Source organism: Neovison vison, chromosome 2, assembly GCF_020171115.1.
Source record: "Neovison vison isolate M4711 chromosome 2, ASM_NN_V1, whole genome shotgun sequence".
NCBI lineage: Eukaryota > Metazoa > Chordata > Mammalia > Carnivora > Mustelidae > Neogale > Neogale vison.
In genome coordinates this window covers 97,444,433-97,588,611 of record NC_058092.1, presented here as the reverse complement: position 1 = coordinate 97,588,611, position 144,179 = coordinate 97,444,433, and the positions used below count along the sequence as shown (strand labels likewise).

At 42.4% G+C, this 144,179-nt stretch overlaps 1 protein-coding gene, 1 long non-coding RNA gene and 1 pseudogene across 5 annotated transcripts; 1 reads left to right on the top strand and 2 right to left on the bottom strand.

The window, feature by feature from the left end:
- Nucleotides 1–32,849: 32,849 nt before the first annotated feature.
- Nucleotides 32,850–58,366, bottom strand: LOC122900343. 2 transcript variants are annotated; one of them, XR_006383214.1, is made up of 4 exons: nucleotides 57,861–58,366; nucleotides 57,164–57,298; nucleotides 33,484–33,615; nucleotides 32,850–32,924 (listed from the first exon to the last, which is right to left on the bottom strand). It is a non-coding gene; the product is annotated as an uncharacterized LOC122900343 (long non-coding RNA). The 2 variants fall into 2 exon arrangements; XR_006383215.1 differs by lacking the exon at nucleotides 57,164–57,298.
- Nucleotides 58,367–61,131: 2,765 nt separating this feature from the next.
- Nucleotides 61,132–129,767, bottom strand: LRIG2 (leucine rich repeats and immunoglobulin like domains 2). 3 transcript variants are annotated; one of them, XM_044238936.1, is made up of 18 exons: nucleotides 129,343–129,767; nucleotides 95,875–95,940; nucleotides 94,226–94,300; nucleotides 93,925–94,059; nucleotides 93,262–93,405; nucleotides 93,006–93,149; nucleotides 92,004–92,147; nucleotides 91,655–91,798; nucleotides 88,837–88,917; nucleotides 88,053–88,124; nucleotides 87,849–87,917; nucleotides 82,779–82,942; nucleotides 74,802–75,122; nucleotides 73,315–73,596; nucleotides 71,055–71,504; nucleotides 70,086–70,250; nucleotides 68,170–68,460; nucleotides 61,132–66,232 (listed from the first exon to the last, which is right to left on the bottom strand). In XM_044238936.1, the coding sequence occupies exons 1-18, from the start codon at nucleotides 129,576–129,578 to the stop codon at nucleotides 66,006–66,008; spliced, it is 3,210 nt and encodes a 1,069-aa protein (XP_044094871.1). In that variant the 5' UTR covers nucleotides 129,579–129,767; the 3' UTR covers nucleotides 61,132–66,005. The 3 variants fall into 3 exon arrangements, with proteins under 3 accessions (XP_044094871.1, XP_044094872.1, XP_044094873.1); XM_044238937.1 differs by having other exon boundaries at nucleotides 70,086–70,235; XM_044238938.1 differs by having other exon boundaries at nucleotides 70,086–70,214.
- LOC122898524 lies at nucleotides 97,370–98,700 on the top strand (annotated as a pseudogene).
- Nucleotides 129,768–144,179: the final 14,412 nt, after the last annotated feature.

The window sequence follows — 144,179 nt, the reverse complement described above, 5'->3', positions numbered from 1 at the left end:
ACCCCGAGCCAGGCTCTAGCCCTAGTTACTGTCATTGTCGTGAATCTGACTCGTGCAGCTGGATGGGGAGGAGGGAACGGAAAGGGGCTTCAGATCCTCCAGCTGGCAGAAGGCAAGGCAGAAGCCCATGCAGAAGTCTGGCCTCAAAATGGAGTATTGAAGAGACCAGCAGATTTTCTTGTGCTAAATTTAACCTCATTCTGATTCTCTTACACCTTATTGGACCGAAGAGTTTCTTATCTCCTTTCTAGACTGGGATTATTTTACCAAAAGTGACCTTCTTTTAGGTACCACAAAAAGAGGTGGAGTGGGCATCCCATTATGCTGGGGCAAAAGGCAGTAAAACAAATATTTGGGGTGGAAGGAAGGAGGCCTCTTGTTTGCAGAAGGGGTGAGCTGTGTAGTGCACCCTTTCCCTCAAATGAAATAATTTTGTGCTGGTGCCTCTGTGGGGTCCAGCAGAGCTAGGGAAAGTACCGTGCCCACTCCCCCCACCACTATCACAGTTCTCTGGAAGATTCTCACGGACTCCTTACAAGGTCATGTTAGGGGGAGGGTGACGTGGAACCTCAGAAGTATGTAGAAATGCAACGAATTCTGAAGAAAAGAGCTTTAAATACAGCGTGTCAGGTGGAAATAAGCCTTATCAACTCAGAAATTCTGAGGCAGAACCAATCAAACAAGCCATAGAGCATCTCAGTGATTGTGCAGATTTTCTGTGAGCAGATATGCTGCCTTCTAGTAAAACAAAAACACGTTTAACAGGCCCCCAAATCCCCTTGGCTGGATTTGTTTTACGTTCAAGAGCAAAGTCATTAACGGTATTTCGGGTAAATCTCACATTCTCTATCTTCTGTAATCTCTCAAGGTTCTGGAGTATATTAAAAACACTTCCCAGGAACATTATAAGAAAAACGATCTTCTGAAGTGCAGCTCACCATATAATAGGATTTTTTTTTTTTTTTTTTTTTTTTTTTTGCTTTGTCCGTTCCATAGTTCCTTTTAACAAAATGTCATGATTCAAGTACAGAAGTCCCCGGGAATCCCTTGGCATATTAAAGCATTTTGAATTTGCTAATTTGATTTAAGAAAAAGCCTGGGTAACCTACTTAGAAGACATATCAAACCTCCACTTCATATGTGGTTCGTTATATTTCCTTAAGTGCATGAAAGACCTTGGAAATTCTTAATTTAATCAAGATTATTCACCTTGGCAAAATACCCATGTGCAGATAGCCAACAGAGGCAGATGAGAGCAAATCTGTGTATTTGCATAAGGCTATGATTTTACTCTGGAGGCAGAACAAGGACTGAGGACAATCCCAGAATCTAATCTTTAGAAGTAGAGACAGCAAATCTCTTCATGGTAAATTTAAAATTTGTAAAACATCTCAGTAGTAGGTTCTTCTCAGTCTGTCTCTCAGCTATTTCACCACTTGCATAGACGAATCATTAACAGCAAAAAGTGGTTCTGCCAGAACAGAAGGGGTTTTTTTAAATATTTTTTAAAAGATTTTATTTATTTATTTGACAAAGAGAGACCCAGTGAGAGAGGAACACAAACAGGGGGTGTGGGAGAGGGAGAAGCAGGCTTCCCCACTGAGCAGAGAGCCTGATGCAGGACTCTATCCCAGGACCCTGGGATCATGACCAGAGCTGAAGGCAGATGCTTAACCCACTGAGCCACCCAGGCGCCCCTTTTAAAAAGATTATATTAATTTATTGATTTTCTATAGAGAGAGAATTTGCATGCATGAGCAGGGAGATGAGCAGAGGGAGAAGGACAAGCAGACCCCGGGCTGAGCACAAAGCCAGATGCAGAGCTCAATCCCAGGACCCCGAGATCACAACCTGAGCTGAAACCTAGCATCGGACACTCAACCAAATGAGCCAGCCAAGGCATCCAGAACATTCAATTTTCATTAAAAATGCTCAAGAAGTCAGAGCTTTATGAGCAAACATATGAATCACAGGGAAAAGATGAGCTCTTCATTATTTAATTTTATTTTTATGCCAGAGGTTGTTTCTTTAATGATGGTACAATGTTGCTCTACAGAGACCTTAGGCCCCCTTACCTTGGCCAGCATCTTTGAAGACAAAACATAGTCATTTCCTCTCTCCTCCCCACCATCCCCTTTCGTTCATGCCCTACAATCTCTTGGAATCTTAGGGGAAGCCTTCATCTCTGCCCTTTTTCCTGAGTTTTAACAAAACTGGAATCTCCTGATCTTCACCCCACCTTTTTATTCCTGCTTTGCTTTCATTTCCTGTTTTGTAAAACCTCTTTTTTCCCCTGTAAGGATGTACGAAGCAACTATAAATTGTGGTCCTCTTTGTGGAAGTAGGGTGGGCAAGAGGGGACTTTTAACTGTGTTCCCTTCAGCACTATTAAGGTTTTGTTTTACTAGAAGCATACAGTACTTCTACCATGTTTAAATATCATTTTCTGATTATAAGGAGTATATGTTCATTGTAGATAATTTATAAAACAGCAAAAAAGGGAAAACTCAAAAACCATTCCCACCCTTGGCCATACCTGGTGAGCCATTGTCCGCAGTGTGGGTGCTACTCAGCTCCCCTCAGGAGGGACCCTCTGGGCTTCTGGCGGTGGGAGGAGGGGAAAGGAACAGACCTCTGGCTGGTGAAAGGTTATCTCGGGGTCTAGATAATTTTTATACCCTCTCGACCACTCTACTTTTTTCAGCTTTGCCCATACCCAGCTCCAGCATCCTGAGACCTTCCGGGGTTCTGAGGAATGGAATGGCTTCTAGTTCACCTCTGGCCCCTGCAGTCATCCTTTTGGTATGTCAAGTCGGTTAATGCTTATCTGTTACTTTCAACCTTCTAAATTGTAGGACATCTCTTAGGGGCTCTGGTCTCCTCTTCTGTTCTTTGCCTTTATGGGCTTTTGCCTTTTTGATCATTTAATGTAATTTTTAGAACTTCCCAAGGGAGGAGATGTAAATACACAGGTTTGACTTGCCACCTTCAACTAGGAGTGCCCGTATACGCTTTATATTTTTAATGACTACATAATATCTTGCATATAGATGTGCCATAATTTGTTTAACCTCATTCTACAAGTCCCTTTTTCCCTACATTATTTATGCCCTTAAGATAAAACACAAAAACCTGGGTCTGTTGGCCCTAAGAAGTGCTCATGTCGGAAGGGGGTCCATTTTCTATTCAGCCAGAGCTCTGGGTGAGTGCTCCCTTCTCTGTCCCCAAGAGCCCGCCACTTCCCTTGGTGCTCCACTTTCTCTGCATTGTTTCTCCTTGAAGGGTGCTCCTCAATTCTGTTTGACTTTACTTCCGTTTGGTGGCCATTCCCTACACACAGCTCCTCTGGGCCTCAGGGAACCGGCTTCTTGCTCTGAGCTCACCCAACCAGGATCAGAATGTCCTTCTGAAACACTCCATAGGGCTCTCTTCCAATAATGTTTTGCATTTTTCATTTAGCCTGAATTTCCATTTTGGCTCTTCTGTATGGGACACGCTTCATCAGAATGCTGGTCCCTTTGCTTTTCCGCCCTGCTTTATCTCTGCAGCTTACGTTGTGACATTCTCTCTGCTCCTCTGCTGGTTGGAGGGATGAATATTTGGGCCTTTGTCTTATTAGTCTGTATTTTAGAATCTCTTAGGCAATTGCATGACTAAATCTGCCTAGGATTTTGTTGGTCTACTCTCCGTAGAAAAGAGAGCTTGCTTAAAAAACAAGACGAGTGCTGTGTATAGATAGAGTCTCTCTTGCCAAAACTTTGCAGGCTAATATGTTCAAGCTGCTCAATTTTTTACTGTCTATTGACTTGAGCATGTTTTGGGGTAGGGGAGGGGGTCCGTGAGTAGTACACAGTCCCTGTTGGGCTCACCCTCTCCTAGTTCCAGACCCATGTGGAATCCTCAAGGACATTCTAGCACATTTAAAGCCTAACAGCAAACAAGCCTGGGGGTCTTCCTCAGGGATGGGGGTTGGGGAGGGCGTGTGCCCTTAATTCCATGTATCCTTCTAGTAAAGAAAATACCACTAATACTGTACCCATTAATCCTTGAAGTCACAGAAACACAGCAGTAATTTTAGTTTTTCATGATAACCTCACAAGAGCCAAAATGATGGCAGTTAGACTCCATGAAATTCACTCTGTGCCTGTTTCTTGCTCTTTTTGTGAGTGTTTCTGTCATTTCCTACCTTCTTTCTCTGCCTATTTTTGGATATGTGTCCGCTTATCCATTTCTGTTGCTTACTCTGTGTACTGATTTCATTCTCCTTTTCATTTTCCCTCTCATTAGCTTTTCCACCCCTCTTTCCCTCTTCTCTCATGGGTTTTGAGGCAGCATTCTCCTCCCATTTACAGTTCTGTCCTGTATCCTGAATGGCTGTCCATTTCCAGTCGTATATATTTAATAGTTTTCTGTTTGCAATTTTAAAAGAAGTTGACGGACTTCTTTTTAAGTCTTTCTCTTTGAAATTTAAATTACCTTCGAGTTTCTGGGTTTGGGGGCTGATTTTTTCCCTGTCTGTGGGTCGGTATCACCTGGTAGCAAGTTTTCTTGATAAAACGAAGCGTTCTGCTATTTATTCCAGTCATTTCTGTATATCCATATATCCTTCCTCTCGGTGATTTAGCAAGTTTTATTATTAACAAGTAACATATATTTAAGATACAGATAGTAAAAATAAGAGCTAACTGGCTCTTAGTCTGTTGAGCATCTGACTCTTGATTTCGGCTCAGGTCATGATCTCAGGGTCAAGAGATGGAGTCCCACTTCAGGCTCCATACTCCTCGGGGAGTCTGCTTGGAGATTCTCTTTCTCCCCCTCCCCACCTCAAATAAATAAATCTTAATAAAAAAATAGTAATAATAACCAGGGCACCTGGGTGGCTGAGTGGGTTAAGCATCTGCCTTTGGCTCAGGTAATGATCCCAGGTTCCTGGGGTCAAGTCCCACATCGGGCTCCCTGCTGAGCTTCTCCCTCTGCCTGCTGCTCCCCCTGCTTATTCTCTTTCTCTCTCTCTCTCTCTCTCTCTGACAAATAAATAAATAAAATCTTAAAAAAAAAAAAAAAGCTAACACTTACCAAGTACCAGGCATTCTTCTTGAGACTTAATGGTAATTGCCAGCTTTGAGCTTTACTCAAATGTTCCCTTCTCAGAGAGGCCTTCTTCAGCCATCCTATCTAAAGTGACAACATTGACCTTTACTATCTCATTGGTTTTGTTTTTTTCTCCTTAGTGTTCATTCCTAACATACTTTATTTTTCATTTTTAGCTTCTTATTTCTCATTCTCTGGAATATATGTCCCCAGAGGACATAGGTTTTTTTGGTTTTTGTTTTTTTATTAACATACAATGTATTATTTGCCCCAGGGGTACAGGTCTGTGAATCATCTGACTTACACATTTCACAGCACTCACCATAGCACATACCCTCCCCAGTGAGGACATAGGTTTTTGCATGCTTTGATCATTGCTAGATATCCTGGCACCTAGAACAGCTCCTGGCATATGGCAGGCCCTCAATAAATACTTGTCAAATGAATGAATGAGTAAATGAGCTCATTTAACCTCCACCACCACCCCATAATATAGCTGCCTTTATTTATTTCCCTTTTTTAAAAGATGATATTTATTTATTTGCAAGAAATCACAGAGAGAAAAGAAGAGGGAGGGGAAGAGGGAAGAGGGAATTGCATAGGGCTGGATCCCAGGACCCTGGGATCATGACCTGAGCCAAAGGCAGATGCTTAACTGACTAAGCCACCCAGGAGCCCCTGTTTATCCCCATTTTAAAGATGGGAAAGCCAAGGCACAGGGCAGTTAGTGAACTTGCTAAGGTTATCTAACTTGTAAGGGAAAGAGCCGGTGACCTAACCCCAGCAGACTGGTTCCATAGTCCTATTCTTTTTTTTTTTTCCCTTAAGTAGGCTCCACCCCCAGCATGAAGCCCAACACGGGGCTTGAATTCATGACCCTGAGATTAAGCCCTAAGCTGAGATCGAGAGTCAGCCCCTTAATGAACTGAGCCACCCAGGTGCCTCAGAGTCCTGTTCTTAATAACTAACAATGCTTAGGTGCCCACTGTGCCCATTTACTTGTTTTTTTTTAAATTTTATTTATTTATTTGACAGAGAGAGATCACAAGTAGGCAGAGAGGCAGGCAGAGAGAGAGAGGGAAGCAGGCTCCCTGCTGAGCAGAGAGCCCGATGTGGGACTCGATCCCAGGACCCTGAGATCATGACCTGAGCCGAAGGCAGCGGCTTAACCCACTGAGCCACCCAGGTGCCCCCGTGCCCATTTAGTTTTTAAAGAAGAAAGATTTTAAGGAAAAAAAAGTTACAGAAACAGTGGAAACCTTCTCAATTCTGACTCCTTCCAGCCTCAGAGGTAAACACTGTCCTGAAGTTGTCTATCTCAGGTACGTATTTTACCATTGGGAACGGCCTTTCCCAACAGCTTCTGAGCCATGGGAAAAACAGTATGTGGAGGGAGAAGATCTACATAATTGAAAACTCCCCAAATCCGTCTCTCAAAGTCTTGACTGCTTTTTTCCTTTCACTTTCCTATTCTTTTTTTGTTTTTTTCCTTCTCTACTTACAGACACTCGTTTCTCTAGCTGAAAATAGAAAACCTTATCAGATTGGAATAACAGTCCTTCTCGCTGTAGTTTTCTCCCCAAAGACGGGATGAATTTGAGCCTCGTCAGAAAGCCATCTGCTGTGTACGCACAGACCTATTCGGAGCCAGAAAAAGAAAATGAAGAAGCGGGAAAGCCCAGGCTTACTCATGTTAAAACAAAGAGCAGTGGCTTGCGAACTGCGTGCCTGTGACAAAGGCTGACCACGGCGCAGTGTGCACGACAGGGAACAGAGGGTGTGAGGAGCTCCGCACTGTTCACAGTGACCTTGCTGACCTTGGCCACCCATAAACGAGAGACGCTTAATGAACAGGAGAGAAGGCTCCACATCCAGCCCTCAGCCATCACGCCAGTTCTCCATGGAAATTGGCCATTGGACTTAGGGTTTGCTGCCCGTACCATCGTTTCCATCTTTTCTACTGGTTAGAATTCACTCACTGCTATTCCTGTGGTGTCAGACCTTGCCAGTCTTGGTTCATGACTACCACAGGAAGATGCTGGGGGATATTCAGCGGACAATCCATTCAATCCATGGGACCGCATCTGCCGCCCAAGGAAGCGAGGAAGCATTTGGGTTTGCTAAACCAGCAAACTGATTGAAACTGATCTGCAGAGCAGCGGATCTGAAGCTGAGGGGCTGCCCACTCCTGGTTTCTGCCCAAATACTTCATTCTCTACTTTCCTGGACTCACTACAGCAAAAAAATAAATGGCAGCATGAAAGCTCAAGGCCAAATTCAGTATCTTCATACTCTTGAGCACACTTGAATATTATTTTTTTCCCAATTTAACTTTTAATGCCTTTAATTTTTATAAATACAAAGTAATATAGGCTGGTTCTAAAACATTTAAATAATATGAAAACATATAACTTAGAAAGTTAAAGTCCTTTGCTATCCCACTTCATAGATAATTATGAACAGTATGATGTATATTCTTCCAGACTTTTTACCATCTGCACACTTTTCATTTACATAAAGCTCTATACTTTCTAGCACTCTTGGTATGTTACGGAATCCCCTTTCCATGGGAGTTATTATTCTCCCATTCACCTCCGCTCACTCATTAAACAAACATGTCTCCCCTGTTTGACTATAATCTCCATCAGGATGGAGTCCCTGCCTGTCTCACGTCGTGGGTGCGCCCCCCAGGGTCTATGACCGTGCCTGGCACAACGCTGGCACTCAGGATAAACTGGCTGAATGGATAGTTTTCACTCTGGCATGTGAAGCAGATGGGACAGGTTCTATACTGCCTCTTTTCTGGTTAAAAAAAAAAAACCAGACTCGGAAATGATTCGTGACTTGTCCACATTCACAGCTATTCCACAGTAGGGCTGAGTCTCAGACCCAGGTCTTCTGATTCCAAATCAAGAGTTTTTCCCATCAAAGTCCAGCTTCCCTTTAAGAACTGCCAGAAAATCAGGATCGTGTCTCCAATCAGAGGCTTCACCATGTCCAACCTACCCCACGGAGTCTCCATTTCACAAAGAGGGGAAATGCACTCAGTTTTGATATTTTTGAGTTAGCAGAAAATGAGTTAGAAAGCGAAGATCCCCCTTCATTATTTCAGAAGATAAACCAGTGTTCAGGGAGTGACCTGTGAGGCTGCTTGCTGAGTAAATTATTCAAACATGGTGCTCAGCTCCTTTTGGCCATGCTGACAGAATGGTCGACACCTCTTAACTCTTGCTCCCACACCCCTGGGCTCCCAGCTGCACACAATTAGCTTCCAGGAGCTCGGGCAAGCTTGGGTCTGGGCGGTGTCCGCTGGAGGTGAGGATCCGCATGTGCGCCCTGCGGGGCGGTGAGGCTCTCCACGGCTCGTTGACTACAGAATGACTTCTCTGTCCAAACACTCAAGGCTGGCCAAGGAGTAATTGAAACTGGGATGGGTCCAGAGATTCTCAGGCATGCAGCTCCTGGGAGGAGAATGACCTCCCAAATGCCTCTCTTTTGTGGCATAATCCTTTTTTTATTCCCCCTGCCACTCTTGGGTAGAACTGAACTCCTTTATGTTGAGAGGGGACGATTTTCTTAGGGGAGGAATTGTGCCAATTCTTCAACAATAATGTTACTACTTAAGGGATATTTGTCTTTCTTCCCTTGATTTGATTTTACATTAAGCCAGGTTCAGTTAGTAATTCTGGCACAGAATCGCTAAAGGCAGCGCTTTCGACACTCATGGCTTTAATCACAGGAAAAGAAATATTCTTCCTCGTTTCTGCTCTGTTCTTCTCTCTTCTCCCGTCCCATCTTTCCTCCATTATGCTCTTCCTTTCTTCCTTTCTATATAGGACATTTTAAGATATTGTTTTGTAAAGTGCTTTGTTCGTGGGAGACATTGGTTTTATGTATTCTTTTTCTTTTTTTGTCCCTACAAAAATAATACACAACACTGACTTAAACAGATAAAAATCCCATCTATTAAAGCAGTCAGATTATGGGCGCCTGGGTGGCTCCAGTGGGCTTAAGTCGCTGCCTTCGGCTCCAGTGGGTTAAGTCGCTGCCTTTGGCTCAGGTCATGATCTCAGGGTCCTGAGATCGAGTCCTTCATCGGGCTCTCTGCTCAGCAGGGAGCCTGTTCCTGCTCTCTCTCTCTGCCTGCCTCTCCGTCTACTTGTGATTTCTCTCTGTCAAATAAATAAATAAATAAAATCTTAAAAAAAAAAAAAAAGCAGTCAGATTAGATGGGCCTGATCATGAACAGATCAAGAGTATAAAATGCATGTGTAGATGCAAGTATATATTGGAATAAAGTACATTCTAAAATTAACATTTTTTTTCAGGTCAATATAGAAAAGATGGATTATCTGATAAATGGTGATGAAAAACACTGGCCCATTGGAAAAAGTAAGCCTAATCCAAACCTTATTTTTTATATTAAAGTAAAATCCAGGGGTACCTGGATAGCTCAGTTATTAAGCATCTACCTTTGGCTGAGGTCATGATCCCAGGGTCCTGGGATCGAGCCCCACGTCGGGCTCTCTGCTTCTCGGGGAGCCTGCTTCCTCCTCTCTCTCTCTGCCTGCCTCTCTGCCTACTTGTGATCTCTGTCTGTCAAATAAATAAATAAAATCTTTAATTAAAAAAAACAAACTCAAAAGAACTAGTAGATTTTGCAATATAAAAATTGCATCTCCTGGGGCACCTGGGTGGCTCAGTGGGTTAAAGCCTCTGCCTTCAGCTCAGGTCATGATCCCAGGGTCCTGGGATCGAGCCCCAAATCGGGCTCTCTGCTCAGCAGGGAGCCGGCTTCCTCCTCTCTCTCTGCCTGCCTCTCTGCCTACTTGCAATCTCTGTCAAATAAATAAATAAATCTTTTTTTTTTTTTTAAATTACATCTCCTCACCAAAAAAAAAAAAAAAAATACACTTAAAAATTTAGATGAGAGTGGACAAGTTATGAAAATATATATGATCCACATAAGGTTAATATCATCAATATACAAAATGCTTTCATAAATCAATAAAATTTAGTCATCTATCTTTCCATCAGGGTAGTAGGATTTGGGATAATTTTCACTTTCTTTACAGTCTTCTGTACTTCTGCTTTTTTTTTTTACAGCTAGTATTTTTAATACATCAAATCCATTATCAGTTTGAAAAAAATTACTTTAAAACATGTAGATGGGCATCTTTAAAAAAAAAACATTTAAGGGCTCCCTGCTCAACAGGGATCCTGCTTCTCCCTCTCCTACTCCTCCTGCTTGTGTTCCTTCTCTCACTGTGTCTCTCTGTGTCAAATAAATCAATATAATCTTTAAAAGGTTGAATTAAATTAAATTAAAATATACTTAAATTCAAAGCCCAAAAATCACTTTTCCAGAATTGTCCAATGGTTCTGCAATATAATATTAATTATCAAACTTAGCCTTTCATATTTTCATGTAGTAAGATAAGACCAACTAAAAAAATAAGACACATGAGAAATAGTAAGAAAAACTCATAAGACAAAAGAATTAAAATGAAAGGGCAGGCCCCACATTGAAGTTACATGTTCTTTCAAAACATGATTTGAATCTAAATTTCTGGATTAAAATTTCTTTCTTTTTTTTTTTTTTTTCTTTTGGTAAGGACAAGAATCCATTGAACAAAAAGCTCTTTCACCCCTCAAATAGTTATTTTTAGCACTAAGATCTTTTCTTCTTATACGGAGTGTTTTTCCCCCTCTTTTTTCCCCTGACATCTAAGTTGTACCATTAAATAAAATGTATGATTTAAATTTCAATTTTACTGAAGCTGCAGGTAGCATTAAAGGGATCATCAGATGAGTGATTTCATTGAATGTCACTTCACATAAATTTACATAAAGCTGCAAAAATCTACACAGCCTCTAAAAATTCTTCAGAAGGAAAAAAGGGAGAAAAATGTATATTTATTGAGCACGTACGGTTTGTCGAGCAGTCTAAGACTGCCTTATTTATGTAATCTCATTTAGTCCTTAGAGCCAAAAGGTGAAGTCAGCATTACCATCCTCATTTTATAGGTTAGAGGATAAACTCTGAGAAATTAAATGATTTTTATTTTTAAGATTCTGTTTATTTGTTTGAGAGAGAGAAAGAGCACAAGCTGGGAGGGGCAGAAGGAGAGGGAGCCCGACACAGGGCATGATCCCAGGACTCTGAGATCTCCACCTGAGCCAAAGGCAGCTGCTTAACCGACTGAGCTACCCAGACACCTGAGAAATTAAATGATTTGCTGGAAATCACAGCCATGTGATTCAAGCCCCCATTCATGACCTTCTCCCTACACCGATGAACTTGCTCCAATGTTCTGGCTTCCCTCACCATAGACTCTGGCCACCAGCAACTGCCAAGATAAGTGACACTCAGGTTTTGTGTTTTGGTCATGTTGCATTTGTCTGCACTTATGCCCAACAGGCACAGAAGACTCTCGCAGAGAGGCCCAGCCTCTGGACTGGCTCTACCAGTTACTAACTAGCTGTGTGCCCCTGAACACGGACATAAGCTCTCTAAGCCTGTTTCCTTACCCGGAAAAGGTAGATGTCACCTGGACATGCCTGACCCTGCTGGGGCCTTAATGCCAGAATGCAAGGAAAGTACTAATCACAGCACCTGATGCCACCCAAGGGCTTCATAAACATGAGCTGTGGCAGCCCAGCAGCCTGGTGAACTACCCTTTCCTGCTCACCTGCTCACCAGGCCATGGTGTCTGAACCAAAGTGGCCTTTGGCCTTCAGGACCTAGATTGCCCCATGGCAGGCCCATAAGCCCGGGGCCGTCCACCCTCTCTCACCCAGGCTGTGGACATTCTGGGCTCACCTAGATTTTGGGATGACCCCAGTCCAGGCACAAGCCTAATCTGGGGACAGACTCTGGTCTCCACTAGAACCTGAGATAACTAACTGAAGGGCTGATATGCTTATGGAAGCAACAATGAAATAAATCGTTCCCTTCGGACAATTCTTCCAGAAATTTGTTCCAGCAGCAGAACAGTGGCCAGCTGGTGAATAAGCATCATCAGGGGATCTGTCAGCTGCCAGTGGTGAGCTACCTCTGTCTCTGCGCCTCAGGGCTCCCAGCACGGCTGTCCTGGGCAAAAATGGAGCCGTTGCGAGTTACCTTTCTCCTAGGTCTTTGCCTGCCTCAGCACATATCTGCTTTCTGAACTTCCTTGGTAGATCGGGGCTAGGTGAGAGAAGTGACAGGCTCACTTTCCCATTACTCATGGACTGACTGAGAGAAGGACAGGCGATTTACTGCGAATTTGGTAGAACCCAGCTACTGGCCAGGACTCTAAAAGATGGAGAGAGAACCGAGTTACCCGTGCTCGGTGATTATTTTCTCTCTTTAACACACCTGCATTCCTTTATTTGCAAGTGTTTGCTCATGCCATTCGCTCTGCATAGAATGCATTCCCCCAGCTCAGTCGTTGGAAGTCCTCAGTGTGTCCTCTGCAAAATTTCCAGACACCCGCCACCATCATGCTCTGCTCACCCCTCTGTGTAACAATAATGCATTCCTCCATGTGCACGTGACACCCCCATGTGCTTTGATCTCGTTGGTTTCCTTTGCTAGCTTATTGCATTTTATACATTTGGCAATATCATTCTCAGAAGAGGTCTATACCTCTCCCGTGATTTCTGAAGGCACCAAAAACGTTAAGACTCCCTGACCTGGATTGCGTTTAATGATTCAGGAGGGTGGAGACCATGCCGTATCCTGTCTTTGCCCTCTGTGTCTAACACTGCCCTGCACACACAGGGCTCTCAGCACCTATCTGTTGACCGGCACTGGGCCGACGCGACGTCAGGGACAGCGCTCCCACTGTCCCTGTTGCCAGTGAGTCCCCAGGCAGCACGCACGTGTCTGGTATCGCCATCCAGGGTCACTGTGATTTTGCATGTGCCGCTCGGCTGCTCTGATGACCAGGCCCCACACTGGTCTTTGGGGGTCCCGTGCTGCTGACCCAACCAGGGGGCCACATCAGGCTGGGATCCAGCTGTGAGCAGGTACGGGGCTTTTCAAGGTCACCCACTAGGCTCTGTCTTCGGGCTCAGATCTCAAGCACTAAATACAGTTGGCTAGTTTCTCTTCTTTAGTATCCAAGGATGAAAATCAGGCTCATTGTTCTGCTCTTAATCAAATTCAATCTGGAGAAGCCAAAGAAAGCGGGTGGTATGGGCTCAGTTACACAAGCCTGCTTTCCACTAAAATGGATTGATAGTTACGTGAGCATACAAAAATGATATAACTTTTATGTCCCTGGAAATTCCTCATTACACATTTTACCCCTCCTTGAGGATTTTCAGTATCGAATGGTTTCACAGTCAGAAATGTTCTAGGAAAATCTGACTAATGAAATGCAAGAAGTTGGAGCCAAGAGGGAAGGGGGAGGGGATGGCTGTCTTTGAGCATCTCGTGCATCCCAGGGCCCACATTAGGCTTGTTACAAACCCTTTCTCATTTATTATTCGCACAGCAATCCTCTGGGCTAAGTATAATGATCCTCACTTTATGAGGGGGGATGCTACGGTTTAGAGAGGGTAATAAACTTGTCCAAGGCCACACGGTAGTGAGGAGCAGAGCCCGGCTGGACTCTATTTTGTCCCACTACAAAGCCTATGTACTTCCTTATCTGCCAGCTGGCCTAGGCTGAGGGCAGCTTTGAACTTGACCTAGATCCCTGCAGTAGCAGGGAACTGGTCCTTTCATCTGGGTCCCTCTGACTGTCCACAGCCCATGGTGCTGCCGGACCCAGTCTTTGCTAATTGGGTGAAATATCCACTGCTTTACTGATGGTAAACTGACTGACAGGCAAAGACAATGCCAAAAAGCCCCAGAGCAGGTAGCAGCTCTCAGCCAGCCTCCCCAGAATCACGGGCAGAGCACTGGCTATTCTGAAATCCCCAAATTCCCAGCTGTCTTTGCTCCGTGGGGCTGCTGTCCCTTCCGGGCACCATCTTTTCTCTTCTCTCCTCTAAACATCTTCACAGCGGTTTCCTCCTTTTTTTTTTTTTTTTTTTTTCTTGTAAAACTGCCCTAGCCTGACCAGGAGTGTATCCCTCCCAGAGGTATTTATATTTTCCAGGAACCCAAAAGCCTTATGTCTTTGGAGACGATGGATGAGGAAACCTGAGAAAAGGTACCAGGATGGAGGGAGGGAAGGAACTTCTTTTCTGTGAAGCCCCTGAAATTACATTTGGTGGGCAGTTGCCAGTAGGAAAATGCATCCTTAAAAATGCACAGTCCAAATGGGAATCCTGGGCTTGGTTCCATCCCCGCTATACCAGTCTTCCCTGAAGCCTTTTCCTGGATGCACAGAGCCCTTGTGTTCCCCTTTGTTCCTGATCTTTGCCTCTTTGCAGGGGTGCTAGCTGCACCATTGGGCTGTTAAGTGGCCTGCAAATGTATCAGGATCCTAGGATGGATGGCAAAATCTGCTGCGCTGGGGCAGGCCTGTAACTGTTGCATCTCAGCAGAATCAGCTTCAAGTCAGGCCGGGTGCTTCAGGGCAAGACAGAGGCCAAAACTCAGTCCCCACCCTCAAGGAACTTTCAGTCTGGTAGGTGACGTGGGGACTTTAAAACATGACTGCATATTTTTGGTACATGGAAGTGGAGGGCTGCCCTACCTAACAAAAACTTAAAATGTGAGAACAGCTTTGGAAGCAGGTCCGCTGACTAACTAAAGGGGAGCATGGATAGATGGATGGAAGCAGGTTAAAAAAAAAAACATAGAATGTTCTAGAAATTGAAATTATTTTGGATTTACTAGAGCAGGGGGTCTATTTGGACAGGAATTATAGAACTCTCTTCATTCCAAAACTATTTATTGCCTATTCTGTCCCTGATACTGTGGTATTAGTGGAGACTACAGTGACCGGCAGGCACACAGGGGACTGGAAGGTGGCCACACAAGCTCTCTTCAGAGCCTCCTCCTTCTTTTCCCTCTCCTTAACATTCACAGACTGTGCACCTCAGTCCCTTCTCTCACTCTGCCTCCTCACTCACTGTCCCCGCCACCCCAGCTCCCAAATCTGTCTTCCTGGCCCAGACCCTGCCTGGGCTTCGGCGTGCCTCCGTTCTCCCTATGAACCCAGTGCCTCCAAGAAAAACTCGGAGGACCACCTGCTGGGCACACCACCAGGCCTTTGTCCTGCCCTGGAGAACCAGGCAGAGAGCCAAAGGTGAGAAGCTCAGTTCATGCATGAGGTCTCGCCAGAAAAAGAAAAGAGGACGCAGGAGTAAAGAAAAATTCATTTCCACTCTCTGGTAGGCAAGGTCATGATTCTTCCCTGATTCCCCTGAAAATCTCTGGCATTTTATCTATTTATATAGGATACCCATTTATTAGGAATATAAAACCTAGTATATATTCATTAATATTAATAATAATACACTAATATACTACCTGTTTCTCCTCAATATTTAATAATAAATTTTATCTAGAATATAGATAAATATACACCGTGCCCCTCCAGGTGACAGGCACAGTTTCTAAATGCACTGTGGAGCTGGCTCCGCTCGGAGGTGCGGGTAGGGTGCAAGAGTGTCCAATGAGGTACTTAGTACAGGATCAAGGTGGGGGTGAGGCAACAGTCGACGCCTTCCATCCATGGGGGCACCGCACATCTGAGTGGCATACCCCTTGCACAAATATTTGTGGAGCAGCTAGGCCCTCCTGTAGGTGCACAAATATTTGTTGTATGTGTGAAGCCCTCTTGTAGGTCCTGGCAAGGCAGAATTGGACAAAGTAGGCAGAAAGTCATTTGAGAAGCATAAAGCTCGTCTTCTCATGGCGTGTCTATCCCCGGCCATTCTCTCGGTGTCCCACACAAACGTGTCCCACGTTCCACTCCTATCCTTACCGCCACCAGACTGGCTTCTTTCGTGCTTTCCATCTCTCGCCTGTGTTCCATCTCCCAGCAAAGAACACTCTACATGTGCAGTTGCTCAGAATACAAATACGGCGTCATCCCTCGCTTCTCCCCATTCTTAACTCCCTAGCCCACTCTGTGCTGCCGAGACACCATCTATCAGACAAACATTCATTGTCACGTTCTTCGCCATGATCTCAGTATACCAGGGCACCCCACATACAGAAGCAGCTCAGTAAATGTTTACCTAGTAGAGGTAGGGAGGGAAGGACCTATAATAAAGTCAGCACAGACAAAATACATCCCCCAGACCTGGGGAAAGGTCCAGTTACGATCCTCCTCCCCACCTTTCCTTTCTGTCCTCTCATTCCTACTGCTCCCAAGGTGCTGGCTCTGGTCAGTTCATGACAGCTCCTGCCATCTAGTCCAACTGCCGTCGGCAGCCTCCAATCACATCTCCCTCCCTGCTCCCAGACCATCACACCCAGTCCTCTCAAGATCCACGCTGAACTCCTGCCAAGGCCTGGGCTCACCCTCGCTCTAGAGGCCCACCCTGCTGAGCCTATCTGCACTTCTCAAGCCACCTCTTCCAGAACGCTCCCTGCCCCCACCAGGTGTATGGGACACTCTCACGTCGGGACCACCTATTCCTCTCAATTTAGCAGCCTCCTCAGAAATGCCATGCACACGCATGCTTGTATTCAGTCTACACCTTTCCTTGGTCTACAAAGGGTTTCTGCAGCTTACAGAGCAGAAAATGGAAAGCGGTGACAGGCTACCACATTCAGCTACACAGGGGGCCCACTGCACAAGAGCACAGCCTGAAGGGCCAAATGGGGGCCCCAAAGGCAATCCTCATCTGTTCACCCAGCCCTGCAGCCCAGCACAGACTCTACCTGCCCAGAGGGGGCTTCTTTTCCTGGCTGGCCCAGCATCTGCCACGGACCCCAGCGAGCACTAAATAAAGCAGCATAAAAGAAGAAAGAATTAAGACTGAGGACAAAGGGCAGACAGGTCCTCATGATGAGAAAGCAGCCCAGGGCAGATCTGTGTTCAAATCCCCACCCAAGCAGGTCATGCGGGGAAAAAGAGGAGCCACATGTGACTCCCAAGACACCTCCATGCGCTCAAGCAAAAAGAAAGATGAACAGTGTCAGGATATGGGAAAAGATAAGCAGGATTTTCAAGAACACACACCACACTGCTTTGCACTCTGGTTGCCCTCAGCCTCACTTCTGCCGTGACAGAACTAGGGAGTCTAATCTAGTAAAGCAAATCCCTATGGATGGAAAGGCAGCACCACAGCCTCTTCCCACACTGACAACCGAGCATCAGCATGAGTTGACTCAATTCTCTTTACACAGGCAAACTCTTGGGCCTGGGCACTGGCCTCACCCTGCAGCAGACCTCCCAGTGAGCTCAGGATTACAGTGTTACTCCGCTTACTTCCCTTTGGCCCTTTGGCCTGACTCTCAGGAATTCTGCAGCTGAGGAGAATGAGAAATTGGATTCTGTAAAGCTACAAGACTTTCAAAGCTGAAAAATTAGGATTAGTGGGCATCCCTAACCCTCCCACACCTGGGCCTTCCACACTGGCTTCCTTATACTTGGCAAAACAATCAGAAGGGCTTTTGCTTCAGGATCTAAGCGTCAAAAATGCAAGGGTATCTCACTCCTGCTGACGGACATTTTATTGATCTGCTGATAACTCAGATCTATTCAAGAATTTAACTCACGGTAGCACTAGGAAAGGATTGCAACCTCTGTTTTTGGGTCTAAGGGGTTCAGATGAAGAATTTTATAAGTATTTTGCTTTGTTCAGTGCAATGCCTGGGAATAACTATTACAATAAACCAGAGGATAGATTTTTACTTCAGGCCCACTGCTCGTAAGACACATGGACACAAAATTATGTTAACAAATGCAATCAACAAAAACTACCATATCTAACATAAACTAAGCAGGTGTTTCCAGAAGCTGATACAGCCCCTAAACTGCGACCCCACTGGGAACGGCAGCTCACTTTGTAGGTGAGCTGTCACTCCAAGGATAGCTGGGGACTAGCGAGCTTCTCACACAGGCCACCTTCCTCGTGTTCCCTCTCTGGATTAGCTAGACTCTGGGAAGCTAAAGCAGAGAGCAGATGTCTTCTCACCGCATCCTAGTGGCTGCACAGGAGTTCAGGCCTGTGTTCTCAACACTTGGAGTGAAGACTGCTTTGTATTCACATCACTGTGGGCCTGGAAGCTGGACGCAGCCTGGGGAAAGGTACCAGCTCATGACCCACAGAAGCAGGTGAGGCTCTTGGAATAGCAGATCTTCATCAATAATAAAAGGCTTTTTATACAGAGAGGGCAAAAGATATGTAGCCACTTTTTTTTTATCTGCTTCAAAGAAAGGACAAGACGCAACCTTTACAGAAGGTGCAATTTGTCAATAACACAAACAAAAACATTAAAGGAAGAATAATAGCTGGGCTTTTATCCAAACCCTCACGATGTGTCACAGAGCAGGGAGAGAACCCCAAGTTGTCCAAGTACCCCGTGCAAAACGAAACAGAGGATCCCACAGATCAAATGTTCAAGGGGCGACTCTGTTGATTACCTCTGAAAATTGAGTTAGAAAAGCTTCATTAAGGCCTTGGAGTCAGAACTCTCTCTCATTTTGCAAACCTAAGTGAAAGTGAAAATTGGAGAAGCCATTGCCCTCCGCGGATCTGGAGCCCGGTCACAAACCAAACCCAAATATAAACGGTCCTTGTCACTGGTGAGATAATCCTGGGGTGAATTTGGTCTCCATACTCGGCCCGTAATTAGTTTTATAAGAGTCAGGGCTCCAGCCAAGGGGAAACACGATAGGCTGATATCTCCGAGGAGGCTTGGTACAAACCTTGCCCCACCAGCCAGGATTCGTCCTTTTTTGCCAAGTGCCAGCAACCCAGCCCTAAGGAGTGTAAGCAGACGAGGAGATACATTGTCTCTAAAGTTTGCTTTAGCGTTCCATCTCTCAGCTCAGTTTCTCTTTGCACTTCGGCTTCATTTACAGGAAGATTTCCTCTGTGACTCTGTATCTTGGGGGAGAGGACTCCATGCAGCTCCAAAATTCCCCACAGGGTTCGTTAGCCCAGAAGAAGGCAGAGCGCCCCTCCCCCTGCTTCCATAGCAACGCCTGAGGCGGACTCTGATTGGCAGTGCTTCAGAGACACTAGTAACTCTGCACCAATCGCTGTGTCAAGGGGGCTATTGTCTTTGGCCAGACTGAGGACAAGTAAAGGAAGGGGAGGTCAGCTCTGCCCTGACCAGATGGAATGGGCTCCTCAAAGGAAAGTGTGGTTTTATTTCCGGGAGCAGCGGGAGGGAAGCTGGTTAGGTGAAAAGAGGTGCGCTACTTCAGGGCAGGCGGAGAGCTCCGGTTGATGCAGTGGGAAGTTGATAAGAGTAGATCCTTTTCTAGAATAAATCTACATATTTGGAAAGAGGGCCTATCTAGGGCCTTAAATTGGAATCCTGGTTTCCACGAAGAATGCTAAACCCCCTCCCCACCCCCAGGACCTTGGAAGACCAAGGTGATTGCATGTTGGGATGGGCTGCTGGGTCCAGTTTACCACCCTGCAGGGTGGTAAACTGGGCACATTCACAAAACAAAAACAAACAAGCAAACAAACAAAAAAAAAACCAGATAATGTGGCAGGCCCAGACAGACTAATTTACTGACAGAGGCCCTCCTCCACTTTACCCGAAGTTCCTGAATTCCCAGCTCCTTATGCTGCAGGCTCTCTGCCCTCCTTCAGGATCAGGCAATGTCTATGTTTACTACATAGGCCATACATTCATTCCATTCCCCTGCACAGCCCCAGGCACCAAGGAAGTCCTCAACAGATGTTTGTTGAGGCCCTTTCTGGCAGCTGAAGTAAATACTTGGGGAAGAATTTGGAGGAAAGGTGACCGACCGGGCCTCCCTTATTGGTAGTTCATCCTTCAGCTGATGAGAGCTCCTTATAGGACCTGGATGGGATGTTCCAGAAGACACGCACACCTGTTTCCCCCTGTGTTAGTAGCTGTTAAGAACTGACAATTCGTTTGCTACACAAAAGCATTTCAAAGCCAAAAGGAAGACAGGTTTATTTGCTGAGCAAGACTGAAGGCAGAACAGCCTCAGAAGATTCCAGCCCCTCAGCAGCAGGAAATAAGCTCAGAGGTTTTGGCAGGTATCTCTTCTGCCTCTTGATGTTATAATGGAAAACAGTCAGCAAGGATGTTTCTTACTGTGTCCTAAATGCCCATCATGCGTGGTGCTGAGTAAGTCCAGAAAAATACATATGCTGTTATGGGCTTGAATCCGCCCCAGATTCCTATGTCAAAGTCCTAAACACAGTACTTCAGAATGTGACTATTTGGAGATAGGGTTTAAAGAGATAATCAAGTTAAAATGAGGTCATTAAGGTGGGCCCTAAACCAAATGATGGCTGTCCGTACAAGAGATTAGGACACAATGGAAAGACCATTTGAATACGCAGAGAGAAGATGGCCATCAATAACCCAAGAAGAGGCTTCTGAAGCAATCAGTGCTTGATCTGATGCCTTTAACTCCGATTTCCAGCCTCCAGAATTATGAGAAAATAAATTTCTGTTGTTTAAACCACCCAGTCCATGGTCTCCTGTTTGGGCAGCCCTTAGGCAAGTAGTACATAGCTGAATGTTGACCAAGGTGGTTTTCATACCTGAGCTGCCTTAATCTTCACAACAGTCCAGTTGAGTAAAGTGTTTTCCTCATCTTATCAATAAGGGAACGAAAATGCTATTAGCCTCAAGTCGTAATGAGTGGCAGAGCCATGGCCTGAACCCAAACTTCCCGACTCCAGATCCTGCAGATCCTGCGTTCTTTCCAACACACTTGCTTCCTATTTGCAAAGCACTGGATGCCACTGTTGTCATTCATGTCCCCACCCTCAGTATCTAGAGGCAGTTTACAAAGGGTCACCTTCGTCTAGAGAGTTGGCTGAGTGATTCCCTCCGCTTTACACAATGGCTTGGTGGCAGGAATGGTATTAAAGTGGCTCCTGAAATTCTGGGTCATTGTTAAGTGGTGATTTTTTTATTTCTCCCATTCACTCATCAAATCCAAAGTGTCAAGAGCTTTTGAGCTGGCAGCTTTGTTCCAGGGTGAAACAGTAATGGGCCCCACCTCTCACGCCTGCATCAGGTGAGTCCGAAATTCAGACGGGGAGCACCTGAAGGTTCCTACGGTGTTTACAGCCACAGTGCAAGGGTGGGATTGATTTGTCCCTGAAGGAACTGCTTGAAGGAACTGCTTTCATCAGTCACCACCCACTGGGAGGTGAATTGAACAGGGAACCCGGTTCATGTGGGGTTTACTTTCAACCTAGAATAGTCCTGTCTTTTCCCAAGAATATTGATTGAAAAGTTGATATCAAAATAAGCACAGGAGCCAGATGAGCAAACTCCAGTGGTTCGGCTTCTTTTTCCTTTTTTGGGGTGGAAGTACCACGATTAGGGCAGTAAGCAAGATTTTAAAATAAGTCTCTTATTTAGTGCACCAACAACAGAAATCGATAGAATACATTTTTAAAAAGGAAAAATTGTATCCACAATCTTATCAGCCCTTTTTTTCCCTCTTTTGGTGTTCCTTTCTGTCCTTCTCCAGATGCATAGATAATCTTTACAGTTCTACTTATGGCAAAGATGAGATTTCATATTTCCCTTTATCATGGTATAAGCGTTTTTCCAGGTCACTGCATAATTTTTGTTATTATATTAAATGGCCACTTGTAATCCCTTGAAGGGATAGAACCTTCTGCACAACCATTCTCCTCTTAGCCATTTAGGTTGTTTCCAGTTTTTCACCTCAAGTGATACACTCCCTTATTGACTGCCAAAAAGCAGCAGAGCTTCATTTCGCTGGCAGTTTCCTGGTTTCAACCAGGGGCTCCACGTACAGGTGGGTACGCAGGAGCCGCCCCACAGCCATGGAACTGACGGAGGGGTCATCCTGGAGGGAAGGCTGAGCACAAAGGGCCCTTGGGAGCCAGCAGGCAAGAGCAAGGCCAGGATCATCCACTTTCCCACCCAGTCTTTGTGGCCTCACAGGGACCCCTGGCAGATACTCAGCTGACACCCAGGTGGGAAGCAGCTGGTGAACGCAGAAGGTAACAAAGGGTCCCGATTCGGCACCTGCAAGAAGCAGAACCAACCACAAGCTACCTGGGGAGGCTGTGTGCCTTGCATCCTTCCCACTCCTTGAGTGCTGGGTCTTTTGAGAATAAACACATGGGATCCTCGAGGGACCTAACCATTAATCCTAGGAGACTGAGCAGAAGAAAAATGGTGTGTTTTGCTCATTTTATCAAGCTGCAGTCTGTCTGGCCTGATCCTGGCATATTTTCTGCTCCCCTGCAACTTCTGCCTGAGGGGACAGAAGTCCCAGCCCAAATACAGCCGCAGCACAGCCCCATGGGTCCTGCTGGGGCCAGAAATTATTTCTTGGGAACTCTTCATCCTGGAGCTTCTCACCTGACCCCTTTGGGGAAAACAGCCTGTAGTTGAGAGAGCTGCCGACTGCTTTGGGAAATGAAAATAAGCAGGAAGGGAGATGATGTTCCCGTTGCATTTAAAGTCAGCTCCATTTGGAGACAATTCAAAATGCAAACGTAGCACTGTAGCCCAAATTAATTATTGCCTCCCGTGTTACAAAATCGGTCCCACCCCCTTGGAATGAGTTGCATTTTGGGCAGAAGCCTGTGGAATCTTCTCCGTTATCCTCTTCATGGCTGAACTCAAGGTCACTCAGAGCTTGTCTTGACTGGTAATAACAGAAGAAGCCAACAGTGACAGAGAATTTATTGCTAGGTACTGTGCTAACTGCCTTACATAAAATATGTCAATCCTCACAACAAACTTATGAAGAGTTATTATTAGCCCCTTTCCATAGGTGAGAAAACCAAGGCTCAGAAAGGTCAAGTGACTAACCCCAAGTCTCAGAGCAGGTAAGCAGTACTGGTTAAGACTCAGACTTAACCAGGCTGACTTGAGGGCTCAGCTCCAAGCTGGGGACACCTCCCCCTGCTGGCCTACCCCCACTAGTAATAGCAATAACGGAACATTTAGTAAATGCCAGGCACTTTGCTAAGATATTTTTGCTTGCATTCCTTTAACTCTTGAATGAGGAAACTGAGAATCAGCTTAATTCACTTCCCCAAAGTCACAGAGTAAGTGAATATGACAGAGACTGTTTTTCTCTAAAATCCAATTTCTCCTTCTTAGAGAATAATAGACTCTCATTACTAGCTGAGCACATGGCCTTCTAGAATTAAAACTATATTCTCCAGAGGTGCCTGGGTCGCTCCGTCAGTTAAGCATCCAATTCCGGATTTCAGCTCGGGTCACGATCTTAGGGTCAAAGGATAGAGCTCTGTGCTCAGCAGCAGGGAATCAATCACTCTCCCTCTCCCTTGCCCCACCCCCCACTCATGCATGCACATGTGCTTTCCCCGCACTCTCTCTCTCAAATAAATAAATCTTAACAACAACAACAACAAAAAGACTACATTTTCCAGACTCTACTGAAGCTAGGCGTGTCTGTGACTAAATTTTGGGGAACAGGATTGAAACAAAAGCAACTTCCTGGACTTGTGAGTATCCTCCCCTTTCCTCCTTACCGCTGCTGGACTGTAGTTATGTGACCCAGAGCTAGAAGGGGGCCAGCTTGAGCCAGGACATGACAGAGGGTACAGGCAGCAGAGCCACAAGGTAGAAGGAGCCTGGGTCCCCCGAAGACTCCCTGGGAGCCAACTCTGCCATCTTGAGGTGACCACCTCTAGACTTCTGACATGAAAAAGAAATAAGAGAAGTGAACACCCAACCTGTTTAAGCCATCATTGTTTGGGGTTTTCTGTCATTTACAGCCAAACCTAATCCTCATTAACATAGTGGTGGAGCTGGAATTTAAACCAGTTTGACTCCAAGGCCACACTTAACCCCTTGGCCTGCTATTTCTACCATAAAACTTTATGTTGCCTCATCTTAATATTTCCAACATCTCCCATTCCCTTCATCTGCCGAGTCATTCAATAGGTATTTGACAAGTGCCAGGTTCTATGCTAGCAAATACACCAAGAATATAAATTCGAGTAAGATTTGGTCAGTGCCCTCGAGGAGCTGGCAGTCCATCTTGGAAGACAGATGGCTCGGCAAATAAATAAAATACAGTGCAGTGAGTCCTGTAATAGATGTTGGGCTGGCAGGAAGGGCTACTAAAGATGGCGAAAGTTCCCGCCACAAGACCTGAGCTCGGACAGGAGAACAAAGGCCCAAGCAGGAATCTGAGACCCCCCCGCCCCGGGCTCCTGTGGACCAATGGGATCCCGATGAGCAGGCGGGACATCCAAATAAGGGAAACTTGCCAAAAGACCCCTGAGCTTGCCCCAAGACCCTTAAAAGCCCCCTCCTACCTGCCTTGGGCACGACTTCCCCCACTCTGCTTTCCAGAGTTGCGGAACCTCGCCCGAGGGTGCCCACCTCCTCCCGGTGCAACTTTCTCGGCTCCCCTTCACCTGGGCCCTGAAACTTCACCGGAGAGAACCTTTAATAAACCTTGCCTTACACCCACTTAGCCTGGTGTTGTGTTTATTTCGTCGGAAAACTTTACAATAGAGACACGAGCCAAAAGCTGTGGAGCACGGAGAGGAGTGACTCACTGCCTGAGGGTCAGGAAGGCTTCATCGGGATGCAGCAGAGAAGCTGGACATGCTAAGTGCCTGCAAGAAAGTGTGAGGTACACTTGGTGATCCTACACCACTTTTGGTCTAGAAATGCAGCCCACCCTCCTAACCTGGAATTTCTGACGAAATCTCCAGCACTCTCTAGCCCTCTGGGAATCCAGACTGCTTCTGCTTGCTGCACCCAAGGTCATGAAGGAAAATGGACGTGGGACCCAGAAGGCCAACAGCCCTCACGACGAGGAAGAAAATGGAGGCAGGAAACCAGAAGGCCTCAGCAGCAGGGCTGGATAGATAAAGATTCCTCAGCATAGTCGCAAAAGCCAGAAGGAGTTCTGTCTGTAATTACTCTGTGCTTGGAAATACTGTTCCCAACATGACCTTTCTACCTGCAATTCTAACGGCAGAGCTGCTGTCACTGTTAATAAAGCCCAGGCCCGGCTCTTCCTGATTGGAGCCAATTAGAATTACCTGGAGAGGGCAGCCAGGGCTCCTCGTGGCTAATGAGGGCAGCTGAGGTGCTGGCGTTGGCTTATTTGCCCAGCGATGAGGGGATGGAAAGCTTATCCCACCAAGTGGTCCCTCCACCCCCGCCCCCCTAGCATTCAATAACTCTTCTCAACTATTCCATGCGCATCCTCCTTAAATCAAAGGAAAGAATCTACTCGGGGAGAAGGCTCTCTCCTGAATGAGGCCAAGCAACGCTTTCCCTCACTGAGCATCTGTTTAGTAAGCAACTACTATGTGCCCAGAGTGGTGCCAGGGGCAGCACGTCATCGTGAATAAGATACAGATGGAGGCAAACTTACCATGAGGTTGAAGAAGCTCAAGTTTCAGGGCCTCCCATTGGCACAAGTTCCAAAAGGGGCCCTGGCAAACGTCGGTCGTACGTTTTTGTAAACTTTGCAAAAGCGAACTATTTTCACCACACTGAGTAAAGAATGCTGTCCCTTTCCACTCAGGCTTCCCCTCTATCACATTCCCCCCCAGGGTAGGATGGCACTGAAGAGACCAGGGGCATTTGTGGGATCTGGCAAAGGGGAAGTAAAATTAGGGACATAACTGGGTTTGTGTTTTGTGGTTTGTATTTAGGGGGTTGGCGGTCACTTTTGTGTATAATAATTTTTAGGTTAGTCCTCTCAGTGTGGAAATGGCTTCCAGGAATCCTCCTTACTGCTCATGGTGTCGACTCACTTGGCATTGTGTCACTAAGGAGCACGGCCAAAGATCATATCAGATTGGAGAGTGTCCTATGGAACTTGGCACTGAGAAGCATGGGGGTAGTGGAGGAGAAACAAAATTTGCATTGTATAGCGCCAAATGCTAGTCTATGGGAGTTCTTCCAATCATCCGATGTGCACAGTTCTACGTGCAAGATTCAGTTCTCACAGATCTCTCCTCAGATATACTCGGAATATTCAATAATACAGTGATACAACTCTGTGCTATACTGGTTTTTCTTTTCTGATGGGAATTATGTCAAATGTAATTTATCAGAATTCCTGCATTCGTAGGGTACAAACTATAGTAGTCCTTCCTACAAACAGCAAGTATGTCTGGTTGTGAACTCACATGCTTTATGCACCCCAAAAATTAATAATACATAAAAATTTTTGTTTTTCTGGAGGAAAGACTTCATTCTTTCCTTTCTCTACATAGAAAATGTTACAAAATTTTTGTCATGTGAAAAGTATTCAGATTAGAGTATTCAGCCAAAAAATGCAGAGGAAGAAAGATTACAGCAGTGTGCTAGGGTGCTAATTAATAACAACATGGTAGGAGCACCTGGCTGGCTCAGTCGGTGGAGCATGCAACGCTTGGTCTTGGGGTTGTGAGTTCGAGCCCCACACTGGGTGTTGAGATTACTGAGAATAATAAAATCTTTAAAAACAACAATAAAGGGCGCCTGGGTGGCTCAGTGGGTTAAGCCTCTGCCTTCAGCTCAGGTCATGATCTCGGGGTCCTGGGATCGAGTCCCGCATCGGGCTCTCTGCTCAGCAGGGAGTCTGCTTCCCCCTCTCTCTGCCTGCCTTTCTGCCTATTTGTGATCTCTCTCTCTCTCTGTCAAATAAATAAATAAAATCTTTAAAATAATAATAACAATAATAATAATAAAAAGGGACACCTGGGTGGCTCAGTCAGTTGAGTACCTGACTCTTGATTTTGGCTCAGGTCATGATCTCAGAGTCATGGGATAGAGTCCTGTAACAGACTCCGTGCTCTGTGCAGTCTGCTTGAGATTCTCTCCCTTTCCCTCTCCCCTTCCCTGCTGACACGTACATGGTCTCCAAACTAAATAAAATCTTAAAAACAAAACAAAACAAAACAAATGCATTGTATTAGTTTTCTGTATTTTGTGATACTTTTGGTATTTTCAGCTTTACAAGTCTTACAATTTGTTGTCATTTCTTTTCACAATCTAATAAAGATCCACTTTCATGCTGAATTTTGTTTTTATAATTTTGTATTTTACTTAGAGAGTAAAATTTACTTTGCAGTCCCTTTTTCTTTGCCATGGTCTAATGGGAGAACACTATTGCTTTCCTCCCCTCATCACGTATGTGATCAGAGCTCACCGCATGCCAGTCTCTAAGCTAGGTATGGGCACACAGGGGTGGGTAAAGGAGATCGGGCCCCTTCGCACACGGAGAAAGGGACACAGACATCAGATAAACCAAATCGCATAGGATGCTGTTCAGGAGAATAAGAGGGAAGAACTTTTTTTTAAAAGATTTTATTTGTTTGACAGAGAGCACAAGCATGCACAGGGGAAGGCAGGTGGCATTGGAAGAGGGAGAAGCAGATTCCCTGCAGAGCAGGGAGACCAAGGCGGGGCTCTACCCCCGAACCCTGAGATCATGACCTAAGCCAAAGGTAAACGCTTAACCAACTGAGACACCCAAGCATAAGAGGACAACTTCTTGTAGGAAATAACATTTCAGCTGAGGCCCAAAGGGTAAGAGTTAGTCAGATGAAGAATTAAAATATATTGCAAGCAGAAAGAACATCGTAAGTGAAGGCCCTGAGGTGGTAAGAGCTTGATGCATTACAGGTATTTGGTAAACATCTATTGAATTTTAAAAATAAATATTATGGTTTGGGCAGGGCTAGGGTATTATAGGAACATATGAGGAATAAGCAAAAGTTAGGGCAAAATTGACTTCCTGGGGCACCCAGATGGCTGAGTCGGTTGGGTGTCTGCCTTCCACTGTGGTCATGACCCTAGGGTCCTGGGATCGAGCCCCACATGGGGGTCCCTGCAGGGGACTCTGCTTCTCCCTCTCCTGCTCCCCCTGCTTGTGCCCTCTCTTTCTCTCTCTCTCTCAAATAAATAAACAAAACCTTTAAAAAAAAAACTGACTTCCTGACTTTTAGGGAAAAAAGGAGCATGTGCCATGCCCTGGGGTCAGAGAGAGATCAGAAAGTAGTCTGTATCACCGTGCACAGGATTTGGAGAGAAAGCTTTGGCTGGGGGGAGGTTGAAAGTAGAAAGGGAGGAGAACTGGGGTAGAACTGGCAAGAAATGAGGCAGAACCATGAATATCCTCACAAGCCACGTTAAGATGTTTGCACTTCCTGTTGGCTGCTATGGTCACGTGGCTTTAGGAAAGTCAATGACGTGTTCAGATCAGCATGTTGGAGGCAATGACGTGTTCAGATCAGCCTGGTGGAAAGACTGGTTGCAGGACAGAGAGGACTGCATTAGGCGGCCAGGCAGGAAGACCAGTCCAGAAGCTGTTAGAGAAATACAGTCATGAGAAGGTGGGGCCAGAGGAAGAGGCAGTGGGGATGGGAACAAGAGGACAGAAGCAGAGAAGAAAATTATGGTACTTGATGACATCAGGCGGGCAAGATAAAGGAATGACATCAGGGGTTTGGTACCAGGCTGCTTTGTAGTTGCTCGACCTTCTGAAGCCAGTCAGTCTCATGGGACACAGGCACAGGGTACTCGTTGACAAGGGATGGATTCTTTCCAGAAAGAGGCTTGCCTGCGTGCGTCCTTGGCCATGGGTCACTCTGTGCTGCATACCTTCTGTTTACCCCTCAAACTCTCTCTATCCTCTCATTTCTCACTGGGTTTGGCCAAGGGGGAGCCGATAGAAGACCAGAGAGCAAGGAAGTAAGGTCACAGTATTCCCCATTGCCTCCTTGTGAGGACGCCCCAGTGTTTCTCACAACAACAAGGGGCGTTAGAGAGGAGTAGGGAATTTGGGTAAATTGGAAGGGGAGGTGAACCATGAGAGACTATGGACTCTGAAAAACAATCTGAGGGGTTTGAAGTGGCGGGGGGGGGTGGGAGGTTGGGGTACCAGGTGGTGGGTATTATAGAGGGCACGGTTTGCATGGAGCACTGGGTGTGGTGAAAAAATAATGAATAATGTTTTTCTGAAAATAATTAAATTGAAAAAAAAAAAACCTGGGGAAAAAAAAAAAAACAAAAACCTTTTCATCTCTACCTTTCTCTACGTGATTCCTCTTCCTGGGTTCCTATCCACTCCCCCACCGTTCACTTAGGGCTGACCAGGAGCGGAATCACCCCAACAACCCCGTGGTTCCCCCACTCCTCACCCACACCTTTGTCTCCTCCTCTTCTTTGGTTATTCTAATGAAGGTGTCATCTGTTTCCTGCTGGGCCTCCGCTCCCCTCCGGAGACCACCAGGATGTGGTTCAGGGAACGCCACCTCGTGCATTTATGTCAGGCCACGCCCCCTCGAGCCCGACAGCCAATGAGGCAAAGACCACGCCCATCAGCCCTCTCCTAGCAGCCAACCAGGACTTTCCTCCCCCCCCTTCTCTCGAGGCCTCCCCAGGGTTACCCCTAGACTAGAGTTAGGCTCCTTGGGGCTTTCCTCCCGCCCTGGGGAGACCTGAGCAAACAGTCCTCAAGTGACCAGTGACCAAGATAACTGCTTGCCCCTCCCGAGAGCCCTAGACAAACCTCCCGAATCGTTGTTCTCAGACTCCCGGTCTCCTAGGCTCCCTTGCTGACCTGTAATCAGCTTCCTTATGCCTGTCTGGGTACACACGTGTGACCTATGGCCGTAGCATTTTGCTGTTGCCTCCTCCCCCACCCTGAGGACAGGGACATCGCCATGTTCATGTTCTATCCCAGTGCCCAGCCCAGGGCCTGGAACACAGTAATTACTATTTGCCAACCAACGGTCCCACCAACTGACCTCCAGTCGTCTGTCACAGTCTTCCCCCAGACAAGATAGGGCGCCGTTAATTAGGCTTCAGGTCTCCTCATTGCAGTCCCTTCTAGTTTTGCCTCCCTAAGACCAGCCTCTTCAGCATCATTTCCAGCCACTGCTCCGACACACATGGGTAGTATTCTTCTGGGACACTTCCAGGGCCTAATTAATGTCTTTATCAGCCCTAACCCCTGACAAGTTTACAGGGACTGACTTCACATGAAATTCGAAATAAAATTTTATTTTCTGATCTAATAAGAAACATTAATTTATGCTAATTTAAAAAAAAAACCAGCTTTCTGGGCTCAGTTATTTAAGCATCTGCCTTCAGCTGATGTTATGATCCCAGAGTCCTGGGATCAAGCCCTGAATAAGGTTCCTCACTCAGCGGGTAGCCTGCTTCTCCCTCTGCCTGCCAGTCCCTCTCCTGTGCTCTCTCTCTCTCTCTTGCTATCTCTCTGTGTCAAATAAATAAAATCTTAAAAAAGAAAAAAACTTTCTAGATTTTTTCAAGATTTGCCTGCAAAATTGTGAGTGATCTCAACACAGCTGAACTTACTCTTCTTGCTGGCTGGTGCCCCATGCTTTGAGTCTGCCCTTGGGCACTAGTTACCGTGATACAAGGCTAATTCCATTCACTATGTGTGTATTGTACTGGTTTGACTAGGCAAAGTCAAGCCAAGGTGGGGTTGGGGAAGGATGACCCCAGTTTTCAATTTCTTGGGAGGATGGAGATGGCAAGGAGGAGTCAATTACCACATACGTTCTTCAACCTTGGTGCTACAGTCAGGACAATTCTTTGCATGAGACTAACCTCGTCATCGAAAGATATTTATCATTTCTGATTTCCAGGCACTAAATGCTATTAGCACTCCTCAGTCATTGTGACAACAAAAAAACCTCCAAAATCTCGTAAGGGAGCAAGGTGAAAAAACGCGAGAAAGTGTCATGACCTGTGTGCTTGAGCACAGGTTGAAAGAATATTCTTCGAATGGTTCTGTCTTCCCGTTTTTGTCTGGAATGAGCACCCCTTTCTGCCCCTCCCTACTGACCGTGCGGACGCATGTTCCACAAGACCTTCCCTGGGCAAGAGGGCGCCCAGCTTCTCCTCACGCTGAGCAGGCAATGGTATTGGTAAGCCCACTCCTTCGTTTAACATTTTGTCATGTTATATGACTCTTGTTACATCACCACCTTTAATTTTAATTAAGTATCTGGATTTGTTCCAGAACATTTTAGAACCAACGTGCATGTCTCTCTGACTGAAATATAAACTCCCGGAGGGCAGAACCCCTGTTTCATGCCCCCTCTGTTGTGGGAGGAGATGAACAGGAATTAGGTGGAAAGTGACCCAGATGTAAGCTTCCGGTGAGCTACTTGGACTGTGGGCTGAGGGCGAAACAGAGCTTGGAGCTGCCCACAAGGATAGCCTATAGGATGGCAGGAGAAGGCATGCTGTTGGCCCAAAGGCACCACCTGGAGGAATGACCAAGGGTGTACGGGGAAAAAAATAAAGTCAGCAAAGGAAAGAGGTGATGGAAATGTTGCAGAGTCACAAGTCACGAGAGAGGGGACTGGTCAGGACCAGAGGAGGCAGGAGAAGCCCACGGCAGCCTTCTGGCCCCACACAGTGCAGTGGGGAGGGTGGGCCATGCCATAGGGGCTGACCAGCGAGGAAACTAAAGCAGAGAAGGCAGTTTTCAAGAATTCCAGAACCGGGGGCGCCTGGGTGGCTCAGTGGTTAAAGCCTCTGCCTTCAGCTCGGGTCGTGATCCCAGGGTCCTGGGATCCAGCCTCAGGTCTCAGCAGGGAGCCTCCTCCTCCTCTCTCTCTCTGCCTGCCTCTCTGCCTACTTGTGATCTGTCTGTCAAATAAATAAAAATCTTAAGAAGAAAAAAAAAAAAGAATTCCAGAACCGAAGGGAAGGGAGGGGGCCACATGAAAGGACAACTAGGCACATACGAGGCATTCCACCAACACATCCGTTTATGTAAATGTGTAATCGATACGTATATTTATTTTCATAACTCTTTCTGAATAGTATAGAAGAGATAGAAACAGTGCTTGTGAGCAGAGGTGGAAGTGGCGTGTTAGCAGATGGAACCCTCAGGTCTGGGAGGAAGAACTTGGGACCCAGAGAGCATGGGGGCCTTGGACTTGGGAAGGAAAAGGGCGTTCCTGGAATATAGAAATGAAGGCATGTCAGAAGGATTATTTTGAAAAATGGGTATTTTAACGGGAATGAGTTGCTTTCCTGGTAATTTCATGAAAAACATGAAGTAACTGACCGTTTCTTATTTAGGCAGAAACATTTTTAGTGGATCCTAGCAGCTCCTGAGCCTCGCACAGAATGCAGAATTTCTGTCACTGGCTTTAAAATACATTTTCTTCATACCTGATTGCTCTAGCTTGGATAGGTCATGTGAGGGCATCTCAGAAAAAGGAGGTAACATTACCAAAGTGTCCAGAAAACCAAAATGCCTCTTGCATTCCAAGCATAGAGTTCAGTAATAAAAAAGCATTTCTCACAGATTAATCCACAGTCTGAACACAAAGTTTACATGATGGGGAGAGGGGAAGAAACCCTAACCTAGATGACAGGCACTCTTCCTTGTTACAACCCTGGCAAAAACAAGCAAGAGACAAATCCCATTTACAAAGACAGCAAAGCCCAGTCTCCTCTTTGACCCAGGCCTTCTCCATGCATCATAAATATTTCCATAGTCATAAATATCACTGATGAGGAAGCAGAAGGCTCTTAATTGGCTTCAAGTCATTTCATGGTGGAGGAAGCTAGGAAGAATGCATTGAATAAGAATAAGACAGGGTGAGAAATCTCCCAGGAGGAAACTAAAATTGATTCTTCCATCGACATGATGTTGTCTCTACGCACTGACTTCAGCCAGGAAAGAGCCGGCTGAGGTGAGAAGCACCTTCTCCCACCGGCTCAGGGCCTTCCTGTCTCAGACCTGCCGGATTCCTTCAGGTCGAGTTTTGCAGTGGTTGGTGTCATTGATGATGAGCTACTGTAAGGAAAGAAGGGAGACAACTAGAATTTATTAAAAATGAGTTGCAGGATAATGGATCAACAAACGAGGGTGTGTTCATCCAATGGAATCCTGCCCAGCAGTAAAAAAGAGGGACCATTAATCTCACATCATGGATAAGCTTCAAAAAACACGCTGAGGAAAGGGAGCCCTGCAGAGAATTCATACTATATGATTCCATGTATACAAGTTTCTGTAATAGATGATCTAGGCCAAGGGCAAAAACCCAAATGATGGTTGCCCCTAGGAGTGGGGGAGGGATGAATAAGGAATGGGTTCGGGAGAACTTTCTGTGGTGATGGAGATGCTCTGTCTGTCCCGATGGGGGTTTGGATTACACAGGTGTTTGCATTTGTTAAAACTCAGTAAATGTACACTTAAGATTCATGCATTTCATTATAACTAAATTTTACATCAGATGAAAAACTAAACAAATATCGAACCCTAGTTAATGATATGCACGCTGAAGTATTCAAGAGAAATGTTCTGAGTCTGCAATTTACTTTGAAATGCATCACTTAAAATAAAATATACTCACGGATGGATAGAGGGATAGAGAGACGGATGGGTATGTGGAAAAGCAGTGTTCGATGTTAATGAAGGAATTTCGGTGGTTAGTAGACAGCTGTTCGCTGTGCAATTCTTTCTTCTTTGTTCTGTGTTTGAAAATCTACACAATAAAATGGAAGAGATAAGAATGATATGGGCCTCTGGGTAGCTCAGCCGGGGGAGCATCAGACTCTTGGTTTCTGCTCAGGTCATGATCTGGGGCCATGAGATGGAGCCCCACATTGGCTCCTGCCTTCTCTGGGAGTCTGCTTCCTCTCTCCCTCTCCTCTGCCCCTCCCCTGGGCATACACACTCTATCTCTCAAATAAATAAAGAAATCATCATATATATATATATGACTAAAAAAAAAAAAAAAGAAAGAAGAGAAAAACAACCACTGATGGAATGTCTATGAGTCCATTTCCCCAATCCTCATATGAACCCAATTTTGTAGACCTCAAGGTTAACATTCAGAGAAACACAGGTTCGAGACAGAGGGATGTTTCTTGACCCTTCTTTTCTGAATGCCGTCCAGAGGCAGGATCTGGGGGTGGCCAGTCCCCGGCACCTGTATTCTGGGTAACAAACGTTCTCTTCCAGAGCTGCTCCCTCTGGGCCTTCATCTCCGTTCTGGCTTCTGGATTAACCTCAAAAGTGAAGAGTAGTCCTCAACACCAGCCAACCAGTGACTCCACAAACACTGACTGAACGTCTACTGTGTGGTGGGAATTCAAAGGACTGTAAAAACACAGTCTCTGTCTTCAAGGAGAAACCATAATATGAAACCCAGCCTGGGGTTTCTGGAGATCTGGCCCCGAGGTGGGTGACTTGGATCTTGAGCAAGTTACGTCAACCCTCGGTCTTCTATCTCCTCTGAAATAAGGCCTTGAACTAGACCATCTCTCCGGTCCCTGGCAACCCTCATGTGTTTGTGACTTTTGATGCATGGGAATTTTAAGTGTCAGTGACTGGTCCAGGTAGAGTTTGCTAATGGAAGACCGAGGAGGAGAAGTCCCTTGGGCGGGGAGTGGCCTCACAGGGAGTGCGGTCTAAGTGTGCCTAGTGGATGGGAGGAGGAGATGGTGCTCCAGGTAGAGGAGAGGCAAACACCGGGCCCGGAAGTGGGGGGACCTTTGGGGGCAGTAAGGAGAAAGTGACTGGAGAGGGGGCCTCGTGTCCATGTCCGGGGAGCAGAGATGATTCTGGGAAAGATTCTTTGACTTTAACTTCTGAGAAGCAGCATCTTGTGGGGGATGGTGAGCACAGGAAGAGCGAGATGAGACTGTATCTAAGGAAAATTAATCTAGTCACTTGCAGTCGTGGAGGAAAACAGCAGCGCCAACAATCCCAAATGACAGATTATTATAATACAATGTGGCAGACTCCAGAACATTCTCCATCAGTGGTCTTCAAGCTATGATCTTCAGAATGTGAGGGCTGCTGGGGAGGGCCGCAGGGACATTGAGTGGGGCAAGGGCCGGCCAAGGGAAGGCAGGGCCCGGCATCCTCTCTCGTTCCTGCCCGAACTGCAACAGCACGACATGTACCAGATGGCTTCCTGGGAGTTCCAGATCAAATTTATTTTGAAACAAGAATTCAACAGACCTCAGTTGAACCATATCAATTAATTACAGAAATAAGTAGCCAAACAAATGTGTCAGGAGGGGGTTGTTTGAGGATAATTTGCTGGGCATGAGCCTCACACCTCTAACCGAGATGACTGAACATTTTCACCTGTGAGAGGCCGGCTCTGACAAAGGCGGGTAGTGCCAGGAAGAGGGCAGAGCCCTCAGCCTCCCAGAGGACGGCTGAGCCCCAAGCCCCAGCAAGTTACCAACATGGTCTCACTCCCCGAATCATCCAGATGCAATGGGCTTTTGACTATCAGGCCCCGAGGACCTGCCAAGGGCCCTGCCAGGCTCTCAGTCCTGACGTGATTCCCTCCACATCTGGCTCACCTCCCCCGTGGTAAACTCCACCAAAGTAGCTTTGGGTGGGGCACTGTCTCTTCCCGACTCCTCGTTGTTTGTCACCCCAACCAAACATTCAAGAGCATTTCACTCTGTAAAACTGGCCAGTGTCACCAAAACAGCCAAGTTGGGGAACTTACACAAGTTCTAGATTTTGGCTGAATCCCCTGGCTCCTGGCTCCTTCCCAGGAGAGAACTGCCAGACTCTGCCCTCCACATTTAGTCCTCAGTCATCTCATCAATGGTCTCTTCTGACCACCTGCTCTCCGCTGCCCTCAAGGTAGCGTATCGGCCCACCCCTTGCCTCAGGCGTCCCTCACCCTCTGTTCCACAAGGCAGGGCTCCCTTTGAGGACTTCCTCATGGTTGTGCTTCCAACCATACCACATGCGTGACCTTCTGCTAGGCGTTCTGGTTGTCTGTTACTGCCTAACATATCAGTGGCTTAAAAAAACAAACAAACAAACAATCCTTTGTTTCCTCTCACGGCGTCTGTTGGTCAGGAATCAGAGGAGGACTCGGCTGGATGAGTCTGGAGCAGGGACAGTTACAGTCATATGCCCCTCCTGGTGCAGGAGGACCCACTTCCAAGGTGGCTCCCCTCACCCATCTGGCAAGTTGTTGCTGGCTCTTGATGGGGGACTCAGTTCCTTTCCAGGTAGGCCTCTCCATAGTGCTGCTTGAGTGTCGCATGGTGTGGAAGGTAGCCCCCCTCCCCCGGAGTCAGGAAGCCACGATGACTTTCATGGCCTACCTTGAGGGTCATACACTATGCCTTCTCCCTTATTTTCCTGGTCACCTGGGACAAGTTCAGATTCAGTGCAAAAGGAGATACACAAGAGGGCAAGGGTCATTGGAGGCTGAACCAGCACACAATAGCAGGGTCAGAAGAAGAGGGGTCCCTGCTTGAGCCATTAAGTGGCTTGTGACTTCTCTATAGGGAGAAATCTTACATACTTGTACCTATAATACTAAATATTATATTAAATACTTGTACAAAATTTTATTGTGTTAAATGTTGTACTAAATACTAAATAATGACAAGGCAGAAAGCACATGTCCTGGAATACCCCCTACGTATTGAGTGAGCAAGCCAGATGTACTCTGCCCTCTTAGAGCTTGTAATCTAGCAGGAACAGGAATGACAGGTTTCACATAAATAATTGCACTTGAAATAAAATCCTATCTCCTTGACCTTGCCCATCTACTCTTTCCTTCTGCTACTCATCTCCTTTGTCACTGGAGCTTCAACCAGTCACCTTTTCTCCAGTCCTCCAACAGACTAAGTAATCCCTGTCTCAGGGCCTTTGCACTTGCTGTTCTCTGGAACGCCCTCCAGGTCTTCTCACCATCCAGGTCTGTGCACTTAGTTGCCATCTGATCTTTTCTTGCATACTTATCATCCACCTCCCCCGACTAGAGCTGCATAAGAACAGAGACTGTGAAGTCTCCCTCACTGCTGTGTGTCCAGACCCACATGGCTAGCACTCGTGGGAGAGTAAGTGGTGAATACATGTTGTAATGAGTGAATGAAGTACCCACTTTCTGGGCCATGTATGAGATCCTCCCTCGAGGATCTCATTGAAAACATAAGTGCCAGCCCTGTCACCTGGGCATCTCCTAGTCCAAACCAAGGCTGGAGAATTGCTGACTCCTTGACCCGGAGCAAACAGTGTACGTCTGCCCCACCTGAGTTTTCACCCACTTCTGGATTCAGTTGATTCAGCTCTGGCTGACTATATTCTTCCTACTTCTCCTCAGGGATGGTGCTCAACCTCTGATCACCTATGCTTGGCTTCCTGGACAACTTCCCTCTCCTCCAGAGAAAGGGCGATTCCAGCCCTGTTTTGCCAGACTCACACTCAGGTGGTTCAGCTTTCCTGGGCAATAAGAATATTAAAAATGGTTGCTCATTAACATCCCAGCTTTCCTGCTTTTCAGGAGAAAGAACATGACAAACGGGAGACCCCACGCATATTTATTTTGAAAATATGTTTTGTAATTTGCAAGCAAATGGACGCTGCTGGTCTGCAGGTCACTTCACCTGCTGTGACGTGCAATTAGCGAGGCCTTTTCTCTCTGGGTGGTGAGGCCAGCTAATGGTCTCACGCTCCCTGTGTATGTTTATCTTCAGTTAATTACAATTTTGCCAAGTCTTCCTCACAGCCCCTGCGCCCAGCAAGGCTGAGCCTTGGTTTTTGGCAATGATCTGGGCTGGCAGCCTGGGAGGGGGCGATCATCCTATCAAATATTAATCCAGAAGGGCAATCAGGCTTGTGGGCTTCCACCCCTGATGTCTCTCCCCAGGAAGTCACAAACTGATGGCAAAACTCAATGCCTGTGACAACTCTCCCTGCCAGGCCTGAGTCAGCATCAGGCGCAATATTTCAGAACTGTTATTTGGCAATAAATCCGAGCAGGACTCTGGGAGATCACTCTTAAAAACGGGAATGAATTACACGCACATCCACCTTTGAAGGGGGTGTTAACCATCGTGTGAAACATTATAAATGATGAACAGGCCAATTTGCCAGTATTAATTTCAAAGTTACGGGTCAGGGTCAGACTAGCTCTTCAGATGCTAGTTTTGAAAACCCACCTTCACCAAGAATGGGGGAGGCTATTAAGGACCGAGCTGGCACTTAAGGGCTCCATTGCCCCATTTTTGACAATGTGGAAGATGCTCTCCACAACTTCATCTTCCCATCCCCCTCCCCTTCCTTCAATCACTGTTAGTTAGGTCCTAGCTCTAGAATCATTTCTGCAGACACCTTTGCCAGCAAACTTGAAGAGAAGAACAGCACTCTGTCGCGGGTTGAGTTGTGTCTCCCAAAACAGTAAGTTGAAGTCCTAATCCCCAGGACCAGGGGGACTGTGACCTTATTTGGAAATAGAATCTTTGCAGGTGTGATTAGTTAAGGTGAGGCCATCCTGGATTGGGTGGGCCTGATCCAACAGTTGGTGTCCTCATAAGAAGAGAGAACAGTGATAAAGAGATACACAGGGAGATGACCATGTGATGTCATGGAGACTGGAGTGGTATATCTACCAGCCAAGGACACACCAAGGATTGCTGGCAACCAGGAAGAGGCAAGGAAGGCTCTTCCCTCTGAAGAGCCTTCAGAGAGAGCATGGCCCTGCCAGTGCCTTGATTTTTTTACTTCCAGCCTCTAGAAATGAGATGATAAATGTGAGTTTTTGTTTTGGTGTTTGTTTGTTTGTTTGTTTTTAATAATTCTTTTATGATGTTATGCTAGTTTTAAAGCACCACGTGTGTGGTACTGTGCTCCAGCAGCCCTGGGAAACTAATACACACTCAATCCAGGCCCTATTGCTAACAGCCTCCACTGCTTTGCCTGCCAACCCCACTGATGGGCTCACTTCCCTGCCTGGGACGTTAGCTACAATGAAGACCCAACTTGCTGGAAGGCTTAGGAAGTGGGACACCAGGCTAAAAAGAAAATCTCCTCATATCTTACAGCTTGCAGATGAATTTTGAAACATCTCAGTCCACATTCTTGCCTGAGCGGAAGTCAGAGTACATAATAAGACGGCTTTTTGACGATGGAGGATGCCACTTGGCTTCAGGGGTCATCACTCCAAATTCAAGTTTCCCTGCCTGGCATCACATATACACAGAGAGTGAGACTTTGGCGTGACTTTGTACGATCCCAACACATACTCTGGAAATTGAATTTTTACTATCACAGTCCTAAGTAACTGAATGTAATAACGACGACAAATCCAGCAACCAAGATTCTACAAAATTCTGTTGGCTTAAGAGAGCTGTGGGAAGGGCTATTGAACTCGAGGTCACAAAACTTGGACCTGAGGGACGCCTGGGTGGCGCAGTTGGTTGGACGACTGCCTTCGGCTCAGGGCGTGATCCTGGAGTCCCGGGATCGAGTCCCACATCAGGCTCCCAGCTCCATGGGGAGTCTGCTTCGCTCTCTGACCTTCTCCTCGCTCATGCTCTCTCTCACTGTTTCTCTCTCAAATAAATAAATAAAATCTTTAAAAAAAAAAAACAAAAACTTGGACCTGAGTTCCAGCTCTGCTCATCCTCACAACGGGCTTGCCAGGTGAGCATGATCGTCCCCCATCCCTGTGGCAGGAGAACTGAGGCCGTCCTGTCCACCTGCAGACAGACACAATCAAGGGGAGGAGCTTGGGCTTGGTCTTTGTTTTGCCTAGTGGGGCCCACCCGCTGAGGGGCAGGCATGAACTGCTCTGGACAACGAAAGGGGTTTTTAAAAAGTCCTAGAGGTGAATCAAAGGAAAGAGAGAAAAGATGATTGTCAGGGAAGAGGAATTTGGGAGATGCCTAATAGAGAATTTGATTTAATTTCTATGGTGTGGTGTGTGATCTGTATCTTCTTCCCCACACCCCTCAAAAAGATTTCTAGATGGAATTAGATCTGCTTTGGGAGGTGGGCATCAGACAAGGAACAAAGACCACCCAAAAGGATCCAATCAGCCGATGAGGGGCTGACTAGGACATTGAGTGCCTTGCTCAGGGTGATGCAGCCTTGGGTTGCAAAGTCAGATCTGTGTGACTCCACACTTGAGTTCTTTCCTCTAACATAGGGTGGACTCACTACCTGATTTCAAGCCCAGGAGGTAGTCCAGATTGAAAATTAAAATATCCCCAAATTAGGGGTGCCTGGGTGGCTCAGTCAATCATCTGTCTTTGGCTCAGGCTATGTTCAAGCCCCAAATCATGCTCAGCAGGGAGCCTGCTTCTCCATTTCCCTTTGTCTCTCCCCCCTTGCTTGTGCTCGCTCTCTCTCTCTCTCTCTCTCTCTCCCTCTCAAACAGCCATCTTTAAAAAATCAATAAAATGAAATACGCCAAAATTATTTGTATAAGTGCCCTGAACAACAACAACAAAAAGCCGTTTTCATACGGCCAGAGCTTTGCAGTCTGGAGAAATACCTCCAGTTTATTGAGCATTTACTAAATGTAAAGCTCTTTTATTTGCATGATGTGATCTAACCTTCTGAGTAGATCTGAGAGGCAGACACTTTTATCCTCATTTCACAGATGAGGAAACATTAAAGAGTGGCTAGCCCAGGTCGTTGTTGGGAAGCAGCGGACCCAAGATCTAAATGCCAAAAACCATTTTGTTTATTTACTTTCTGAGTAGGTAATACACACACATACTACGATGTTTACCAACGAAAAGGCCAACAGTGTCTTCCTCTCCCCAGTGACCAGGCTCCCTTTGCTGCCACACTGAGATCACCCATTATGACCAGTTCTTGAGTGTCTTTCCAAGATATCCTTGGTATTTACAAATATGACCAAGTTCTTCTGAGAGCACAGTTGCCTCGCTGGGGGGAAAAAGAACATCTGAAGTTGACCCAAGGAGACAATACCTTCCCTCAGCCCTCCTGGTAGGCTTCTCTTTAACCTCTGGAGCTCCAATACCAAATGGAGTATGTTTTTGTGTTTCCCAGGGAGCTGGTGGGTGTACTGAAGAAGCATGGGGTCTGGAATCTCAGGACACCAAGTTCAAGTTCATAGCCAGAGCAGGTGACTCCACTGCTTGGAACCACTTCCCTGTCTCAGAAATGAGGCACATGCCCCACCTACCTGCTGTGAGGATACTAGAAGACAAAAGAAAGGGAAAACATCTGGCACATCTGGCATCCTCCTTCCCTCTCCTCCTGAAGGAGAGCCTACAGTTTCCCCCGTGCTCCTTTCAGAACACAGAGAAAAGGAAAAGCAAACTCCCCCAGATCTACACACTGTTTAATGATCAGCTTTGACCTAATTCTACTTCAAAGCATTTCTGTCTCCTTCCTACCTCCCACTACCTCCCACCCAGCTGCCAAGTATAGAGAACACATGAAAACTTGGGCCAAATGGGAACCTGGAATGTTCAAGCCTTTGAGAAAGCAGCTGTTTGTTTGTTCATGTACTACCCTGTTTTTGCCCCTGTCTTGTTTGATTACAAGAGCCCCCGGGAAGGAAGAATCCTCTGCGCTTTGGTCTACACAGTTCTCTTCCACCCTTCATTTCACTCCCCAGCAATGCTGTGAAAACAGCGAAACTGTGGTTCAGGGGTTTGTGCTTCGGCTGGGAGGCACGAGGCAGAAATGGGGCTAGAACCCAGGTCTCCCCCCGATTGCCTTGCCTCCCACCGTCACTAGTAGTTCTTCGTGAGTCCTCGCTAATGTATCAGTTAGGATGCACTGGGCTGCCAGCAACAGAAAATCCAAGTCACACCTGCTCAGGTAACTGGAAACCTAGAGGTTGGATGGCTGCAGGGTCAGCAAGACAGAAGCTCTGCGCCCTTTCTCCGCTCCCCTCTTGCTTTCCCCCCTCCTCTGTGTGTTGGCTTCATTTCCAGGCTGGCCTCCCTCATGCCGGAGTGATTTATTGTACTCCAGACGCCACATCAACACGTCACAGTGTGCAGAGAAAAGAGATTCTCTTCTTGTGTCCCTTTTATAAATAAGGACGATTCTTTATAAGAAGTCCCAACAAACAGTCCACGGCCATACCACCCTGAAGGCGCCCGATCTCGTCTGATCTCGGAAGCTCAGCAGGGTCGGGCCTGGTTAGTACTTGGATGGGAGGAGTCCCAACAAACAATCCCCTTGTGCCTCATGTTCTCAAACTGGAACAAATCTTGTGGTAGACCTCTGTCATACCTGTGGTCACTCGGGTTCTTTTGAACACTCCTCCTTTGTTAGGGCAAGTTCAAAATTATAAGTTCCACCTCTCTGAGGTAGAAGCCAGATTTCGCTCTTCCTTTGTTAGGACAAGTTTGTAAGTATAAGTCCCACCTCCCCAACGTAGGGGCCAGACTTTGCTCTCCTGGGTCTTTTACTCAAGAGTGAGTGATGCAAGAAGAAAAGCACGGCGTGTGCCTTCTCCTAGCCCTCCCCTCTACTCCTCCCTGCGTGCTGGCCTGCCACACACGTGCACGCGCGCGCGCGCACACACACACACACACACACACACGGTGGAGGTATTAGTGGTGCAGAGTAAAGTCAAAGCACAGAAGCAGCTGGAAGGCAGCCTGTAGCATGGGCATCCAGATCGTGGTGACTGGGGCCATTTTCTTGTCAGCTCTGACCCATGGAATGGTTTGGGCCAGCTCTGCCTATGATCTGGCAAGCCACCCATTGTCCTTTCTATAAACGTTGAAAGTGCTGAATCACCCAGACTCAGCTTCTGTTGTTGCAGCTAAGAACCTGATGGAGGCACAGCCCCGTTCCTGGGCACATGGCCGGGGCTGGACCTGTGCCCTCTGCTGACCGGTATACACCTGAGTTCCTGAGCCAGTGGGCGGCAAGAGAGTCGGGATTTCCCTTATGCCAGTCAAGACCAGCTCTGAAGTTCAGGGTGCGGCCGGCTTTCCAGGAAGCACAGGGGACATACGGGAAACCTAAATAGAAACTGGGATTATGTGAGAAAGGGGCACTAGCCATTTCGAGGGCAGCCCACAACATCGCCGAGCCCTGCTGTGTGAGATGCTCTGTGGCCGACCACCTTCACCCTCAAGCAACTCTAAAGGTAGGGGTCGCCCCCACTTCACAGTTGTGGAATCAGTCATGGAGACATCAAATAACAAGATGATAGAATTCATAGGCTGGAATTCAAACCCGGCCCATTTGACTCCAAAGGCACTTGTACACTTACACACAGAGTCTTTTCACTCTCGGGTCTGTGGCTCGGCTGTGGCTCTCTTGCATTTGGCTCCAGCGGCCAGTTGGGTTCGGGCTGGCTCTAGGAGCCTCATCATTTTTCTTGGACCTGTGGCTACTCAGCGGCTGCCCAGATTCTCAAGGTGGCAAGGAACTATTCTGAAATGTGCTATTGGTCACACAACTCTGCGAATCTACTAAAACCCACTAAAGGATCCACTTTCGAAGGGTTGAATTTTATGGTACATGAGTTACATCTCAATAAAACTTTTCTTCAAAAAGAAAAGAAACCTAATCGAAGCATCTTCTAGTGGAGGTTAGCCCAGCAAAGGCGGGTAGACCAGGCTGCTCAGAGGAACTCCACCCGGAGATCCCAAAGATCCGGTTGTAATCCTGGTCTGTTTCTTGCCATCCTTAAATGTCATCGCTTCGGACCGCAGTTCCGTCATCACTAATGTGAAGAGGCTTTATTAGATCAGTGTTTCCCAAGCCTTTGTCATTTGTGAGCCCACTGCATGATTTTTAAAATTTTTTTAAATTAACATGTAATGTATTATTGCTTTCAGAGATACAGCTCTGTGATTCATCAGTCTTCTTTAATACCCAGTGTTCATCACATCCCATGCCCTCCCCAGTGTTCATCACCCAGTTACCCCATCCCTCCAAACACCTCCCCTCCAGCAACCCTGTTTGCTTCCTATGATTAAGAGTCTCTGATGGTTTGTCTCCCTCCCTGTGTTCATCTTGTTTCATTTTTTCCTCTCTTCCCCTATGATCCTCTGCCTTGTTTCTTAAATTCCACATATCAGTGATTGACATATTTTGCTTAGCATAATACTCTCTAGTTCATCCACTTTGTTGTAAATGGCAGGATTTCATCTTTATGATGGCTTCATAGTATTCCATTTTATATATATATGTGTACCACATCTTCTTTTTTTTTAAATTTTTTATTTTTTATAAATATATATTTTTATCCCCAGGGGTACAGGTCTGTGAATCACCAGATTTACACACTTCACAGCACTTATCAAAGCACATACCCTCCCCAATGTCCATAACCCCACTCCCCTTCTCCCAACCCCCCTCCCCCCAGCAACCCTGTTTGTTTTGTGAGATTAAGAGTCACTTATGGTTTGTCTCCCTCCCAATCCCATCTTGTTTCATTTATTCTTCTCCTACCCACTTAAACCCCCATGTTGCATCTCCACTTCCTCATATCAGGGAGATCATATGATAGTTGTCTTTCTCCAATTGACTTATCTCTCTAAGCATGATACGCTCTAGTTCCATCCATGTTGTCGCAAATGGCAAGATTTCCTTTCTTTTGATGGCTGCATAGTATTCCATTGTGTATATATACCACATCTTCTTGATCCATTCATCTGTTGATTGTACCACATCTTCTTGATCCATCCATTCACCTTCATGATTTTCGCTCTGTCACCGCACCAACCAACCAAATGATTATTTACTTATTTTTTTTAATTCGCCTTTTCTTTTATTTTTTTTTAAAGATTTTATTTATTTATTTGACAGAGAGAAATCACAAGTAGACAGAGAGGCAGGCAGAGAGAGAGAGAGAGAGAGAGGGAAGCAGGCTCCCTGCTGAGCAGAGAGCCCGATGCGGGACTCGATCCCAGGACCCTGAGATCATGACCTGAGCTGAAGGCAGCAGCTTAACCCACTGAGCCACCCAGGCGCCCCTCGCCTTTTCTTTTAAAACCTAACATCATTCTAAATAAAAATGTTCATAAAATCAGGGGTTTGCTGGGCTGCTTGTATTTTCCCCAAACACATTAAAATCAACGAATAGATAGCAAACTTAGAAATGTGCATCCACTCCCCATGACACCAGTCTTATTCTTCCCATTTGGGAACCTTGATCGAAAGGTCTCCAAGCCGGGTCTACAGGCTAGCCCGCTGGAGAGAGGACAAGCTCTGACCTTGCTCCTCCATCAACCAACCAATGTGGACATTTAATCATCGCTTCTTACGACTGGGTCTTGCTGTGGCCTAACGTTGCTTTGGGTGTGGGGCTTCCTGGTCTGATCCAAGAGGAGGACTGTCCCGAGGCTGACTCTGTTTAGTAACCCAACCGTGAGTTCTGGGAGGTACTTGCTGAGTAAGTAAACGGAGTCAACCACACTAGGGATGGTTATTGTTATTCCCATCTTACAGACTGCGAAGATGATCTCAGAAACACGAACATCCCAGAAGAGGAAGAGGCAAGATTGGAAACTAGATCTTTTCTTAATTCCTAGAGTTTTGTAACTGTCTCATAATACGCCCTGGGGCTGGACATTTTGGCATGGATGTACTTGGAGTCTCCATGAAATCAGTCAATGCCCATAACTCCCACCTTTGCCTGTGGGTAGCATCCGCCTGGAGGAAGGGGACACAAGGGCGGCTTCTAAGATAAAAATTGTATCCACTGAATATCTAGTATTTCTACGTATCAGCAACAAACAGTAACAATCTCCCGCACTTCCTCCACTACACATCCCACTCGTAGCTGCTAGTGCAAAATCTCTCTTCCTGCTAGTCAGGGACCATGTCTTTCTCATTAATTGCTGTGTCTCCCACACTCAGCACAGTATTTGGCACAGAGCAGGCCCCTGAGAAATCTGAGTGTAATTCACTAACAGCCCCTTGTCCCAGAGATCCTCTAGCCTGGGGAGGTGGAATGGGGTAGCTGAGTCAAGCCCACAGACAGGGGACAGGACTCACAGCTGTGTCCAGACACCTGCTCTGCAGGCAGGAGGACATCGGTAAACCCATCAGCCGGGTACCCCACATGATCAACAAGTATCTGCTTCCCTTTCCCTGAAGCAGGCCGCAGCCACCACCTGAGTCCATCTGTGGAGGTGGTTTCGATCTGTCCAGACAGGAGAGCAGAGCAGAGCAGGGATGCCCCTATTCCATCCAACAAATAACTACTGACGAGCAGCCCCATGCAGAGCCCCGTGCCAGGCACCACGGAGGAGACAAATGTAACTCAGGCCTGCAGTGAGCCCCACGCAGGGCTCCTGAGTACACAAACCACCAGCCTAGGCCTGCCAGTTCCTTGGGCGGTGTTCTTTCCACAAGAGCACAGCCTTCCAAAGGAGATGCCCTCGCTGCCAGAAAGGAGCTTTCTTCCAGCAGCATGCTCTAGAAGGCTGCAACTGAGATTTCTGTTTGAGGGGCCTGCAGCAGGTTAGGTGTGAGGCTACAATGGAAACAGGACTCATCCCTCCCTAGGGAGCATCAGTATCTAGATAAGATTGGGGGGGATAAGAAGAACCGGCTCACAGACATCTGGACCAGGCGGATGCAGAGTTAGTGCCTGGGACCTGGGAGAAAGGAAGCCACAGGCAGAGGGAGGGAGGAACAGGTGTGCAGGGGCACAGAGAGCGCTCCGTCTGGGGCTTCAGTAACCTCGGGCTTTCTGGCTGGTCCTTGTCATGGGATGGGGCACTACTCCCTAACAAGGCAGCAGCTCTCCTACAGCCCCTGCCCCTCATTGGACCTGCAATAACAATGGACAGGAAGGCTTTCTGGGTTTTGCTTCCTGCCTTCAGAAATCTGTCCCATGAGGTTTATACTCTTTGGGGAACCCAAGCACCAGAGTGTGCCCCCTGGAATGCCTACGCTCCCTCCCGCGGACTGTGCCACTATGGCTACGGTCACCCAGCCCATCTTATTTTCAGTTATCCAGGCAGATCAAGGACAGAGAACCAGGCTAAGGAGCTTTGGGGAAGCCTAAGGAGATGATCCATTGGTAATGGTTGGTCTACCAAGCACTGTGGGTATGTCTCAGTACAATGAACGTTTGGCCAGATCATCCTTTGCTGGGGAGGGAGAAGAGCTGTCCTTTGTGCTGTAGGATGTTTAGCAGTGTCCCTGGCCTTGACTCACTACATAACAGAAGCAACTCCCCAGTGGTAACAATCAAAAACGCCTCCAGACATTTCCTATGTCCCCTGGGGGTAAAAATCGCACCTTGTTAAGAACCACTGGTGTACAGGCTTGGAGTCTGCATCCCGGCTCTACCGTCCAGTTGCTGTGTCAGCACAGCAAGTTCTTTAGCTACTAACCTGGGCCTCAGTTTTCCTGTCTGTTAAAATGGGGATGATAATAGTAACTTCTTCGTAACACTGTTTTGAAATAAGTTAATACATGTAAAGAACAGTGTCTAGCACATAATAAGCACTCGCTAGATGCCAGCTATTGTTCTTACCATAGAGACCAAACTGGCATCATCCAAGTGTGATAATCCAAGCTGCACTTTTTTGGACTTTTGCTCGCCTGTTTTATTTCCCTCGTATAATTGTGATTTTTTTTCTTCAGAAGTTGATTTTAAACACTATTCTAGTCTGTCCTTCATCCGAACTATTAGCTGTAATTAAAATTCACTGCTAATTGAACAAAAAAGAAAAGAAAAAAGGAACCAAACTGCAGATAAAGTGGATGGTCAGAAAGACTGCTCCATAAATACTCATTGAGTACATAAATAAGAAATTTAATTCAATCATTCATTTTCTGCCCTGCTTATTTCTGGTAAACTATTTGAGGCAGCTTAAAATAAAAGCACAAGGTACCTGGGTGGCTCACTTAGTTAAGCGTCTGCCTTCTGCTCAGGTCATAATCCCAGGGTCTTGGGATCAAGCCCTACATTGGGCTCCCTGTTCAGTGGAGAGCCTGCTTCTCCCTCTCTTTCTGTCACTCCCCCTGCCTGTGGTCTCTCACTCTTTGTCAAATAAATAAATAAAATCTTTTAAAAATAAAATAAAATAAAAGCCTACACTAACAGGCAATTTAAAAAAAATTCTACAACCCAAGGGTAAATAATTTTAATAGTTGAAAATTCATATAGATCAAGAAATGAATCATTAATATCACCTAGATTAATCAGGACAGGAGTTTATAGAAGTTTATAGGAGAAAATATAGGAGAAAAAAGTTTATAGGAGGGGGCACCTGGATGGCTCAGTGGGTTAAGCCCCTGCCTTCAGCCCAGGTCATGATCCCAGGGTCCTGGGATCGAGCCCCGTGTCGGGCTCTCTGCTCAGCGGGGAGCCTGCTTCCCTTCCTCTCTCTCTACCTGCCTCTCTGTGTACTTGTGATTTCTGTCTGTCAAATAAATAAATAAAATCTTAAAAAAAAAAAGTTTATAGGAGGAAATGACTTAACATGGAAAAATGCTCAACAAAGACATAAGAATTTAAATAGCAACCAAAAATAACCTATGAAAAATGTCAATTAGCAGAGGATGGTGAAACTGGCCCTCTCATATATTATAGTTAGAAACACGGCAAATTAAAATTAATCCAGAGATCAATAACCATTAAAATGGTAGGAAAAACTGAAGGGAGGAAGTTAATTTCATCACAAACTCAAAAATCAGATGGAAGGTTCACTTAAGCAACAAATAGAACCCCGAGCTTCCTAGCAGCCACTGAGAAAATAAAAACACAGCTAAGAGAACTTCTGGCCAAGACCTCTAGGAGAGATCAGATTTGTTCACTATGCTGAAAAAGAACTGTGAGTCCTAACACAGGGCCTTGAGTAAGAAAATTAGACAAAGTTTCAACAGTGATATAACAGGGAGCTCAGCAGCAACAAAGTATGTTTAAGACACCACACATCTATGCACCCCCTAGACTGTGCCCTCACCGACCCACTCCCAGCAAAGAATGAATTCCCTGAAAACGCCGTCCCTGCAGCAGCAACAGAAGGCTGGCCAGAGAAGCAGCCTCTCCCCGCTGCCTGCCTGGCTCCAGGTCACCAGCAAATGCTGCGGACCCTCAGTAAAGGGAGGTCCATAGTGGAGCTTGGCGCCAGGGAGATACTGCAGCCAAGCCTCCGCCGCCTGCCCCTGGCTCAGTTCTTAATGGTGCCCTAGGCTGGAGAAGGAGGCAGTGTGGAAGTGAAGAGGCCAGCTCTCTATGAGCAGAATAAAGGAAGCCGGGGCTCAGAGTACCCCAAGGAGAGGAAAACAATCACCTGGACATGACATGGTGAAAGCAGCTCCTTGCCCCTGCAGCTTCCCTGGGCCTCCACTTCCTCTTCCGTAAAATCAGGAGAATATTCACCTCACAGATTGTTCAAAGGTTTAAAAGAGTTCTCCATGTAAAGGGCTTAGAGCAATGCCCAGCACACAGTACATGTTAGCCGCCATTATTGGTATAATTCTTGCCCTGGGTGCACCTGTGTATATATTCCAGACTTAAGCAACATGTCTCCTGGGGGCGCTCCAGGGCACGGGGAGGGACAGGAGAACTTTCTGAACTTTTTCATCGCTGTGTAACCCTCAGCCTAAAGCCAAGCAACGGGTCCAAGTATTAGCTCATGATGGATTAGAGGAACCCTAACTGGGGGTACTAGTCCCGGCCCTGCCACTAACTCCTGCCCTCTTGCTCCAATCTGGGCCTCAGTTTACTCATCTATAAAATGAAGTGATGGGATGAAATAATTCCTAAATTTGACTAATGCTCAAATATAATAATAAATAATAAAATAATAAATAAATAAATAATAAAATAATGTTCAGTACTCCTAAACCACTTCAGGACATCATAAAATGCAGATACCCAGGCTCTGGAAATGGAGACTGAGAATCTGCATTTTAATGAGCTTTTTGAAGAATCCTGATGTTCTGTCAGATTTGAAAGCCACTGACTAGATGAGCTCTGAGGCCCCCCTCCAACATTCACACACTCATACTTAAAAGACTCATGGAGAAGAAAGGGGCTCGGCATGGCCATAAGCCTGGCTGTCCAGGGCAATGGCCGTAGCCTGTGAGTGAGCTCCTGAAGTGTTCTTGGTACTCCTCTAGTTGTTAATCATTCTCAGAGACCAGAGACAAGAAGTTATACTTCCTGTTTAATCAAATACTCCATCTCAGCATTCTACCTTCCAATCTGTGGGTTTTGCTCTTGGGTTGTAGGAAAGAGCTGGTTGGTGCCTTACAGCACAACCCCTCAGGAACCTGAGGACTCCTGATGTCAGCCTGGGCCTGCCAATACTCCTAGTGAGATAGCTCTTGACTTTGGCCCTTCTCTTCTGTTCCCATTGCTACCTCCCTAATGCAGGCTGTTAATACCTCTCGTATAACGGTTTCCTAGCTAACCTCCTGCCCTCCAGTCTCTCTCCTTTCCAAGCTTTTCTTCATGTATCAACAGTTATTTCTGATTGTGTTATGTCTCTAACACACAGCCCTCCACATCTGCGCACCCAAACCTAACTACTCAAACTGTCACTCAACGCCTTTCAGAGCCTAAACCAACCCACATTTTTGCTTTCATATTTACATTTCTCTTCCATAATCCCCTCTGGCCAAGAGCCACCTTAGGCTAGTTAACTCTCTTTAAATTTTTTTTAAGATTTTATTTATTTATTTGACAGACAGAGATCACAAGTAGGCAGAGAAGCAGGCAGAGAGAGAGAGAGGAGAAAGCAGGCTCCTTGCTGCGCAGAGAGCCCGATGCGGGACTCGATCCCAGGACCCTGGGATCATGACCTGAGCCAAAGGTGGAGGCTTTAACCCATTGAGCTACCCAGGTGCCCCTCTTGAATTTTTTGATAGAGGATTTCCCAAACTTGTATACCGTGTAACTCTACCTCTGTCTATATATATTTTTTAAATTTATTTTGGGAGAGAGAGAGCATGAGCGCAGGCAGGGGGAAAGGGAGAAAGTCTTAAGCAGACTCCACATGGAGCACTGAGCATGGAGCCCAATGCAGGGCTTGATCTCAGGACCCTGAGACTATGACCTGAGCTGAAACAAAGAGTCGGAGGTTTAACCGACAGCACCACCCAGGAGCCCCTACCCCTGCGTATTTATCATGGCAAAATACCCATAACATTTCATGGATACTAAGTGATTCATGGTACTCGGTTTGGGAAACACTCTCTAAGCTTTTCCCTCTGTTTGTCAATGGCTTGACTCTCTATTCTAGAATCTGCTCAGGTCTCAAACTCCAACTGAGAACAACCATCTAATGTTGTCATGCCTGCTCTCTCTCCATCTGACTGTTTCTGAAGACCATCAGGGTTCTACAGGGGCGTGGAAGCCAGAACACTGATCCATCCACCCCCCTTACCCCTTCTTTGCTTTCCTTCCCGAGCTGGTACCGCATTTCCCCTAAAAGCTGAACCGCTCAATGTCTGTCCTGATTGACTTAAATGAACATAGTGGACCATTCCACCATCTTCGTTTTACCAACTTCCAAATAAACAACAGCCTGTTCTTCTCCTTAGCAACTCAAGCAAATAAGTCTCTATCTCTCCTGGGGCTACTCCCTTTCCTGCATCCTTGACAGCCATTGTTGACTGATCATAGCACTTGCTCCTGAGTCCCAGATGTGGGGTATAGATTCAGAGTCCTCCTCCGACACCACTCTCCAGGCACATATTCTCCATCAGTCAGAGTTGGCATGCCAGTTGAGACAGTCCTACTTACATCAATGACCTAATTGATTATATAGCAAATGTGTTTACTAGAAAAGCTCTGTCGAGTTTCAATTTCAACTCCCTTATGAAACCTCAAACTATAGTGGTCTCCAGTTACACTCCATCTACTCCAAGCTTTCTAGGCTAGAGGATCCGAGCTGTGGGAGAGGATCTATTAGGAGTCTAATTTGACATGAGAACTGGAATAAGTCTGCTAAGATCAGACAGGCTTTCACTAGCATTGTCCACCTCCCATCTTTCTCTCATGCCAGACCCCACCGAAGTGTCCCACCGGTGAGCTGGCTGGTCTCTAGACATAAAGAAGAGCACTTGAGAGGCTACAAAACGAATGACCAACTACCTCTAGAAAAACAACTCTCTGGGGCAGGCAGCAATTGGAGACTCCTTCAATGCCTCAGAGCAGCAGCAAGGTTTTCAACTTGGCCTGAGCTGATGCAACCATCAGCAATGGAACCATGTACAGTAGAAGGACTGATATCTTTGATCCGATAACAGGCTGCTCCAGTTTCTTCTCTCTCCTCCTCCCCCTCCTTCTCTTCCAAGCTGATCACATTTCCTTGGTGATTTTCATGCTTAGTCAGTAGGTCTTAGGGGACAAGTGTGAATTCCACAGGGACCTTGTCTGTATAAAGTACTCTGTACTAATGTTATCATCTGTCTTCCTTCCTCCCTTCCTGCCACGAACGTTTATTAAACACCTACTACGTGCTATGTGGCAAGCACCGCTATAGAAAAGAAAGCCCTTGAACTTGAACTGGAGCCACCAGGAGAGGCTATATATTAAGCAAAGATAATGCCACTGCTCTGATCAGCAGAAAAATGCATTTCAAGTTGCTTCCTCTCATTTTTAGACCTCATAAGAGTTATAACTGTGGCAGAAAACTGAGGGCCTGGAAGCTACAATGCAGGAAGTCCAGGGAATGCTACAAAATCATGAAAAGCCCCCACAGGGTAAACACAAGCCAGTTCTCCAATCCTGGATACTATAAAAAGAGATGTGTGGAACACGTCTTAGCCTTGACTTATTACCAGGGACTGTTTTAATTGTTATATAGTTATCCCCTAAGTCCCTAAAATATCACTATGAATTAAGTACTCCATGGTCGTCACTTAAAAGATGAGAAATTGAGGTGTGAAGAGGTTAAAGGTCTTGCCCAAGGCTGCAGCTAAGAAGTGGTGGAGCTGGGATTTAAACGCGTATGGTCTCCTTGCCGAATTCTACACGATCTGGAAAATGTGCATTTAAATCATGAGTGCTAATTCATGGATCAGAGGGGGGTGGGATGGATCACTGGATGAGCTTTTTCCCCCCAGACTTCCTAAAGCTAGAGACAGAAAGGTTTTGATAGATGGGAGCACAGAGTGTCTAGCACCCCCATCCCTCACACTTTTAAGGCAGGCTTCCGGAAGGACAGCCACGCCCCCAGCCCCACCCACATCTCTTAGAGCCCCCCTGACAGCAAACTGGTGCTCCAGGGCCTGACCTGAAGTTAAGTCTTCATGTTCTGGAATGTCACACATGGAGAAGATCTGCGTGGGTCCCTTTATGTACTTGCAAACTCTATTTCTGCCTGGTAAAACACATGATATAACTGGTACCCAGAGCAGCAATGTCTCTGCTCCTAGGAGCCAGAAGCCCTAACTTTTAGACTGCACTCCACCACCTGCTGTCCCTTGATTAGGTTTTTTTTTCACCCGTAAATATACATTCATTCAGCAAACCATTTTGAGCATTTCCACCCTGCCAAGCACCCAGCCCTAGGCTCTGAAACCACTAAGGGGAATTCAGTAGCTGCCCCTAAGGAACTCAGGATTTGCTGGTAGAGACAGACCAGGAAGGGGATCATTCTGTTGCACTGTGCACTGCACCCTCCCAGGGCTCCTGAGAGCAAGGGAGGGGCCCACCTGCCCCTCCCCCCAGGAAATTTGTGAGCCAAAAAAATGAGATCACACGGGAAAGCGCTTTGTAAACAGGAGAGGGTGAGAATGAGGTTCATGGGGAGGGAGAGGGAGAGGATTTCAACCCAGATGCTGTCTGCCGTGTTTGCAGACCTTGGGCAGGCAGGCAGCTGACCAAGCTAAGTGCTTGGCCTGGGGCTGTGAGCCTGGGCATAGCTGCCCGGACAGAGCCTCCTGGATGGGTGAGGACAAAGCCTGAAGCTCTGGCCTCATTATCCCAAAAGGCCAAGCCCAAACCTTGCTACCCAGGCCAAGCTTCTCTGGGCTCTGTCCTGGCAGGAACCTAAACCTATGGATGTTATTTTGTTTGGGGTTAGACGGTTTTGTTACCCCACCCCACCTCACCCTGTTCCCTAACCTCTCCAGGGTCCCAGCTTGAACAGTGACAAAGGCTAGATCTTCCCTTCCCTGTGTAGCCGGAGAAGCCCGATTTCCATAAATCCCTTTATATAACGAGAAACAGTGGCCAGAAGTGACGCCAGCCACTGTCGTTCGCTGTGTTGAAGCGCCATCTGGAGCCCAATCCTAGATCAAACAAATGGGTAGGTGCGCTTTCCTGTCTGCCTCAGCAGGAGAAACAGGAGGAAAAGAGATGCTCAGGCAAGAAAATGGCAGAGGGCCCCTAAGAGGACCCCATCAGTCCCTTCACCAGCTCCGCATCGTTTACCAGTGAGACAGTCGAGAGCTGAAAAGCTGTCTCGGCTTTTCACTGAGACAGGCTCTCCTCTATGGCCAGGGACCAGCATAAGACTGCCGCTGTTTCTCACAGATTCTAAAATCTGGATCCAAACAGCAAACATGCAAGAAAACCCTCCAGTTTGCCCTGCAGCCCGGACACCCCGTCCATCTGATCTTCTATCCCACACTTCAGACTCTCTGGCTAGCTTGGCAGAAGGGACTTTCAGTGGATGAGGACTCCTTTGGGGGAGAGTTTGTTGGTTCTCTGGAATTGCCTGCCCTACACCAAGGAGGAACACACATTTATTATGAGCCATTTTTTCAGCAGTAGCTGGATGAGCCTATAAAGACATCAACAATAAGCCAATAGTTCAAAATCAGCATGGAGTTATTTTTGCCTGAAGAAAATCCAAGCCAGATGGTAGCAGAGGATCAAGAAAAGTAAGCCAAGCTCCCAAACTGAGCAAGGACTTTTTTTTTTTTTTTTTAATCATCCTACTTTAGGTTTTTCTGCTCAATCCTTTGCCAGACCAACAAGTTAGCGTCCTACCAACTGTGTTTATTGAACTCTTCAGTATCTTTGGAAAACAAGATACATAAAGTATTTAAGCTCTTGTTGTCCATCAGAGCGTCCTAGTCCATGCTGTTGGGGACAGTTGCTGTGCACAGTATCCAAGGAGTACCCTCAGAGGCGACAATACGTCTTTGCCTGCAAGCAGCTGCTGGTCCCTCTTCAGACCAGCGACAATTCAAACAAGGGGCACTCTTGAGAGTAAACCCTGAGGAAACTTGGGGGGGGGGACCAGAAAGGTGTTTGAATCTATTAAAAAGCTACTGCTGTCCCTCATGGGTTGCATGCAGTCCACTGACCAGCCAAGAGGCCCAGAGGAAGTGAGGTTGCGGTTTCCTTTAGCCATACTCCAAATAAGTCAGATTTACTGAAGCTGAAGGGTTTGCTTCTCCACAGTAGAAACAATTCCACCTGGTGCTCACGGCAGTCTTGACATGAGACCTTGAGGTGAGTATGATCATTGCTGTCTTGCAGAGACAGAAGCAGAGGCCAAAAGAAGTTGAGTAATTTTCCTGTAAGCCAAGTGGCCAAGATTTGAACCAAGTGTTCTGCTTTCAATTCTTCCAATGCCATCATCTACCATGGCATGAAGCCAACATATTAAGTACTGAAGAGAATATTCTGAAAAGCAATCCAGTTTGCCACAGATTGTTGCAAGAATTCTTACACAATCATGAGAACTATGTTACAGGGTGGAATTTGTAGACCCATGAAGACCCCCACGGAGAAATAATGCTCCCTGGAAGTCAGCTCACACAATGTATTTCCTGGGAGGCTCAGAACTTCTCGAGTGAACAATAAAAAATTCTCCTTTGTCTCCCACTTCCTTCCTTTCATTTAAACCAGACAGGCTCTTCGTCTCCTCTAAAGTCCCATGCACGTATTTATAATTCTTCTTCTTCTGATAAAGTGAGTTCCCTCTCGGGAGAGTTAAGAACTGCTAAACAAGTGCAAGAAACAGGCACAAAAGGGATAGTGATGAGGGTGGGTCTATGCCCCTGGAAAAACCACAGTGAAATTCAGAGCTGGAAGGGGCTGCTGAGAGCATCCAATAACTGTCCAAATTCTCTTTTGGCAGAAGACATTGAGACCCAGCAGTCAAGTGACTTCCCAAGATCATGTGAAGTGAGTGGCAGAGCTGGTGGGAATCCCAGTCACACTGACTCCTACCTGAAGGCACTTTTCAATTAATCGTCGTTTAGGAGACTATGTCTTGTTTCTAAATAAAATCCAGCTAGCAATCCAGCTCTCCAGCACTACCCCTAAAAAGACTCTTTGGGGAAACTGTTGACATTCCCCATCTTGAGCTGTCCTAGATAGGGAAAGGAAGGGAAGAGTAAAGAAAGAAAGGGGGGAAAAAAGGAGCTTTCCATCCGAGTCCCCGTAACAGTAATTAACAGCAGCCAAAATTTATTGGGCACTATGCTGGGCACTGTGCTTAGTATTTTATATGTATTAGCTCATCTAATCTTCTCAACAACCATTATCAGGTCTGATTATTTCCACTTTACAGATAAGGAGAATGCAGCCCAAAGGACCTAAGGAAGCTGCTTAAGCTCCCACAACTGGTAAGAGTAAGGACTGGAGGGTTGTAGTCCAGCTCTGTTCTGTATTAAAGCCAGTACTCTGAACCACTGACTTTTAAAACCATATGATAAGGCAGGGCCCAGGGAGACCCAAATTAAATTTTGGCTAATCACAGAGAATCCTGATGCATTGGCCAACTATCCCTGCCAAAAACTGCAGCCCCCGCCTAGCTAAAAGGGGGGGGACTTCCACCCCAGTGGCAGATTTGGGACTTGAGTTTCTTCCTTTTTCTGCCCAGACACTTTAACTGGGAGGCGGGGGAAGAGTAAGATGGGCAGTGAGGAAGGACGCATTCAAGACTGGAGGTTTTAGTAGGGACAGAAAGAAAACAGACAGGTTTGTTTTCTAAACCAAAGGTATTCTAAAGGCCACACCCTGCCTTCAAGAGCTACAGAAGAAATTCAATGCCATTCTGAAAGTCTCCCACCTCCCTCAGCCACATTTCGCTAACAAGTCTAGCATCCTCTAGAACTGAAGACATAAGAAAAGGACTTCAGGTCAAAAGGAACCAGTCATCTCTCAACTGGATTTCTCTCTCTCCTTTTTTTTTTTTTTTTTTTTAAGATTTTATTTATTTATTTGACAGAAAGAGATCACAAGTAGGCAGAGAGGCAGGAAGGGAAACAGGCTCCCCGCTAAGCAGAGAGCCAGATGCGGGGCTTGATCCCAGGACCCTGGAATCATGACCTGAGCAGAAGGCAGAGGCTTTAACCCACTGAGCCACCCAGGCGCCCCTCCAGTTCCTCTTTCTAAAACACCTTTCTTTCCCTGAGTGAAGAAAGTAACGTACCTGGCCAGCTGTCAGGGCTTCTCTAAATGGAGGCTGCCCAAAGAAAGGAGCACGGAGACTTTCCTCGGGGTAGATCAGGAGGTACTCTGCAAACTTCTTACTTCACTGGGTATTAGTCTTTTAAGCTCAAGGGACCTTTAGGAAAAGTACACCTTTAGCAGGTGAGACAGGTGTGAGAAAATGCCAGTGCTGGAGGTGGAGTGGGCCCAGGAGGTAAAACTCCCGCCAACGTGATGCATCATTTTTTCTCCAGATCTGCTATTTATTGCGATTTTGTGCTTCTCCAAAATTCTCAGCACCACACACTTGAATCTTAACCTTAAAAGTTCCTTTTCAGTGAAAGCGTATCAGTGTGGTCCCTGAGCCACCCCCAGGTTACAGGTATAAAGAACAGAGCCCTGGAAGCAGTAGGAATTTACTGTTTGACAACAACAGTGTTTCTTCTCTGCACGGTTTCTGGCATAGAGCATATACTCATGCACTTGTCTCTGGAGCTCACCCAGAAGTATAAATAATTCAAGCTAGCCTCCATCGCGGCTGACCTTAACCACATGCCTATTGTTTTTGAGACAGAGGAATTCGCATCGGCTTTGATGGCACGTTTAAAAGGTACACAAAATTAAGCTACTTGATATAGCATATAACTCTGGTTTCTTCTTGGGAGAAAAGAATAAAATAGGAGCTTAAAGGCACTTACTTTTGAATGCTCCAAACAGCCTGCTTCTTTGTTCCCAGATGCACTCAACTTGAGGGTACGTTGTAAACATGAGCGGCTTCTGGTGCTCTGGCAAGCATGGCTCAGAGCTGCCGTTGGTGAGGCTCGCGACGTGCGTGCTGGGCGTGGGAACTACAATCTTGCCGGTCAAGGTTTGTCAGTTTCATCTCCAGATTCTCTACAGGGCTTTTCAGGCTAGAAAGCACCAACTGGGGCGGAAGACAACGTGGCTCAGTATACAGAACACGGGCTTTGGAGTACGTGGCTGCAGGCAAATCACATAGCCTGTGTTCTAAGAAAATTCTGCCAACCTGGCTCGGTTACTGGAAGTCTGTGTTCGTCTGTTCGGGCTGTCATAACAAGATACCACAGATGGGGTGGCTTACACAACAGCTCTTTGCACAGTTCTAGAGGCTTGAAGTCCACGATCAGTATACCAGCAGGCTTGTTACTTCAGAACTCTCCCCTGTTGGCCGGCAGAGGACTGCCTTCTTGCTGTGTCCTCATATGGGCTTTCCTCTGTGAACATGTGTGTCTGCTGATTAAATTTCTTCTTATAAGGACACCAGTCATATTGGATTAGGGCCCACCCTGGAGATCTCATTTTAACATCATTACCTCTCTAAGACATTATCCAGTCACATTCTGAGGTACTGGAGGTTAGGGCTGCAACATCTGAATTCAGGGGACACCCAATTCAGGCTGTAACAAAGACTAAGGGACAAAGGTGATAAAAGTTCACATTCTTCCTGTCTTTGGCATAAGGAAAAAACTTGTGCTTGGAAATCATAAAGCATTACTTTTGGGCATCTTGGTGGCTTAGTCAGTTAAGAGTCTGCCTTCGGCTCAGGTCATGACCTTGGGGTCCTGGGATCTAGTCCCCCATTGGGCTCCCGGCTTAACGGGGAGCTTGCTTCTCGCTCTACCCTTCCCCCTGCTCATGCTCTGTCTCTCAAATAAATAAATATGTTTTAAAAAATAATAAAGCATTACTTCCAGCTCCTGGTTCTATTGCTTGCTAATTATATAAATTTGGGCAAGCTGGTTTCATCATCTGTACAATGGGTATAAGAGTATTTCCCTCAAAGGGATTGTTGTGAAGATCAAATGCTGAAGTGCTTAACATACTGGAAGGAGTAGGCAGAATATATCTGTTCTTACTGCATTACTTCATCCAGCAATAATTGTGTACTAATGCTTCCTATTTGCCTCTTTTTGTCAAAGTGCTTTCACAGCTAGCCTTGGTAATGACCGGTGAACCAAATAAACAAAGTGAGAAATTTCTTTCCTAGGATTTCAAGAACCGTGTCTTGGTTGGCTGAATAAAGACAACAGCGGTGGTGGCAGCTGAAATTTCCCCAAGGGAGCCTCACTACAGCGATTACGCAAGTCCACATCAGCCCCCAGCATCAGACCGTGTCCCTCCCAGTATGCTGACCCATGCCCTTCCTCTTCCCCTTCCCCTTGTTATGACACATGCGCTTTCTCTCCCCCTCAACCTAGCTCATGACAATTTCCCTCGTAACAAAAGTCATAGAGCTCTGGCCAGAAAGACAGCAGGACTAGAAAACAAGCCACAAGCTACCAAAAACTCCATCATGCAAGCAAGGAGCTTCAGGGCAGGGGGTGGGTGGCTGAGCTGAAACGGTGCTTTAAATCATTGCTTCCAGTCAGGATGGCCTCAAGGGACAGAAGCTCGGTTCTCCAAACCAGCAAGAGTAAAAGGAACCTCCAGAAATGAGTAAGATGATCCCCATCACGACACACAACCAGGTCATACACGGTTACCACTCTTGCGGTCTGCAGATCTGTGCCTATCCATAACTATTTGCTGCTGGCCCATGACAAAGCACAGAAATCAAGAGTAACATTTAGAAACTGTAAGAGCAGTTGGACAGTAATTATGTGTCTGTCAAATCTAAAATAAAAATTTTATGGTTGTATTTTGCCTTTTTATTTCATTTTTCTAGAAATGTATTCTCACTGTCCTTTACAAAAGCATTGGCGGGGGTGGGGGTCGGGGGTCAGGGAAGCATTGGTCCACGGCCACTAGTCCGGCAGCAGACAGCTTCAGTGCTGGGTTACAAGCGTCTAAATAGTTGAGTGGGTGCAAATCTCTCTCCTCATTCAGCAGGATGTGGCTACTTGGGCTGTATCCCCCTCCAGATCAAAAATACAGTAAAACCATAGCATTTTTCTTCATTCCACCCATAAGAAAAGAAAATGATAGTCTATTTTATCAGGACTGTAATAAAAATCAGCTTCCAATATACAATCCAGTCCAAACTTCACCACAATGGAAGTCATCAATGTCCAGAGGGCTTTTTCTTCAAGCATTTCTGAAGACCACAGACACAATACTCTGTTCAGAACTAGAAGATATCAATGGGGGAAATTCTGAATGTGAGACAGAAAATCTGGGTTCAAGTCCTGGCTTTACTGCCCAAAGGCTTTTTAACATTGTGTTAAGTGATCATCTCACTGAGCAGTTTCCTGAACTACAAAAAAATGGAGATTAAAATCATCTACCCAATCTATATCTTAGGAGACTCAAATAGATAATGTCTGTGGAATGCACCCCATAAAGTACATGATGGGAATGGGATTGCGGGCCCTGCCGGACTAAAACAGGAGCTTCTGACAGTCTCAAAAGAAATAGTTCCAGGGGAACTAGATGGCTCAGTCGGTTAAAGGTCTACCTTCAGCTCAGGCCGTGATTCCAGGGTCCTAGGATCAAGCCCTGAGTCAGGCTCCCTGCTCAGTGGGGAGTCTGCTTCTCCCTCTCTCTCTGTTGCTCTCCCTGTTTGTGCTCTCATGCTCTGTCAAATAAAACCTTAAAAAAAAGAAGTCGCTAATATAGTAGAGTGAGAAAGTTGATCAGAGTATTAACATTCTTTGAGTATTTTCTTAATTTTGAATTAGAAAATGATGCCTTCAAATCTTTCCCTATTTAGAAAGCACTCTTATTTTCTAATGAACTATTAAATGTGTTTGTTTCCATCCACACTACCAGGCACCTAACATCACGGCAGACACGATGACAGGCAAAGGGCACAGGGCGCAGGCCCTCGGGAAACACAGGGCTGTAGGGTGTTCCGATGGCAGACTCCAGACAGTATGTGACTCAAACACAGCAGGAATGAGAGAGGGGCCATAACTTGTACAACTCTTTGGCAACCCTCTCAAAGGACCACAAACTTAAAAATATATCACTTCACTCCTATTCGTCAGGCGACAGAAAACCAGAAAATCATAATGTATTTTAGCTTTATTGGAGACATATTACAGTAGACAAACAAGTAGACAAACACATGCCTTATAAAATATACATTCTCATGTGTGAGAAAATATAAATAGATACTAGGAAAGGACCACACTGAAAAACAACTTGGCTTAGAACTCTCTTTCGATACATCTGGTATCAGGGCTACTCAGATTGACATCCTCTGTGGGAAGAAGAGGGAACAGGAGAGGGTAGAAATAGTCTCTCTATGGATCAAGAGGCCACTTTAAGTAGCCAAGAGATATACTCCAAGAGCACTTGACCACCTGATGATCAATTTCTCTTTCAAGACGGTTTAGTTGATAAAGGATCACTTTACTCTTTCTAATCTAAAAACAGGCTCAAATCAAGTTGTTTTTTCACCCTCACCCCACTCATTGGTGGAGATTATTGGGACCACTAAGAAACACTCAACACACAACCTGAAGGGAGGAGGTCCAAATATTACTCTTCACACACACATACACACACCCCAACACATGCACACATGTGCATACAGACACACACACGTCCCTACCTCTTATTACCCACAACATCTTCAGATGATTCATGGGCTTGCAGGTGTTGTTTTGTAAAGAGCAGCTTGTAATATATCTCTTAATTCGGAGCTTGTTATTTTCATCAACAAACCAGGCAGTTGTCCGGAAAAGAAAAAAAAAATTAAGGCTAACTGATATTGGTTGAGACAGCACTCTAAACAAAAAAGTTCTAAGTTAGAAGCAGAAGGGAAAAACATCTGCCAGACTGAACTGGGAAAGAGGACACGTCAGAGAAGAATGAGACATTCCTTGCAGGTTGCCAAAAATCTCAGCTCAACCTTGGAAGGCCCAACTACTTCACATTACCTCTGCAATCGGCATTAAGAAGCAAACTCAAAAATGGAGCACACAGCATGAAATGGCAGCAAATTTACCTCTGTTGCTCCATTACCTCCTAGTATTCCTGTGAATATTAAAATGATTGGAAAGGCTCCAACACCCTTGGGTAAAATACTGGGTGCAAAGCCGAACACCACAATTCCAACCCCATTCCAACTGGAGTCCTACTGATAAGAAGAAACAGGCATAAAAATTAAAGAGTAAAAAGGAGGGTCATAATACATTATATAGGCTCTTAAAGTTTTTAGTATGGTAATGCCATTTCTGTTACTAGCTAGTTATCGATTTCTTCAGAAGCATAAGCCCAGACATTGGTGTTTTTAGCCATTAACAGGAAAGTCTCCTTTTGTTAACCAAAAACCAAAACTCTTGAACTGAAAAAAATTTAAGTGCTCTATACTTACTGTATATAAAGGATTTTGAAAGGAAAAGTTTTAAGACTGTTAGATTGCTTTTGGAAATTTCCAATGGTAAAACTGAAAGAGACCTGAAAGTCATCTTGCCCATATTCCATTCTAAGTGCAGCAATTTCTTCAACGCTATTAACAGCGTTAATATCTGGCGTTAATATCAGCATTAATTATCTGGCTTCCACTGTTGACTTTTCCCACAAAACACTGATTATTCCAATTATTGGGCAAACCTAATTGTAGAGAATTAGTTTATACAGAATTACTAGCAAGTGTTTACTGTACCTCCCTGTTACCTTGTGCCCCACAGAATGGGAGCAGACATGACCTCTGTCCTCAAGAATAAAAACAGTGAATTTAATCCTAATTCATGGCAACACTTCAAGGTATTAAAGACTTTTATCGTATCTCCCATCTCTTAGGAAAATGGATAAGAGTCTAAGTTGCTAGACATTTTAATGTTGCTTTTACAACCCCATAATGGGCAGCGTGAAGGCAACTATTTTTAAATAGGAAAGTTACCTTTCAGAAAAATACACATAAAACTCTCAAAGTGGCACATTAGAGGGACTTCGTATCCCCCAGAGTAACTTGCACAACTAGGGAGAGCAATTTAGAAGCTGCTGAATGACAGAAAGCCAATGGCTTATATACAGACCACGTGCCAGTGCGGAGTTAAAGGAAGATGCTATTTCTTCTTCCAAGACTTGAAGAATCAATGTAAAAGGGGCACAACTTAAGAGAACTTATGTATCTCTACTGATACAAGGTGGTAACTGGATGAGGAACAGAGAGTATTTCTCCTGGCATTTTAGTTTGCCTTGCTTAACAACAATCCTGATTAAAAGAGGCATTAGGCAGACATCACACTGCAGGGAAGGAACACTGATGAGCTTCTAACCCTGTGTACAGTAGACGGATAAATCACTGCTTGGTCAAAAACATACGCAATAACAAAAAATTCCAGGAAGCCCTTCTCCTAAGATTAGAATTTATTAAATTTATTATTTTTTTAAGACCAGTTTTGTTAAACTTCACGTTTAAACAACTTCTTGACTAGTTTCTTAGGTACTTTGGCAAGCTAGGAGCATGTGGGAAGGCATCTCACCATTGGTGCTAATGGAAGGGAGAACCTGGCCATTCAGGAGACCTGACTCTGCCAGTCCTCAGAGGAAGAGGACCACCATATCCTAAGTTTTCTAGAACACTGGTTCGCACCCTGGTTTTCGGTCCTGTCACCCATAAGAGCTGATACTCACCTGCAGCCTCGCTCTAACTACCCCTTTTCACTCAAGATAAGTCTGTCAGAATTTGAGTGAGAGTATCAGATAGTTACAGGATCACCTGCATGAATGAAGACATCTGAAAGGTAAGGGAGTCACAGACTAGCTACAGATCAGCTGCAGCGCACCTCTCAACTGATTCCATGCTCTGGTGTGCGGCAGCACTGGCATTCAGACCCGCTGCCCAGATCGCAACTGGTGGCTTCCATGGAGTCAACAGTCTTCCTTTACTGAGCCGGTTTCAAAGCAGAAGAGCTCTTCTCACAAATACATCTTACACTGTCCCTCCTGCTAAGGAGGAAGTGAATCTGGCTCAAGTCAGAGTAAGCAGCATCACTCTTGTTACACTAACAAATGTTTCATGAAAGCAGCTTTGTATTAGAGTAGCATAATCCTCCCTGGTCCCTGGAGGGATCACAAATTCACAGAATGTTACAGCTGGAAAGGGCTCTGGAGCATCTAGGAGAATGCCCTTATTTCAGAAATGAGAAAATCAGGCTGCGAAGCAGACTCCTGCCCCTGACTGCAGAGCCAATATGGGGCAGGGCTAGGAACAAAATCAGGTCTCCTGATTCTACATCAGCCCTGTACAGATTAAAGTACAACCTAGTAAGGAAGAAGAGGAATCACAAATTGAAAGGATGGGAAAATAGTGATATTTAAGAAGTTCGAAGTAAAAATGAACAGATGCTGACAGTTCAAAAAAGGAAAGAGAATGGCTTGGTGGTATAAAACCGTTAGAGACGCTACTGCCTATGGGAGGAAAAAACTAGGACTGACAACTAGATGTAATTCAACTTTCTGGCAAAATATGAGTTTAGAACCCTTGAAATGCACAATAACTTAGAAATAGATATTTTCATTTAATTGATGGAAATTATCCAGCACGTAACTAGTACTCACTAGACTGAGAGGACAGAATCTGACAGCCTAGGGTAAGGAAATCTGAAAGCACAAAGCAAAAAAGAACTTTAGTTCATGACATTCCATTATAAAGTCCTTTGCTCACATAAAGCTTTTTGCTATCAAAAATTCAAGAGAACTTTTTGGCTTAAATAATCACTTGTATAAAACAAGGAAAACACTCTAAAGCTTTGTAAGAATTTGTGCACATTCAACTTATTCCCAAAAGCACTCTACCTTTAAGATACACTGTGCATTGGCAGAAGAGATATTAATAAAAAAAAAAAAAACAAAAAACAGAAAAGAAGCAATCTTTGGTTTCCTCATCACCTAAATACTTTGCTGAAAGAAGATATTCCCAAAAGAAATTTTCCTTTGTCTCTGTGCACATGACTATGATAAGACGGACTGCTAGTCTTTTGAGTCTTTTTATGCTAGAAAGGTAATACTACCTGGCACTTGTAAACAGATGGCAAACGATTAGACATATGAACTTTTAGGTCTGAGTAAAGTAGCTAATTAGACCAAGACTGTGTTTGTGTGTATGCAATCACTAGGTTCCCTGCCTCTATACATATACTTCTTAACAAACATATTTTTAAAACTTCAAACAAAGTCTTTAGGTTCACTAAACCAAGTCATACAAAATCTGTGGTCAGAGACGCTGCTGTCAATATTATTAACTGGATATTATATATAATTCTGGCATATCAAAAATATTTACAATGCAGCCAACACATATGGTCAATGAATACAAAAATTATTTATAAATGCACATATATTTACAATGAGATCCCTGGGTGATAAGGACCAAAAAAAAAGATTCACAAGAATACAAAACCCTTTGATGTGGTAACAATTGGTCAAGCCTGGGATTCTTGTCAAAGACCTTGAATATCAAAGCCCTGGTCTCAACTAGATGCTTAAAAACACTGAAGAATCCCAGACACACTTCCCAGAGGGCTCCAAAGTTATTTCTGTTCCTGGAAGACACACCAGTACAGTGATGTTTTCTCAGAATCATTCTGCAGGTTGAGACAATCCAGCATGTTAAGCAGCAATGAGACTCCCTAACAGGCAGTGCACAGCTGGGCACATCCCCGTGGAACCATCAGCAAGCACGTTTGTCCTGTATTTTCCTCTGCCCGTGTTGCACAGGTTTTATTAGATGTACCCATTTCTGTCAGCCATTTCCCCTTCTTCATCAGGAATAAGCCCAAATAAATGCCTGGCGTACCTCAGTGGGGTCAGATGTAATTGCAGACGGGGTAAAGCAAATGCTGACTTTGGGGTTTCTTCTGAACTCTGAGGTAGTAAATACAAAATGAAGTAACTTGGGTCTCTGCCCACATCTCCTTCTGGAGTGAGTTTCATGTGCCCTCACTACCATCTTGAATGTTCCGAGTCCTACTAAAATCAAAAGCACGGTCGTGCAACCTGTGACAAGGTGTGGGGGAGGCGGAACAGTCTGGGCCACTCTCTGCCAGACCCTCGTTTTGAAGGACTTGTGGTGGCTCAAGGACTGGCTGCTGGGAAAAGGGAGGATGAGGCAAGCCTAGCTCTTTGCTTGTGTTCCACAGAGGCCGCGGCAACGTTTCTGAAAATGAAAGACAACAATCAGTGGCGAATGGAAATTCAAAATTAATGGTTTAAAACTTCATTTTCTTTTATCCAAATTCTCCCAGAAATAAAGATACCCAGTATTCCTGAATAAGGACATTGAGAGTAAATGTACACTTCTCATCTTCTTAGCAACAGCTAACAAAAGAAAACAAAATAGAAACTAGAACCATGTTCTTTCAACAAGCTTAACCAATTATTTACTGAAACCATATAATATGTCCTCTGCTTTCATCTACGATTAGTGCTTCTGCTGCTACAAAAATTTAAAAATACAATCTTTAGATACATGGAAACAGATTAAAATAGTATCCCTACTATAGTGAAAGTTGCATTATACAAAAATCACTCATTTAACACAGCCATTACATCTTTAAATAACAAATGAGCATGTTAAAAAAAATTGTTTTAAAAATGAACCATTACCCTCCAGCTTCTAGCATGCCAGTAATCCTAACAATAAAATAATAACGAAAAGCAGCAATTTTAAATCCAATTATTGTACTTTGAGACTCTGGTCTCAAAGATATACATCTCTCATTCACCTTACTTACTGCAGTGGTGAGCTCTTTCCCCAAAGAATTATTTGCTGAAAGCTATATTAACTTCATGGGGATACATTTTGGAAAAAGTCAGGCAAACATTCTGGAAACACTCAGAAATAAAAACAAAACCCATGTGTTAAAGTAAGCTAAGGCAGGGTTTCTTAAGCTCTGACGTGCATACAAATAACCTAGGGATCTTGTTAAAAAAAAAGACTGGTTCACTGGGTCCAGGGTGGGAACCCTGGTCTGCATTTCTAACAAGCTCTAGGTAATGCTGAAGCTGAGACCACTCTGTGAATAGCAAGGAGTGAGAGAGCCCCAGGTAGGAATGAGCAATGCACCAAAGCACTCATTTGCTGATCTCCTCACTTACACACCAAGGCAACAATTGAGACCTCTCCGAAATGAAGAAAAAGGTAGACTTCATTTTTTGTTCTACTTAAAGCCCTTTTAGGTGTGTAACTCTTTTAGGACATGGGAACACGGAATTAGTGTTGGTGCCCTTCTTTCACAGACAATGAACTTTAAAGCCAAGAGACTAGCTTCAGTGAGTGACAGTACACTTTTCTCTGACTTGTACCGTCTTTGGAAATCTTTGGAGTTGGTCTCTGAATTAAGAACAACAGAACACATCTTAAAAGTCCCAAGTCAGATCATTCCCTCCTACCAGAAGCACCTGCAGGCCTCAGCCCCACCCAATTTCCTGTGCTCTTCCATTTTAGGCTGACAAGAGGGTGACAGCTGATGAAAAACCTGGACAGCCAGAAAGACATGCTCAGCAGAGCCCCTCATGGTCTAGAAAGAGTTCCGTTTTACTGACCAAGTTGTTAACAAATGCCTTCTCTGCACAATGTGACTTGTGTTTCTTCTCCTGGGTCATCCCACAACTGCTTCCCCACTTTGGGACCTGATCATAAGGCCTCACAGACGAAATCAAACACTGGCTAAGTGATACTGTCATTCAGTATTTACCCTCTAGAACAGCAACCAAATCATTTTTAAATCTTCTCAGGAAAAATCTCCACCAAATTATATCCTCAGCATTTCTAATCACCATTATTTAAATAAAGATGGAAAAAAAATTAAACCTATATGAAACTTTTTTAAAGTTTTTTCTATATGGCTTCTGAATTTTTAGAAGTGTGATCTTGATACTCCCACAGAAGCTGTTTCCATCCTACTGATGCAGATATCTCTAATTCTAATCTCTGAAAATCTCTGGCCCTAGTTTATACCAGCTAGCTGTAGCTAATTACTCTATTATTCCAATTTGTTTGCTTCCTGTCAAATCAGAATGCTACTTATGTGACGGAAAAATCAAGTAGGTGAGAGTAAAAACAAAGTAATCAAAAAAGACTGTGTCCTTTACCACTATTCATCTGTGTGGACGGAAGTTTCTTCTCATTTATCCTCTCATGGTTGGTGGGAAAGGTAGCCACCTCTTTGTCTGCTGATGACACCAGGCTCTCCAGGGCAGGGGCATCTGGGGGAGGATGTGCCAAATATGTCTCTTTGGGCATCTGGACCATGAGGCTGGACAGTGTCTGATCTAGAACATCTTCCTCAGCAATATACGTGTACGGGCAGTATTCTCGGGTCCTGGAGTAGATGTTGGCATTGTCATAACAATCTGAGCAAATAACCCGGGTACCAGGACCACCTGAGGACGACACAGGAAAGAATCCTTCAGTTAAGGAGTCAGCTTTGCCAATCACCCGTTTTCTGCACCAGCCATCCCCATTTTCACCGCAGCTGGCATTGACTGAGCACTTACTTGATAAACCAGGTAAAGTCTCAAGGTCCTTCTGTGCATTAACTAATTTAATCCTCACAGCATCCCTATGCGGTGGGTACTAGTATTACCCCCATTTTACAGACGGGGTAACTACAACACAGAGACATGAGGGAACCTGCTCCAAAACACTGCTATAACACACGGCTGAAAACTTGGGCACTCTGGCTCCGGGGCCCATGCTCTTAAACGCTATGGTTAAACCACTTATGTCCAGCCTGGATAAGGTGATGCCCAATTCAAGGGAACGAAGATGCGGCTGCACTGTGCTATAAGACACAGGTCTGGCTGAAGCGAACTAAAGCAGAGAACAAGGACTAAGGAGGACTTCACTTCATAAAGTCTGCATTACTTTCATGAGTCAAGGAATTAAGCAATACTCATGGCTTAAAGTACCCCTAGAGAAAGCCTCTGATGGTCAAGAGTCCTGTCTGACACATGTGCGTGTCTGGCAGAGGTAAAGTTTAATAACGAGCTCCCCAGACTGTTATGTGCTTTGAAAGCTGTTCAAAGAGAAAAAAAGAGAGTGAGAAATAAAGAGCAAGTAACTTCCTGATCAAGCAACAGTGTTACAACTGGAAGTTAGTTTGGCCCAGAAAGCAGTGTAATTTCCCACCAATTTCAAAGAGCAGAGGCATTTAAAGATTCTTTTAAATGCTATAAGTACCCCCTCTTTCCATGGAAAGCCAAAATAAAATCCAATTTAGCGATGAAACCAATAAATTCTGTTAACGCTCAGCCTAAAAAAATCTCCGTATGAACAGAAAAGGCCTTTCATTTGTACAGTGCTGGAAGGACTACACCTATTTGTTGAAAGATCTATGAGAATCCTGAGGGAAGTGCTTTATAAAATACCGCTTCTTTACTTTAAAAATGAGAAAGTTAAAGCTCAGATTTCAGTAACTTGTTCATGGTCCCAGAGCCGGAAAAAAGGAACTAGGAAATCAAACCCAATTCTTCTATCCCTTAATTCACCTCCCTGAGTTCTGTCACTCCCGGAGGGAAGAGGGGAGTGGGGAAGAGAAGTAGTACTGAGAAGCCAAGTTAATTAGGGAACATCTTGTATCTCTCTGATTTCTCCAACATATGCGGAGAATCATCACTGCCCTTTAAACTTCAGCGACTATCAACCTGTCAGCAGGAGACACAAACCGCCCCTGGATATGGTCTGAAGAATGCTCATGCCTTAAAAAGACAAGACCCCTCAAAAAAGTTTCGAGAGCACCTCCTTCTCATAGTAATACTTTGGTTTGGGAGACTTTGCTGGGTATGCCAATCCCTTGTTTTGGGATGTGTTTCTTCTGTCAGATGATTTTCTTCTCTGGTACGATTTCAGTTGATTTCCATCCATCCTATTTCTCAGGCATTCCAATGTTTTCACTGAGTATCTTACTTTAAAATGTTGTGTCAGGTTAATGGGAAAACTACACGCTGACAAATAAACTCAACAAAATAGGCCAAAATTGTAAGCATATACAACAAAGAGTCAGTACCATCAGTGCCTTTGTGTAAATATCCATTGGCAGGAGGCATAAGTTGCTGATGACTGCCTGCCTCAGAGTTGCTGTAGCCTTCCTGTGGCTCTGACAGTGTTCCTTGGGAAGACAAGTAGCTGGGAATGTCTGCAGGCAGATTAAGCTCCTCTGTAAAAGAGACATCTGTAACTTTCAAATAACATTAGGCAACACTCAGAAGACTATAGTGCAAATGTGCTCCACTTTGATATACCCACTGGCCAGGAAAATGTTATCTAACTAGGACAGGTCTTAGGATTTTCCCCCCAAACTCTTTCTTGCTAAAATTCTTTTCAAAGATTCATTTAAAAAGTATTACTAAAAGAGGCAAATCCTAAAATCTAAAATCTAATCCACAGGCATACTTTCATGTCTGACTGAGCCTCCTCTCTTTCAGGATTTCAGGGAAGGGGTGTGAAAGGCCAATCCCAGTCAGAAGGGCTCCACTCTTTGCCCACAGAGAAGCTTCGACGGAAATGAGCCTTAGGCATTAAAGAAAGAAGGTGCACCTGTAGCATGTTTATAAGAGCAAAGTTTGGGGGAACTATCTAAAAATTCTTAAAATTATTCATCGGATGGGTGCCTGGGTGGCTCAGTGGGTTAAGCCTCTGCCTTCAGCTCAGGTCATGATCCCAGGACCCTGGGATTGAGCCCCGCATTGGGCTCTCTGCTCAGCAGGGAGCCTCCTTCCCAAACACCCAACCCCCACCCCAGCCTGCCTCTCTGCCTACTTGTGATATCTGTCAAATAAATACATAAAATCTTTAAAAAAAAATTCATTGGAGACATTCCATTATTTCAATGAAGTTGGACATTTTAACAAAAAAACTCTTCCTTCTATCATATATAAAGGATCAAAGCTCCACAGCTTTTTCTATTTTATAATAAACTGTATTCTACATTCCTGACTCAAGTACAAGCTGTAGGTATCAACTGAGTACCACTCACCTGTGTTTGTGATACTGTAGTCTTCATTCTTCCTTCTCATGTGGTAAATAACAATGACCCAGATCAAAGAGGTGCCCACAACACAGCAGACCACAACAATGATGACAATGCCAACTGTGGTCCAGCCATCATCTTCATGCCCAATGCTACTCTGGGAAGAGTCACAATTGGGAGATGAAATGACATTTAGGTAAATGTGACCACGTTCTGTCCCAAGGGTGTTAGACATAATGCAGGTGTATTTCCCAGCATCTTCCAGGCCAGCATCGACAATGATGAGAAGCTGGTTGGCTGCCGCAAAGAAGTGCCGTTCTGTCACCAGCAGTGGCCCGTCATCTTTGGTCCAGTTGAGACGAGGGGCAGGACTCCCTCCAGCTATGCACTGTAATACTGCAGTCTCACCTCGGGTTACTGTCTTATCCTCCAGGGGTCTGATAAATGAGGGTGTCTCTAACAGAAAGAGTGTATAAAAAATCATGTTAAACAATTTTAGTTCTTAAATCCCACTGAATTAGATGAATGAGGTAATGATGCAATAAGTAAGCAATTTCAGGGGCGCCTGAGTGGCTCAGTGGGTTAATAAGCAGCCAACTCTTGATTTTAGCTCAGGTCATAATCTACAGATCCTGGGATCAAGCCTTGCGTCGGGCTCCATGCTCAGCATGCAGTCTGCTTGAGATTCTCTCTCTCCCTCTACCTCCCCCTAGGATAAATAAATAAATCTTAAAAAATAATAATAATAATAATAATAAGTAGGGGCGTCTAGGTGGCTCCGTGGGTTAAAGCCTCTGCCTTCAGCTCAGGTCATGATCCCAGGGTCCTGAGATCGAGCCCCACTTCAAGCTCTCTGCTCAGCGGGGAGTCTGCTTCCCTTCCTCTCTCTCTCTGCATGCCTCTCTGCCTATTGTGATCTCTATCAAATGAATAAATAAAAAAATCTTAAAAAAAAAAGTAAGCACTTTCATATACTCATGGAAAGATTAGAAGTTAGTGTTCAGAAAAGCAAAAGCCTCAAAAATCTTATCTTACTAATTCTACCTTAGGCAAGCTATCCTAAGCAAGGAAGTCAAAAAGATTTATACATGAACAGGTTTATTATGAAATTAGTTGTAATTTTTAAAAATAAAGGAAAAGATCTTTAAATCTAGCAGAAAAGGTTGTTAAATAAACCATAGTACAAATACATGATATTTTTTGAAGACTTAATGACAGAGCAACCCTTATGATACAATACTTAAGAGGAAAAAAGTAGGTACATAACTTCATGAAAATGTGTTTTTAAAAAAGTCCAGCATATGCCAAAATCTTTAACAGTGTTTTAGTGACTTTCCCTTTTTCTAATTTTCTATATATCCTACATTTTTAAAACGATATACTTATTTTTCTGATTACACAAGGAAATAACACAAACTAACAAACTTTTAAAAAACCTAACATCAGGGGCGCCTGGTGGCTCAGTGGGTTAAAGCCTCTGCCTTAGGCCCAGGTCATGATCCCAGGGTCTTGGGATAGAGTCCCGCATTAGGCTCTCTGCTCACCAGGGAGCCTGCTTCCTCCTCTCTCTCTGCCTGCCTCTCTGCCTACTTGTGATCTCTGTCTGTCAAATAAATAAATAAAGTTCATTTAAAAAAAATAAGTAAATAAAAAACCTAACATCAAGGGAAAACAGAGAACTAGAAAGCAGAATCTGCCTTTGGGTTGAGTATGAAGAAAAGCATTCTCATAAGAAAAAAAAAATAGGCTTATCAGAGGAACTTAGGGAAAAGACATTTTATTTTACCATAACACAGAATCAAGAGGCATACACTGGAAGGAGAACAGGAAATCTAACCAAAAGATGGTAATTTTTATGCATTAAATTTTTTTTCAAAAATGAGTTAGAGGAGAAACAAATTGTCTTGAGTGGTCTGTGAAGCAGTATATAACAACTGCAAACCCACTGGTGAATACTAGAAAAAAACATGTTTGAATTAGAAACCTCCAGGGGGGCAAGGTAACAGGATAAGGGGATTTGAATTTTCAATTCATGTGATGAAGATCTCTAATTCTGCCCTCACTGCTTCTGCAGATTTCAGTTCTCTGATCCATTAATATCCTAGGCTGACATGACCCAGCCATGTATTGGCAAAACATGGTGACCAATATATAAGGATCACTATTAAAATCTCAAAGTTGGATCTTCTTTGCCATTAAGACCAGAGTAGACCCTTAAATATAAAGGCTCCATCCAAACCAAGGACCCATGGGGCAGTACACATACCTAATACTGTGAGAGAGGCATTTGCTGAAAGGCCTCCGGCTATATTTTGTGCCATGCAGCTATAGACTCCCATGTCTTCTATTTTCACGTTGGCAATGAAGAAGACATCATCCTCGGGCATGACATGCATGCGTCTTTCTCGAGCTGCAGGAAAGTCGGTGCCACCATCTTTCTGCCAAGAAATCTGAGGTGCAGGGTGCCCCTCTGCAGCACACTCTAATCTGGCCATGGCACCAGTACGGATAGTGAGATCCATTGGAGTTTTCAGGAAAGATGGCATCTCTGTGTCAAGAAAGATTACCGAAACAAAGTGGGTGGAGTGGTGGTGCTGGGAACATGAATACACACACACACACATACACACACAAAGTACCAACTTGTAATATTCTATTTCTTTCAGAAGGCATGCTCTCTAGATTGACAGAGGCCATCTTTTCTCTTCGAACCTCAGAATACTTTAGTACAGTGATGAATAAATTCTTCTAGAATGCAGACATATCTACTACCTGATCCCTCTGATAGGGACAGGAAAGGCAGAAGGCCACAAACCTTTCAGAACTCCGTACATTTATTACGGAGTTACTTAAGAGACTAAACAGTGCTCTCCAAGCTAACATCTACAAAGCTGACACGGCAAATGCATGTTAAAAAAACTTATACCAAAAAATAAAGAATACAAAAAATGTATGCCTTCAAAAATCTCATAAAACAACACTGAAGTAAGACACAAGTATGTCCTTTGGTTGCACAAAACCTATTAGTGATTCAATCCGATAGGTGACTGATTAATCAAACTGTTTTGGAGAAGTTCCTTTTTTACAGCCACAGTGAAGAAGAGCATTAATTTAAAAAATGATTCTGGGGGCGCCTGGGTGGTTTAGTGGGTTAAAGCCTCTGCCTTCAGCTCAGGTCATGGTCCCAGGGTCCTGGGATCGAGCCCCGCATCCGGCTCTCTGCTCAGCAGGGAGCCTGCTTCCTCCTCTCTCTCTCTCTCTCTCTGCCTGACTCTCTGCCTAGTTGTAATCTCTGTCAAATAAATAACTAAAATCTTAGTGGGTTAAAAAATGATTCTATATGACTACATTTAGACAATGATAACAATCACTGCACCCAGAAATGTCCTAAATACTTCGTTATTATAAAGCCCTGCGAACAGTGGCAGGAATACATTTCAGTTTTCAGAACAGAATTATGGTTCTAGAAAGAACAGAGAATTTCAAAAAAATTTTTTCAAAAGCAGAAACAACAAGAAAAGCAGCCTATCTCCTGGGGCCATGAAACTTCCCCCCTCGCTTCCAACCAAGGACCAATTAGGGACGTAACTGGACAAAACGGTAACCCAGTCTACATATTAGCACAACCTTAACTAATACAAAACACTAAAATCTCCCCTTCAAATGTCAAGCTTAGCCTCATTTTCTTATCCAAGTGGTTCAAAAATTGAACATGAAAAATCCTTCTAACCATCAGGGACCAGAACTCCTTACCATTCACAGTCAGTTTGGCTTTTTGAGAATAATTAGATCCAAAGTGATTAGTAACAATACACTGATATCTTCCTTCATCTGTGAAATTCACATTGAAAAGATGTAAGACACTCGTATATTCTAGAGCTTCTCCAGCTTGCTGCTGATAACGAACAAAATTCTCAACATCGATGTCATTCAGGATTTCACTGTCTTTGCGCCACACGGTAGACATGGGTGAGTCGCTGCTGCTCACTGCGGTGCACGTCAGAGTCACATTCATGCCTCTTAGAGCAACTGTATTTTCAGGATGCATTTTTATCTGTGGCTTGAGAAAATCATCTAAGAGGAAAAAATGGGGCAGGAGCCAAATCACTCATTTTTAATTCTACACATTTTGAAACAAATAACGTAAAATAACTTGTTCTGTTTACAAAATGGCATATTAAGATTGACAAGCGACTACAGGGCTAGAATCCAATTCCTTTCTGTTCAAAGATGTGGGAAATGAGGCCCAGAGGGTCAAACAATTTGTTCAGAGACAAAGGCTGGATGGGGAACCCAGGTTTTCAAACTTCAGGGTTCAGCTTACTTTCTTTTTTTTTTTTAAAAGATTTTATTTATTTATTTGACAGAGATCACAAGTAGGCAGAGAGGAGGGGGAATCAGGCTCCCCGCTGAGCAGAGAGCCTGATGCAGGGTCAATCACAGGACCCCGAGATCATGACCTGAGCAGAAGGCAGAGGCAGAAGGCAGAGGCTTTAACCCACTGAGCCACCCAGGCGCCCCTAGCATACTTTCTACTATCACTCATGACCACTTAAACTTAGAATGTATTTCTTAAGTACTACCAATTACTAGGAAAAAAGAAAAACCTAAATTCAAATCTCAAGACAAGTTCTAATCCTGTTAGCTGTCGTGAATATGTAGAGGTTACATATATAAACATATATATGATAATACCCATTATCTTTTCCTTGCCAATAATGAAAATGGGGATTACAAATTACATTTTACAATGCGAACCTATTAATAAAACATTATTTGTGAGCACGTGGGTGGTTCAGCTGGTTAAGTGTCTGACTCCTGGTTTCAGCTCAGGTCATGATCCCGGGGTCCTGAGATCAGGCCCCACATTAAGGACTATGCTCATAACAGAGTCTGCCAGTCTCTCTCCCTCTGCTCCTTCCCCTACACACACTCTCTCTCTGAATAAAATCTTTTTTAAAAAACTAAGCATTATTGGAACATACATCATATATGCATAACTCTCCCTTCAAATAGTGAGAAATTCCAAATAGGCTTAGGAATAGGTAATATACTATAGATTCATAAGTAATAGTATATTGCTAATATGTAAAAAACAATATAAGTATTTTGTGGGCCTGAGCTTCCAAGTGTTCTAAGTATCTTTTAAGTAGATTATAAAAATAGATCTGGCAATATATGGGTATCTAAATAATCAGATACTAGTGACATGCAAGATAACTACGCTGATGTAAAAGTTCTAGTGCCTAAAGCTAGTAATCAGTTATTCTACTTAAAAGGAAATTTAAGGGGTGCCTGGGTGGCTCAGTGGGTTAAAGCGTCTGCCTTCAGCTCGGGTCATGATCTCAGGGTCCTGGGATCGAGCCCTGCATCAGACTCTCTGCTCAGCGGGGAGCCTGCTTCCTCCTCCCTCTGACTCTCTGCCTACTTGTGATCCCTGTCTGTCAAATAAATAAATAAAATCTTAAAAAATAATAATAAAATAAAATAAAGGAAATTCAAGTGTAAAGGAAAAATGCCCAAGTTGAGAAAGAACGATATAGATACTACTTCAAATTATGAGTACTGGAATTATAACAACTTTTTTTTTTTTTAAGATTTTATTTATTTATTTGACAGAGATCACAAGTAGTCAGAGAGGCAGGCAGAGAGAGTGGGGGGAAGCAGGCTCTCTGCCAAGCTTGAGAGAGCTCTCTGCTTGGCAGAGAGCCTGATGCGGGGCTTGATCCCAGGACCCTGAGATCATGACTAGAGCTGAAGGCAGAGGCTTTAACTCACTGAACCACCCAGGCGCCCCTGGAATCATGACAACTTTTACATGGTTGTCCTTCTTCCCCCCAAAAAATTCTAAAACCCTGCCACCACTTTAGTTTTAAGAAACTGCATCAAAAATAGAAACTACATTCACACATTACTGGTGACAACATAAACAAGTGCTATCTTCCTGGAAAACAGCTAGTAGTACTTTTTAAGATCTACTTTAAAAAAATCATTTTTGATTCAGGAGTCTTACTACTGGATATTTATATTAAAGGTTAATAACCGGGGCACCCAGGTGGCTGAGTGGGTTAAAGCCTCTGCCTTCGGCTCAGGTCATGATCCCGGGGTCCTGGGATTGAGCCCTGCATCAGGCTCTCTGTTCAGCAGGGAGCCTGCTTCCTCCCACCCATGCCTGCCTCTCTGCCTACTTGTGATCTCTGTCAAATAAATAAATAAAATCTTAAAAAAATAAAAAATAAAGGTTAAAAACCCCCTAAAAGGGAAAGGCCTACATTCATAAAGATGCTGTTATACTATACTGACACTGAAAATGATCAATAAAGAACACACAGGAAAAAACTTGCTTATGATATATTAAGTCAAAGAATACAAAATTAAATCTATGATTACAAAATATAAAAATTTCACAGAAGAACACAGAGAAATGGAAATAGATATGCTAGTTAGAAAGCATTCTGGTTGGGGTGCCTGGGTGACTCAGTTGTTTGGGTGTCTGCCTTCAGCTCAGGTATGACCCCAGGGTCCCAGAACTGAGCCTCAAATTGGGCTCCCGGCTCAGCGGAGAGCCTACTTCTCTCCCACTACCTGCCACTCTGCCAACTTGTGCTCTGTCAAGTAAGTAAATAAATAAACTAAAAAAACAGAAACTTTAAAAAAGTGAAAGCATCCTGGCTTAATTTTTCTCCATTCTGTTGTTAAGACAGTAAGTGTATACCATGCATCTTTTCTGACAACAATGCTATGAAACTAGGAATCAACCACAAGGGGCTCACGGGTGGCTCAGTCATTAAGTTAAGTGTCTGCCTCAGCTCAGATCATGATCCCAGCATCCTGGGATCAAGCCCCACACTGGGCTCCCTGCTCTGTGGGATGCTGGCTTCTCCCTCTATACCACTCCCCGGACTTGTGTTCCTTCTCTTCTTGTCTCTCTCTCTCTCGTGCGCGCGCGCTCTCTCTCTCTCTCTCTCAAATAAATAAAGAAATCTTTTTTTAAAAAAGAGAAAGAAAGAAAAAGAAAGAAATCAACCACAGTAAAAAATATAGAAAGAGGGGCGCCTGGGTGGCTCAGTGGGTTAAGCCGCTGCCTTCGGCTCGGGTCATGGTCTCGGGGTCCTGGGATCGGGTCCCGCATCGGGCTCTCTGCTCAGCGGGGAGCCTGCTTCCTCCTCCTTCTCTCTCTGCCTGTCTCTCTGCCTACTTGTGATCTCTCTCTGTCAAATAAATAAATAAAATCTAAAAAAAAAAAAAAATATATATATATATATATAGAAAGAGCACAATATACGGAGGTTAAATAACATGTTATTATACCACTGAATGCGATGGGCAGCCTGGCTGGCTTAGTTGATAGAGTGAGCATGTGGCTCTTGATCTCAGAGTTCTAAGTTCAAGCCCCATGTTAGGTATAGAGATTACCTAAAAATAAATTTTTTTTGTTTTTGTTTTTGTTTTTTTTTAAGATTTTATTTATTTATTTGACAGAGAGAGATCACAAGTAGGCAGAGAGGCAGGCAGAGAGAGAGAGAGAGAGGAGGAAGCAGGCTCCCTGCTGAGCAGAGAGCCCGATGCGGGACTCAATCCCAGGACCCTGAGATCATGACCTGAGCCGAAGGCAGCGGCTTAATCCACTGAGCCACCTTTATTTTTAAGATTAGATTTATTTATTTATTTGAGAGAAGAGAGTACATGGCAGGACAGGGGTATAGGACAGAGAAGGAGAGAGAGAATCTTTAAGCAGACTCTGCAGAGAGTAAAGCCCAATGTGGAACTTGATGCCATGACTCTGAGATCATGACCTGAACTGAAACCAAGAGTCAGATACCTAACCAACTGTGACATCCAGATGTGCCCCCAAAATAAATCTTTTAAAAAATAAACAAATAAAACAATGAATGTGGGGCGTGCCTGGGTGGCTCAGTGGGTTAAAACCTCTGCCTCAGGTCATGATCCCAGGGTCCTGGGATCAAGCCCCGCGTCGGGCTGTCTGCTCAGCAGGGAGGCTGCTTCCTCCTCTCTGTCCTGCTTCTCTGCCTACTTGTGATCTCTGTCAAATAAATAAATAAAATCTTAAAAAAATAATAAATAAATGGATCAACCAAGAAATCAAAGAAGAAATAAAGAATTACATGAAAAAAGAGTCCATAATCTGTGGGATACAACAAAAGTAGTTCTAAGAGGGAAGTTTACAACAATACAGACCTACCTCAAGAAGCAAGAAAAACCTTTAATCAACAACCTAACCTTACACCTAAAGAAGCTAGAAAAAGAAAACCCAAACCCAGAAAAAGACAGGAAATAATAAATTTAAGAGCAGAAATAAATGACATAGAAACTAAAAAACCAGATCAATGAAACTAGGAGCTGGTTCTCTGAAAAGATCAAGAAAAAACTGATAAAACTCTAGGCAAGATTCACTTAAAAAGAGAGAGAGAGAAAGGACCCAAATAAATAAGATTACTAATGAAAGAAGAGAAATAACAACCAACACCATAGAAATATAAATAAAAAGCTTAAACAGACCAATTACCAGCAATGAAATTGAATCAATAATCAAAAAATTCTCAAATAACACCAGTCCAGGACCAGATGAATTCATAGTTGAGTTCTACCAAACATTTAAAGAAGAATTAATACCCATTCTTCTCAAACTATTCCAAAGAACACAAGAGGAAGAAAACTTCCAAATTCATTCTACGAAGCCAATATTACCCCAATACCAAAACCAGATAAAGACCTTACAAAAAGAGAACAGACCAATATCTCTTATGAATATAGATGCAAAATCCTCAACAAAATATTACCAAACCAAATCCAATAAAATATTTTTAAAAATCATATACTGCAATCAAGAGGGATTTATTCCTGTAATGCAAGGATGATTTAATATGCACAAAACAATCAATGTGAGGCATCACATCAGTAAGAGAAAGGATAACAACCATATGATCATTTCAACAGATGCAGAAAAAGCATCTGACAAAAGTACAACATCCACTCATGATAAAAACCCTCTACCAAGTAGGTCTAAAGAGAACATATCTCAACATACTAAAGGTCTTAGATGAAAAACCCACAGCCAACATCATACTCAATGGTGAAAAACTGAGAGCTTTTCCCCTAAGGTCAAGAACAAGACAAGATGCCAACTCTCAACACTGTTATCAACAGGGACGCCTGGGTGGCTCAGTTGGTTGGACGACTGCCTTCGGCTCAGGGCGTGATCCTGGAGTCCCGGGATCGAGTCCCACATCAGGCTCCCAGCTCCACAGGGAGTCTGCTTCGCTCTCTGACCTTCTCCTCGCTCATGCTCTCTCTCACTGTCTCTCTCTCTCAAATAAATAAATAAAAAATCTTTTAAAAAAAAAAAGCATCTGAATCAGTAAGGAAGAAGTAAAACTTCCACTATTTGCAGATGACATGATATTATATATAGAAAACCTTAAGACTCTACCAAAAAATACCCACTAGAACTGATAAATTCGGTAAGGTTGAAAAACACAAAATCAATGTACAGATATCTGTTGCATTCCTATACACTAATAATGAAGCAGCAGAAAGTGAAATTAAAAAAAAACAATCCCATTCACAATTAAACCAAAACCAATAAAATGTCTGGGAATAAATTTAACCAAAGAGATGAAAGCCCTGTACTCTAAAACTATAGAACACCGATGAAAGAAGTTAAAGATGATGCAAAGAAATGGAAAGACATTCCACATTCGTGGATTAGAAGAGCAATACTGTTAAAACGTTTGCCCTACCCTAAGCAATCTACACATTTAATGCAATCCGAATCAAAATATCAACAGCATTCTCAAAGAACTAGAACAATCCTAAAATTTGTATGGAACCACAAAGACCTTGAGTAGGCAAAGCCATCTTGACACAGAAAAACAAAACTGGAGATACCACAATTCCAGATGGCAAGTTATACTACAAAGTGACAGTAGTTAATATGGCATAAAAACAGACACACAGATCAATGGAATAGAACAGAAAACCCCAAAATAAGCCCACAACGATATGGTCAATTCATCTTCAACAAAGAGGAATGAATATACAATGGGAAAAAGTTGCTTCAACAAACGGTGCTGGGAATACTGGTCAGCTACATGTGAAAGAATGAAACTGGACCACTTTCTTTCACCATACACAAACATCAACTCAGAATGGATTAAACACCTAAATGTGAGACCTGAAACCATAAAAGTACTAGAAGAGAGCACAGGCAGCAACTTCTCTGACCTAAGCAGTAGGCAACATTTTCCTAGATTTGTTTCTAGAGAAACAAAAGCAAAAATAAACTATTGGGACTACACCAATACACCAGGGGCACCTGGGTGACTCAGTCTGTTAAGCATCTGCCTTCAGCTCAGTCATGACCTCAGCGGCCTGGGATCAGGTCCTACATCAGGCTCCTTGCTCCATGGGAAGCCTGCTTCTCCCTCTCCCTCTGCCTGCCACTCCCTCTGCTTGTGTGCATGTTCTCATTCCCTAATAAATAAATAAAATAAAATCTAAACAAAAAGAAATTCTGTACAGCAAAGGAAATAACCAACAAAACTAAAAGGCAACCTACTGAATGGGAGAAGATGTTTGCAAATGACATATCCAATAAAGGGTTAACATTCAAAGTATATAAAGAACTGATACAACACAATACCCCAAACCAAATAATCCAATTTAAAAATGGGCAGGGGTGCCTGGGTGGCACAGTCAGTTGAGCATCTGACTTGGTTTCGGCTCAAGCCATGATCTGAGGGTCATGAAATCGAGCCCCACATTGGGCTGCACACTCAGTGCAGAGTCTACTTGAGATTCTCTCTCCCTCTGCCTCTCCCACTCATGCACTCTCTCTAAAGCAAATAAATAAATCCTTAAAAAAATATATAGGCAGAAGACACGAACAGACATTTCTCCAAAAAGACAGACAGATGGCCAACAGACACATGAAAAGATGCTCAAGAGCACTCATCATCAGGGAAATGCAAATCATAACCACAATGAGATAACACCCCTACATGTGTCAGAATGGCTAAAATAAAAAACACAGTAAACAACAAGTGTTGGAAAGGATGTGGACAAAAGGGAACCCTCCTACATTGTTGGTGGGAATGCAAACTGATGCAGCCACTACAGAAAAAAACAGTATGGAGGTTCCTCAAAAAATTAAAAATAGAACTACCCTACAACCCAGGAGCCATACTACCCAAAGAATACAAAAACATGAACTGAAAGAGATACATGGACCCCTGTGTTTTTTATTTATAGATTTATAGGTGAATGGATAAAGATGTGGTATATACATACAATGGAATATTACTTAGCCATAAAAAAGAAAGAAACGTTACTATTTGCAGTGACACGAATGGAGCCAGAGACACTAAGTGAAGCTTAGTGGAGCTGTAACACTAAGTGAAATAAGTCAGACAGCAAAAGACAAGTATCACAAGATTTCACTGATATGCAGAATTTCAGAAACAAAATAAGCAAAGGGAAAAATAAAGAGAGACAAACCAAGAAATGACTCTTAGCCATACAGAACAAACTGATGGTTACCAGGGATGGGGGTGGTCAGAAGAGACGGAGATTAAAGAGTACACTTATCATGATGAAAAAAAAAAACAGTAATAATAAAATAAATAAAAACAAATTAATAATAAAATAAAAAGACAGCGTGTTTTAAAAAGACAGCATGTAGTATAAAATATTTTAAAACAAAATACAAACCACAGACAAAGTCTTTCAGGTCCACGTTCAGGATGCTCTGCCCTGCTAGCCACTCAGGGTGTGCACAGCTTACGTTCACAGAATGCTGGAAGTTATTATCGACCAGCCACTGAAGCAACCACTTCAAATGGCAGTCACAGAGTAAACTGCTTGTGTTCAGAATCCTGCAAAGTCAAGAAGAAAAGAAAGACACTTTACTTTTCATTCTGTTTTCTTCACCATTAAAAGCTTACTGCACACCCATGCATTCTTCTCTCCAAAAAGTGCTCAACCTGAATCAAACCACAAGAACACAAATTCAGACCGTCAGCCTCAATTCCTCAAATATGTCACTGTCATCCAAGACATTAAGAAAAGGGGCAAAACAACAGCAAGAGACCTATTTTAGGTTAAAGGAGACTAAAGGCTCATCACCAAATGCAGTGCATGATTCTAGACTGGAAGAAATATCTATAAGAAACATTTTTTGGCACTGGGGAAATAAGTATGGACTCCGTATCAGTTATTATTATTTTATCAAAGTTAATTTAATTGAATGAGATAACAGTGCTGTGGCTATATTTAAGAAAAACCATTGTTCTTGGGATATACATGCTGAGATATTTAGGGGTAAAGTGTCATGATGCCTGCAACAATCAAATGGCTAAGCAAAGTAGTCGTGTGTGTGGAGAGGAGAGAGGGACAGAAAGAGATGGGAGAAGGGAAGAGAGATGGGAGGAGGAAAGGAGAGAAACATCACAAATTTAGCAAAATGTTAACAAGCAGTAAATCTAGGTAAAGGGAATATGGATGTTAAACTGTACCTTCCTTTCAGTTTCTGAGGTTTAAGATTTTTCCCAGAAAAGTCTGGAGGAAAGCTTACCATATACATTGCAGCACAGAGACATGTTTGTTGTGGAGAAGATATTTTCCAAAAGAATATTCCACAATAATTCCACAAGCTTTATTTTCAAATTATTTCATTAAGACTGAAAACACTGGGACGCCTTGGTGGCTCAGTGAGTTAAGCGTCTGCCTTCAGTTCGGGTCATGATCCCAGGGTGCTGGGATCGAGTCCCACATCGGGCTCCCTGCTCAGCGGGGTGTCTGCTTCTCCCTCTGTCTGCTGCTCCCCCTGCTTGTGCTCTCCCTCTCTTTCTCTGACAAATAAATAAAATCTTAAAAAAAAAAAAAAAAAAGACTGAAAACATTTCATCCCTGTGGCAATGTGTACTGCAACTTAAACTAGGAAACAGTGAAATTTTACTTGTTGTCTATGATAGGGCTATAAAACATAATCAGAAAAGTAAGATAGGTTTTCTCTTAATGACCCCATGAATGTCCCATCCACCTGGAAGTAATGAGAGCAAATGATCTGGAGAAGATTGTGAGTTGCTTTGTGTGCATCCCCCAAATCCTCATTTAGTCAAAGTATCTAAGATGTGATTCCGAAGACGTTTCAATCAGTCTTCAATGGTATCTCAAAAGCCTTACTTGACTAAGGGTTATTTTAATTAATTGGGCCAGAAGTTACCTTTTGCATTTCAGAGTTCTTCATTATATTCATTCACTGATAGACAAATATTTGAGTCTCCTCTATGCGAGGGACTGCTCTAGGCCGTTCGGATACAGGCTCACAGAACTTACGTATTCATTAGAGACAAGCAGTGAACAAATAAAGGCAAAGCACAATGTCAGAACAGTAGTGCTATAAAGAAAAACAAAGCCAGGCAAAAGTAAAGAGAGGGCAGCTACTAATTTAGATCAAGCAGTCAGGGAAAAATACTTTGAAGAGACGGCATTTAGGCAAAGACCTGAAAGAAGCAAGAGAGCAAATCCCACAAAGACCTGAGGTCAAAGTGTCGCATACATAGGAAACTGTATGCAAAGACCTTGAGGCAGACAGGCCCAGTGCTCAGGAGGAAAAGCAAGACCACTGAGGCTAGAGCAGAGTGAGGGAGGGGGCAGTGACAAGGACAAGGTCAGGGAGCTGGGTAGGGAAAAGCAGGCCATGCAGTTTGCTTTGCAAACTAAGGAAAGAATTTGAGGTATTTTCTCCCTGTGTTTTGTACAGGAAGTCACTGGAAAGTTAAAAACAGAGGAGTGACGTGGTCTGATTTATGCTTTCTTGGGTATAAGCTGACTCATGAAACCTGGACTTACTCTTATTCTGCTACTTACCTTAGGCAAAATACTTAATGTCTCTAAAATCTCAGTTTCTATTTCTGGAAAATGGGTTAGAGAATGTCTACCTCAAAAAAATTTTTAAATAAAGCATTTAGCACAATGTCTGTACACAGATGTCACTGAATTCACATTACTTCCCTTTAGTTATGTTTCTTTTACATCTTTCCACCCTCAATGCTAACCAACCTGCTCCCAAGGAACTCACAGGATAGTCCGCATTCTCTCAAAAAGTGTGTGGACAGACAGACACCAAAATATTAAGAGTGATTGTTTCAAGAGTAGTGGGGATCTAGGGACTTACTCTCCTTCTTGCTTTAACTATATGTTTTCTACTGTTTCTACCATGATTATGTAAGTTTAATGCAAAATATTTTTTAATTTACATACGACTTTCTCATCTCCCCCTAATATTTATGCAAAGCACTGTGAAGGATACCAGAAAGCACAAGGGTACATTTTAATAAATCTTGATGTAACAGTATTGTAAATATGACTTAAAGTAAACCAAAAGCAACCAAAATTTCTCAGTAAAAAAGGTATGTTACAGTTTCCTCCATTAGCAGTTTGTTCAAACCAATTCTCAAATTACCAAATGACTAAAGACTGAAACTACACTATCTGCTTTCACCTACTACCTAAATTACATTTTACACTTAGCTCTCATTAACAAGAGTTAAAACTTTATGGTGGCCCTCAGATTATCATGGACAAAAAATGGGTAATACTGAAATGCACTAAGGTGTGCCCTTAAAAGTTAAACTGAGGGTTGCTGGAGGGGAGGGGGATGGGGGATGAGCATTAAGGACAACACATAATATAATGAATAATAGGTATTAAGACTGATGAATCACTGATCTCTACCTCTGAAACCAATAATACATTGTTATATGTTAATGAGTTGAATTTAAATTTTTTTAAAAAGGAAAAGAAAGTTAAGCCTAGGAAAAATAAATCAAAATATGCTGACCAGGGAAAAAAAAAGCCACTTAAATGTCTGTCAGAAAATAACTAATAATGATTCCCATAACATTTTTATTTTATTAGTATTAGTTATTCATCTTTCACTACGTGCCAGCCTCTGTACTTAGCACCTTCTCAAAACCTTCTAAAGTTTCTTAATGAACTTCTAAAGTTTCCTAATGAGGAAAAAAAAATCCAAAGTCCTCATGACTCATTAGGCCGTGGGTGGTCTGGTTCCTGATTAACTCTCTGACCTCACCTCCTACCCCCCTCTTCTTCCTTTTGCTCTCTTCCAGCTACACTGTTGTCTTTGCTGTTCTTCAAGCATAAAATGCAAGCTCCTACCTCAGGGCCTTTTCACTTGCTGTTTTCTGCCTGGAATGCTCTTCACCCAGTATTCAAGGCTTTGCCACTAAGGTCCTGACTCAAATGTTATCCCCCCCCCCCCAAAAAGGCCTTCCTTCACTACTTTATCCAAAATCCTGGTCACTCTCCATACCTGTGACCCACCTTTACTTTCCTTCAGAACTCTTATTACCTGATGAGATACTATGTACCTACTGACTTATTCTTTGATTCCCTTACTAGAATTCATTGTAATATGCTAGGAGGATAGAGATTTTGTCGTGTTCATTCTTATGTTTTTAGCATCTAGGACAGTACCTTACATAGCAGATGACAATAAATATTTCTTGAATAAACAAATCATCTAATTTTATCCTCACATAAACTCTGAGGGAGATATGTACAACTTTCATTTTAGGAAGGGAAATTGAGTCTTGGGCTAAATTTTCCCAATGTCACACAGGTGTAAAGAATGAAGCAGAAATCTGAAATCAAGGGAGTTTGACTTCACACACTTCAGTGCATCTCAAACTACCTGTGATGAAGGACCAGTTTTATAAATTTCCAATCTGTTATAGATTAATACTATAATATTCAACAAAAGTGTCAGAGTAATGTCAAATTGTTTAAAAGTTTCTGAACACTATGAATTTCTATCCTTATCTCTTCATGAACCAGTTCTGGTCCACAGTCCTTCTTTTGAGTGGTTTTAAAGCAAGGCCACTGATTCTTAACACTGGCTCAACAGTCAAGTCACCAGAGTTTAAAATTAATAAAATTAATACCAGTGCCCAACTAACCACCCTCTCCACCCCCCAGGGGAAATCTCTAAATCAGTAAGAGTAATTTCTTTTTTTTTTTTTTTTTTTTTTAAGATTTTATTTATTTGTCAGAGAGAGGGAGAGCAAGCACAGACAGACAGAGAGGCAGGCAGAGGCAGAGGGAGAAGCAGGCTCCCTGCCGAGCAAGGAGCCCGATGTGGGACTCGATCCCAGGACGCTGGGATCATGACCTGAGCCGAAGGTAGCTGCTTAACCAACTGAGCCACCCAGGCATCCCAGTAAGAGTAATTTCTTAAAAATCACAAATGAAAAAGGGTATGAAGTAATATCTGTTTTTTTATTACAACTATTTTGAATAGTGTTTGACCATTTTAGTAATTTGGCAAACAGATTAGAGACATTCCTTCTGACAATACTGAATGTGCTAAGTTATCTCTAACAAATTACCTAATATCTTAACCGTAATCCACCCTAAGGTTCCCACCTAAGGATACTAGAACACATTTTTCCAATAATCCAAAAATAAACAAGGGGAAGAAAAGGAACAGGAAGATATACCTAAAGCATAAGGAGCCATGCTAAGATCTTTTTAACTAAAAGCACATGAAAACAGTTTGGTGCCATAAATTCTAGGCTTTTCGATCTTGGGTTATTTTAAAATTATATCCAGTCACTAAAATAACTGAATATTAACATTTTTTTTTCCTGCCTAAATTGTGTGTTTTTGGAAACACATGGGTCACATTCATCTCACTTTAAAAGCAGAAGTATGGATAATGATCTAATGATCGGTGACAAAAAAACTTAAGTTACGTACAGTTCTTTTAAGCGAGTCTGAGAAAAAGCATTTTCTTGGATAGACATTATAGCATTGTTGTTCAAGTCTCTGAAATGAGAAATAAAACATTACCGGTCACCATTTCTACAATTAAATTATATAAACACTTTAAATGGTCATGAGAACCTCTGCTAATAGCAAAGATTATTTATATACTGAGCAAAATGGATGCAAAATACTTACAGATGCTCAAGGGATTCAAGACCAATGAATGCTTTCTTTGTAATTGACTTAATTTGATTTCCTTGTAAGATTCTGAAATACAAACAGACCTTTCTAGTAAAGTTCTCCACTAAGCAAAATTTAATTCATTAAATCAAACATTTACCTATAAAAAGTGAAAATAAGCTTAACATGCATTTTTTAAGAAAGTTGTGAACCTTTATCACCAACTAATGCAAAGCACAGAACAAAGGCCTCTATTAAGGGGTTGGAGCTCAACGAGGTGCTGTGAACAGCGGTGAGGACCAGTGATGCCCTGCTAAATTTCATGTGAGAAACTGGATTAGAGTCCCAATCTCTCCCTTCTTGGCAAAAGATCAAGTCAAAGAAATTCAGACAAGTGTGAAGCTTTGGAGAAATTCTCAGGAGAAAAGATCTAAAATCTTACTTGAGAGAATTCCTCTCTTTCTAGATAAATTACCCATAAATTTCATATGATTAAAAAGAATACTGCTTCTCAGTGCATTTCTTTTACGTGACTCGTTAAGTCTACATGTATGAATAACCTCTTTGAGTGCCCATTGGACAGCTTTTCTCAATAGAAATGTCCCAACACTAACTAAATAAATAAAACTTAAAGCTACCAATAAACAAAAAACTTAGTAAACAAAAACGTTCTTCCTTTAGTGGGTGAATCAAAAGGCTGACTTTCTAGCCATAGCAAAAAGACATAATGCAATCACACATACAATTGGTTCTTGAAAATACACCTTTATAGGTATATATAAATATTATAAATACATACAATTTAGTGAGACTTGTGAGTCCAGCAAAAGCTTCACTAGCATCTTCTATGGCCCATGAAATTTCATTGTTCCTTAAGTTTCTAAAAAAATATCAAAGACAGGTTATGTTAGTTCACATGGCCATGATAATGCTGGGCATCATCCTGGCACGGCAATACTAATTTTATCCTTATTTTAACAGTTATTTATGAAGATGACTCGACTCTTTTTTTTTAAGAGAATATCTGCAATAAGCATATAAGAACAGATTCTCATAAGCAAAGGGTTAAGCTGGCCTTGATAAATAAATAAAGCAACCTGCTAAGAGAATTAACCTTACTATCTAATAGCCCCTAATTTTGTTAGCATATTAAAAATTATAGTCAGTGTCCTGCAAAAGGCAGGATTTCAAGACGCAGGGGATATGGCTTACAAATGTGATTTTAGACTAATGGGATTTCTGGGTGACCCAAGTCTTCCCGTGGGCTCTTAAACCTAAAATGGCTAACAAAGAACAATGTCAGTATAAAGCTTCACAGCTTGACAGCAATTAAACATACCCCCCTGGGAAGCAAGACTGATACACCCTTGCACTAGAGTGATCACTCTATTACTTTTAAAAGGAAAAGTATGGATCTTTCAAAATCCACTGCTGCATTCTCAGAGGAAATGCAACTGCATCATGCGGTGTCCTGCTGGAAGAAGTATCAGTTAAAGATTTTTTTTTTTTTAAAGATTTTATTTATTTATTTGACAGAAACGACAAGTAGGCAGAGAGGCAGGCAGAGAGAGAGAGAGGAGGAAGCAGGCTCCCAGCCGAGCAGAGAGCCCAATGCGGGGCTCGATCCCAGGACCCTGAGACCATGACCCAAGCCGAAAGCAGAGGCTTAACCCAATGAGCCACCCAGGCGCCCCTCAGTTAAAGATATTTAATCACTGTTGCTTCCTTAAGTCATCTCATAATAAAATACAAAGCTCTTTTCTTCGTAATACACTTTTAGGTTATGTAACAGTACGGCGATATAAAATCAATCTTCCCCTTTAGCTCCATCTTTATTTGAAGTGAAAGCTAACAGGTTCATTTTATTTTACTAAGGAATAAACACTGAAACAACTCAACCTTCCAGGACTTTCCCCCACCTCCAGAGTACAGCATAAATAGAACTCACTGACCAAAGGGAGTAAGAAGTATACACTCTGGCAGGAATACTGGCCTCAAGCAAGATTTTCTGATCTTATCCTAATTATGCCTTAACCTTCTTTGTGGCATTAAACCATGACTTATTTCTGCAATTACTTTCTTAAACTTTAATACTAAAAGTAATAATCAGCTGAAAGAAACTGCTTGCCATTCTTTGAATTGCCAAAAGGCTGCAGTTGCATCTGAGAGAAGCTCCTGGGTTTGAACTATTCTAGGCTCACCTCTAATAATGTAGATAAAAGAAAAAAAAAATCACTTTAAATATTTCAAGGCCAAATCTGAAGGAAGACTGCCTCATTAAGTTAAAAAAAAAAAATCAAACAAACTTGTACAGGTAAACACACCTTCACAAAATTATCATGCTTTCTTTCTCACTGATGCCTAGGTCCCAAAGTTGAGAGCTTGCCTCTTTTCAGACCAGAAAGTCCCCTAGTAAGAGACTGCAAGAATCTACAAATTCTACTAATTAGCTTTTTTCTCTTACTCTCCTCTATGTTTAAAATCACTGTATTTCGTTTAAAATACCTCTTTGTTCAATTACATTTCATAACAAGGGTAAAACATCCAACTTACAGAACCCCAGAATTTTAGAGTTGAAACTGCCTGTAGCAATCATTTATTCCTGTCTCCATCCTCTGCTGGTTGAAGACATATGCAAAATGACACCTAGGGAAGGCTAAGTGATTCTGTTCATCTGACAGTATGGTAAGAAGCACCTGAACTTTAGTGTCAAACAGATCTGGGTTCTACTTCTGGTTCAAACTTTATGAGCTGTGTGACTTTATGCTGAATGTGCCCAATTTTGTCTGATCTCTGAAACTAAGCTGGGTCTGGCCTGGTTAGTACTTGGATGAAAGACCAGCTGGGAATACAAATTGTGTTATTTTAAACCATCATTTTAATCTCTCTGAACCTCAGCCTCCTGATATGGAAAAGAACAGTAATATCCTAGTATTCTGAAAGTACCTAGCACACATCAGATCACTGATAAATGTTAAGTTTTTTCTGTTCAAAGACATGCAGCAAATTAGCAACAATGAACAGCGCTCCTGCCAGAGCTCCTCCCACTACACACCCTTATCCTGCTGAATGAGTGTTTTCTGGTAGTAGTTCAAGGTCAGAGGAACAAAAAAATGTGCACTCTTGATTCTCTGTCTGTCTTGATTAGCAGACTGTGTTTTATTCCACAGTAACTGGCACAATAAGAGATGCCTTGTTGTTCAGTTGGTTAAATTCAGAATTAAAGCACAAACTCAACTGGCTAAAGATAAATAAGATTTATGTATGGGGACAGACACAATTAAGAATGTCTTGTCCCAAGGTATAAAATAGAAGAAGAACTACAAAATATTAACATAAACATAAACATGTAGCTTGATTAGCTGTTTTATTTTGCTTTACTATTTTTTTTTTAATTGTATTTATTTATTTGAGAGAGAGAAAGAGCACAAGCAAGGGGAGGGGCACAGGGACAAGCAGATTCCCCAATGTGCAGGGAGCCCAATCCAGGGCCCAATCCCAGGACCATGAGATCATGACCAGCACCAAAGTTAGACACTTAACCAACTGAGCACCCAGGCGTCCCTATTTACTATTTTTAAAAAATTAGAAGAGAAAAAAAAAAAAAAAGGACTTACAGTGTCTGAAGATTGGAAAGAAATCGAAATACACCATCAGCAATGTGAGTGACTCTGTTGTCCCCTAAATTCAGTCTCTCCAGTAAGCTCAGGCCCACAAAGGCAGATTCATCCAGGCGGGTCAACTGGTTATAGGACAAATCACTAAGAACAGGAAACATGAAAGATAAGGAATTAGTTGTATTCTAATTCAACTTTCCTATTCTCATTCTATTTATGTGATAAATTTAGAGTTTTCAACAAACTTCTAACAAAGAGGGATGTTAGATCTCATTACTGGCCATGAGAGTGATTTATTCCAACGTACTCTAGTCTCACAGCCTCCACTGAAATGCCATCCAACACTCACAGTTCAGATAGTCTTTGGCAGAACTCCCACGCGTCAGGGCTGATTCTTTCAACAGCATTCTGGCTGACGTAGAGCTGTTGTAACATTCGCAAGCCATACAACCATCCCTTGTTCACTTCTGTAAGGTTATTATGCTCTAGCTCTCTGCAGAATTAGAGAAAAAAAGGAGAAAATATGTTTCAAAACAAGGCACTGCAATGAGAAGATTCCAAAACCCTCCATTAGGTCTTGCTCAGAGAGGCATATACTTTTTGCTCAATTCAAGTGAGCCAACAAATTCTATTCAAGAAATACTAATATTTTACTTACAATTTACTGCTAAAAGGTAGTAAGACCATCTAAATCATCAGATCTAGGGGCGCCTGGGTGGCTCAGTTTAAAGCCTCTGCCTTTGGCTCAGGTCATGATCTCAGGGTCCTGGGATCAAGCCCCACATCGGGCTCTCTGCTCAGCAGGGAGCCTGCTTCCCACTCTCTCTCTGCCTGCCTCTCTGCCTACTTGTGATCTCTGTCAAGTAAATAAATAAAATCTTTTAAAAAAAATAATCAGATCTATAAAATCAACACACTAAGAACTTTGATACACCTGTTCGAGGTAAATCCTGATCATTTTCATCAGCTCCAAACATTAAGAAAAATATAAGCTTTCTAGACAAAAATTTTTTTTTAAAGTAGGCTCCATGCCCAGCGTGAATCCCAATATGGGGCTTGAACTTACAACCCTGAGATCAAGACCTGCACTGAAATCAAGAGCAGGACACTTAACTGACTGAGCCACCCAGGTGCACCTAGATGAAATGTTTTTAAGAATGATGAAAAAAACACCAAATAACAATATCAATAACAAAGCTTAAAGAGCTTTGTATACAATTATTTTGCATCAGAGAGGGAGAAAGAACTAGTGAACTTGGGTATAATTAAATCAACTGTCCTAGCCATTTTGTACTAATGGCACTGGTAGACCCCTTTTGAACAATATTCTATTCTAGTTCATGGTACTTACAATTCTTCCATGTTATCCAAGCCAAAAAACGCTCCATCCTTAAGTTTGCTAATACCATTCCGCTGCATCTTCAAAGATCTTAAGGAGTCAAGCCCTTGGAATGTCAGACCTTCCACCACTTTAATTCTGTTTCTTTTAAGTTCCCTTTAACAAAAATGGTTTTACTGTCAGAAATTTGCCGATTTGTTCTAACAATAATTAAAATAATTTAAAAGAAAAAACAATCTTTTAAAAATCCATCTATTTAGTTACTCACAAGAACTGGAGGTGAGGCAGCTTGAAAATCTTAGGTGGAATCATGCTGATTCTGTTCCTGTTTAACTTTACCACTAGTAGGGAACTGGATAAATTATCAAAGCAACCAGCCTCCAAGATGGTTATTCTATTATTACTCAAATTTCTAAAATGAACAAGGTAACAAAAAAATTTAGTGAAACATTCTACCACTTGACAGCTACCCAAAGTCTATGAGCCCCCTGCTCTACCACTTAGCAACTACACCCAACTTTACGGATCATTTAACTGCTTTGTTTCTTCAACTACAAAATAAGGATAATACCGACTTCATTTAGTACATTCATCTAGTATATTCATACAGTAAATATGGATATGACTGGTAAACTGTAAAACACTAGCACACATGTTGATTATCATTATATAGGATAAGCCACTGTTTAACAAACCAATCTTATTTACCTTTTACAAAACTGTTAGTAAAACACACCCAGAATTAAACCTCAAAAATTACCCTGGATACTTAATATTTTCTGACAACAGGAGAGAAAAAACAACCCAAAAAACTGACTCCAGATTTGTTTTTCATAAGCATATCAATATCACAATAATAACAGACATTTCTGAGAAGAATCAATAAATAACAAACATGAACTTTAAAATAAATCTAGATTAAACTACTTACAGGTATTTAAGCTGCATTCGAGGAAATGAAGAGGTCTTGATTTCTGATATTATATTTGAACTGAGATCTAAATTCTCAAGAGCAGGGTAAAACTGAAACACTTCTGCATTTATTTCTGGGATTATATTATGGACTCTATAAAAAAAAAAAAAGACTGTAATGAAGCTATTGCCAGAGACCTACCCCAGGCCATGAGGATGTTAAATAGTTAGGATCAACAATAAGGGTACCAAAAACAAAAAAAATTTTTTTTAAACTGTACTATTCATAATTTAAAAGATCTGAAATCTGATTTACTTACAATGAGAGCAGAGTAATATTAGAGGTTGGTTCTCCAAAATATGGGATTTCTGTTAGCTCATTATAATTCATTTTCCTAGGAAGAGGGGAAAAACAGATTTCAAACTTTAGAAGGGGAAATGTTGCCTCTTGAGTTCCTGTTTCTGGACAATAATTATTTTTTAGGATCGGTGCCAAATCTGAAAAAGGCAGATGACTCAGAATGAATCAGACTAAATGCATTATACTGAGAAATTGAAGATTTTAATAAGAAATGTTTTCTCATGATGTAGATTTATGATTGACATCACTATTTTGCACATCAAGTATTTTTAGTCCCAGCAAGGTTCTTGAAGTTACTTTTCTGACAGCTAATACCAATCCTTCTTAAAGAATTAACCTACCCATATCTCTTTATACATTTATAGTAAATAAGATTAAGAAATTATAAATTAAGTAAATTTTTAAAACACACACACATTTTTTAAGTTACTCAAAGTTAGAGAGGGTTCCTTGAGTCCACAAATGAATCTGCCCGAGAGATGGAGCCTATGATTAATTTTACAGATGACATGACATGTCACCATCTGATCTTAGCAGCTCTTTAAACATAATGTCTCCAATGTTTTACTAGCAAATCCAACATAATCACATTTCATTAACCTGGTTTTCAATTACTGAACAACCTCAATTACCGAGACTACAGAAAAGAAACCAGAAGTAAAAGGCCTCCAAGAAACCAGCCGAAGTTACAAAGTCCATGAATTTCCCACTGAAGCATTTTTCAGGACTTTCTTCAGTGCCTAGTCTTTAAGCCAAATAAGCTTGTCAATTATTTATTCAGTGCAAAGCAGATCAAAACCAGTCAATGTGGAGCAGAGACAGAGGGAATTCAAGGACAATGAGAGCATGAAGAAGTTAACCCCATCAGCAAGAAATCAAAAAAGAAAACTAAGTCCAAAGGTTCTACATTTTAGCATAGAGGCAAAAGGGCTCAATACTTGTGCCTCTGGAAACATCACAATGCAATAACTGATATTAATAGTATTTTAGAAAATTCCCTCCAAAAAATACATAATATATCTCAGTATTAAAGGAAAAGCTTCAGTGAAGTGGAAAATTGAACTATATAACCACCACACTACAGACAATACAAAACACTCAAAAATATTTCAGGTAACTCATTTTTTTTAAGCAGGTTCTATGCTGGGGCTAGATAATGATAATTACCTGAGATCAAAAATCAAGACACTTAACTAACTTGAGCCACCCAGGCACCCCCACGTAACTCTACTTTAGATATGATGCTTTTATCTCAAGACAAGTCAAGACATGAAAAAGTTTAAACAACAGAGAATTTCACTGGCTGAAACCAGCAAGAAACATGCAAAATATATTTATTCTGAAAGGGGGGGATCTTAAATTTTGGCCCCAAGAAAGCAGATAGAATAATATTTCTACACAGTTTGCAACTAATCACCAACCTAATAGTGCAACGCCCAGAGAGCCTGTAATGGTGGCAAAGCCAAAGACAAGTTTAGATTTAAAAATGTCTTTTAAATTTTTTCCATCAATTTCGGACAGCATTTCTGATTGAACATCCTCAAATTCATAATACATCAAATCCACCTCTAAGAGTTTATTAAATTTAAACAAATAAAAGTAACTTACACTTCTTGTAAGGTTTGAGATTCCAAACTGATGTTCCAGTCAGACAAGCGATTATGACTCAGATCCCTAATGGAGGACAAAAGATCATTCTTAGTTCAGTGTTGGAAAAGAGACTTAACGGAAAAAAAAAAAACAAAACTAAACTAAAACGTAATCTAAAAGCCCCATCGAGTGTAAATTTGAGTAGTACACACAAAAAGATGTTTATAAAGAATAAATATCTAGATTTCAAAATAGCTATTTTACTTTTTCTTCATTTTTAAGAGGTCTTTTTAAAAAACTAACTGGGGAATACAGTCCCATGATTCAATAATCAAAAAGTGTAAAGGGAAATACAGTTAAGTCTCCCACCCTGTCACCAGCCATTATGATTTCCATCCCCAACAGCACAAATGAAAATATACCATTTCTTGAGCAGCCTGCCAGATATTTTATGCACATACCAGCAAATTTTTACAAAAATGGTAGATTAATTTATGCACTAATTTGCCTTAGTCTTTTCACTTAACAATACATCTGATAGACCATTCCACAGCAATATTATAAGGTTCTTTCACCTTTTTTGTGATTATCTTCTACTTTTACTGTAATGAACTACACTTCACATATTTTTGAAAGAAAATACACTTTTTAAAGTAACACATTATATAATTTTTCAAGTATTGTGTGTACTTTAAAGTATTTACATATTATAAAATAATATTGTAATATACTGCATTATACTTTAGCAGTAGATAACAGAAGACTGATTTTGCAAGTCAAGATAATGAGCTTCTATATCAGAACTAAAGTTGACCATATCCTTAATAGAGATACAGTCTTCCTCAAAAAAGCAAGCCAGCTTCGGGGAAGAAAAATCCATCTCCAAAATTATGTTAATGATGATGATTGGTGGTAGTGGTTGTGGCGAACATTCATTAAGCATCAGGCACTCCTCTATGTACTTTATACACACACGTTAACTGCTTAAATCCACCCAACAACCTTCGAGGCAAATACTTTCACAATCCTTGCTTGCCTAAGACAGAAACCGGCAGAGAGCAATAATTTGTCAATCCAAGGTCATACAGCTAATGAGGAAGCCATAAACTTGAAAATCCATCTCACTTTTGGCAAGTAAGTTTGTTAGATATAGCAGAGATTTCACTGAAATTAGTCACAAGTCTAAATATTTAAATAGGCTTTAAAAATTTACCTTGATGCTTCCTGGCATCTTTACAAGGCTGAAGTGGAATCCAGCCCACACAAGCTGTCTGCCCAAGAGATGTATTATACATTACAATATGGCTAGCAATAGGGATACACTAGAGAAACATTACAGATCACTTTATCTCACTGTGCCACCACAGGCAGTTGACAGATGCACGCAGGTCTGAATGATGTCTCTATCACAGCAGAACAATTTGTTCTCAGCTAGATTCATGTCTGTCCATCTGTAAAATTTAGCCACTTTCATTTAGAAGCTTAATTTACACCGTAAGATAATTAAGGCTAGATGAAACCATCCCTCTTCCGCAACAGTTCTAACACTTTTATTCTAAGATACCTGGCACCAGATATCAGCTCAAGGACACTCATGACTAGGGGTATGTGCTGGGAAATGCTAGAAATAAAAATAGGAATTTACTCCACATAAAAATCTTCTATTCAGATACTTTCATCCAACTCACAGTTGCTACTAAACAACACTGGATTTTATGCAAGTGGAAAGATATTTGTGGCATGTCAACTAAAGAAGAAATTCAGCTCTTCTAATTTAAGTTAGATAGTCCACATTCTGCTCCAAGGTGGCCGGTCTGGCAACTATGACCTGTGTAGCAGGCTAGCACAGTATGATTTAATTCCATATCTGATGCTTGCTAAAATTTATTTTTCCCCCTTTTACAGATTAAGAGCTTTCATTTTAATCGTAACAGTGCTTCTAATGCCTTCCCAAACCCTAATCTCTCTGGCAATGTAACTCTTGACTATACTCATTTCCTACAGTTCTCTCATGGATGTCAATGACCAGATAATCACTTTTTTTTTTTTTTAAGATTTTATTTATTTATTTTATAGACAGAAAGAGAGATCACAAGCAGGCAGAGAGGCAGGCAGAGAGAGAGGGGAAAGCAGGCTCCTGCTTTCCCTCCCAATACAGGGCTCGATCCCAGGACCCCAAGACCATGACCTGAACCAAAAGCAGAGGCTTAACCCTCTTGAGCCACCCAGGCATGCCCCCCCATTTTTTTTAAAGCAATAATCACTTTTAAAGAAAACTATTATTAAAGAAATCTAAAACAAGTTAACCCAACTCACACAGGGTATAAGCTACTTTGTATTAAGTATCAGTGAAAACTGTCCAGTGTCTCTACTGGGGGGAAGGAGTGATTTTCTCTATCTCTTTGAAGAACTTCTAAAGGCTTTTTGATGGAACTCAAAGGATACCGGAAATACTTTGGAGCCTCTCTACAGGATAATGCTGTCTTAAGAATATATGCCTCAGATGCTGCAAGCCCAATCTCGTGCTGCTCACAAGGGGTGTCAACGTTAGAGATCAGACTGTCTGGGCTCACGAAAGATCAACAGGCTTTTGGCTAGAGATTTACTATACCCGTCCTTGGAAAAGGAAAAGAAAAAAAAAAAAAAACATAAAAAGAAACAGTTAGTTCAAAGCCCACATTCCTATTTTATGGATGTAAAAGGTCCAGGTTGCTACAAGATTACCACGGTTTTCAACCATGCTCAGATGGTCTTTGTGGGGGCTGTTCAACAGTGTTGCTGTGCAAGCCAACAGAAGGAAAGGCCTGACTCACAGGGTGTTCTTCACTAAGAAAGCAACACTAACGATCCACACAACCTCCTGAACTTGTGTTACATGGCAGAAAGCCTAATCAGTTCAGTAATTCCAGCTAGGTACCAAAATAATGTAATTATGTTTAATTTTGTAAGGTACACAATGGTTCTATTTTGGTCTCATTTTTTTTTTTTTAAGATTTTATTTATTTGACAGTGAGAGAGGGGACACAAATAGAGGGTGTAGGAGAGAGAGAAGCAGGCTCCCTACAGAGCAAGGAGTCGAATGTGGGAATCGATCCCAGTACCCTGGGATCATGACCTGAGCAGAAGGCAGACACTTAACAACTAAGCCACCCAGGCACCCATTGTCTATTTTTCAATAAAATTTTGATTATGGATGGATTAAAAAAAAAAAAGACTATATGCCTCAGAAGTCAGAACCCCATAATGAGGCTCTCTGGACCCTTCTGTGACAAATCTGCATTAGGTGGGATTTTAAAAACTAACAGTGAACTAAAATACACTCCCAAAGAAGTACTATCATAGAAAGCAACCACAGTAGTTCCCCCACTCCCCATTATCTGCAGTTTGGCTTTCCATGGGTTCAGTTGCTCACAACTGTGCTCTGGAGCAGATGACCCTAACGGTAGCTCACAATGCCTACATCATTCATTTTACTTCATCTCATCACATGGGCATTTTATCATTCCACGTCATCACAAGAAGGGTGAGTACAATAAGGTGTTTTGAAAGATCACTTTCATATAACTATTATACTGTATGGTTAGAATTGTTTTTTATTATTGCTGTTAATGTTTTATATGGTGCCTAATTTATATATTAAACTTTATCATAGGAATATATAAGAAAAAACAGAGTATATAGGGTTCAGTGCTATCTACAGCTTCAGGTATCCGCTGGGAGTCTCAGAATGTATCTCCTGTGAATATGGGGGAAGGAAGACTACTACAGTATTAATCCGTATAGCTGTTTGAGTTATCAAAATTCCAGGTGTTGGGGCGCTTGGGTGGATCAGTCAGTTGTTTCTCCCTCTCCGACTTTCCCTGCTTGTGTTACCTCTCTCGCTGTTTCTCTGTCAAATAAATAAATAAAATCTTAAAAAAAAAAAAAGGTGTCTAAAATTATATGGATTGATCTGATCATCAGGTATTCATGCAATAAACACTTATTGAACAATATGCCAGGCACTGTGCTAAGTACTAGGGTTACAAACTATCAAGTATAGTAACCTTTTTGTCTTTTCTGAAAGCAGCATTTATAATACTTAGGTGGCATCACTGGAAAACTAAAGATAGACTGAACATCAACTCAACCATTCCCCTTCTTCCCTAGTAATGTATGCATTCTTTCATACCTAAATCTCCCTCTGGAATTTAATCACAACATGTGCATATGAGAGTGCACAGACACATCCCTGCTTTCCATAACCATGCTCTATTTCTTTTTTTTAAAAGTACTTCAAGGGGCTCCTGGGTGGCTCAATTGGTTAAGCATTTGCCTTCAGCTCAGGTTGTGATCTCGGGGTCCTAGGACTAAGCCCAGCATCAGGCTTCCTGCTCAGCAGGGAGCCTGCTTCTCCCTCTCCCATTGCTACTGGGATCCCCTTCTTGTGCTCTCACATGCACTAACAAACAAAATCTTTAAAAAATAAATAATAAAAAATAAAGTACTTCAAAAAGGCTCAAGTAAACTAAAATTGGAAGATTTCGATTATGAGATGTAAAACTCTTAAAGATTAAGAATTTGGAGGGGTGTCTGGATGGCTCAGTCGGTTCAACGGCTGCCCTCAGCTCAGGTCATGATCCCGGAGTTCTGGGATGGAGCTCCATATCAGACTCCTTGCTCAATGGGAAGCCTGCTTCTCCCTCTGCCTCTACGGCTCTCCTGTTTGTGTTTTCGCTCTCTCCCGCTTGCTGTCAAATAAACAAAATCTTTAAAAAAAAAAAAAAAAAGTATTTGGATACTTAAAGTTGCTCGCCATTCTTCCCAGGTGCAAATCATTAATTCCATTTAGTTTGCATAAGTTAATACAGGCTTGTCAGGGTTGGTTTTTATTTTTAAGCAAAAGTCCTGAAATAGAGAACTGTCCTTCAAATATTTTCACCCTGAACAGCCCTAAAATGTACTTAAAAACTTTAAGTAGGGGCACCTGGGTGGCTCAGTGGCTAGGGGTCTGCGTTCTGCTGTGGTCACAGTCCCAGGGTCCTGGTCCCAGCCCCACATCGGGCTCCCTGCTCAGCAGGAAGCCTGTTTCTCCTTCTTCCACTCCCCCTGCTTCTATTCCCTCTCTCTGTGTGTGTCTCTCTGTCAGAAAAAAGAAAAGAAAAAAAAATCTGAAAAAAAAAAACAAAAACAAAAAAACAAAAAACCTTGATGCAATCTAATGCTTGATAAAACCTAAAGAGTATAGCTTTGTAATAGTCAATAATCTTTGTTTTTTTCTTTCTTTTTTTTCTTTCCTTTATTTCTTAACATCACTAATATCTGAATATTTATGGATATAATGCTTAGAGAGTAAAAATCTCAGAGAATAGCTTATCTCAATGTTGTAAACTCAGCTCCCACTCATGCTAATTTACAGGGATGTAGCTGTAATAAGTCATGAATTATTAAAGTTCTTGATATCATGTGGAGCCAGAGGTGCCATTAATGTAGTCGTTTAGTACCATCAGGGTGTAAATAATTTATAGAATGTACAGAGCAATCACAACACTCAGAGGAAGGGAATCAAAATCTGCAAGCTAATTGCAGAAAAGTCCTACAGCAACACAGATGCAGAGGTTTTCTTCTGCCCAGTCACATGTGTGCACTTCTTGAGTCATCATCAATCTTTTTTGATAATCTGCAGCACTAACAGACTATGCTGAGAATTTCAATAATACTGAGAAGGGGGGCCCTTCTCAGTAAAGTATTTGTTGAAAAAGTTAAGAATACATCATATCCAACAGTTCAGGTATGTCAATGCTGTATGTATTTATCCAGCATAATTTGCCCTTTTGTTTTGCTTTTAGAGCGAGAAAGAGCACACACGCATGCAAGGCGGGGGGCCACAGAAGGTGAGAGAAATAATCTCCAGCACTGAGCATGGAGCCTGACGTGAGGCTTGATCCCACAATCAAGATCATGACCTGAGCCGAAATCAAGAGTTGGCCAGTTAACAGACTGAGCAACTCAGGCACCCAAAACAGGGATTTCTGTTCACAAAAGAAAGGTCAGGGGCCCCTGGGTGGCTCAGACGGCTAAGTGGCCAACTCTTGATTTCGGTTCAGGTCATGATCTCAGAGTGGTGGGACAGAACCCTATACCAGTCTCCAGGCTCAGCGCAGGGTCTGCAGGAGAGTCTCTCTCTCTCACTCTCCCTCTGCCCCTCCCCCTGCCCAAATGCAGGCAAGGCAGGCAGGCAGGCAGGCAGGCAGGCAGGCGCACGCGCGCACACACACACACACACACAGAGTTCTCTAATAAATAAATTTAAATAAATTTTAAAAAATTTTAAAAAGAAATAAACCCCTGTCTTATTAAAGTGTATCTAGCATAATTTACTTTTTAAAGTAATACTCGGGGGACGCCTGGGTGGCGTAGTTGGTTAAACGACTGCCTCCGGCTCAGGGCGTGATCCTGGAGTCCCGGAATCGAGTCCCACATCGGCCTCCCAGCTCCATGGGGAGTCTGCTTCTCCCTCTGACCTTCTCCTCGCTCATGCTCTCTCTCACTGTCTCTCTCTCTCAAATAAATAAAATAAAATCTTAAAAAAAAAAAAAGATACTTTAAAATAAAAAAAAAATAAAGTAATACTCGGGTTTATCATTACAATGAGTTGTAATACTGTAATTTAAACAAGTTGATGACCTTAAGTACTCCTGAAATATACTAAAGACAAGGATTCCAAAACAACTCTTTTCTTCTTTTTTAAAAGATTTTATTTGTCAGAGAGAGAGAGAACGAACAAGTGCACAAGCAGGAAGAGAAGCAGAGGCGGAGAGAGAAGCAGGCTCCCTGCCAAGCAAGGAGCCCAAACGGGCCTCGATCCCAGGACCCTGGGACCATGACCTAAGCCAAAGGCAAAAGCTTAACTGACTGAGCCACCCACACGTCCCCCAAAAGAACTCTTAAAATCCTGTCTTTTAGGTTTGATTTTCTTGTACCACTACCAGCTTTACACCAAAAGCTATTCCTTCTTAGAACTGTCAGCAAAAATTTCACTACCTGAAAATTTTCTAATTTGTTGTTTTCTTTTCTTTTTTTTTAACATTTTACTTATTTGACAGAGATTACAAGTAGGTGGAGAGGCAAGCGGTGGGGAGGGGGGAAGCAGGCTCCCCCCTGAGCAGAGAGACCGATTCGAGGCTCGATCCCAGGACCCTGGGATCATGACCTGAGCCGAAGGCAGAGGCTTTAACCCACTAAGCCACCCAGGCACCCCCTAATTTGTTGCTTCTAATCAACCGCCATAAGCTAGGAAACCCCAGCGCTTGAACTGTCCGAAGTAGGAGTAAATGAGATCTGAGTAAGAGTCTGAGCAGCTACTTTATGAAGAAATGCTTTGACTAGAGATACTAGGTAAATTACCTTTAGGATAAATGAGATTTTATTATAGCATGAAGCATAGTGTGATTCCAAATTAAATCTTCTATCCTTCATTTACTCTATTTATTTGTAATACACCATACAACATTTTTTATACTCCAAAAAGTTGGAGGTGGTAGGAAGATGGCAGCATTCATTTCAAGAATCAGAGGGAGATTTTCTTTTCTTCCATTTTATTTCACTGGGTTCTTAAGGACTTAAACCACTGCTTCACTATAAGGAATACAATGATAAAACAGGAAATATGAATTCTACAGTTATATATATTTTAATTTAAATTCAATTAGCCAACATATAGTACATCATCAGTTTTCGATGTAGTGTTCAATGTACAGTTACATTTAAGAATAGTTTACACATGACCAGTTTTGGGGCCTTGGGCAAAGCATCTAATGTCTCTAATCTTCAGTCTCTTCTAACGTTAAGTAAGAACACTATACTGATCTCCCTCAACTGCTCAGGAGATTAAAGAATATATACCAAATGCTTTGCATACAAATGAGTAGGTATATAATAAGTTATTACTGGACCGAAAGAGAATGATTGTCAAGCACTGTCACTTTTTCTGAGTATTTATCTATTATATATGCAGACACACAATCCACTTTCCAAGATAAAACCTTCATTAATTGGAACTACTCCCCTACATTAACTTAAAAGTAGTAAACTAAATATTGCTTGTGAGTTCCAATTTTGTAAGATTCCAAAAACAAGGCAATCCACCAAACATTTAGTCAAGTTATTGAAGTACATACCTATACCACAAGATCTGATGTTTTAGAGTAACCCAATTGTACCTCTACAAATCTATTCTATATATGGTCACATAATTATGAAGAGATATCTACCAGGAATTTACTGGAATTGCAAAATCATAAAATAAAAAGAAATCTAACTGTTTATTAAAATGGGATCACTTAAATAACTTAGGAAAGTTCCATACAATAGATATCTCTGCAGTCAGTAAAAAAGAATAACAAATTTCTTTTAAGATTTTATTTATTTGAGAGAGAGAGAGAAAGAGCACAAGCAGTGGGAGGAGCAGAGGGAAAGAGAAGCAGACTACCCACTGAGCAGGGAGCCCAAGGTGGGACTTGATCCTGGGAATCCAGGATCATGACCCAAGCTGAAAGCAGTTGCTCAACTGACTGAGCTACTACCCAAGCACCCCAAAAATAACACATTTATTTATGTATGGTACATAGCATGGCTTCATGTGTGTGCAGGCACATGTGCATTTCAAAGAAAAGAAAAAAGATATATATGTGTGTGTGTAGAACTTCAAGAAGTATACCCAAGAAACAGTTAATGGTGGGTTTTCCTTAGGCGGAACAAAATAACTGTTATTTTTGCACTTTATATGCTCTTGTACTGTTTTAATAGTTTACCATGGGAAAATATTATCTAAAAATAATAAACTCACATATAAGATCTATCCTCAACTAAGAATGTAACTAGAAAAGTTTTTTTTTTTTTAAAGATTTTATTTATTTATTTGACAGAGAAAGAGATCACAAGTAGGCAGAGAGGAAGGCAGAGAGGAAGGCAGAGAGAAAGGGGGAAGCAGGCTCCCCGCTGAGCAGAGAGTCCCATTTGGGGCTCAATCCCAGGACCCTGAGATCCAGACCTGAGCCGAAGGCAGAGGCTTAACCCACTGAGCCACCCTGGTGCCCTTAGAAAAGATTTTAATTCAATTAATTTTCTAAGAGATTAGAATTCTGGGGCGCCTGGGTGGCTCAGTCGTTAAGCGTCTGCCTTCAGCTCAGGTCATGACCTCAGGGTCCTGGGATGGAGCCCTGTATCGGGCTCCTTGCTCGGGGGAAGCCTGCTTCTCCCTCTCCCATTCCCCCTGCTTATGTTCCCTCTCTTACTGTGTCTCTCTCTATCAAATAAACAAAGCCTTTAAAAAAGGGGGGGGTAGGGGGATTAGAATTCTTCCCACAGACTGCAGAATAATTCCCTAAACTGACCAAATCAGGTTAATTATGAACTGGACAAAAGGGGAAAAAAAGGTAACTAGATGGTTCTCGTATATTCCTAATCAGTAATATGCCTCAGAAAGTGGAAAATGTAAACATACTAGACTCTTTTTAGACTGATTTATGAAACAGTAAACTCCATTTTAGAACCTAGTGTCTGGCCTTCAAATTTCAAGCCAGTGAAGAGAGTTGAAATTTTAGCAAGCAGTACAAAACCATAGCATACTAATAAAATAATTCAGCAATAGCAAAACAAATGCTGCTGCTTATACATGAAAATATACAAAAAACTATGCATTTTCCATCATTATTAGTAAGCATTTTCTGCATATCAATTGAATTCAGATCCTTGTATCAGACCATATTTTTAGATTATAAAAATTTTTAGGAGTGAGTAGATATTAAAATAAGTTATCATCTACATTACTGGTAGAAAAGGAAGGTCTAATCAAAGCCAAGCATCAGTTGGGTTTCTCATTATTAATGTAATCCATCATTCCTTAATATCCACATAGTTTAACTCGGCACAAATAAGCATACTTATGCTCATGGTCGGTTATGCTTTTCCTGCAGCAACCTGCCAAGATTCTGATTATACAAGCAAGATAAAATAGTGATCGTGAAAACAGATTGGTAAAAAATAAAAATACGTACAAGGAACCCAAAGTTAAAAAGTATTGTTACAAACTTACTTATACCACACTTCACTGATATTGCATTATTTATGATTTAACTTTAAAACTGCTAATCACCACTAGTTATTCTGACAATTATTCCTGCAGTTAATTTTGTTACAAATAACATAATTTCTTCTTTGGGGAAAAGTTGGGGAAGGACAAGGAAAAGAGAAAGGTAAAGAATATACACACTTTTTTTTTTTAAAAGGCTGATAGCAAAGTAAAGGTTGCATTAACTATTCCGTTCCATTGGTTTTTGTCCCAAACATGAAATTAATAATTAGATAGGATGTAGTTAATTAAATTGGTTTTTATTTTTTATTTGCATCAGCTGAACATCTTAATACTTTTGATGACTGGAGTATTACAGAATAAACAAGTTGAGTCACTTACTTTGGCACAGAAAAAGTACTGGATAAAATTTTCAGATATTTTTCAAATATATTTTTGCTAAACTGTTAATATGATGTGTTTTTCTCTACTGCTAAATGCCCATCTTCCATTAGGATTGAAGAACCTTTAAAAAATAAAATATACCATATGAACTGTCATGGACCAAAGATGAGGGAAATGTATTTTCTAGCATTGGGAAGAAATGATTATCTTAATATACAAGTAAGTCCTGAATATCCGTGTGCTGACTATATATGTTGTAGATCAAGAAATGCAAAATATTTTTAATATAATGAAACATAAGGACAATATTCCCTATAAAAATAAGTGTCCTTCAAAGCATAAAGGACTTTCAAAGAATTAAGCAAAACACAGATCTCAATTAACATTCAATAAGCAACTGCCTGTGGTTCAGTGGTTCTCCATCACTGTTGCAGCATCACCAGGGAAGACTTGAACATACTGATGCTGGGGTCTCACCCCAAACCAATCAAATCAGAATCACTGGAGTGTGGAGCCCAAGCATTGGTATTCTGTAAAAGTTCTCCAGGTGACAGTTTATTGTGCAGTGAGCACTAAGAATCACTGCACTCATCCAGAAATCGAATAAACCAAAGCCTGTGGGCCAGAGGATGTTCTGTTAAGATTCTCTCAATTCTTTTCCTTTGCTTGCCCTACAATAAACCTGTCAACGAAGAATTGACACCCATCATTTGCCAGGCAACACACTAAGCAGGCGTGAACAAAACAGACATTTTTGGAGTTTACATGCTCCCTCTCGTAGTTTACAGAATTACCCTAAACTAAAGCCTCACCAGCACCGAGATGCCACTAAATTCTATTCACTATCAAGATGAAATTCCTATAAAGTAAATTCCTGGGGCACCTGGGTGGCTCAGTTGGTTGAGCACTGGATTCTTGATTTTGGCTCAGGTCATCATCTCAGGGTCATGGGATTGACTGAGTCCCATATGGGCTCCACACTGAACACACGGAGTCTGCTTGGGATTCTCTCCTTCTCTCCTTGCCACTCCCCTGGTACACACTCTCTCTCTTAAAAAAAAGAAAAGAAAAGAAAAGAAAAAGAAAAAAGAAAAAAATCCAGGGGCACCTGGATGGCACCAATGTCAGCTGAGCATCTAACTCTTGGTTTCAGCTAGGGTCTGATCTCAGCATCATGAGATCAAGCACCACATCCGGCTCTGCACTCAGTGGGAAGTCGGCTTGGGTTTCTATCTCCCTCTTCCTCTGCCCCCCATAACGCTGCATGCCTGCATGTGCTCTCTCTCACTGAAGTATTTTTTTCTTTTAATTCCTATTTGTACAGGAGGGAGGGATAAAAGAGTAAAGGAAGAAATGGATGCTTTTATTTCTATTTAATACATTTCTGTTTTGCTTTTTCAAAATGAGAATATATGCCCTCTCATAACTTATATATGATTTTTGAAATAAGATTTTTTTTTCAGGATTTTATTTTTAAGTAATCTCTACACCCAACATGGCACTCACCCTTACAACCCTGAGATCCAGAGCTGCATATTCTCCTGACCAAGCCAGCCAGGCGCCCCAAAATGAGATTTTTTTTTTTAAAGATTTTATTTATTTATTTGATAGACAGAGATCACAAGGAGGCAGAAAGGCAGGCAGAGAGAGAGGAGGGGAAGCAGGTTTCCCCCTGAGCAGTTAGCCCGATGCAGGGCTTGAACCCAGGATGCTGGGATCATGACCTGAGCTGAAAGCAGAGGCTTTAACCCACTGAGCCACTCAGGCGCCCCCCAAAATGAGATTTTTAAAATGCACTTGTAGATAAATGCAGCAAGACATATTAGTTGTTTCTTTGATAATCCTTGGCTACATATTTCACTAGGGACAAGTGGGATTTGGGTTTGGGTAAGAGAGTCCAAGCAAAGTTAATGACCCTAGGCTTCTTTAATTTACAGTTACAGGCTTGTTTTTTCTAATCCCTTAACTATTGTTTCCACACCCAGCAAGATCTTATCAGAAAGGGCAAAGGTTGAAGGTAAAACTCCTTCGGGATATGAAGAGCGCACTACTGCTCTTCTTTCCCAGTGGTTCTAACACCTAAAATTAAGAGCCAATGGGGCAAGGCAATCCCTAGAGGTAAAGTTAATTAAGAGAACCAAACAGACTGCTCAAACAAAAGCAATTAAAACACTTTCCTTCTACCAAATTATCAAAGACAAAATTTTTAACAATAATCAGTGCTAGATGAAGTATGGTAAGACAGGCACTCTCAAGGGTACCTAAAGTTTAACTTGTTAACTTGTGCTGAGTTCCACGTAAAATACCAAGGTAATTCAGGGTAGACCTGTGTTAACAACCAGCCCTGTATGATCTGTAGCAAATAAGGTATTAGTTCAGATTCCTTAAGGCTCTCTCATTGTAGGCTTTCTTCTATGTTTGAAGATTGCATAAGACTTCAAGGACAGGATCGCATCTTCTGTATACCACTTCCTAGATAGACCAGGATAAAAATGAAGTATGTTAAATCTTGAATGCGATGAAGAAAAAAAGCACATTGTGTATGTTTGAAATGATTTTGGAAGTGAAAAGTTTCATTGTAACAGTTGTATGCAAGCCAAGGACAATATATATTGGATTCTGGAAACACTGTGGTAGCATTATTCCCTTTCCCCTCAATGTACTTTAGGAGTTTACCAGTAGGTCTGTGTCTTTTGAAGAATAAAACTAGTGTTCTCCTAGCGCCTGGAAAGATAAAGTATGTGAAAGACAAAACACCTTTTGAAGTACCCCTACTCTAGAAACAGATGGCTGCTGTACAAGTTGAAATGAAGTTGTGCAGGCTGTTAAAAACTCCTCAAACCACAGCTGCAAGCCATGATGACACTGTGTGTGCAACTGATTATTCACTAATATTTAGTAACTATCTAACAGATGCTGCAAAGCCCTATAAGAACAGAGATGATCAGAATAGATGAAAGATTATTTGTGCATGGAAAAGTTTCTGGGTGTACTCAGACAAAATATCCCAGACAGTGTAAGATGAGAACCAGAGTTAGCTTAATTTAATGTGCCTATATTTAGAATTTTTGTTTGTGCTCGCTTCGGCAGCACATATACTAAAATTAGAATTTTTGTTTGTAAAAAAAATTTTTCTGACCTTAAAATACAAATAATTAGCTAATACCCTAATTCATTCACAGTGTTTACTATGGAAAACGAGGTGCCCTGAAAAGAAACCATCTAATATATAAAAGACTAGAGAGGCAAATGAGAAAAGACCGCTTTGAACTTGTCTTGATCTCTCTCTCCTCAGAAGACACAACCATACACTTTATTTACTACATTCACTCAACAAATACAAATTTTTGAGTACTTACTGATCACTGTTTGTCTACAGCAATGGACAAAAATCCATTCCCTCATGGTAGTTACAAATCTACTGAAAAGAAGACAAAGCAGAATATGCAGCACATCAGAAAATGATGCCTGCTAAAGACAAAAAGAGAGCCAAGGAGTTGCGATAGTCTCTGGGAGGGGAGAGATAATCTGAAAGCCCAAGATTCTTGTGGAGACTGGTATAAATAAGAATCAAGGGCATTGGGGCACCTGGGTGGCTCAGTGGGTTAAGCCTCTCTGCCTTTGGCTCAGGTCGTGATCTCAAGGTCCTGGGATGGAGCCCTGCATCATCAGGCCCTCTGCTCAGAAGGGAACCTGCTTCCCCCCCTCTCTCTGCCTGCCTCTCTGACTACTAATGATCTGTCAGTCAAATAAATAAAATGAAAATCTTAAAAAAAAAAAAAAAAGAATCAAGGGTATAATGACACTGGTGCTGATGGTCTCATGGCAGGTGCTGATTGGTAGGGAGACTGTGAGAGGTGAGAGGAATGAAGATGTAGAGCATCTTTCCAGTGTTTTACTCTGAAAAGTCGACTTGGAACAGGGTAGTATTATCCAGAGCAAAAAGAGTTTACTCTGATTTCTACCTTATGGAAGCCTAGAGACCAAGAGAAGGAAGTCCTACTAGGTTTGATTAGAGAGAACCAGCTTTCTAAACACACTGTATGCTCAGTTCCATATAGTCAATCTTACTTCTCTGTAATAAGTATGGTAAAAATAACACGAACACAACAAACGGATGGAGGAAGTAGAAAATAAAAGTTGACACTAATAAATGATAGTAATAAATAAATGAAGTAAATGAGGGACCTTAGTAGAAAGAAAATCACATCAATATTGCTTTTAAAAGGACTCATTTACAGTTCACCACCTTGTCAAAGTTCTTTTCACTTTCCAGCTAGATTATTCAACTAAAGAGTATCAAATTATGTCAATGTTATGTTTCTGCCTCTCACACTTTTCTTCATAACATACAACGGAAGGTTGAGAGTTCATTTTCAGAAAAACATACATACATCTGCAGTGAACTTAAGGCCCTCAAATCAACTTCCCTAACACATGCATCACTTTCTAAGACCTAAGAATGTTTTCCAAAGCGTATTTTAATCCTTCCCAGTATCACTATAAGTGTAGAAAGGAAGGACACTACAAATTAACTGTTGTCCCCCCTTTTTTTTAAGAGATTTTATTTATTTGAAAGAAAGAGTGCACACAAGCAGGGGGAGTAGAAGGAGAGGGAGAAACAGACTCCCCACTGAGCAGGAAGTCTGACCCAGGGCTTGATCCCAGGACTCCAGGATCATGACCTGAGCTAAAGGCAGACACTTGACCAACTAAGCCACCCAGGAACCCCTATCTGCCCCTTTAGAAAGGAAATACAAAGTATTGACAAAGCTATATAATTTTTACTTGCTATCACACTGGTAGTGAGCTCTGGACCTTTGAAAGGATCAAGGGTGACTCCATCTGTTAACTAACTGTGAAAACATTCTGCCAATGTTACTGACCAAGGGCAGCAGCTAAAGAGGTTGAAGCTCATGTCACCCACAAATTTGGACTTTAAGAGTTATCCAGTATAAATCAATGTCCTCTCGGTAAGCTAAAGAACTCATCTGTTCACAACTATTCTAAAAGAACAAATGCAAACAACTCTTAAAGTTATCATCATGAGAACAGAAGTGACAAGAAACTAGAAATAAATACATATGAAACTTAATTTATCAAATATAGCAGTGATTCCCACTGATCCATGATGAAGTTTTTACCAGCCCACAGTGAAACAAAGATAGGAAGGACAAGATTACAAGTTTTCCATAAAGCTAAATATATTTAATCTACAGAATGCCTTTATTTCTATAATTATACACTTCCTAATTTTTGGTCCTGTCAGGAAATGACCATGAAAACAAATAATTGGAGGAGAGGGATTCTAATGGTGTCATTTGATAAATCAAGAAGTTGACTGATACATGTGGGCCTCCAATTCCTGCATGCAGTGTGAGTGTGTGTGTGTGTGTGTGTGTGTAATATCAGAATAATGTGATACAGAGCTTAGCACCCATGGATAATCCAGTCAAATTTTGAATAACTAAATAAAATATGAGTTTCTGATACACAGAAGCACAAAGACAGAATCCAAACAGGTTTCTGTCTCGCAAAAATTCCATTTCTTCCTACCTTTATTCCTATACACAACACTCCTCACACCAGATGTATGATTTCCCACACACTCAACCAATTCTCCACCACCAACTGGATGTCCCACAATTCAGTTCAGGCATTAATGGGAGTTACAGCACACCCTACAAGTTAAGAGCTCAGTCCCAGAAGACTACCCCCAATTCAGCCCCACAGCCCATCTCACTTCTCTATAAGAAGTATGGTAAGGAGCACCTGGGTGGCTCACTCACACAGGCATCTGCCTTCAACTCAGGTTGTGATCTCAGGGTCCTGGGATCAAACCTGGCATTGAGCTCCCTGCTCAGCAGGAAATCTCCCTCTTCCTTTGTCCTTCCACCACCACCTCTCCCCCCAACCCCACCTTCCACATGCTCATTCACTCTATTTTTTTTAAAGATTTTATTTATTCATTTGAAAGTACAAAGAGTGAGAAGCAGACCTCCTGCCGCGAAGAAAGCCTGAAACGGGGCTCAGTCCCAGGACCCCAAGATCACAACCTGCGCCAAAGACAGACGTCCAACCTACTGAGCCACTCAAGCACCCCCCTCTCTAAATAAATAAATAAATAAAAATCTGGGGCACCTGGGTGGCTCAGTTGTTCAGCATCTGCCTTCCACTCAGGTCATGATCCCGGGATCCGGCCCGTACCAGCTCCCTGCTCAGGGGGAAGCCTGCTTCTCCCTCTCCTACTCCCTCTGCTTGTGTTCCCTCTCTCACTGTGTCTCACTCTCTCAAATAAGTAAAATCTTAAAAAATAATAATAATAATAATAATCTAAAAAACAAACTAAAAAAGAAGTATGGTGAAAATATCACAGGCACAAAAGGTAACTCTAAGTAGCAGGCGCTATGTCAGGAGTCAAAGACCAAGTATTAGAGCACAAGGTATTTCCAATGCTCTCATCACTTGGAAGTTTCGAGGACTTCAGCTCTGCCACCAACCAGGGTCAGAGACCAGTATATACTTTTCCTATTATTTCACAGCCCACCTTGGTCTCTGGCCACAGACCCCCTTAAAGCAAAAAGATACACAACTCAAAAGATACACATTAGAATCCCATTCAGTCATTAATAATTGTACTCATCCATCATCATCTCATATGAAATTGCTTTCCAGCCAAGGCCACTCAGGTTCACAGGCTTCTAATCTTGTAAGGTCACAAAAGCAAGAGTGGTATAAGCAAACAAAGTTTCAGCAAGGCATCTGAGATAACGAAGAGATGATTATCATCTCTTACTCTGAGCCCCTTTTGAGGTACTAACATTGGATTTCCCTCACTATACAACCCATTTATTCATCCCTCTACCCTCAGCTACTATTGCTCCTTCTCTCCACTTAACACGCAAACTCTTTCCCCTTTGGAAGAGACATCAGGTCTGGCTACTGTGATCTAGATTGCAAACAGCAGTAGCAGTCTAGCAGGAACCACCTCCCCCTCAGTCCACTCGATTCAGTTGGGGAAAGGTTATATAGATGTAGAACCACTAGGCTCTTCTTACCACCAAGCAACAGGAGTGGCATTCACTCTTAACCTCAATTTTGCCAGATGAGGCAAAGGCACAACCCACCCCATCAGGCCCTTAGGATTCCAACCCAAGCTTAAAAATACAGTTTCTTGCTAAGGAATCGCCTGTTTTCAGCACTTTGTATCTGCAGCCCTGGTCATATGACTGGTGTACCAAGCACAAAGGAAAAAGTTGAGGTGATGTGAAGAAGAAAAAGTACAGTCATGACATGAGGATACTCCTCTCTTGAAAAGAACTACAGTCATCCCAGCACCCTTTGCCATCCCCTCTTAACCAGATCCACTGGAAAAAAAGAGGACTCTGCCTGGTGGGGCCACTCCTTTAGCCCCACCTCACAATGAATGAGCATACACTCTCATGAACATGGGGAAGCCACATGTTCAGGTCTTTACCTCCCATTTTACACAACCAATGTTTTCATTACCTGTTCAATTCTCTATTAAACTAGTACTCTGAGGACATCTCTCTGCCCATTTGTTAGACACTATGACTATGAGCTGTATATTCCTCGGTCTAAAGAAATTATGGTTGGCCACCCAAATTGTTATAATTATCTTCTGTTCCAGTTCTTCTGTAGTAATTTGAGTATTTGCATCTACTGTCAGATAGCCAAAGCCCAGTCCAGACTCAGTGTCTACTCCTGTCAGGACGCATCTGTAACCTACCAGAATTACAGCGTCAGTCTCATCTGCCACCAATATGTAGGGCTTTCCTAACAGGAATCTGCCACCTAGTCATCTACAATCTCTATTCTGCCTGCCGATAAAACAATTCTTACTGGCATTTTGTGCCTCAGAAGGTAAGGAGGATTACGTCTATATTCAGTCATCTTTACATTGCCCCATTATCCACTCCTGTCCACCCAGGTGGCCACCTCAAGCAAGCACACAGGAGTATTTGCTTGATTCCAATTGCCTTACGAACCTGAAAACGGATTCTTCTGATGAGCATTGAGATGCCCTACTTTAACGCACACTTCAAATTCCCGCAGCTATTTCCACAGGGCTGTGCTCTCTGTGGGCATCCCTCTAATAGGCCAAGTAGGTTTCCACTGTTCTTCTGCCTAGCCATATGGCCAAGCCACTGGACACTGCCTGTGAATCAGTAAAAACCCAAACACAGGGGCTTTTACCACTGTTCAATTCATCCGTGCTTCTAGGAAAACAGCATGCAATTCAATCCACCAAGCTAATTTGTCTTCACCTTCTCCAATTAGAGTGGTGGCCTTTTATACAGGAAGTTCACCTTGGAACTGCCAACCACAAACCAAGGAGCTCCTCACTGGTCAGTTATGAACTGTTTCTAGGACACTGCCCAAGGGACAACAGAATCTTTCTAGGACACTGCCCAAGGGACAACAGAATCCAGCAGCTCCGCATAGTTCCCTAGTCGTCCTGGGGGGGAAAGAGCCTTTCTGCTCTTGAGTATCTCCTCTGCTCATTTCCATTTTGGTACAGAACTCTCCCGGCACTGCCCTACCTACTGAAGTGTTATCCGACATTGTGCAAAACGTCATGAGTATTTCAGTTTGCAAGATTATTTTTATGATTTTTAGTCACAGTGGCTGTTTCAATTACTGGTCAATAGCAAGGCAGTAATTGCCCTTCAGGCGGGAATTCTCTAGTCCAAAGTCCAGAAAGTCATTGCTGGGAGGCACTCAGAGGCTTTTCCCATAAGCCACAGTCTGTATGGTACACTACTACTGTAGACTAACGCAGAAACTTTGTCCATACAAGCACCTGGACTTCTACATTGTCTGGGCTTGGGCAATCTTACAGGTTCCCCTTTAGTGTATCCAATTAATGTTGAAAGATGGCTTTACCTGACTTCGGCTTTACAATAATAGGTAAAGGAAATATTCCCCAGTCAGATATAAGGTCCATCTCCCTAAATACAATCAGGTAAAAACTTGTTCGAATACACCCATTCTCTCAAAAACTTTCACCTTATATTCCTAACTACAGCCTCCAGCAGAAACTTATGAACACATCTCTGTTCTACAATACTAGGAAATCTGATTCCCAAGCTAGACACAATTCATTCCCATAAAACATTCAGGTAAAGGAGACACTTCTTTACATACAGCCTTGTTTAAACATTCCAACTTTCAAAATCCTATCAACCCTTCTATGTTTCTGTTCCTTCAATTGCAATAGGGCTTTATCAATGGGTTCTGGTATTTGAGTGCAAATACCATAGCACAAGAAACTCCCATATCAAGGAATCCTGGGAACTTTCCTTCTCCACCTCCTGATTATTTTACCCACTCTTGAGCAAAAGGCTTTGGGTCTTCCCAGGGATGAAGCCAAGGGACCCTGGCCCTTCATCAATTTTTAGCTCACTGGGGCACCTGGGTGGTTCAGTGGGTTAAGCCGCTGCCTTTGGCTCAGGTCATGATCTCAGCATCCTGGGATGCAGTCCCGCATCGGGCTCTCTGCTCAGTGGGGAGCCTGCTTCCATCTCTCTCTGCCTGCCTCTCTGCCTACTTGTAATCTCTCTCTGTCAAATAAATAAATAAAATTTTAAAAAAAGAAAAAAATTTTTTAGCTCACTTAATTTATCTACCCAATGCCCCCAAGCAATTACTAGTCACATTACTCACTGAAATCTCTGCCTTTAGATTTTTTAAATTTCTCCAAACTGGGATAAATAGAATTTATTTGAGGCCCTGTATGGGGGAGGGGGGCACAGATAAAGGTCTCTGTGGACTGCCCAACCTTAAGTAGTGTTGTACTAAAATCTTTGTCTTAACCCCATCAATATCTATCTTATTCACCCAATTTTTTTTTTAGAGATTTTATTTATTTATCAGAGACAGAGCACACACAAGCAGGGAAAACAGCAGCCAGAGGGAGAAACAGGCTCCCCACTGAGCAAGGAGCCCAATGCGGGACTGGATCCCAGGACCCCGGGACCATGACCTGACCCACAGGAAAACGCTTAACCAACTGGGCCACCCAGGCATCCCTAATTCATCCCACTTCTTAATAACCATCTAAAGCTTTCCATTCTCCTCGGCTGAATCCTATGGTTCTTCCCTTTCTTTTTCCTTTGTTTTGCTCCAAATGATATATGCTTTATTCACCTGATTTCTTAAAATTATTTAATATTTTCCACACTGGGGTGCCTGGGTGGCTCAGTTCGTTAAACATTTGCCTTCCAATCAGGTCATGATCGCAGGGTCCTGGGATGGAGCCCACATCAGGCTCCCTGCTCAGTGGGAAGCCTCCTTCTCCCTCTCCCATTGCTTCTGTTCTGTGAGTCTCTGTCAAATAATAAAATCTTTAAAAATAAATAAATGAGTAAAATAAAACTTTCCATCTTGCTAAGACTAGTCCCTTGATTCTTTCCTTTGCCTTTCCTTGTTCTCTTGCTAATTAACCTGATACTTTTATTAAGGGCTATAAAACCTGGGAGGGGAAGCTGAGACAGCAAATATGTAAGGCTTCCCCTATTGTCCCTAGGTTTTGCAGCACTTAAGGTTATATGGGGTGTTCATGCAAAAGAGCTCCCCTTAACCACAGCATTTACTATCAATAGAGTAACACATGTACTCAGCAGATGAATATCCCAATTATCATAAACATAATCCCACTGAGCTTATATATGAAGCATACCATCTGCTCCATTGAGGGTGGTGTTCCACTTGGCATTTACAGGGCCAAGTGGGCAGTCCCCATTATCAAGGTAAAGAGACCTTAGAGTGGCTTTTATCCAGACCACGAGGCTGGCTGTTCCCTCGGGAATAACCTGCTTTGGGTCTGGACCACAGACAGCTATCTGTGATTGCTCCACAGTGAGCCATGCATGCATCCTGCACCAACCCAAACATAGTCTCCCACACTACAGCATTTAAAACTAGATACTTCTAAGTTACTCTCCAAACCCATTTTAATAAAGGTTCTTCAGGAAACTGCTACTGCTGATCCACAAAATGAAAACAACTCCTTCACACAATATTCCCTGGTTTCAGTAGTTTCTCGCTTTTGCCCTCCCCCTTACACCAATGGTCTTCTTGGTGACCAGAGGTTCTAGAGGTAACTTTTTGTTGTCTTTGCATAATTTTCCCCTTGAGGGAGGCAACTTTGGGGCTAGTAGTCAAAACTGACTGAGTGAAGTTTGATCTCAGTCTAGCATCAAAGTCAGACCCAGAAGTCTCTTTTAATTTTACTTTAACTATCACACATAACAAGAGCCAAAGGACTTAACATTTCACCTTTTCCTTACTAGTTTCCATTTCCTTACATATATCTAGTGAACCAAAGTGCTGGAAACGGGACCAATCTCTAAATTCCATTTGTAACTTTTATCTTCAGTAACTGAGAGCAGCACAGCTGCTGCTCCATACCAGAGGTGAACCATGTCTCCCAGGATCAATGGCTCCACATTTCCCCGTCCTCTACCCTCTCTTCCCAAACCATGTTTCTATAAGCCAGGGCCACTCTAGTAAATCTCACTTCTGTGACACCTGTGTTAAAAGGAAAAAATATTCAATGACACCTGTTAAAACCTCATGAGAAAACTTTATTCAACGTGGTACAGGTTTTCTCTTCAGGTATAGGAACCACTGTGGTGACATTTTGCAATGAAGGGGAGAGCGGGCGCAACTCCAAATACTGCATGGGCAGGTGGGAATTTATAGCCAAGGAGCAGGGTGGTCAGCCAAAATCAGTGCATGGAAAATCACTAAAAGGAAAAAACAGGGATAAGGTGGGTTCTGCCTAAACAAATATAAGCAGATTCTTGCTGAAGACAGGCTTGGGTAACCAGACAGCACCTGAAGAATGCTGGAAGGTAAGAAAACCAATCAGACATCAAAGGGTGTGATCAGATACCAAGGGTGCGATCCTATAGTGAAGTCTTCTTGCTTAACTGACTTAGCAGGGTTCTTGCTAAAACTGCTTTTACAAGGACCTAGAAGGAGGAGCCCAGAAGATGATTCAGGAGCCTAAAATTTGGTCAACCAAAGAATCTGTCTGTCCTTATTCTAGTCCAAGGAAAGAGGCATTCATCCCTCCTCTGAACAATTAACTCTATTCTCTTTTTCAGTCGCCTTTTGTCCATTAAGGACCAGGGAAAGCTTCTGTTGGGACTTAGTATTAAAGGATATCAGCTTGATGATGCTAGGAGACAGGCATTTAATGAGGGGAGCTTCTATGAAAATACAAGAAAAACAAAAATTAATAGTTAGATTAGAAACCTAGTTTCTGAGTCCAGAGGAGTGCCAGCTGAAATTCTAGAGTAGAGCTCGAAGCATCTTTAAATGGTGGAATGAGGGTGGCAGTAAGCCATCTGAAGAATGTTCTGGTTTGTAGTCTGAATGCCTCTTGTGATGGCCCTGGGTGTTCTGGTGAACCTCTCGTCCATAAAGCAGGAGGCACAAGGGTTGCCCATATATATGATATGTGGTGATTTGGGGTTTTTTTGTTTTGTTTTGTTTTGTTTTAAAGTTTGTACCAAGTCATTCAGCTTTAGCTTGCAGGGTTTCAGGAAAAGAGCAGTTTTAGTTTTCGGTGATGTCAAGTCAGGAGGGTGGGAGTAAAAACTACAAACATTAGTTTGAAAACTTAGAGCCATTAGTTTGAAAAACTGAAAATTAAATTTTCAAATTAACTGAAAAATTAAAACCATAAACATTAGTTTGAAAAATTAGAACCAACTCTGGAGGAAACCAGAGTTGAGTATCTGGTAAGGACTGGCAAAACATGCAAGACAGACTCCACAAGGGTGCACTACAGATCTGCACTGAAACAAAAAAATTTCTCTCTATAGTGAACCTTTCAATGAAAGAATTCTGATCTCACTTAAAGCCTGGGATACTTAAGTCTGTCAAGTTGTCTAAGTTGTTTCTGTGACATTTCAGTTAAAATAAAGTTTTTAGTTTTTGTCTTTAAAAAAAAAAACAACAAAACAACCAAAGAATTCTGATCTCATTAGATTTGTCCCAATTATTTACATAGGTGCAGCAAGAACAGTGACTGCCCATCCAGTCATTTTTTGAGTTTGCTTTTATTGGACCTTTTCATACAGAAATCTCAGATTAAACTTTAAAAGCCTCGGGGCACCTGGGTGGCTCAGTGGGTTAAGCCTCTGCCTTCCACTCAGGTCATGATCTCAGGGTCCTGTATCAGGCTCTCTGCTCAGCAGGGAGCCGGCTTCCCTCTCTCTCTCTCTCTCTCTCTACTTGTGATTTCTGTCAAATAATAAATAAATAAAATATTTTTATAAATAAATAAACTTTTAAAAGCCTCTGCGATTATGTAGCCAATCCAGAAATTAGCTACCGGACTTTATCTTCTCATATCTATAAGCCTGAGAGAATTCCTCTTTCCTTGGGATCCCCGAGACAGCCTGAGATTTCTGGGCCTGTCAGGAAGTAACACTCCTTACTCACCTATAATGCTGGGAACCCTGTAGGACAGATAGCAGGCCAGTTTTTCCAAGAGCACTAGCTTCATAAGGGCAATCTTAGTCCCTTTAAACCAGATTTTATGCATGTCACTCTCAAATATAACATTACAGTTGAAGCCCTGATAATAAAACCAATGTTTCCAATTGTATCCTGTTACAAGAACAGATTCTTCTTCAACTTATACAAGTAACCACAGTATCATGAAAACAAGAATATGCACTAAGAGTTTCCAAATTCTGGAGGGATTAGATAGGGAGAAAAAGTAACTGTTTCATCTTTGTTCACAAAGGTATAATCAGATTGTTGCAAGCTACAGTTTAGGAGAAAAAGGGGGGGGGCTTTCTTTAAATTTGGAAAACATTAAAGAAGGAGCACTGTTTCAAACAAAGAGTCATTAAAAAAAAATAACCATCTTCTCCAGTTCATTTGGTCCCATGTAATTAATTTTTATTCTCCTCGATCTTGGGTTAGCAGTTTTATGAATCCATCAGCTTCTTCATTAGTTCTGGAAATTCTTACTCAGCCCAATGCATTGCCTTAAAATTATTCAACTGAGGGATGCCTGGGTGGCTCAGTCAGTTAAGCATCTGCCATCAACTCAGGTCATGATCCTAGGATCAAGCCCTGTTTTGGGCTCCTTGCTCAGTGAGGAGTCTGCTCCTTCCTCTCCCTATGCCCTCCCACCTGCTCATGCTCTCAAATAAATAAATAAATCTTTTTTAAAAAAATTATTCAACTGACACCATTATGGAGTATTCTTGCCTGTAGCTGATTTTAACTGGTCTCAGAGAAGAATGAAAGTAAAACAACTTGTCTATGAATGAAAAAGACTTATAACAGCCATGGTTAAAATTCTGATGAGAGTTCATTTGATAAGCAAAAAAAAGTTATTCTTGTATCATGTAATACTTTAACACACTAGACAACAACTATAAACTTCAAACATTTCTGGGAATACCAAAATTAGTACATATATCCATACACAAATAACCTAAGAAGGTTTGTCATCATTTCTTACTTGACAATGCGTCCCATGTAATCTAACAAGCAAATAAACCTAATTAGTTTAAATGTCTCTTTTACAGGGTGAGCGACAAATCCTTTGACATTTTTTCAGAGGCCCTCTAAAAAAATTATATTATTAAAATATCTCAAAGTTAGTGTGAGGTCAAAAAATTCCATGTAGGGGTTCCTGGGTGGCTCAGTTAGTTAAGCACCCAACTCTTGATCTCAGCTCAGGTCTTGATGTCAGGGTCATGAGTTCAAGCCCTGCACTGGGCTCCATACTGGGAGTAAAGCCTACTTTTAAAAAAAAAAAATCCATTTAGAATTTTATTTGGGGAAGTTGTAAAAAATGTCAAATGGTTTAAATGCCTGACTAAGTAAGGGGCGCTTGGGTGGCTCAGTCTGTTAAGTGTTTGATTTCAGCTCAGGTCATGATCTCCATGTCCTAGGATTGAGCCCTGTGAAGGGTTCTGCACTCAGCAGGGAATCTCCTTCTCCATCTCTCTCTGCCATTCCCCCTGCTCATGCTCATTATCTCTCAAATAAATAAAATCTTTTAAAAAAATAAACAACTGACTTAACAGGTCATTGTGAAACAATACCTACTCCATTTAAAAAAGGTGGCAAAAGATTTCAAAGGCAAATACAGAAAATTACATGGTTGAAAAAAAATCTTAGCTTTTATAATATTGAAAAGACTCAATTCTTTAAAGTAATGAAAGACTTGGGGTACCTGTATGGCTCAATCGGATAAATGTCCAACTCAAGATTTTGGCTGGACTCATGATTTCAGGGTCATGAAATTGAGCCCAGTAGTCAGGCTCCTCATTCAGCAGCGAATCTACTTCAATCCTTTTCCCTCTCCCTCTCCTTGCAACCCCCAACCCCACACACTGCACAAGCGCTCTAAAATAAATGAATCTTGGGGCACCAGGGTGGCTCAGTGGGTTAAGCCGCTGCCTTCGACTCGGGTCATGATCTCAGGGTCCTGGGATCGAGTCCCACATCAGGCTCTCTGCTCAGCAGGGAGCCTCCCTCCCCCTCTCTCTCTGCCTGCCTCTCTGCCTACTTGTGATTTCTGTCTGTCAAATAAATAAATAAAATAATAAATAAATAAATCTTTTAAAAAAAGAAATTATCAAAGAACTGATGAACACAAAAAGCACAGGAAATTATTTTAATCACACACAAAATCTTTGTTTCCTAGGCAAATTACATAAAAGGTAAAGGAAAATCTTCTTATAGTTTCTTAATAAAAGCAGAGAAATAATCTAAGAAAACTGTGACATTCTAGTTCTGCATCAGGTACATTTTGATGTTAATATTTGAAGTTAAATTTTTTTTAACTTATAAATAAATCACTAAATCTTAGCAACTTGACCACACATATAATTACTGTTCTGCACATCTATAACCATTTTTCTAATATCCATTCAGTTTTCATCTTGTATTTTTTATTATTTCCCATTCGGAACAACCTGTCAGTCTGCCTTAGAAAATTATTTTTTTCCTTGCAAAAAAACACATCCTTCATGCCTTGTACACTCTGCATATAAAATGGTTTCATAGTATTTTTTTAAATTTATTTATTTGACAAAGAGAGAGAGATCACAAGTAGGCAGAGAGAGAGGGGGCGCTGAGCAGAAAGCCCGATGTGGGACTCAATCCCAGGACCCTGAGATCATGACCTGAGCTGAAGGCAGAGGCTTAACCATAGCCACCCAGGTGCCCCAAATTGTTTCGTATTATTTTTACGGTTTCTAATGGTTCTACCTACATATACTGATTACAATTTTTTTTTTACAGATTTTATTTACTTGACAGAGAGAGAGTCAGAGAGGAAACACAAGCAGGGGGAGTGGGAGAGGGAGGAGCAGGCTTCCTGCAAAGCAGGGAGCTGGATAGGGTACTCAATCCCAGGACCTTGGAATCATGACCTGAGCCGAAAGCAGACGCTTAACGACTGAGCCACCCAGGTGCCTCTACAATTTTTAAAAGCATTAATAAACTTTCTTTTACAGAGAATAAATACTATGACATAGACAATTGCCTTCTGTCATATATCAGCATTCTGTAGATTAGTACACTTATGAATATGCAATTTCACAATTTCTAGAGACATATAATTCCTCACAAAATTATTTTTCAATGTGGTAAATGACATGTTTACTAAGAGATTCAAGTATCTTTAGATTTTCTATACCACATAAAAACAAGACACCAAAAATACAGAAACACAAACAGATTCAGTAGCAAATGTTTCAGCAGTTTACCCTGCTTAGAAATGACCTACATTTGGGGTGCCTGGGTGGCTCACTTGGTTAGGCATCTGACTTGTGATTTCAGCTCAGGTCACGATCTCAAGGCCATGAGATCAAGCCTCAAAACAGGCTCTGCACTGGCGTGGAGTCTACATAAGAGTCTTTCTCTCCCTTTCTCTTTGCCCCTGCCCACACACATACATGCACACACTCTTGTGCTCACTCTCTCTTTAAAAAAAAAAAAAAAAAAAAATAGAAAAACTTTTAAAAACTGGTCTACTTTTTTATTTTAGGCAGATATTAACACCAAACTAAGCCACCCATCATCTCAAGTTATTTCCCCATTAACTATTTATTTATTTCTATTTTATTTATTTATTTGACAGAGAGAGACAGCGCAAGCAGGGGGAGTGGGAGAGGAAGAAGCAGGGTGATGTGGGACTCTATCCCAGGATGCTGGGATCATGACCTGAGCCAAAGGCTTAACCAACTGAGCCTCCCAGGCACCCACCCTATTAACTATTTTTTAAATTTTATTTATTTGAGAGAAAGAGAGAGAGGGAGAGAAAGCAAGAACAGGGGGAGAGGCAGAGGGAGAAGCAGACTCCCCACCAAGCAGGGAGCCTGACATGGGGCCTAAATCCAGGACTCCGAGATCATAATCTGAGCTGAAGGCAGATACCCAACTGACTGAGCCACCCAGATATCCCACTCCCATGAACTATTTTTAGTTATATATTTTTATAGTATATAACTAATATATAAATATAAATATAATATTATATATTATAATATATAATTCTAATATAATTATTATATTATATATTCTATATCATGTTATATATTAATATATAAATATATTTATATATTTATATATATCACGTATATTTTATATATGATAAGCATCACAAAAGTAAAAACCCAGGAAGATTAAATACATGGTCTCCCCACTGTCTTTTTTTTTTTTTTAACTATAGTGCTTGACATACATCAAGCAACTCATTTTTATTTTATGTTTTAGTCTTAACTTGGATTTACAGTTTTATAATCTTAAAGTCTAGTAGAGATTATATAAAGCTTGACTAGTAAGCTTAGGTAGAAGAAAAATTAGATGTTCGCATTATACTTAATGCTGACTTTAAAGACATACTTGTTTTTATTTTACCATCAATTTTCAAAATAGCTTTATTTACAAATGTAAACTTAAAATACTGGATTAGTTTTGGAGTGCCTGGGTGGCTCAGTCAGTTATCTTCCTTCAGCTCAGGTCATGATCTTGGGGTCCTGAGACAGAGCCCTACAACGGGCTCCCTGATCAGCAGGGAGTCTGCTTCTCCCTCTCCCTCCTACCAGCTCATGTACAAGCCACACTCCCTCTCAAACAAATGAAATCTTTAAAAAAAAACGGGGGGGTGGGGGGCAAGACAAAACACTGGGTTAGTTTCTCTATTTCTGGGAGTTTCAGGAATATTTAATTTATGTTAAGTGCTCACTTACCTCTAAGGCAGCTTGAATTAAATTCCTTTAAGGGTTTTTATAAATTAATTTGATAATATTATCCAGGAGTAGAAAAATACCACACCTTTACAACACACACACACACACACACACACACAGCTACTGTTTTCATTCTAAAATTTCAGTCTTAAGTTAGTAAAATATAGTAATACAAATTCACTGGTTTATACAAAATAATTCGTTCTTGTCTCTTCTCCACTTTTCTATTTTTATATAAACTGTTTCTAGGCGTGCCTGGGTGGCTCAGTATGTTAAGAAGCATCTGCCTTCACCTCAGGTCATGATCTGGGGGTCCTGGGATCCAAACCTGAGTCAGGCTCCCTGCTCAGCAGGGAGTCTGCTTCTCCCTCTTCTCTGACTCTTCTTTCCCTGCCTGTAGGCACATGCACACTCATGTGCATGCTCTCTCTCAAATAAATAAATAAATAAATAAAGATTCTTTTTTTTTTTTAAATTGTGTTTCTAGGAAATGTCAGGCCAAGTTAATGTACTTGTTCACCAATTATATAAAGACCATCTTCAAGACTTCCCCTTGCCCTGATAATGTCATTTTATGGACGTTGTGGACCAAATTTTAAGTGAGTGACCAAGGAGACATCTAGCCAACTACCTGCGTTATCTCCAAAGCCCATCCGACTGGCCAAAACATCCAGTCTGTTTCCAATTAGCCTTCTTTTCAGGTCAAGTAGTTGCTTATGGGGGTCCCTAAATCCCCTAACAGCCCCTAATGGAGGGCAGGGGGCCCAAAATTCAAGGGACTGTAAAGACTGTCGTAGAAAAAGGCCTGGCGGAGGTAGAGAGAAGAAAATAATTTGGAGAGGGACATAAGAAAAGATTCAATGGAACTGGAAGTTTTAAGGCAGTAAGAGGAAGGAGGAGGAAAAGCAGCAATGGGAAGGAAGAGCTCTTCAAGGAGCCAGACTGGGGAGATCTCAAGTTTCTCAAAGAAGGCAATGAAATTCTCCATTATTCTCAGCAAAAGCATGCCAACACGAATGGACGCAGAAAGCTGGCAGCAAACATAGTTAGCAGGGGTTCAAGATGGGTATTTTGAGTCAACTGAAAACTTCCCTGGAAAAAGCAGGATCCAACACAGAAAACTAAGAGGTATTATAGAGAGCCAGGATGCTAAACTTCAAGTACAAGGAGACAGGAAGAACAGATTTACAATCCAGAGAGTCAGAAAATAATCCCCACTAAAAAAAAGTCAAGAATAGATTTCCAGTCTGGAAAGTAGCTTTCAAAGAAAGAAGCCTAGGACTCTAACCCAGCTTTTTACAAACAGCTGTTTGCCTGGCACTCTGACTGAGCTTCTTACAGAAAAACATGGGACCCCAACCCAACCTGTGTTTATCTGAGACTCTATCTCATCTTCTGGAGTATACTCAGACTCTTAAGAATCAAAATCTGTCCTTACCAGCTTCCACGGACATTTGTCCGGAGCAATGGTTCAGGAGTCAGACTCACCAATGGATCCCCGATCAATCAGTCAGGAATGAAGATAAAGTCTTCAAAGGTATGCACTTAGGGTCCTGGGTGAGAGGTCCGGGGGTCCAATGATGAATCTGATCCTATCCAAGTTGAGAGATCATAACTGGTAAAAGGAAAAAAAATTATACTTGTTAAAGCATGGTAAGGAAGACTTTGGGAGGTGGTGAAGCTATGAAATTTTGTAGTGGAGGAAAGAGATGGGTCTCAATTCCAAATAATGCATAAGCAAGACGGACTTTATAGCAAAGCAGAAGTGAGGTCAATGAATGGAAAATTATTGAGAGGAAACTCGGGGGGCAGGGGGTAAGCACTGACTAAAAGCCTAAAGGATTCTTGCTAAAAACAAGCAAGAGCAATAAGACATCACTTTCTGGATGTTCTAGGAGGAGGAACCCAATCAGATACTGAGCGGGGGCACTTCTTGCTAAACTGACTTAGCAAACTTCTTGCTATAACTAAATTTTACAAAGATATATACATATGGCCCAGAAAAGTTCAGAAGTGTAACTAAAGTCTGCCCAAGCAAAGAGTCTTTGTCACCTGTTACTTCCTTTTACTCCACGCATAATACTGCTGATATCAGACACGTGAGGGTTTTCCTCCCACACCAACCAATTCTCCAACACCATCTATAATTCCATTCAATTCTAACACTACTGGAGTTACAGCAGACCTCATAACAGAAGATCTCAGCCTCACAAGTCTGCCCCCAACTTCAGACACTAATCACAAGTGGTGGGTCCCCATATTACCTACAACTTCTGGCTTGGCTCAAAATTGGAGGTCCCCAGGAACCCCTCACTGGATTCAATCACTTCCTAGAACAGCTCACAGAACTCAGAAAACACTTACTTATGTTTACTGGCTTATTACATAAGGATATGGTCGAGAACAGAGATAAAGAACCAGGCAAAGAGATACACAGGGTGAGATCTGGAAAGGTCTGGTGCTCGAGTTTCTGTCCCAGTAAAGTTGTGGTGTGCCACTCTCAGGGTGAAGGTGTGTTCACCCTAGAAGCTCTTCAAGTCAATACTCTTGGGATTTTTTGGAAGGTAATCATATAGGCATGATCAATTATTAACTCAATCTCTAGTCCCTCCCCTTCCAGGAGAATAGGGATAGGGCTGAAAGTTCCAAGCTTCTAACAATGGCTTGGTCTTTCTGGTGAGGGGCTCCCATCCTGAAGCTCTTCAAGAGCCTATCGAGAGTCTCCTCTTTAGATCAAAACACACTCCCATCACCCAGGAAATACCAAGGGATTTAGGAGCTTCTGTGTCAAGAATCTGTCAAGGACTGAATGTTAGAACACAAAATGCTCCTAGTGCTCTTATCACTTAGGAAATTACAAAGGTTTCAGGAGCTCTGCACCAGGAATTCAGTACAGATATACATACATACATATTTCAAAAACCAAGATTAACGGATTTCATCTATAATCTTTTTGATGATGGCCACAAGGTTCAGCATTTGAGTTTGAATCACTAATGTATTCAGAGCATGACATCTACTTTAAACATTCAAAATTACATTTAAAAACCCATGTGTACTTGGTGGTTTTATAGCTGAAGGCAATGACTGAAGAATGTTACATTTCTCAGTTTATAAAAGTGCAATGTTTTATTATTCTAAAACTTCTGCCAATGTAAGACTTCCATCCGATTACATTTCTACAACAGAATTACTCTCCAAGGCATTTTACTTCAACTGAAAATGTCAATTTCATTATAAGACATTTAGAATTTGGGGATGTCATCTGGCTTTAGGAAATCTGTCTAGATTACATCAAACGCAGACACAAAATTTTATCTTACATAAAACTATTCCTAATTATTGTTAACCTACCAATGGAGGATCTTTAAAAAGTAAGCCACATTTACTTCAAACACAGTTAAATAAAGTGTTGGTTTTAAACCTGCATCAGATTCATTCCATCATAATCAGAAAGCTGTTCCAAGAATTTCTTAGAAAAAGGCACTTGCTGCATTACAAAGATTTTGTGCTAAATTCAATACAGACTACGTTGATCACTGATACCAATATTTATATTTAATCTGGGTCAGCAGAACCAGAGTTAGCTACAGGTGTCACTACCATAAAACAACAGAAAACATTTTTAGTGCCGATCTATGCTATGACATTTGGTTATTTAAGTTACCTTAATTTTTTCAAAGAATTTCTGAAGTTGCTTTCTTTCCCATCTATCTTAACCTACTTGTAAACGTTTAAATACCTTAACCTCTGCGGCAGAGAGAATTTCTACTTGTAATTTCCTCGCAAGGAAAATCCAAGCAGCCTCTCATACTTGAATGGCACCTCAAACTATTCTTTTTTGTGACACTCTTCTTAGAGAAGACTCTATTAGAAGTCTGTCAATTAATAAATGCGATGCTCAGTTAGCAACAGAGGAATAACTGTTAGTGGTTAAGAAACCCCATAATTGCAGCATTTAACGCCTACTGTTGCTCCTACTGCCACCAGGCTGACTCAGACTAAGGAGCTCTCCAGGTGACACTAACACAGGCCTGTCAAGATGAGCATTCAGCAGTACAGTCTCCAGAAGAATGCCTTCAATCACTGTACTTGCTTCTCACACATAAACAAAGAGAACTGGTTTTTAGGCCCTTCGCACAAGGAAATGCACGGAAAACAATTAAAGCAACACATGATCTGGGAAAGAATACTCCCTCCTTTCTTTACAGTGAATCCTGAGTTAGAAGAATGCCACTTATAAAGGTAGTTCCTCGGATTAGTACTAGATCTCCTAACACATGCTGTCTCAACCCTGTCCTTCAAGTATCGAAACTACAGCACCCAACGTGCCAAAACGCGAACTAGAGACAAAAGGACCGTTCTTGTGTCACTGGCGATCGTGGTTATAAAATCACATACCTGCGGAGCATTCAGGTTGAGTTACATCTGGATGAGGCAGCCCAAAGTGGGCGAGGATCTCCAGCCATCCAGAGTCAAGGACGGTGCCCAGGTCCAGTGAGGCGTTAACAAGATCCCCGTCCCAACTCCTCCCTAGCCCCGGAATCACAAACTCCCCAGCCTGAAAAACCTTAACCCTGCTTGTCATACGAGCCTCCAGAACCTTACCTCCAGGTTGTTTAGGCTCCCACCCCACCCCCAAAAAAGTTCACAACATTGTAACGGCATATCCCTTCAGGACTTATGCTCCCGACCGCGACCTCCGACCAAGCGTGCCCTGGGAGCGGGAGCTCCCTTCCTTCTGGACCCCCTCCCGGCAACTCGACTCACAAGCTGGCAGCGTCGGGGGGCAGCGGGCTCGACAGCGCCCTCCAGCTCGGCGCTGGTAGTTTCCTGCGACTGCAGTCCAGCAGAGGGATGCGGCAGGAGCAGGGCGCGGGGCACAGGCCCGCCCGAGCAGCCGGCAGCAAGAGGAGAGCAGCCTGGGCGAGGAGAAGCCGGGAAAGTGCTCTGGACCGACAATCCAGCCGCGGCTCCTCCCGGACGCCTTGGGGCGCCGGCGCCATTTTCCAATCCCCGATCTGGACCCAGCCGAAAAGAGCCGCCAACTAGCAAGGACAACTCGGCGGAGACGTTTGGTGGCTGCGCTGCCACCCCAGGGCCCGGCTGTCGCCAGTACCCTCGAAAGGGAGGAGAGGGGCGGATATACACAGCAGCGGTGGTGGCGGCCGAGGACACACGGCTGAGGCCTTACGGACAACGCTCCTCTGCCCCGCCCCGCGACGCAACGTCTTCACGCACAAGAGCCAACCAATCGGTGCCACAGAAGGAGGTCGCGCCGGGGGCGGGACTCCGTGAGGAGGCGGGGCCAGTGATTGGGAGTTTCTTAAGGAGGATTTTAAGGTGTCCGGCACGTTGTGGCGCCCGTTTGCGGTTCCGCCGCCAATTCTCCGCTGGAGGGCGCAGTAGCTTCTTAAGAGAAATAGTGGCTAAATCTCCTAGTCCGAAGTCTGGATTTGGGGGCTATTTCCTATAATAGTAGAGAAAGATCTTTCTCCTGGGCTCCCTGGAAGGGGAATGATAGAAGGGCTACCTTCCCAGTCGAGGACTCTGAAGGTATGTCACCTGGCGTGGGGCCCCAGGGCCGAGCTGGGGCCGCCTCTGCCCCCTCCTGCCTGTCTGCGGCTGGTGCAGTCCTGCAGGTGGGCGGCAACTCCCGCTGTCTTAACAGGAAGCCTGTTACCACTATCAGTTGATGGACTGCTGTCAGTGGATCAGCTCCACTCAGCTGTGTACCTCCTGCTTCTGTGCGAGCTTGGAGCTTAATAAATGTGGACGGGACTCCACCTGCAAGGCACGTCTCTAAAGAAAATACCCTGCTTTCCTGTGGTTCAGGGAAGCTGTCCTTTTGCTCACACTCAGAAAAGCAAGTGGGACCTATAATGAAGGCCGGGGGTGACAAAATATTTTATTTATCCTGAAGCAGAGGCTATGAAAAACCTACTAGGAAGAAGAAAGTCTGGCCTCCTTATGCTCACTCAGCCATTTCTTACATCCAAGTTAATTAATAAGACTTTGAGAATAAGAGTGGTAGCTCACTTACACGTACTGCTTTTATGCTTTTCATCTGTTACCTCGTTTGGTCTCTCAGTGACTGTGAAGCTGACAGGACAATTGCTGGTGACGAGAAAACAAGCCCAGAGAGGTTAAAGTGTTAGAAACCAATTCAGCTGAGTAAATTTGAAGATCTAGTTGTCTTTACACGACATTCATGAACCAATCCACATCCTATCCAGCAAGTAAAAAGGAGCTCTGAGGAGCTGTACAAAATGGAAGGCTTTGGTAGGCAGAAGTGGGCGAGAAAACGAAGTTTCTAGGAAAAAGTCACCTCCTTTCGTGGAAAGGGGGGCGTATATCAGGCACATTACCTTACCAGTGCAGACCAGGTAATTCCAGACTGAACTGATTAAAGGTCACAGTCCTGGGAGTGTCATAAACTGCATTTAGGTTAGGTATTTAATCTTGGTTTGCTATTGTGGGGCTTAGAACAGGTGACTCCATTTTGGACCTGCTGTTTCTGTTTCAACAAATTACCTAGAGCAGAGGCCGACTTGCATCATTATTTTTCTGACTCTGGCGAATTGAAAGACTGAACAGGTTAAAAAAAAATGATAATGCCTAGGTCATATGGTTGTCCTAGAAAGTAACTGAAAGCAATCATTCCATGACAGACTGGGAGTCACAATTATGCTTTTAAAACCCTCTTTCCATTTTTTTTTAAGATTTTATTTATTTATTAGAGAGAGAGAGAGGGAGAGAGAGCACGCACAGGCAGACAGAATGGCAGGCAAAGGCAAAGGGAGAAGCAGGCTCCCTGCCAAGCAAGGAGCCCAATGTGGGACTCGATCCCAGGACGCTGGAATCACGACCTGAGCTGAAGGCAGCTGCTTAACCAACTGAGCCACCCAGGCGTCCCACCCTCTTTCCATTTTTAAGATTGAAATATTGCTTGGATATCCAAAGACCTATCCAATGCGCCAATCTTAACCAAACTTTAAAAGCCAAGACAGCAGGGTGAAACTTACTCTTAACCTCCCTTCCCTGATTAAGCATGCTTAATAACCTCCACTAAGAAACTGGGCATAGGCAGGAGTATCTTAGTACCTCTCTGAATTATGGTTTCAGAGCTTCCCTATGAGCACAATAGAAATTCTTGCTGTCTATCCTGTCTCCTCCCCAATAAGTCGTGCACCAGCTAGGAGCCCCTCCCAGTTCTTAATTCCTTCTGCACATTATTTTTTTTACCATTTTGATAGCACTTACATGCATCTTATCTATCTCTCTATTCCCCATACAGGCTAGCACAGTACCTGGCATATAACAGATAATAAATGATTGATGAATGAAAAGATGATGATATTTTACTCTCTATTGGATAAAATTACCTAAAATGTTTTCTTTTAAGCTTTCAGTATGAAACTTATTTCATAGCAATAAAAAGAATAATAAAATAACCTCATATGTCCAACTAGCTAATACATGTTATTAACAAGTTTACTGATCAATTTCTCATTAAAAATGGAATAGAGAGTTGTTACATTCATTGTCCTAAACTTGTCTTATTAAGCCTTGAGTGCCAAGTACATGGGTTCAATGTAGCCCATAAGCTGAGACTACCCCAACTACAGACTCCTAAAGAAAACTGCTCACTTTCAATTCCTTGTTGCAGATCCTTCTATAAACACCAGACCTTTATATTAACACCATATCCTTAAAATTTAGCTGCCCCATCTTCCATCAGCTCAGGACTTTGCTCTTTGCTAAGGCATAGCTAACTGATACGGCCAATTCTAGTCTCCTAAACTAGATATCCAAAGGTCACTCACACTTCCCCCTTTTCTTTCCTCCCAAATCCAATCAGTCACTGGGCTCTAGTGATTTCCCCTAAGGAATGCCTGCAATCTTTCCCCACTTCTCATCCCCAGTGCTACTGTCTTTGTTCAGACTTTCTTCTCTCATGGTTATTAATACAATAACCTCTCAGCCCATCTCCTGTCCTCCATCTCTCCTCTCTGCCAGAATATTTTTCCAAAGCATACTGATATAAATATGTTGTTAGCTTCTCCCTGCATGAAAATATTTGAGAGGTGCCTGGCTGGTTCAGTCAGTAGAGCATGTGATTCTTGAACTTGAGGCTTTGAGTTCAAGTTCCACATTGTGTGGTGTTTCCAGTGGTTTTTATTCTGGTTTTGGTGTATTCCCCAACATTTCATAATGAATATGGATTATTTTGGAAAACAGTAAAAAGAAGATTTTATTATTAATGCCTTCCCTGTTGCCTGTAATAACAAATTCCAAATTCCCTGTTCTACCTTTGAAGATTCCACAGTTAGGGCCCAGCCCAACTACCTCCCACATTTCCCATTATCTTCTCACCATTTTCTTCATATTCCAGCCACAGGAAATTATTTGCCTTTCATAAATTGGTCCATGCATGTCTATACTTATTTGGAAATGTTATTCCTTCTATAGGTTGCCCCTCCCTACCTTCTCTGGCCAGACATTTCTTACTCTTCTTCTAGGTTCTTCCTCTTTAAAGGTTTCTCTGACTCTTCCAGGCATTTTGTGGTTTCCACTTCCATTTTTCTACCATAGTTGTCAACTCCATCCCATTGTGTTGAAATAACTTTTTCCAGCTGTCCTCCCACTAAGTAAGATATCTCCATTCTCATTTTATATCCCTGGTGCTAAGTGAAGTGTCTGAGAGATAGTAGATGAATATACAGATAGTAAATATAATAGTAATAGATACTAAATAGATAGTAAATCTAAGAGATAGTAAATTAATGTTTGTGACCGAATAAATGATTATTAATTTCACTATTTCTTGCTGTTTACAATAGCCAGATTATGGAAGCAGCCCAAGTGTCAACCCAGAGATGAATGGATAAGGAAGATACCAGGGTGTGCATGAGTGTGTGTTTACTTAATGGAATTAAAAAAAGAATAAAATCTTGCCATTTGCAACAACATGGATGGAGCTAAAGAGTATAATAATAAGTAAGTTAGTCAGAGAAAGGCAAATACCATATGAGTTCACACATATGTGGAATTTAAAAAACAAAACAAATGAGCAAAGGAAAAAAAATAGAGACAAACCAAGAAACAGACTCTTAACTACAGAGAACAAACTGATGATTACCAGGGGGAGATGGGTAGAGGATTAGGGAACTAGGTGATGGGGATTAAGGAGTACACTCACAATGAGCACCGGGTGTTTCATGGAAGTGTTGAATCATCATATTGTACACCTGAAATTAATATTACACTAATATTACACTAATATTAACATATGTTAACTATACTGAATTAAAATGAAAAGCTTAATGGGGAGCCCGGGTGGCACAGTCGGTTAAGAGTCCAACTCTTGGTTTCAGCTCAGGTCATGACGTCCAGGTGGTAAGATCAAGTCCCACATCAGGCTCCAAGTTCAGTGCAGAGTCTGCTTGAGATTCTCTCCATCTCCCACTCATGCTCTTTCTGTCTCTCTCTCTAAAATAAATAAATGAATCTTCAATAAAATAAAATAAAAAGCTTAATTAAAAAAAAGAAACAAAAACTTCACTGCCTCTTACTGAATAAACACAGATGTATTTAGAAAGCATTTCATCTCCTTCCCTCTCTTCCTTCCTCTATCTCCTTTTCGCACTAAGGCGAAGAAATAATAATAATAATTACTACTCGGTGAAGCAAAACCTAAAGCCAGAAAAAAAAAACCAGCAAACTAGACTTCATCAAAATTTAAAATTTCAGTGCGGTTGGGGCACCTCGGTGTTAAAGCCTCTGCATTCGGCTCTGGTCATGATCTCAAGGTATTGGGATGGAACCCCACATAGGGTTCTCTGCTCAGCAGGGAGCCTGATTCCTCCTCTCTCTCTCTTTCTCTGCCTGCCTGCCTACCTATGATCTCTGTCAAATAAATAAATAAAATCTTTAAAAAAAATTAGTGCAGCAAAGGATCCTATCAAGAGAGTGAAAAGACAACCCATAAAATGGGAGAAAATATTTGTAAATCATCTGTCCCATAAAGATATAAAGAAGTCCTACAACATGGCTCACTTAAGTGACTCAGTTGATTGGGCATCAGACTCTTGGTTTTGGCTCAGGTCATGATCTCAGGGTTGTGGGATTGAGCCCCAATTTGGGTTCTTCACTTGGTTCAGAGTTGGCTTGAGAATCTTCTCCCCCACCTCTCTCCCCCCTCTCTTCCCCCCAAGCATATGCAATCTCTCTCTCTCTCTCTCTCAAATAAGTAAATAAATAATCTTTAAAAAAAAAAGAAAAAAGAAAGAAAGAGCGGGGCGCCTGGGTGGCTCAGTGTGTTAAGCCTCTACCTTCGGCTCATGTCATGATCTCAGAGTTCTGGGATCGAGCTCCACATTGGGCTTTCTGCTCAGCAGGGAGCCTGCTTCCCCCTCTCTCTGCCTGCCTCTCTGCCTACTTGTGATCTCTCTCTGTCAAATAAATAAATAAAATCTTTAATTAAAAAAAAAAGAGCTCCTACAACTAAATAATAAAAAAAAGTGAAGAATGGCAAAGGACTTAGGCATTTTTCTAAAGAAGATATATGATGGTCAATAAGCACATGAAAAATGCTCAATATCTTTCATCATTAAGGAAATGCAAATCAAAACCACAGTAAGATAGCACTTTACACTCATCAGGATGAATATTATTGAAAAAAAAACCCCACAAAACAAAAAAATAAGGGGTGTTGTAAGGATGTGAAGTTGGAACTCCTCTGCATTGTTGGTGGGAATGTAAATGGAGCAACTACTGTGGAAAATGGTATGGCATTCCCTCAAAAATGTAAACATAGACTTCTCCTGTGACTCAGCAATTCCACATATGGGTATATACCCAAAAGAATTAAAAGCAAGGACTTGAAGAGATATTTGCATACCCATGTTTGGAGCAGCATTACTCACAGTCAGCCAAAAGGTGGAAGCAAACCAAGTGTCCATCAACAGATGAATGGATAAAGAAATTATGGAATATATACTCAGTGGAGTATTATTCACCCTTGAAAAGGAAGGGAATTCTGTCACATGCTACAACATGGATGAAACTCGAGGACATTATACTAAGTGAAATAAACTAGTTACAAAAAGACAATATTGTTAATTCCATTTACATGAGGTACCTAAAGTAGTCAAATTCATAGGGACAGAAAATAGAATGGTGGTTGGCAGGGGGAGGAGGAGATAGGGAATTTTCATTTAATGGATACTAAGTTTCAGTTGGGATGATGAAAAAAGTTCTGGAGATGGATAGTGCGGATAATTGCAAAACAACCTAAGTGTACTTAATGACGCTGAACTGTAACTTAAAAATGGTTGAAAGTCCATAGGAGACTCTTAATGTCACAAAACAAACTGAGGGTTGCCAGGGGGAGTGGGGGTAGGGAGAGGGTGGTGGGTTATGGACATTGGGGAGGGTATGTGCTATGGTTGAGTGCTGTGAAGTGTGTAAACCTGGCGATTCACAGACCTGTACCTCTGGGGTTAATAATACATTATATGTTAATACATTTTTAAAAAATGAAAAAAAATGGTTGAAAGGGTAAACTTTATGTTATGTATATTTTGCCACAATTTTTTTTACAAAAAACTTAAAACCAGAAATCTAGGACTCTTTCTCAAGTCTTTCCTTTCCCTTTATTCTCCATCTGCTCCCAACTGTTTCCCCACATCCAGTCCATCAACATATCCAAAATACACCTTAAAACTGACTGCTTCTTTCCATCTATGTTACCACCACACCAGCTCAAGACATAATCATCTCTCACATACACCACTTCAGTAGCCTCCTAACCGAACTCGTTTTTCTAATCTTGTTCCCCTCAAAACCATCCATACAGCAAACAGCATGAAGGTACTCCTTGAGAGGAAAATCAGAGCGTGCCAGCCATTCACTACGTTATCAGCAATTGACTACATTATGAGATAATACCAACAATTTACGACATTACCAGATATAATACTTGTGTATATTCATGTTATATATATTACATATATCGTATAAATATACTGTATATCGTATATTTTTTTCATATACTAAATTAGTAAGTTTTTTAACACATATGTATATGTATACACCATATGATATACAATATAGTTCTCATATACTGTAAGAAACATGCAAATATCATATATATAATATATCTTATATGTGTGTTTAACAAAATGTTCCATTACAAAAACTTTTTGCCAACTTGGAACACAATAAACTTGCTTAAGCTGATAAAGGATATTTACCAAAACCTGTAGCAAATTTCATCCTTAATATTAACACTAAAATTACAATATAATAGAGACCCCTCGCTGGCTTAGTCAGTAGACCAAGTGACTCTTGATCTCAGGGTCATGAGTTCAAGCTCCATGTTGGATAACTTAAAAAAAAAAAAAAAAACTCGGAAAAAGACAATACAATACAAACATTAAAAATAGTCATCTTGGGCTCAGTAAGTTAAGGGTCTGCTTTCAGCTCAGGTCATGATCCTGGGCTCTGGGCTTGCCAACCCCCCAACCATAGGGCTCCCTGCTCAGTGGGGAGCCTGATTCTCCTTCTCCCTCTGCTACCTCCCTGCCCCGACTCATGGCTCATGCTCTTTCTCTGGCTTGCTCTCTCTCTCTCTCTCTCTCTCTCAAATAAATAAATAAATAAAATCTTTTTAAAATTTATATATTCATCTTATATTAGGATCAAAATAAAGATGGCTATTACTGCTACCATACAATAAGTACTAGAGGCTGTGAGCAGTGCAAGCAAAGATATAAAAGGTATAAGGATTTTTTTTTTAAGATTTTATGTATTTATTTGACGGGGGGGGTTGGGTAGCACAAGCAGATGGAGTGGCAGGCAGAGGGAGAGGGAGAAGCAGGCTCCCCACCAAGCAGGGAGCCCAACGCAGGGCTCCATCCGAAGGCAGACCCCTAACTAACTTAGCCACCCAGGTGCCCCAAAGCAATATGGATTTTAAGACATAAAAGTGCCCTTACTCATACAGGATATGATTGTCTGGAAGAAAAACCCAAAAGAATCTTCAAGTAAACTACTGGAGTTAGTAAAAAGGTTCAATAAGTTTCTGACTATAGGATTGACAAACTAAAATCAATTATTAATAAATTAGCAATTATAAAATACAATTTTTAAAAGACAGCTCATGCAATAGCAATAAAAACCAACAGGCACCTAGGATAGAACTAAAAGATGCCTTGATCAAACAAAGAAGTGCAAGAGAAAAAGTATATGGAGAACATTATAAAATATTATTGAAAATTATTTCTTAAAAGGTCTAATGGCTCAGTGGGTTGGGCCGCTGACTTCGGCTCGGGTCGTGATCTCAGAGTCCTGGGATCGAGTCCCACGTCGGGCTCTCTGCTCAGCGGGGAGCCTGCTTCCCTCTCTCTCTCTCTGCCTGCCTCTCCGACTACTTGTGATTTCTCTCTGTCAAATAAATAAATAAAATCTTTAAAAAAAAAAAAAAGGTCTAAGTAAATGGAGAGTTCTACTCTGCTTTTAGATTGGAAAAATCATCATCATAAAGATGTCAGTTCTCCCAGGTTGATTTGTAGACTTAATGCAAAAGTAAAAATCTCAAATGTACATGGTATTGCAAGGGGAAAATAACAGCAAAAAATGTAGATGGAGGGACGCCTGGGTGGCGCAGTTGGTTGAACGACTGCCTCCGGCTCAGGGCGTGATCCTGGAGTCCTGGGATCGAGTCCCACATCAGGCTCCCAGCTCCATGGGGAGTCTGCTTCGCTCTCTGACCTTCTCCTCGCTCATTCTCTCTCTCACTGTCTCTCTCTCTCAAATAAATAAAATTAAAAAAAAAAATGTAGATGGAGCACCTGGGTGACTCAGATGGTTAAGCGTCTGCCTTCGGCTCTGGGGATGATTTCCAGGTTTGGGATCCTGCCCCATGTCAGGCTCCCAGCTCAGCAGGAAGTCTGCTTCTCCCTCTCCTCTGCCTCTCTCCCGCTTGTGCTCTCTCTCTCTCTCAAATGAATAAATAAAATCTTTTTTAAAAAACTGTAGATGAATTTGTCTTATCAAATATCAGCATAGATGTTGAGCAAGTGCCTGACTGGCTCAGTTGGAAGAGCATGGGACTCTTGATCTCAGGGTTCTGAGTGCAAGCCCCCATGTTGGGTGCAGAGATTACTAAGCAAATATGAATAAGTAAACTTAAAAAAAAAAAGATAGGTGCTAAAGGAATAGTGACTAAAAAGTGTAGTATTGCCACAGGAAAAGCTAAATAGACTTTTGGTACATATCAGTGTCTTAGTTGGACATTTGATTTATGACCCAGGTAGAACTTCAGATTGTTGGACAAAGGACAGACTTTTCAATAAATGGAGCTGAGATCATTAAATAATCACACAGGGGAAAAAATGAAACTAGATCCTTTTTTTTTTTTAAGATTTTATTTATTTATTTAACAGAGAGAGACACAGCCGAAGAGGGAATACAAGCAGGGGGAGTGGGAGAGGAAGAGGAAGGCATCCTGCTGAACAGGGAGCCCGATATGGGGCTCGATCCCAGGACCCTGGGATCATGACCTGAGCAGAAGGCAGATGCTTAACAACTGAGTCACCCAGGCCCTCCAAAACTAGATCCTTTTTCACACCACATACAAAAAATCAGTTCAAAACCTAAAAATGAAAAGTAAAACTATAAAGCTTTTAGAAGAGAAGAGTGAACACTATCTTTCTCATTTTCAAATAGAAAAGGATATCTTAAAACAGAAAAAGATGATTCATCATAAAAAAAGAAAAGAATGATAATATGTAGACATCAAAATAAACTTTCATTCACAAAAGACACCAGTAAAAGATATTTACAACATAGATAATCAACAAAGTATCCCAAATTTACAAAGATTTCCTGCAAATCAATGGGATAAAGGCAAACAACCTAAAAGAAAAATGAGTATAAAATTATAAGGTATACTTCAGAAGGAAAAAAAATACAAATAGCCAAATAGCACATGAGACATTGTTTAATCTCATTATGTATTGGGGATGTGGAATATTAAAGCCACAATGAAATACCACTACACATATCAGATGGATAAAAATTACAAAACCCAAAAATCCTGAGTGTTGATAAGAAAATGGAGCAATGAGGGGCACCTGGGTGCCTCAGTGGATTAAAGCCTCTGCCTTTGGCTCAGGTCATGATCTTGGGGTCCTGGGATTGAGCCCCGCATCGGCCTCTCTGCTCAGCAGGGAGCCTCCTTCCCCCCTCTCTCTCTGCCTGCCTCTCTGCCTATTTGTGATCTCTGTCTGTCAAATAAATAAATAAAATCTTTTTTTAAAAAATGGAGCAATGAGATGTCTCATCAAAACTAATGGGAATGGGAATTAGTGTAACCACTTTGGAAAGCAACATGGGATTAATCTGCTAAAGCTGAAAATGTATATGTATCACAATGCAACAATCCCAGTTTTAGGTGTACTCCTTAGAGACCGGCATGCTTATGCATTGGACACGTGCACCAAAATGTAGACAGCAGCCTTCGTATAATTGCCAAAAACTGGAAACAACCTAAACATAATTTTGAGCCAAAAATCCAAATTACAAGAGTTCATCCTATATTATTTCTTCATATAAAGCTTTAAAAATGAAGAAATATTTATGTAGAGATACGGACACAAAACTATAAAGAAAAGCAAGGCAATTATTCCTATAAAAGCCAAGAGTGGTGACCTCTACCCAGGAAGAGGACAGCTGTGACTAACACAGAACACACAGGGAACTTCTGCAGTTACCACGGTATTCTGTTTCGTAGACCTGGAGAGTGGTTACATGGGTTTTGCTTTACAACCAAAATGTAGATTTCTATTTTTTTTTACACTTTTCTATATGTTATATTTTACAAGAGAAAGGTTAAAACGGACAGCTCTGCCAAGATGAATCCAGAGGTGCAGCACGACTCCAAGAAAGAATCTTATGAAACATGACAAGTTGATTCTAAAATCATAAAGAGCAGAGGGCCAAGGAAAGCCAAGATGATTTTTATAAAAAAAATAATTAAGTCAAGGGGTTCATATTTACAGATCATAAGACTTATAATAATACTCTAATTATTAAGAGACTGGGAAGAGACATAGGGATAAATAACAAGGACAGAATACAAAGGGGCACTTGGGTGGCTCCATTGGTTGAACGCCCAAGTCTTGATTTTGGCTCTGGTCATGATCTCAGGGTCATGAGATGGAACCCCACATGGGGCTCCACACTCATCCAGAGTCTGCTTGAGATACTCTCTCTCCCTCTCCCTCTGCCCTTCCCCCTGCTCACACATTCACTCTCTCTCTAAATAAATAAGTAAAATATTTTAAATAAATAAAGTGAATAAAATTTAAAAATTTTAAGGAAAAGAACAGCATAGACAGTCCAGAAATCAAGTCATGCCCACAGAGAATCAAGTCATGCCCACAGGGGAACTTGACGGAGGTCCCATCACAAGTCAACAAATATACCGGAATGTAAGAAATAAAATAAAAGGGACCCCCCAACTCACATTATAATGAAAATAAAACCCTAATAGAATAAAGACCTCGGGATAGAGAAGGAAGACAGAAACTACTCTTTGCCCACCAAATCTACTCTCCCATTCTTCCAGAATAAGTCTTCCAGAATAATCACATTGTATCTGGGCATGTTCTCCAGCCTCGCCTGGAGATGGACCTGGTAATGGGTTGTAAGCAGAAATGCTGACTGCCCCTTGCAGCTCTGGAACTTGACATTAGGTAGGCCTCCTCCATGCTTTCCTTTTCTTTCCTGTGGGTTGGAATTTGAATATGGCAGCAATCCAGCTGTGGGTGTACAACATGGCAATATGCCCAAGGGGATGGCAAACTCATGGGATGGCATGACCTTGGCTCCCAAATGCGTAGGTACAGCAAAGCCACCTCAGCAATCGGGACTACTCATCTTGGGACTATTTTGTGAGAGAATAAATGTCCCTAATCTCTTTTTTAATATTTTATTTATTCATTTATTTGTCAGTGAGAGAGTACACACAAGCAGGCAGAGTGGGAAGCAGAGGAAACAAGAGAAGCAGGCTCCTCGCCGAGCAAAGAGCCCCATGAGGGACTCGATCCAAGGACCCTGGGATCATGACCTGAGCCGAAGGCAGCAGCTTAAGCAACTGAGCCCTCCCTAAATGTCCCTATTCTTTAACACACACCATTCTGGGGTCTCTTTGTCATAGCATCTCTGTCTTCATGGACACAGAAATATTTTGTAACCATGACTCAAAGAGCACCAATTAGACGGAAAAATGTTAATAAATCTGCCTACATTATAAAATGAAAAATATCTATACCATAAAACACCATAAATAATGTAAAAATAGAAGCTATAAATGAGGGCGCCTGGGTGGGTGGGTTAAGCCTCTGTCTTCAGCTTAGGTCATGATCTCAGGGTTCTGGTATCGAGTCCCGCATTGGGCTCTCTGCTCAGCAGGGAGCCTGCTTCCTCCTTTCTCTCTCTCTGCCTGCCTTTCTGCCTACTTGTGATCGCTCTCTGTCAAATAAATGAAATCTTTTTTAAATTAAAAAAAAAAGAAGCTATAATTGAAACCAGAGATGTATAATGCATACCCAGGTTATATAAAAAATGCCTCAGGTCCGTGGAGAAAAGATAACCTAACAGAAACACAAAGAAAATAAACACAGAAGAAACCAAAAGGCCAAGGAAACATTGTAAAAAATTTTCAACTTCAGTAGTAATCAGATAAATGTAAATTTAAACTACCCCCCTAAATATACCATTCACATCCCAAAATTAAAAAATTCAAAATAAATATTAAAGTCTAACAATACCAAATGTTGGCCATGAGCAACAGGAATTCTTGTACCCTGTTTTTGTTGCAGCTTAAATTATAGAACCACTTTGAAGAATAACTTGGAGAGATCTAGTAAAGTTGAGGGTGCATCTTACTATAATAGAGTAATTCCACTCTCAGGTATACATCCCAGAGAAACTCTTGTGGTTGATATACAAGAGTATTAACTGCAGCATTATTTATAATAGTTGAAAACTGGAATCGACTGAAAGTCCATCAGCAAAAAACAGATAGAGGTAGCAGCACCAAAAATAAATCTCAAAATTTAATGGCAAATGGAAAAAAGCAATCTGCCACCAGGTATGTCTGGTATGTCCAAGATACAGTGTAAACTATGCAAAAAATACTATGTAGTAAATATGTAGTAAAAGCATGTGAATGATAAACACCAAATATGAATTTCTAGAGAATGTTGTGGCCTCTGTGGTCAGAAGGTAGGGAATGAGTGTGTATGTGTGTGTGTGTGTGTGTGTGTGTGCACATGCTTTAGATTGTTTTTTTTTGGTTTTGATTTTGTTTTTCTGTTTTTATAACTTAAAGTTTATTTACAGTAGATGGAAGAAAGTGTTTCTTTATAAAGAATAATATGGAAAAAAAGAAGAATGTGAGCTTATAAATGCAAGTGGAAGATAGAATTAGAAAATCACCACTGGGCAAGGATGAAGCTTTAGATTGTTTTTATACCGGCAGAAATCAACCTTTGCATGTGGGTCTTCAGGAAGAGAAGCAAAACTTCAGGGGTGCCTGGGTGGCTCAGTGGGTTAAAGCCTTTGCCTTTGACTCAGGTCATGATCCCGGAGTCCTGGGATTGAGACCCACATCAGGCTCTCTACTCAGTGGGGAGCCTGCTTCCCCCTCTCTCTGTGCCTGCCTCTCTGCCTACTTGTGATCTCTCTCTGTCAAGTAAATAAATAAAATCTTTATTTAAAAAAAAAAAAAGGAAGCAAAACTCCACGAAGGACACTTTGTATATTCCTAGAGGCTTTGAAACTGTCCTATTTACAATTCTGTTTGCATTTAGTCCCCTTTCCTCCGTCGTCGTTTTTTTTCAAGTTGTCCTCAAACATACAGCAGCAGTCTTTAAATTTCAGCAAGTGTCAGCGTTGCTCAGAGGGCTTGTTAATACACAGACTGTTGGGCTGGCTCCCCGAGTTTCGGATTCTGTAAGTCTGGGGTAAAACTGGAGAATCCGCACTTCTAACAAGTTCCCAGGTGACGCTGGCATGGCAGGCCCAGGACCACCCTTTGAGAACCACACTCTTGAGACCTACGGGGAAGTCTATTACAGGAAGCCCATGTGTTTCTGTGGTTATGGGGAATTAGTCTAAGCAGTGGAGAGAAAATGGGGCACTCTCTACCTTCACCTTGGGCTGCAGCCAGCGTGGAAGCTCATAATTCCAGGGACAAAGAGAAGGGCCAACATTGCAGCAGGTGAGGGCCAGGTGCAGGGAAGCGAGTTTGATAGGAACTCCCTTTTCCCTAAACACGTGCCTGAACAGGTCTCTACGGTGTAACTGTCTAGGGAAATAACTTCCCATCACAGCACGCCCCCTCCCTTTCTCCTTCCCTGTTCTCAGCAGAAACACCAGGTTTACATCCCATGGTTGCTGGAGGAGGAGGCTGAAAATGCTGACTCCATTGTGTAGCAAACCAACCAACCTTCCCTGGGCTTCGGGAGCCTCTGAGCTAGCCTGTTAGTCCCAGTGTCTTGTTTTCAGTGGGCTGGGCCGCTCCCCAGACTTGC

Bases quoted from the DNA above. Each gene is read 5' to 3' on its own strand.
- LRIG2 (XM_044238936.1), bottom strand. From the start codon at position 129,578: ATGGCGCCGGCGCCCCAAGGCGTCCGGGAGGAGCCGCGGCTGGATTGT. The intron at 82,943-87,848 runs GTACGTAACTTA...TTGACTTTGCAG, and splicing joins CAGACTCGCTTAAAAGAACT to GATTCTGAACACAAGCAGTT. The intron at 68,461-70,085 runs GTACTGACTCTT...TGTCGTCCTCAG, and splicing joins TTTACACAAAGGCACTGATG to GTGGTCCTGGTACCCGGGTT.